Source organism: Amaranthus tricolor, chromosome 17 (assembly GCF_026212465.1).
Source record: "Amaranthus tricolor cultivar Red isolate AtriRed21 chromosome 17, ASM2621246v1, whole genome shotgun sequence".
Taxonomy (NCBI): Eukaryota; Viridiplantae; Streptophyta; class Magnoliopsida; order Caryophyllales; family Amaranthaceae; genus Amaranthus; species Amaranthus tricolor.
The window spans coordinates 17,966,852-18,111,030 of record NC_080063.1 but is presented as its reverse complement, the minus strand read 5'-3'; the positions used below and the strand labels follow the sequence as shown (position 1 = coordinate 18,111,030).

At 31.6% G+C, this 144,179-nt stretch overlaps 5 protein-coding genes, 2 long non-coding RNA genes and 18 other non-coding genes across 36 annotated transcripts; 6 read left to right on the top strand and 19 right to left on the bottom strand.

The window, feature by feature from the left end:
• Window positions 1-4,654: 4,654 nt before the first annotated feature.
• On the bottom strand, window positions 4,655-7,742 carry LOC130803552 (uncharacterized). The gene is made up of 3 exons (XR_009039928.1): window positions 5,468-7,742; window positions 5,303-5,370; window positions 4,655-4,849 (listed from the first exon to the last, which is right to left on the bottom strand). It is a non-coding gene; the product is annotated as an uncharacterized LOC130803552 (long non-coding RNA).
• A 17,120-nt stretch (window positions 7,743-24,862) lies between these two features.
• Window positions 24,863-40,343, top strand: LOC130803550 (actin-related protein 5). Of its 8 annotated transcripts, XM_057667711.1 has the most exons (14): window positions 24,874-25,170; window positions 25,258-25,328; window positions 26,239-26,363; window positions 26,838-26,909; window positions 27,181-27,225; window positions 29,276-29,486; window positions 33,611-33,718; window positions 33,994-34,103; window positions 35,596-35,705; window positions 35,812-35,902; window positions 35,987-36,418; window positions 36,750-36,877; window positions 38,589-38,928; window positions 39,374-40,343. In XM_057667711.1, exons 1-14 carry the CDS (start codon window positions 25,070-25,072, stop codon window positions 39,875-39,877), a joined length of 2,448 nt encoding a protein of 815 aa, XP_057523694.1. In that variant the 5' UTR covers window positions 24,874-25,069; the 3' UTR covers window positions 39,878-40,343. The 8 variants fall into 8 exon arrangements, with proteins under 8 accessions (XP_057523696.1, XP_057523697.1, XP_057523694.1 ...); XM_057667713.1 differs by lacking the exon at window positions 29,276-29,486 and having other exon boundaries at window positions 24,863-25,170; window positions 33,616-33,718; XM_057667712.1 differs by lacking the exon at window positions 26,838-26,909.
• Window positions 40,344-41,367: 1,024 nt separating this feature from the next.
• Window positions 41,368-46,240, top strand: LOC130803549 (protein FIZZY-RELATED 3). The gene is made up of 10 exons (XM_057667710.1): window positions 41,368-42,199; window positions 43,093-43,215; window positions 43,394-43,498; window positions 43,590-43,769; window positions 44,749-44,811; window positions 44,919-45,113; window positions 45,214-45,315; window positions 45,559-45,621; window positions 45,713-45,781; window positions 45,868-46,240. Exons 1-10 carry the CDS (start codon window positions 41,612-41,614, stop codon window positions 45,919-45,921), a joined length of 1,542 nt encoding a protein of 513 aa, XP_057523693.1. The 5' UTR covers window positions 41,368-41,611; the 3' UTR covers window positions 45,922-46,240.
• A 1,837-nt stretch (window positions 46,241-48,077) lies between these two features.
• Window positions 48,078-48,274, top strand: LOC130804933 (U2 spliceosomal RNA). The gene has a single exon (XR_009040111.1). It is a non-coding gene; the product is annotated as a U2 spliceosomal RNA (small nuclear RNA).
• A 6,171-nt stretch (window positions 48,275-54,445) lies between these two features.
• On the bottom strand, window positions 54,446-54,561 carry LOC130804896 (U5 spliceosomal RNA). Its single transcript, XR_009040077.1, has one exon. It is a non-coding gene; the product is annotated as a U5 spliceosomal RNA (small nuclear RNA).
• A 12,805-nt stretch (window positions 54,562-67,366) lies between these two features.
• On the top strand, window positions 67,367-70,479 carry LOC130803547 (expansin-A4-like). Its single transcript, XM_057667709.1, has 3 exons — window positions 67,367-67,580; window positions 68,037-68,355; window positions 70,073-70,479. Exons 1-3 carry the CDS (start codon window positions 67,433-67,435, stop codon window positions 70,380-70,382), a joined length of 777 nt encoding a protein of 258 aa, XP_057523692.1. The 5' UTR covers window positions 67,367-67,432; the 3' UTR covers window positions 70,383-70,479.
• LOC130803548 (uncharacterized) lies at window positions 70,475-100,365 on the bottom strand. 4 transcript variants are annotated; one of them, XR_009039924.1, is made up of 11 exons: window positions 100,144-100,365; window positions 99,693-100,033; window positions 97,662-97,753; window positions 97,314-97,503; window positions 96,329-96,546; window positions 91,973-96,257; window positions 91,722-91,879; window positions 76,174-76,391; window positions 76,032-76,102; window positions 71,829-71,910; window positions 70,475-71,735 (listed from the first exon to the last, which is right to left on the bottom strand). It is a non-coding gene; the product is annotated as an uncharacterized LOC130803548 (long non-coding RNA). The 4 variants fall into 4 exon arrangements; XR_009039926.1 differs by having other exon boundaries at window positions 91,973-94,538; window positions 96,187-96,270; window positions 97,662-100,290; XR_009039925.1 differs by having other exon boundaries at window positions 91,973-96,270; window positions 97,662-100,285.
• Window positions 70,711-70,921, bottom strand: LOC130804934 (small nucleolar RNA U3). Its single transcript, XR_009040112.1, has one exon. It is a non-coding gene; the product is annotated as a small nucleolar RNA U3 (small nucleolar RNA).
• LOC130804914 (U6 spliceosomal RNA) lies at window positions 72,175-72,277 on the bottom strand. The gene has a single exon (XR_009040093.1). It is a non-coding gene; the product is annotated as a U6 spliceosomal RNA (small nuclear RNA).
• Window positions 74,559-74,755, bottom strand: LOC130804894 (U2 spliceosomal RNA). Its single transcript, XR_009040075.1, has one exon. It is a non-coding gene; the product is annotated as a U2 spliceosomal RNA (small nuclear RNA).
• LOC130804917 (U6 spliceosomal RNA) lies at window positions 76,597-76,695 on the bottom strand. The gene has a single exon (XR_009040096.1). It is a non-coding gene; the product is annotated as a U6 spliceosomal RNA (small nuclear RNA).
• On the bottom strand, window positions 77,787-77,999 carry LOC130804932 (small nucleolar RNA U3). Its single transcript, XR_009040110.1, has one exon. It is a non-coding gene; the product is annotated as a small nucleolar RNA U3 (small nucleolar RNA).
• Window positions 79,830-80,026, bottom strand: LOC130804892 (U2 spliceosomal RNA). The gene has a single exon (XR_009040073.1). It is a non-coding gene; the product is annotated as a U2 spliceosomal RNA (small nuclear RNA).
• LOC130804895 (U2 spliceosomal RNA) lies at window positions 85,675-85,871 on the bottom strand. The gene has a single exon (XR_009040076.1). It is a non-coding gene; the product is annotated as a U2 spliceosomal RNA (small nuclear RNA).
• On the bottom strand, window positions 92,329-92,431 carry LOC130804913 (U6 spliceosomal RNA). The gene has a single exon (XR_009040092.1). It is a non-coding gene; the product is annotated as a U6 spliceosomal RNA (small nuclear RNA).
• LOC130804893 (U2 spliceosomal RNA) lies at window positions 94,713-94,909 on the bottom strand. Its single transcript, XR_009040074.1, has one exon. It is a non-coding gene; the product is annotated as a U2 spliceosomal RNA (small nuclear RNA).
• On the bottom strand, window positions 96,752-96,850 carry LOC130804916 (U6 spliceosomal RNA). The gene has a single exon (XR_009040095.1). It is a non-coding gene; the product is annotated as a U6 spliceosomal RNA (small nuclear RNA).
• Window positions 97,942-98,154, bottom strand: LOC130804931 (small nucleolar RNA U3). Its single transcript, XR_009040109.1, has one exon. It is a non-coding gene; the product is annotated as a small nucleolar RNA U3 (small nucleolar RNA).
• A 5,647-nt stretch (window positions 100,366-106,012) lies between the features above and the next one.
• LOC130804935 (small nucleolar RNA U3) lies at window positions 106,013-106,224 on the bottom strand. Its single transcript, XR_009040113.1, has one exon. It is a non-coding gene; the product is annotated as a small nucleolar RNA U3 (small nucleolar RNA).
• A 1,046-nt stretch (window positions 106,225-107,270) lies between these two features.
• Window positions 107,271-107,373, bottom strand: LOC130804910 (U6 spliceosomal RNA). Its single transcript, XR_009040090.1, has one exon. It is a non-coding gene; the product is annotated as a U6 spliceosomal RNA (small nuclear RNA).
• Window positions 107,374-109,371: 1,998 nt separating this feature from the next.
• On the bottom strand, window positions 109,372-109,568 carry LOC130804921 (U2 spliceosomal RNA). The gene has a single exon (XR_009040100.1). It is a non-coding gene; the product is annotated as a U2 spliceosomal RNA (small nuclear RNA).
• Window positions 109,569-111,344: 1,776 nt separating this feature from the next.
• Window positions 111,345-111,449, bottom strand: LOC130804915 (U6 spliceosomal RNA). The gene has a single exon (XR_009040094.1). It is a non-coding gene; the product is annotated as a U6 spliceosomal RNA (small nuclear RNA).
• Window positions 111,450-113,247: 1,798 nt separating this feature from the next.
• Window positions 113,248-113,350, bottom strand: LOC130804911 (U6 spliceosomal RNA). The gene has a single exon (XR_009040091.1). It is a non-coding gene; the product is annotated as a U6 spliceosomal RNA (small nuclear RNA).
• Window positions 113,351-121,791: 8,441 nt separating this feature from the next.
• Window positions 121,792-124,972, top strand: LOC130803821 (uncharacterized). Its single transcript, XM_057668023.1, has 3 exons — window positions 121,792-121,859; window positions 123,876-123,906; window positions 124,346-124,972. The coding sequence occupies exons 1-3, from the start codon at window positions 121,792-121,794 to the stop codon at window positions 124,970-124,972; spliced, it is 726 nt and encodes a 241-aa protein (XP_057524006.1).
• Window positions 124,973-136,048: 11,076 nt separating this feature from the next.
• LOC130803546 (uncharacterized) lies at window positions 136,049-138,622 on the top strand. Of its 2 annotated transcripts, none has more exons than XM_057667708.1 (5): window positions 136,049-136,583; window positions 136,678-137,001; window positions 137,096-137,393; window positions 137,548-137,679; window positions 137,773-138,622. In XM_057667708.1, the coding sequence occupies exons 1-5, from the start codon at window positions 136,299-136,301 to the stop codon at window positions 137,895-137,897; spliced, it is 1,164 nt and encodes a 387-aa protein (XP_057523691.1). In that variant the 5' UTR covers window positions 136,049-136,298; the 3' UTR covers window positions 137,898-138,622. The 2 variants fall into 2 exon arrangements, with proteins under 2 accessions (XP_057523691.1, XP_057523690.1); XM_057667707.1 differs by having other exon boundaries at window positions 136,124-136,583; window positions 136,675-137,001; window positions 137,773-138,547.
• Window positions 138,623-144,179: the final 5,557 nt, after the last annotated feature.

The window sequence follows — 144,179 nt, the reverse complement described above, 5'->3', positions numbered from 1 at the left end:
CGAGTAGGGATTTTAAGCTTTTAATAGACATTTTAACAGTTAGAGTAGTTTATTAAAAATCTTAAGCCTTCGAGAAAAAAAGTTAAGACTTGAAGTAGAAGTTTTAAGCTTTAGAATGAGCATTTTAAGTCTTGGACTCGATTTTTTATGGCTCGGAGGCGGTAGGTAAAGACAAAATATGTGCTGAAGGTTGCACAGGTGTGGTAGTCTCATGGAGAATATGAGATCTTTATATTACCAGTTGATTGCAATTTGTTGTATGTAATTGTCTCAAAGTGAAACATACTCCATATATAGTTTAAATAGTATATTGAGTTAGATAAAAAAAATTAAAAAATTATAAATTTTTTATTTTGATATTATCTCACTGACAGATCATCTCATACAAAAATAACTAAAAGTTGTTTATCTTATCGTAAAAAGTTTGTTATCATACTTCCTTTACTTTTTAGTTGCAATATTTGAATATTAATAAAAAGTTGCCAATAAATTAATTTAGATTGCACTATTTCTAGGCGCTTTTCTAATTTTGGCTTACGATTTTATACTTGTATGTAAAAAGTGTTTATTCGGCGAACATTTTTTGAAAGCCCGAGCTAAGGAGAATTAGCCATCGGCAAGAGAGGGATGGAAATTAATTTCTTTGTTAGCCACAGTTTTCATAACCAGTATAAAAAAATCCATTGAGAAATTAAATGCATAAAACTAAATGAGTCTAATAATTAAAAAGTACTCCATGTTCTATTATATAAATATATTTTATATCATCATGTTTTGAAATGTAATTTTCATCTCTTTTATTTTAATACTACTTAATTTTTGAAATAAAAACATAAGGTCGTTCATAATATGGACATAATTTAAGTCATAACTCTATAGCAAAAATTATATAAAAAGGTAATTATATTGAATTATTTTAGAATGTTCATGATCAACCTCTTGGATTACAATCTTATCCATCTTTTGAACTACATTTGATCAATAAGATAATATTTAGTTTTACTTGACATTGATTATATGGAGAAACTAAGAAATAAAAGGAAATTAGAGACCAAGTGATTAGTAAGAAAAAAAATTATGTGTTAGCCTAATACTTAAGGATTTTTTTAACCTTGCGATATATTGCGATTCCCATCACCTAGCAGGTAAAATGATAAATTATCTCTTTTCTAGTTTGTGAGGTTCTCTAACCTACCCTAGATTAAAAAAGTCATATAATTATTGGGTTTGTTTTGCAAAATAGCTTATTGAGTAATTTTAGGTTATTTTTGAAACAATTAGAGAGTTGGATGGTCAAATCACCAATGCTAATGTTTGGTAAATTAGTTGATTGAAACAGCTTATAAACAACTTATTGTTATGGTATGCTATTTTTGAACAAATTGCTCATAACAACAGGTTTAAAATCAGCTGGTCAAACCAATTAATAAAATCAGCTACTGTAATCAGTTATCAACCGTTTGTCTAACACCCTCATTAAGTACTTCACTTGAAAATTTTCAAGCATGCAGGAATTCTTCAATCCTCATAAGAAGGTATAACTCATTTTTTCCCATGTTAATTAATAACACTAGTAACTTACATACTTGTTCACAAATCAAACATTAATACATAAATTGACGCATAATTTAATGATAAACTCTCAACTTAATGCAATCTCGAACAATGTCATTAAAGCTTAAACATTGGACAAATCGAGGCTGCGTAAATCATAACCCTTATTGTACAATCATACATACCTCTAATAGATACGGTCTGAAATTGATTTTTACATCATAAAAGTTGAGCAGTATTCTTATACTAAACAATAATTACATTGAATATTGCTTAGATAAGCCTAAGAAAAAAGAACATGTATAAATAAATGTGGTAAATTGCAAATTAAACTACAAATTTAACATTAGGGCATCGGGAGATTGATAATCCTATGGATTAGCTGAATACATTTGGCATGCAAAATTATTTCTAATAAATTCTACTTAAAAACTTTCTTATTAAAAAGTCAAATCTAGCACTTTTATTGGAGCATGCAACAACCTATTTGGTATAACTATAGACGTTTTTTGATTTTTGTGATTTTTTTAAGTCATATCATATATGTATTATAATGAAATTATTAAAATATAAAGATTTTTAAATCTGACAACTAAAAAGTGAAATTTTTTTTCTGATTTCTTATATTTGATTTTTTTTCTTCAAAAAGTTAAATTTTGGAAAGAAGTGATAAGAAACAACCCCAGTTAAATATCAAGAGTTATTTTTGATAAATTAAGGTGATTAATAAAACCGCCATAAATAAATAAATGCAGGATAGAAGCTATTAAAATAAAATAAATTAGTGCATTATTCTTTTCATTTGTATTAATAAACATTGAGTTGTTTTTGAATGTAGATATAAGAGGACAAGTCATAAACAAAATAGAAATCATTTATAACTTTGAAAATATTGAATTCTTTGCAATAATATTATTGAGAAATGAACTTCATGTGCCAACATATAAAGCCAATAAATTAAAGGGGCCTCATAATTCTTTCTCAAAAATGTAATCACATGGAAACTATACCAGAAATTTTTTGCTGTATTAGTACAAAACTAAACAAGAGTTCCATGTATAACATTATTCACTGCTTCATGTAATCAATTTACAATTAATTAAATTATGCAAAATTTGAGATTAATAATCTCAAACATCGCACATCCATCCAAAATAATTCTTTTTTTTTTTTTTTTACTAATCGCAATTATGGAATGCATTTGCTCTTATATATTGTTAGACACTTATAGCCCATTTGGTTAATGGTACTAATTGGTGATAATGAGAATGATTTGTATTGTAAATTTTCATGATATGTATCATGTCATTCCCATGATAATGAAAGTTTGATCATACAAAAGTTTTTGTTCACAATTTCCATTACTACCTAATACCATATGTTTAAATGGTAATGCATTGAAATGAATTTTGCGAAAAAGTGCAATTAATTGTTGAAAAAGAATAAACATAACCATTAAATTTATCAAAAGATATTCCTACTTAAATTGGACTAATTTTCAATATATACCAGCAAGGAGAATTGGAAATCAAATCAAAAATAACATTTGTCTTTACTTTTTTTACTCCATTATAATTAAAGTATTGATTGTCATAGGAGTATAATAAATTAGCAAGTCTCATGAGACGAGCCCATACAAACAACTTAAATTAAATTTATACAGTAGTTAACTATATAAAAACTGTTTTTCACAAATTATTATATGAGACGTACTCACCGTTAAGAAATGTCCAATAATAGAAACTTTTAGCTTATACGCTTCTTGTTTTGAGGGTCGTCACACCGTAAGACGGTCTCATACAACAGCTTTCTTTTTTCATTAAATTTTAAGAAATTAAAAATTAGATAGTTCATATTAAACCGTCTTATATTGAGTAGTCTTAGTAAAAAATTTGTCATAACAAAATTTTACAATGCTCATGAAATGAAGGGGATGAAAAATAGAAGGATTGTGTTTTTCTGATTTGGAGGGAGATAGCAGAAGAGAATTGGAAAAAAGGGCCTCTTCATATCTTAAACAAAACAAATTGTTCCTCCACGTACTTTCCTACCCTTGGCTACCTTCCCTTCAAAAATGGCAACCCAACCATGAAAAGAGATAATAGGAGTAAATAATACGACTTTTTTTCAGTGAGGGTTAACATAGGCTGATTAATTCTCATAAATTAATCTCTTTTTCACGATCTATCCTATAATTAAACTAAACATGGTGTAAGATGATAAATTTGAGCTTGTACACAAGACCAACATAGAGGAGAGTTGATTGCACACAAATCCGATGAGTTTTCATCCTAAAACTAATTGATAATAGAAGGAGTAGCCTATAAAACATATATGTTAGTCAACCTCCCCCTGACTGTTCGATGTGGGATCAAATGTGATTTATTTTTTCCAACACTCCCCTTCACATGTGAGCCCATTTTTTTTTATAGAAGACCACTATTTTTTGTTTTCAGTTGATCGAAAATCGCTAGCTCTGATGACATGGTAATTTTTTTATGAAAGACCAATATTTTTTGTTTCTCGTTTATCGACAACCTTTTGCTCTGATTTCATGATAAATTTGTTTCGCTCTTGTTCACAAGACTCGCATAAGAAAAGAAGCACATACTTGATGATCAAAGTTCCATCCTAAGACCAATTTGTAATAGTAGTAGTCCATCAAACTTATATGTTAGTCAATTATTATCTAATTGTTCAATGTGGATTACATGTGGATTATTTTTTCCAACAAAAAATTCCACATATGAATATTTATGTTAGGGAAACTCACTACGCTATATATATATATATATATAGGATCAAATAAAAAAGATTTTAAAATGAGAACGTTTTTTGTTTGATTTTGTTTTGTTACTATATATACAAAAAGGATACTATGTTATAAAGTACGAACATTCTAAAAATTATTTCATAGTTACTTTTCTGTGTAATACAGTTGCTTTTACAATTATGTGTAGAGTCCTTTTTACCCTTCTCATTTTCAACCCTTCTCATTAGATCTCTCCCATATATATATATATATATATATATATATATATATATATATATATATATATATATATATATATATATATATATATGAAAATGAGAAGGGGAGGGATCCAATGAGAAAGGGTATGAAAATGAGAAGGGTGAGAAGGATTTTGAGCCGTCGATTTCTCAAAGATCTAATGGCCTGGATAATGAACCAGAAAAATAGGGCAAGAAAAAAAAAAAGGCTGATTCGGTTTTTTTGAAGAACAATAGCGCCTTTCTCTTCCAAGCTATACTCTTCGAAAAACCTTCAATTGTTCTGCGAAAACATTCCAACTAAGAGAATTTATCCAGATCATATAGCATAAAAACGCAATAATTAATAATTTCATCATTTGTATTTCGCATGACATTGCCTATAATTGTGATAATCGCAAAATAAAACCAAATGATAAACCCTAAAAATCAAATACCAGAATAATACTCAAATAAACACCTAAAAATCGAAGAATAATCCCTAAAAACAAACGAATAATCACCAGTAAACAAACGAATAATCACAAACCAATAAACAAACGAAGCTTCGAAGAACAAAAAATAGGATAACCTTGAAATTGTAAACTAAAAACTCAATTACCAACCAGTAAACACTAAAAAATTGCAGAATAAACCCTAAAAACACAAAATAAACGAAGAACGAAGCTTAAAAAGCCTAAAAACTCAAAAAGAAAAAAAACGCAATAATCACACACCAGATCAATAATGGACGAACCTAAAAAGCTTCGAAGAACAGAGTAGCCTTGAAGATAATCACACACCAGCAAACAAACGATCTTTAATCTGGATGGAAATAGAAGAGGAAAATGTAAAATTCAAGATCAAGAAAACGGTGAGAATGAAAATCGCATGAGAGAGAGATAGAAAAGGAAAATCGCACGAGAAGGAAGAAAAACAAAAGTGAACCGCGTGCAAGGTTAAACCGGTTTGCTGAAAAAAAAAAAAAAAAAACGGTTATAAAAGGCCATGAACCGCGTGCAAGGATCAAACTCATCCTGACCACCAATCTTTAATCTGAATGGATGAAATTCCTTCCCACCTTTCTCATTTTGAGACCCTTTCTCATTTGATCCTAAATCTATATATATATATATATATATATATATATATATATATATGATCAGTTTGATATATACTAATATATAGTGGGTCAAAATTCATTTCTATATGGATTCAACCAATTCAACTGCTATTTATGTATATTATAGACACAATTTAATATTATTAGAATTTTTATTCAAATTACATAAGTCAAAGTTTAAAATATACCGGTACCTAAATTCTCCCTACTTATAAAATGCAAGAACCTTGATGAACAACATTTAAGTACAAAATTCAAAATCATTATACACTCCAAATAAAGCCAATACTCGAAATGTTAAAGCCATTAGACACAGTAGATCTTTTTTAAACATAGGTGTGTTAAAACAAAACATGGAGTGACAAAATGATAGAGTATATGACCTCAAAGATTGTACCTTTAGCTTCAGAAAACACATCAAAAATTGTACCTGTAACTTCAGAAAATACATCAAATCAGTTTAAATCAGCAAACTGTAATATTCACCTGCCAAATAAAAACATTTACAGAAACACATCCAAATTAAAGGACCAAATAAAGCAGAAAAAAAGAGGGGAAAGACTATGGTATGGATCAGGTAAAAACCTGAAAAGACAAACTTATACTACTTTGTCACGTTGAAATTGCTACATCCGAGTAAGTATTTCATTTATGGAATGGCACGGAGGGAGTATTTCAGTCATCAACAAGATCTGATATCATGTAAACTAATAGTAATTTTTTCCTGCAAAAGTACAGATCATCTAATTATGTAATTCGTTCTACAACTTGTAATGGCTAATTAGTACAAAATTTCAGCTTTCACTATATAAATTAAGTCAGTAATCTCCAGATCCACTCACTAAACAACAGTATTATATCACTCAACAACTACCATTTTATATAAATTATGTTTATATCATGCTCCAACATCATTATTATACTTGGTACATTCGTCGTAAAAACTATAATCAGGGTTTGAGCTGATTAATGACCACATACCATATATACCCTAATCGAAAGAAATAAAGAGGTTGCAATCAATGAAACCCTCAATCTGATCGTCAGGGCTTGAACAGAGTGATGACGATATTTCACACATACCCGGCCCTAATCAAAAGAGGAGGTTGCGGTCAATTAAAACTCTCAACCCGATTAGGGTTTAAACAGAGTGATGACGACATACCATACACATCCTACTCGAAAGAAATAAAAACGTTACAGTCAACAAAACCCTCAACTCGAGAATAGTCTGCAAATGAAAATAAATGATCTAGTACAAAAAAAACACCCCTTAAATTGAATATATAGAAACATATATGAAGTATAAGATTTATAAAAAAGAATGAGCTATATATACCTTTATCAAAAGAGATAATATAGCGATTCAAATTTGCATCAACGTATTGAGTATAAAACATTACATTAAATACATAAAAACATAGAAAAAAATAAATGATCATAATAAAATAAAAGACTTTGAAAAAATAATCAAGATTAGATAAAATTATTAAGAATAAATAAATAAATAAATAAGATGCTTATGGGGGAGGGCTTACCTACAGATTAGGAATATATAACTGATAAAATTATCAACTTGATTGTCTAATTACTTAGACAAATTTATAAATAATAAGCCATTTATTGCCGCTGCAGCATCATCAAGATTCTCATATCCTTACAAGTTGCAACCTTTTACCTCATTCAATCTTTTTTTTTTTATTTTTTTGGGTTAATTATTACATATATAACAATTTAATTATATATAACAATTAGACCCAAAAAAGGAAAATATGAGATTAAAGATGGAAGTGAAGAGGGTTGTGAATCTTGATGGTGCTGCATCGGCAAACAACGACTGATATAAATTTCAAAACGCCGTCGTTAGTCCAATAGAAACCCATATAAACCCTAACCCTAATTTTTTATAATATGAATGAATAATTATTTGTAGAAAAGGAAATATAAGAACAACCCCATTTAATTTTTAATATATTAATTTGTGGGTAGGTTTAATTTTTACAGATAATAGAACCCTTTTCTTAAAAAAAGAAAAAAAAAAAAAAAAAAAAAAGAAAAGCTGAGAAAAGTGAGGTTTCAGGGGTTTGTGAGGAAGTGAAGTTTATGATATGAAGAGGGGATATAAATAAGGGAGGAGTGAGATTATGAGGGATTATTATTGGTTGGTTCTCAGGAATTTGTCTGTTTTTTTTAATAAAATAAAAAATTGAAAAATAAAAATAAATGGAGTGTGTATTGAGGGAGAGAAAGGGATTTAAGACCCACAACAGTTATACATCGCGATCCAAGATACCAGATTTTTACTCGCAGTAGAGAGTTATGAGGGGGGGACCTTATAATTGCTCGCTGACCAAGTCTCTTTACTATATATATCTATGTTCATGGTAATATCGTGAAATATAATTATTTTTTTAATATTTTTTTTAAGTATTTTAGAGAATTTTTACATACAAGCATAGGAAATTAGAAATTAACTTTTTAAAGGTGATATCATGGTAACATGTGAGAATTAAACTCATGTTATAAAGGTAAAAGAAAAAATCTTATTCACTAGACTAACTTAAAATTTTAATGAAATATGAATAATAATATAGTCAGGAGTGGATCGACCGAGAATGGGAGAATAATGACAAAGTGAGCAAATTCCTTAGTGCTTCCAATTTTAAGAGGTTCAATTGTTGGTTGTTGAATCGACTAATTCAATTATTAATTTGTTTGACTAGTTGTATAAATTAGTCCTTAATGAAAATATTGCATAATTAGTCGTTTTGTTGTTTGTTGGTTGTTTAATACAGATAAAGTTTTATATATTAAGTTATAAGCCATTAAAGACGATATCTAAGAGACTAAAATAAATTTTTATTTTGACCCGAAAAGGAGATCTTAGCCAAATTAAATCATTTACCAAATAAGTTTTCTGGTTATTCAACTAACAAACAACCAAAAATCTAAAAATCAACCAAAAAACTTATTTAAAAATCAGTTACCAAATGCGATTATATACTTTTAATATATTTTTATATTGAATAAATGCGTTTTCTTAAATAGAAGTATAGAAATTATATTGCATAAATTTTTTAAAAGTTTCTTATTTTTAAACCTAAAATGAGATCATAGCTAGATTTGATTTATCTTCAAGGCTTTTACATAAAACTCCATAATAATTATTTTGTTTTAAAGGGAGATTACATTTGGAAAATTTGGTTGCCTAGAGCTATAAGGTGATGAGGTAAGGTGGGAGGTCCTCTAGGATGATGTACAAAGATAGCTAAAGAGGTAAAATTTACTTGTCTCTATCATAAAATAGCCTGTGACCCAATTTGATGTTTTAGGTTTCTTGCTATTTAATGTTTTGCGTCTTCCACAAGCATTCAATAATATTGACTTTAGTCTTAACCCTGCTCCCCTCTTATTATTGTTCTACACTTATGCAAATGTTAGAAAGTAGGAAAAGTTATCATTAATAATATATATACTGATTTAAGAGAGTATTTTTCTAAAATATCACTAACATGTTAAAAATCAAATTATATGAGATTATATGAAAAAAATTGGTAAATTAATTAATAAACTAAAGTCGATATTATTCTAGGTTAATACCCTTAAGTTGTTGTTATTCATGGTTAATCAAAAGTTGATATTATTGTAGAAAAATTAACGAAATATTATATTTTTTACAATAATTTTCCTAAAATAAAGAAAGCTACCTTAATTCTTTCTTCTTGTTCGATATATTTATGAGTCTCAAACTAATTTAGTTCTTTTTACAAACATTATAGGAGCTGTTATTAGTTATTATGATGCATGTGCAAGTTTCATCCATTTTTCATTTTAAAATAGTCATGTATGAGAGGATGAAGAGAAGTCATTTCATTCACTTCTAAGTCTTCATCAATGCTATTGAAATTGACTTCTTTTCACATATATCATTATTAATAGCAATTTTAAAGGGACATAGAAGTAACATTTTATATCTCAAATTTACTACTAACAAAAATATGAGATATTTTTAAGCCGAGAAATTCGACCTCATGAGCTTGTCTAGAAAAAATGGTACTTAATTAGCCCAACTAAAGATTTGATTCTCATCATTGAGTGTTTTACTTAATGTTTCATATTGAAATTAATATTTAAGATTAACTTTGATATGAGGTTTGGTAATTAATGATATAATTATTCGAGTAAATGATAAATAAGGAACTTTTAACATTCTTGCAATCCACCATTAAATTAATGGGTCAATGAAATCGCGTAATTCACTTTCTCATCCAATTATAACTTTCCAAATATAAATAAAAAAAAATATGTAACTAAGTCATGATTTTCAGCCTAATTTTCTCTTTAAAAATCCCACAAAATTCTAACTTTCCAATTTAAACTAATAAGCTAATTACTCATGATAAAGATTCTAATTAACTTTTAGTTCTTAAAAACAAAATATTTCTTACCACAAAACATGAGAATTAAAGTCAAATCTTTATGTTATAATAAAGTAATAAACTACATTTAAATGTAACGTTCTTCTTTTACGACATTGGCTAACTTGGATCGGAATCACCATAAATTACTTTTTGTGTGTTTCACATACTCTTTTTTAATCTGTTTCATCATATTTTTTTTATTTTATAGTTAAATAATAATTTATTAATTTTTCTTAATATTTTCACTAATTGCCATTAACGCAGATTTGTTAACAGACAAATGTGAAAGGACAACATTAATTTAAATTTTAAATATATTAAAAAAACTAAACTTAAAAAACAATCAATATTCCTTGGAAAGTTTAAAAGAACCATTTTTTTAATTGTAATTCACATGGGCTTAACTATCTTTTTCCTATGTTTTAAGGAGCAGAATCTATCAGTCCACGTAATGTGTATCTTCTTAAATCTGTACAACACGCAATTCACCCAATAAATCTGTGCTGTCCTGCGAACCTCACTTTTAGTGTACTTTTTCTCAAATGATTCTTACAAAAACATGGGTTGGTTATAAAATACTCTAACCGATTATAAATTCATAATTGATTGTAATATTTGCGTATCAGTAAGAAATGGAGATAGTAAGTTTAAAAAATTAATATATACTTTAAATTGTTACATAATATCTGTACTATTTGGTTAACATAAGTATTAAGAAAATAATTGCTTAATGTTAAAATATTACTAGTCCTTAAATAATGACAAAATTACAAGAGTAAATAAACTATGAAGTAAGAATAAAGTAGAAAGAAATAGAATAATTTATAAGTTATCTTACGAAATAGTTAAAAAAAGAAAGTGTAACAAATATGATGAAACGAAGAAAATATTATTGTTAGTAAGGCAAACCCAAAAATTAAGTAGAAGTGAGTTGAAAAATTGTTTATCTCTATAAGAATATAATAGTGAACTGGTTGTAATTTTATGTATTATATGTTACACCATTTAATATAAATAGATTTTTGATCAAATAACTCGGATCACCATGATAAAAGTTACTTGAAGCTTAGATTCTCCATAGAATATATCTAGGTATGTTGTTTTCGATCACAATGAATAACCTAAATATTTGAGAGTACTAGTATCTATATTTTAAGTTAAAGTAGTAAGCTAAATGCAAAAATTTTAAATGTAAGCTTGAAATATGAGTGTGTAAAAAATTTAAATTTTAAAATTTTTACAATGTAAATTAATACTTATATTTCGGTTAGAGTAGAGTAGGCTCACAAAATAATAATAATAATAATAATAATAATAATAATAATAATAATAATAATAATAGAAATGTCTTGTACTTTAAATTAGCAATTTTAAATTAAAGTATTATTGTCATTTTTATTTTAATGAGAAGATTAGGTCGCATTGAGCGCGGTCGGTGTAGTGGCAGGGTCCACGACTCCACGTCTCGGCTATCCTCGTACGGAGGTTTTTCAAGGTCCCCCGTTTCAATGTGCAAATTGCATCAAAGTTTATAAAAGTTTACTAATTTCAATCGAGACTTTTTGTTTGTTAGTAGGAAGTATTTATTTCAGTATATTATAATTCATTTATATATCTTATTTCGCACTAGTCGTAAAATAAATGAAATTTAGTGTAAAAGAGAGTTTGGGTTAGAAAATGAGATAAAAAACAACTGAATAATAAAAATTAATGGTAAAGATAATGATAAAGTATAAGATTGTAAATGAGATTAAAAGAAGAAGAGTGAAATCATTACCTAAAAAAATATGTAAAATTAGTAAAATAAATAAAAATAAAAGTAATGCAAAATAAAAGATACATAACAAGTAATACCTAGGGTGTATTTTTTTAATTGCATATATTAAGAATTTTCCTCGTACATAATATTCTTCTTACCCATTCATGCAGGTTTTCCTGTGGAATCTTGCAAGTTGCAATAATAATTGCGTTGTTAGCATTTGTCAATTTGTATTAGGTAGCATGTCCACTTTTATTAGGATAACCTAGTACCATTGTTTATTTGTATCCAACTATGATGCTTTATCATCCATTGATTGTGTTAGCTAGGAAGGGTACGTTGATACATAACGTCTCAATATTTAGAAGGTCTTGTTATTCTAAGTATATATGAAAATTAGGTCTTATAAATGAATATTGAATGTATATACTCAGCGGTGAATATATTAGGCGTGTAATTCCTTATATTCATCATTTAAACCTATTATATTCATATTAGATATATTCTTTAACAACGAGCAAAACGAACAAACAATAGAAAATCCGTTAAATTTAACATCCATCATCCGTATATGACATGTATGTTAGTTTTTGAATTTAGCATCACACATGGTTATCAAATGTCGTTGCCTATATAGACCCTTTGTAAAATACACATGTGCTACGTTTATGTTGCCCTTTGTTTTCATGTATTTGCGCCTTGTGTAGTTGTATAATAAAACCACATCGAGATTTTTTATCATACAAAAAGTATATAGCACTTAATACTCCATATGTCTAATAGGTCAATTAAGCCATCTATCGCTATTCATTTTTTCGATCACTACCCCACTAAAGGAATGTGCAAGTTGGGTTGGACGGTTGATTCTTTCTATTTAAACTAATCTCTATCAATATATTTTGATTTATCAAGTCCGAAAGAATTGATTGAAAGTAACAACTAATAATGAGGGGCGGACCTTTGTTGGGCTTAAAATAAACATGTAGGATTATGTTAAAAAAATTCTGAAAATATGGATAAGTTATCAGGTTATTGTATAAAAAAATATTATATAATTATTGATAAGTAAAATATTATATAATGGATTATCTTAAATAAAATTAAAATATTATATAATTATTGTAATAAAAACATATGGATAAGTTATTGGGTTAGAGGTTCTAATCTTACTCGTTTTTGTTTAATAAATTACTTTGCCTTTTTTATTTATGGGTTAATATTCGTGAAAACTAACAAGAGTATGTCATTGTTTTGTTATGATCTAGGTGCCAAAAGGTGATAATATATTGAATAGTGATAGAAAATTAGCTTAATTAACTACTTAGTAAGATAATAATCCTTTAGTTTTAAGTTTTTTATTCTATTTTAACTATTTTTTGAACTAAAAGAGAAAATATTAAGTGAAAACGAAGTGTGTGTACTAAATTATCTTGAAATTTGCAAGGTTAATATAAAACTTGTATGGTAATTAAGATTTTCCTAAATTAAAGAGTTTATATTCTCATAATTGTAGTTATTTGATTTATGTACGGGACACGGCTTATGGTGAAACTTTCTTATAAAACGGGGAGGGAAACATCAACAATGCAACACATTGGTAATCAAGAATCATGGCGATCGATTTACATGTGTAAAGCGGTCTACAGCATAGGGCCTAATTATCAGAAGGGCCCCAAAGTAAAAATACATTGTTACACTTATTTTATTTATTGTTTTAATTACCACGAACATATATATGCTATTTTATACAAGAGTAAAAAAGTACTAATAAAGAGCCAAATATTAAAAATTTAATAAATTGAGAGGTTTTATCATATATTAATATTTTGATATTTTCGTTTCTTAAATCGTAAGAGTTTATATCATAAAATTGGCACAAGAGTCCAACATTTACGAGACGGCCATGTCAAGAATGTCCATCATGCTCATTTTATGTGAGGACATTAAATTTTCTCTAATTCATATATAGTGAGAAGAGTGGCTTAGGGTTCAACAAGGGGTAGCTATGTGGGCTCGGAAGTGATTTTTGATTTTTGGGTTTTTTATATTCAATATACAAAAAAATGAAAAAAATAAAGATTTATTTGTCTTTTCATTTATTTTTTAACAATTTTTAAACCGTTTTTTCTTACGAATATGAAATCTTATTGTTACAAATCTCCCCATTACATATGAATAGTTTATTGATTTTTGACTTTTTACTCAGTTTTATTTTTTTTGATAAACAGTCGACAACTCTAAAACATTTTCATAATGAAATAGTTGATTTGATTGACAAGTTTAACAATAAACAAATTCATCAATACTTTCAACTCGTTTAACCAGCCTACATCTCAAATTAATTGTCATTTATCAAACAGACTGGGACAAGAATGCAAAAGAAGATAGCACCTGAAAAATTGTACGATCAACTTTAATAGGATAGGTTAGAGGGTACTCTAGTAGGGCACAAATGTCTGAATCAATATGTCAAGATCATATACTGGTACTACTAGTACTTTGCTAGCTACACCCATACACAAAATTTTACACCCGGAATTTCCGCTGATCATTTAACCAAGATGAAAGATGAGAAAGTCGTATACGCTGCTAAAACAAAACATCAGCAAATACACGGCCTGCAGATCAATGCAGGAGCAGCAGATTATACTAAGTCCAGGATTGAATTGTCTTAATAAGTTTTACTCCATTTGGGATGTTTTATGTGGTCAGCCTACCCATTTTATATTTTTTCCCTCTAAAAAATACTCGTCCATTCTGACATGTTATATGGGAAAATATTATTATAAGTAGTTATTAGAGAATATAACATATTCTTGGGTTTCAACTATTAGCTTAAGCTTTTAGTTGAGGCCCAAAAATGTGTTATTAACTCTAATACACCCCCTCTCATGAGAGCTCTTTGGGCTAAAAGTGTAGATGCAACATAACTCGTTCTCCTCATATCCGGTGCTGAATATTCCACTTTAAATGAGCGGTAATTGAAATTCGAACCCATAACCTTGTATCACGTTCGCTCTGATATCATATTAAGTAGTCAACTCAACTAAAAGCTTAAACTAATAATTAATGCTCAAGAATAATGAAACGGATGAAGTAACTTTTTTCGTAACTTAAAGGTTGCAAACTCTATAAGATAAAAATATTACTTTCTAACTGTTTTTGTTGCTTCTCATTAAAAAGTTAATTCAAGTAGCTAGGAAGCTTATTCTACCCTGCAATGAAGGATTTTGATTAATTTTTGCTAAATAATCAAATTAATATGAGATTAAAATATTATTAACAAAAATAGGACGACGAATATACAAATTTAAATCTTTTGAAAAATATTTAACATCAGGGAATTCATAGTATGTACGTAAAGTAAGCTAACTCAAAAGTTCCTATAAATATATTTTGGACATAATTAAAGGAAAGTGAAGGATATAAAGAAATATCTATAAATTTTCTATAAAGAAATACTTTAAGTAAAAGACACTCATATCATTCTCTTTTCAAGATGTCTATGTGTCATTTTGTTATAAAATGATTATAATTATAATTATTATATTTTTAAAAAAAAAAATATTATTTTCATAATTTTCACAAGTACATAAAAAAATTATTATCATGATATATCATACGAATACTATTTTATTCTAAAAATAAAGAGAAAAATTAAGTAATTGTCTATATATATATACATATGTAATTCATTGTATTCCTTAGAATACACTTGTATTATTCTTAGCCATTATAATATTACATAGTCGTACACGTTTATATCCGAACTTTTTTGTTTTCCGAATTTGTGATACAAGTATGTATCTTTGACCAATTTTATCAAATGTAAGTTCGATCCATTATATACCAAGATCAAGAAATACTCCTACACATTATCTAACCAATCAACCGTTGACCTACATGAACATGTACGATTCCACCCATGTAATATACTAGATTGCATAGTTCTCATTTAAAACGATTTTATTATGAGATAATTTGTAATTATATTAAATAATTTAATTAAATTAATTAAAATATTATAATTATAATTATCATTTTAATACTTCACTTAAATGCAGTGTTCGAGTGGGAAATATAAAAAAATTAACAATTTATACTTGTACCCCTTTAAAAAGATGGCAAAGAGAAATGTGTTTAATTATACCCCTCGTAGAAAGATAAGTGATACCCAATTTTCATGGAAAAGACTACATGCAAAACATAACGCAGGCCATAAGAATTCATACAATAAAACTTACTCCCTCCGTTTTTTTTATTTCCACATTATTATAACGGGTAGTTTCAAAAGTTCTTTCACTTTAGAATACTTTTTATTTTTAGAAATTTTTTATCCCACTTTTACCCCTTAAAACCCCCCATTTTCTTTTAATGTACCCCTTTTCTTTTATTTATAATTATTTTCTTCCTCATACTTTCAATACAATCATTACTTCACACTACTATTTAATTAAAATAATACCCACTACAACCTCATACTTCCAATACAATCATTACTTCACAGTTCACACTACTATTTAATTAAAATAATACCCACTACAACCCAAAGATTCTATCTTCCTTAATATGTGTGAAAAACCTAAAGTGGAGGATAAAAAAAGAACAGAGGAAGTAATGATTAACGCATAAAAACAAACAAAAGACTTGGACGGACAATGAATAAGTGAGAAGAAAAAAAATAAAAAATATGAAAATAAAAATAAGAGGGGGACAAGAGATAATTAAAACATTCATTTTGGATATTGAATTGATAGAGATATTTATGTCTTTTCTCATTGATGTTTGTCAAATATATACAAAATTTAATGTGCTTGATCAAAGGTCCACTTAATTTGTTTTAAATTTAATGATTGTTTTACAATATTATCTATTCTTATATTATTTTCAATAAACCCTAAATTATTTTATAATAAATTTATAAGAAAGTAGTCACAAATTAAGCACGCTTACATTATCTCGATGTTATTATAGTTAGCTCCGCCTAAGTATGAAGCAAAGTCACATGTAACGACCTATGCAACTAGCAATTTTACCCTTGTACAATTGAGCTCGTTATTAAGCTTATACCAAAGTACCAATTTTATTTTGAAACACTTTAACACTATGTTTGGATGGAAAGAAAATAAAATATACGCCGAAAAGAGAAATAAAGTGTTGATATTTATCTTGTTTGGATATCGAAAGGAGGGGAAGGAGAATTAAAAGAAGGAATTTGGATGGAAGAAGCCTATTGCATTTGTACTTAATAAATCCTTCAATATTGAAAAGATTTGTAAGAAAAACTTAATAATTTTCAATAAATTGTTGTGAGAGACGGTCTCTCCGAGAACTGCATTATATATAATTGTTTTAAAGTTGTCTCTTTGAGAGACGGTCTTTCACACAAGTAGCTGATAATCTTCCCTTTCTCTGCCCTTTCCTTCCCTTTCTTTCTTTTCTCTACCCTTCTTTTCCGTTTCTTCTCTATATATGAATTAAATAGCCCACCTATACATACAATGAGAATATAAACTTTTATTTAAAGTCGTTTCATTGAGAAATAATCTCTCATGAAAATATCACGTAAAGAATTGCTTCACTTATACTACTCCGCTCCATGATTTTGATTTTAAGCACGATGTGATTCGTTCCAAGAGTCAGTGCACTGAAAGCCAGTTTAGTAAGTTTAAATGGGGCCCATGGATCCATTGGACCCATGAATATCGAACAGTGAAAGAGAATCCGATGCACAGTTATATAATCAATGAGAAGCCCAATAGTGGTTAGGTGGCCCAATTAATACAAAATTGTTGCGTACTATATGAGACACACGCCCAGCTTTCACTCACTGATAAAGACTGTGTGCTTGCCTTTGGTAAAAGTTCCATCAAAAACCTACCTGGTACCATTTGGCATGAATGATGACATGTAAACGGTTCAATACGACATAATTTTCATAGTCAAGAATCAGATGGTTAAAATTTTACTTTATGGTTAAGAATCAAACGACATAATTCATGTAATTACTAGCAATGAGTTTAACTTAAATTCAATTAAATATTATGCCGAAGCCAACTTTTCAAGTGAGAGATGGTCAACCAAAAGTATACCATAGTTGTATAAACTTGTATAGGTTTCAGATTACGTGAAAATTCAAAGTGATGAAAATTAAAAAGTAATTTCAGGCTATACATATTCACTAACATAACGTACATACTTTGTTAACAGGTTGTGTTTTTTTGAGCTACAATAATTTTCGTATAAATTTAATAAAAATTTTAAAATAAATAGTTGAGAAAAGTGTCACCCTTTTTATCGGAATACCAGTACACCGTTAACGGCTTATTTGATAATCGGTACTAAATGGTGGGAATGATAATAGAATATAGGTGTAATTTTGATAAAATACCTCTTGACAAATTTCATTCTCATTCTCCTTCAATTTTCTTTAAAAAATTAATTACAATACATTATCTTTTGATGATAGGGTATTAGGTGGTAATGCTAAATTGTGAACAAACAAATTTTTTGATTAAATTTTCATTTATCATATGAATGACGTGAACGTGATACATATTATGAAAATTTACACTACATATTATTCCCAAAACTACCAATTATTACCGTTAACCAAATGGGCCGTTAACTTAATATATAACTTTGGAATCGATTTTCAATTTTCACCATCTTAGTTGTTTTCACTTAATTCTACCCCTACTTATATATATACATACATGTATCGTAACAGACTCAAAATTCTTAATCTTAATCTTCCGATTAATTTATCAGAATTTTCAGTTCAAATTTATAGTCTGTTGGTTATCCATTTCAAACATTCTTTAATTGCTAAGACCTTTTTCCAAATTTGTAATTTTTTTTCAAATATTAAACTTTAAAATATTTTTCTTTAAAAGTTCTTTTACAAGCATTAAAATATTAAATTATTATTTTATATTACGAAAAGTAAATTTTTATTATCATATTTACGATTTTGTTAAAAAGTTCGTTTTAATTTCATTTCCTTAAAGTAACTTTAGTATTTATTATTTTAACCTTATAACTTTGATTTAATTATGTTATACCTAAAAATTAGCCATATTTTATTATTAACTTCAATTATAACTTTAAGCAAAATTTTCTAAGAAAACTATCATATTTTCATAATCAAACCTTAATCAAACTTGCCCATTATTCTAAAGCATATTCATTTGTACAAACTAGAACAAAAAAATTTTGATGAACTAAAATCCATTTTATTTAAACCCATGATGTTTATCACTTATACAAGCTACTACCATTTTCTTACACAAGTTAACCTTCTTCTACACTTCAATCTCTTATACTCCCACTTACACACTCCAACTCTTACAAGTGTACTTCCACATTCCAACTCTTACATATTCACTTACATACTCTGTACGGCCCGACTTACCGTTGACTTGAGTAAACAGGGTCATCACTGGGTTCGTTTCCCAAGAAACTGAAATCACACTTCTAAAACTCGAGTAAATGGGACACCAGCTCTTTAACGTAACTAACTTAGCTATATTTCAAAATAAACATCTAACTAAAGCAAAGGATGATCATACAATTCTCTACAAGTCCGAAATAACCAACACAGCCAAATCAAATTTACATTTATCCACAACTTCTGATACAAATCTATAAATTTCTACGTGCTCAGCTCAATATACAACCTTGGAACGCTATCAAACAACCGTTAACCCATCGTTCCCGACCGGTTCCGATTTGTAATCAAACTAAAAGATGAAAACAACAGAAGGTCAGATTAAACTGAATGAGAAGTATCAATCCAAAACAACAAAACACAGTAATTCAAATCATAGGTTTAAAAGCAACATCAGTTTCCTAGATCTATGTGCGCACATGGAGTCTAGTTGAGAGGAACATCCATAGCTCTAAGGCTATGTCACTCTCGGGTGAAGCTAGTCAATATCTGAATGACAATTCGCTTCAAAAACATGGAGTAGGGAACAATGTTCCTCAACTCCGTCAATGACCAGCTCGCAAGCCTGATCCATTGACCATATCATAATATCAATATAAGCAATCACAACAACATTTGTCTCAATAAATTTTCAATTTCAAAGAACTTTGATAAAACGATTTTACACGATAAGTAGTCTGGCCAGACCCTTTAAGGGACTGCTACTACTCACCAACAAGACGCAGAGCCGTGATCGATTCGCAGCTATCAACTAGAAAGGTTCCACCGAGAAATCGTCTCCTGAAGCATAACAATACTCATAATCACCAAAGGGCGTTCGATACTTAATACTAACATATAACTTTATTACGTCTCCTCCTAAACTCAAGCTTAACCAAAACTCTTGTTCCACAATCAATGGTTTCCAAAGAATCTCCAAATATAAACAAGAATTTCGAATCATCGATAACCTACCAATAACCAACATTTCCACCAATTTCTTAATCTTCATAACTTTCATGCTAGTCATCAAGATCCAAACTTATTCCCATATTTACCAATCCATCATTAAATTAATATTTGACCATTATACATTTAATTATCGCAAGGTATATATTCTAGCCTACAATCCATAAGAATTTAATAATTGATCCAAAAATGTTAAATCATTCAACATTTAATCCTTACTATTATTCCTTTAATCCAATTCCAATCACCATAAGATGCATTTAACCTTATCAAAACAAACGTATATAATAGCCTTGAATTAACTAGTTAATTCATAATGGTAAAGACACATGATGAATAAAGGTAACAAATCACAAAGTAACATGAGTAAAGATTGTTTGAAATACAATTATGTATATATAAGGATGGAAAGAAAAGAGTATATAAAAGAATCGCCACTACCTTTTAATTGATGACACGATGCCAAAAGAAGACAATTCTTGTTTAAGGTTCCACTGAAAAGAACTAAGAAGGAAAGAGTATTCTGTGATGGTGTTGATACTTGCTGAAATTTCCGAAAGAAGGCAATAAAGACAACAGCGGTACCTCTAAATATAAACTCAAACAAGTGGAATTTGAGGCAGTTTGTTTTTATCAAGTTTTCGAATAAAACCAAACCAGCAACTTCGAAATTTGGTTCGAGATTCAGAGGAACATAAGGTATTTTGCTTGGCTGTACAGGATCAAAAAGAGAATGGGTTGTCATTGTTGTTTCTTCAAAAAAAATCAAAGGAAAAAGGAAAGAATGTACAAGTTATTTTGTTTGTTACCTTCGAAAATCAAATGAAGGACTATGTTTCTTGAAGAACCAGGAGCGAAATCACATGAATAACGACATTGTTGTTTCGAAATTAGATGAAAGAAATGGTGTTAGGGCTATGGCTTCCTTCGAAGGTCGAAAACAAAGAAGACGACGGCCATTGTTGTTCTTCTTGTGAAAAAATCAGAATTAAGGACTCAAAGGAAGAAAATAAGTCAGAGAGAGAAGGAATTCAAGGAAGAAGAAATCTGAGAAAGAGGATGAAGGTTTTGCTTCATCGAAAATCAAGGCGAGAATTGAGGATGAATCTTGCTTGTGGCATTCAAAGTCTCAAAGGAATGAACAAGGAGGAAGGTTGGCTGGTTTCAGGGTTTAACGAAGTGAGAGAGGGAGAAAGGGTTTAGGTATTTTAATAAAAAAAATAAAACAAAAGAAAAAGAGGGAAGAAATTAAATTGAGAATGTTTCATGTCATGTGGATTTAAGATCATTCTCGCACTGATAATTCTCTTAAACTTACTCGTCTTAAAATATTAATTTTCCAAATGTTACATACTCCAAATTACTTACACAAGTTAACCTTTTTTCATACTCCTAACACTTTTTTTTCATACAACTTATGAACTCAAAGTTGTCCAAGACCCATTATAAATATCCCTTAGCCATGCGACCACTTATAGGGGTGAAAGTTCGGTCTACGGTTTGGACTTTCATCAAAACCAAATCGAACCATATTTTATTCGGTCTCCATATTTTCAGACCAACACCAAACCAAATTAGTTTCTAGATCGAACCGAACCGAACCGCATTTTATATGTTTAGACCGAATCCAAACCGCCAGACCGAATTAGGCCGAATTTTTTTTTTGGGCCGAATAACTATTTAAAATACAATTACAATAATTAAGACAATAGCAAATCATACAAGATTAATAATAATAGAAATAATGTCTTACAAAGTCATTCAAAATAACAAATCTTGCAAAATAATAAACAAAGTCTTGTAAAATACAAAAAAAGCCTTCCAAATCACTAAACAAACTAACAAAGCCATCATATCATATGCATTAATCATCAATTTCAACTGTCTCTGGAATCATCCCATCCTTTTCATCAACAATTGACATCTTCATCAACTATACAAGTTATGAAAAACAAACAATTACAATTTATATGTGATATATTGAAACTAAATTAATAAATAAATAAATTTTACCTTCTTCAACGCAAAGTAAGATTAAACCCAGAAAAACAGTAAACCCAGAAAAACAGTAAACAAGAAAAAATGGAAGAACACGAGCCCTAAATCGAACAAAGATTAAACACAAAAACAAAGATTAAACACAAAAAAGCCTAAATCGAACCCTAAACGAACACATTAAAACCAGAAAATTAAACACAAAATTAAATCGAACAAAAAAAAATGGAAGAAGACTTACTTGGACGGTTGGACCGGCTGGAGAGGAGTGGCGTACTGGCGTGAGGAGTCGACGTCGGCTGCCGGCGGGCTTAGGCTTAGGGTTTTCAGGAATTTAGAATTTAGAGAGAGAATGAAAAAAGGGGACGGCGGGAGGGAGACTGGGACTCTGGGAGAGAATGGAAAAAAGGTGAGTGTTGGTAAGGGTTTTTGTTTTAGGTTTTAAAATTACGGTCTTACCCTTAATATTTCGGTGTTCGGCCTAGTAATGCGGTTTTCGATTTTTAAAAATTCCAAACCTAATCCAAACCTAATTATTTAGGTTTTTAAATTTACAAACCTAATCCAAACCAAATTTAAAAAATCACCAAATCATATTTGTTATTCGGTTTGGTCTGATTTGGTTTGCGGTTTTAATCCGAATAAGTTTCACCCCTAACCACTTATACCACCATCATCAAATTTTTCTAACATTCTTTCTTTATTTTCACTTCATTAAAATCTTACTACTTTAATACCTTTATTATTAGTTGAAGAAATTCAAGAAGATGGAACTTAAAACAATTTTTATTTAGCTTAAATTGTCATTATTTTGGAGAATTGTTTGGTGATTACTTTGGGTACTTAGAAGATCATTATTTTTTAGAGTTGGGTATTTATTTTGAAAGCTTGGAAGTACTAGCATTTGGAGCTTGAAGTATTTTTTTGGAGCACTACTTGGAGGATCTTATTTTCCTATTTTCTTAATTAGTTTAGTACTAATTCTTGGTGTTAATATGGTATAACTTCTTACCCTACTCTTTATATAAAATTTTACTTTACATTTACTTAATAATATGCAAAGTATGAAATATGTCGAGTACGTTTAAGTAAGAGGTTGGTTTGATGAAATTATGATAAGATTGTATTAATTATGTTTATGCTAAAAGTATTTTTAGTATGTTAATTTTGTAATCTATGAACAAGTTTAGGAAGTTGGATGAACAAAATTATATTCTAGTGATATTAAGTATGATTTATGTTATGAACTAGTGCCAGTATGTTTATGAGTTATGTGTTACATTAAAAATGTTATTATATTTAAGAATTTTTTTTTATGTTTATGTTAGCCTTCAAACTAGTTTATAAGGTAGTAAGTTATTTTATGAACATATTTTTATTTTTATAAAGATTGGTTATACTAAGAATGTTGTTATTATACTTTATTTTGATATCAAAGTTTATCCTTAAATTTATAATAAATTTCTAAAGTTATTGTGTAAAGTTTTTATTTTTGGGAACTTATTTCAAGAGAATAAAGTTTTATTTGTTTTGGAGTTTGAAAATGTTGATTTTGGAAACTTATTTCAAGAGAAATAGATTTTAGTAACTACTTGTGGAAAATACTAATTTGAAGACTATTAATAAAATATTAAATTATTAGTGTGAATTTAGTGAGCTATTAAAATAAAGTTATAAATAAAATTTAATGTGTAAAAAATAAGTAATGAACATAATAAGACATAAAGGTAAATTAAACATTATGATTAACAATTATATTAAATAAATAAAGTTACCACCTAGGTTGGTCAAATTCAAAGTCAACTTGTAGTAATAAAAATGTGATGTGCTTGTGTGAATGAGTATTGATTGAATGACCCTGATAGTAAGGTAATGTTGAACCATGGACCGACATGTAAAATCCCGGCGTCCGTGTTAGCCGGCATGTAAAATGCGGTGTAAGACAGGGGGTTCGCTACCTATCATGTAGAGCTCGAGCATAAATATTGTATTGGAGGGGTGACGACTCCCACCACAGTTAGGGTTTAGGATTACGATCATCATCTAACCAAACCCTTACATATATCAGGTGTCATATTGTTGTGCTTGTTGATCATTTATAAAACTAATTAGTGTTGGTGCCATGGTGCATGGTACGGTTATGAGTATTAACCAAATGAACTTACTTAAGTATTAAAATTACCGAATTGTATAAGTGGCAGTAACGTACTTCTGCCAAGTTTTAGAATGGTATCTTAATGACTTAAAAGTATGAAACAATAAAAGAATATAATAAAAGTATACAGTAGTATCAATTAATTATAAGTTTGTACTTAATTATTATTTTGTAAACGTAGCATATAATTTTCGTATTTTGAGCTAGATATGAAGTTATGCTTGGTGTTAAGCGCTGACCGATTCAATCGGCTGTCATCCGTATCATGGATGGCAGCATTTTGCAGGATTCAGTTTCAGGTTCCGATCTAGGCCATAACCACGATTTATTTATGTTATCGAAGATTCAACTGCATTTTTGTATTCACTTGATGTTTGATTACTTTGATATATTTAATTTTTAATTCTAATGTATTTTTGGAACAAATCATGTGTATTTCATTTTTTTTTTCAGCTTAAGAACTTTGTCTCATCGTAGGACGTTGTCATAAGACGGGTTGAAAAAAAAATTGAAAAGGGTTGTATAGGTGAAATTCTTTAGGGAAGAAGACTACGGTTGAAAGTGTGAAGCAGGGAAGTCTTTCTCCTCTTAAGTTGTTTCGCCGTAGTCGAAACCTTCATTGGAGAAAGAACACACAAATCAACGTAACAGTGAGAGTAATCGAAGAGTAAGAATGCCATTTATAAGCCAAGTTGAACGGCAAACAGACTACCGATTGTTCCCTTCAACTTGCCCTATTGTTATTGACAATGGCAGCTCTTATTTCCGCATTGGGTATTTTTACAGTTTTCGTCCAAACCCTAATTTCTTCCCAATTTAGTTTTGATTTGGTTCAACTTATTTTGTTTGGTGTTGATTCAGATGGGCTGGTGAGTCTGACCCTAGGGTGATTTTTCGCAACATTGTTCAGAGACCTCGTCACAAACATACAGGTTTATATGCATTTTTATTTTTTTGGGTAATTTTGGTTTTCTAGTTTTTATTAAAAATGGAAATTATTATTTACCAAAAAAAATGGAATTATGTAAATTTGCTGAAATTAATTTTGTAATTACAGTGTTGCTGATGTAAATGCGTTGTTTGAGTTTGAAATTTAGCTACTTCAAGGTTTTTCTGGAATTTATGTTTGTTTATTTCAGTAGAATTTGGGACGAAATGGCTGGAAAATGAAGATTCTATGTTCATTTCAAGAGTTTGGGTAAAATGCAATCCTAGGTGTTATGGTTTACTCTATTTTAGTCAACAATCAACATACAACAATGACGGGTTCAGTATAATACTAGTTGTAGTGAACTAATCACTCATCTTAGTATGTGTGCTAACCAACTTGGCTCTTTTTCTTTAATGTTATATGTTACACTATTCAATATGAACAGGAATTTTAAACTTGTTTTTGGTGAACAAGCTGAAACTGAAATAGACTTTTTAGTTTTTTTTTTTGGTATTGAACGGAAGTGGGAATCTTAGAGAACAATAACTTATATTCAATCGAACCAAACTTAATATTGATAGCTGAAAAGAACATACCTTTAATTCTTGATTTAATAGGTGCAAATCGAAATGTATGCTATTATAACAATTTTCAAAGCACGTTGTGTGCCTGCAGGTTTTGGATATTTATTATTTAAAGGTGATTTTCGTAAAGCAAACGTTTCATGTGCCAGTGTCACTCATTCTCTCTGGTTATGATATTAGTATTTATGTGTATAAGTGTATGTGTGTTTCTGTGTTTTCAGACTAATATTTTTAGATGAGTGTGCAACTTTGGTCATCATAATTTAATTTCATGTCAAGTGCTGTATGATTTAGCTAGCTGAATTGTTTCGTGTGATTCTGATGCAGGTGAAACGGTTTCTGTTGTGGGCGATCATAATACTGAATTGCTGAAATATTTTGATTGTACTCGTTCAGGGCCACGGTCAGCTTTTGATAACAATGTTGTCTATCAATTCGAAATCATGGAATATGTAAGCTATAAATGACTGCTTGATTTGTTACATCAAATTTTTGTTATTGATGGTAGGCTCTGCATTAGGGATGTTTAAACCTTTTGGAAGCGTGAACTGTAACGTTGATTTAGATGTTTTACACAAGTATGCTTTTTAATCACTCTGCAGTTAATGATATGATCTTGTGCCGTGCTTTTCCTGTATTTTGCTATCCAAAGTTTACAAGATTACTTGATACTGGCAAAAACAGGCATTTACTTGTTATCTTTTGTTGCTATTCCTCCTAGTAGAAAGGAACAAGAAGCTCAATTTTTTATTGTGAATTCTGTAAAGTACTGAATAATGCTTTCATGGGTCTTAGTATAAGAAGTTGGCTTGCCCTGCTAGATATCTGTTGAGATTGAAGCTTACTATTTTGATACCTATTGCTGTTTATATCATTGATTCATCTCACCATATAGCATCCTGATTTCTGTGTCTAAGCTGTTGTAGAGAAGAATGAACAGTCCTATACAAACTGCCGTTCTTGGTTATGCTTGTGATATCTTCGTGGCTTTTACATTAGTAAGTAAAGAAACTATCTTGCTATAAAGTCATGACCATTGCACTTATCTTACTTCAATCAAAATTATTGCAACAAGAAAGCACAGCATTGGTGTCATTTAATGGTTTCGGTTGATTTCTTTTTTATGCTTTATCTAGCCTTAATGTTATCACACATATAACTACTGTTGTTGCCTCTGGAGTTTCTGGCCTTTGAATACTTTAATCATCAAATATACTCTTAATTTGGTTAATCATTACGTATGCATTAAAATTTTCTGTTCTTTCCTAGGTTCTTGACTTTGGATTTGATCGGATGGGCGTCGATGAACATGGGGTATGATGATTTATCTCTAGTAACTTAAATGTCCATTTGGGCTGTGTCATTTTTGTTAGTCGTATAGTTTGTCCATGATAAATGGACATCTTGAGTAGTGAATGTATGCATACTTTTGCGCCTTTGCAGCTGCAATTGCGGTCTTTGGAGGAGCTAGGAAAGGTCATATCTATAGAAACCAATCATTTTTTGCCTATCTATAGTTGTTTGTAGGGCATTACTGCTATGCATTCTAAAGTGGTGTTACTAAATAAAACTGTTAGAAATCAGGAAACAAATCAATTTAGGAATATTTGTTTATATTCAGGGAAATAACTAATATTGCAATATTGTTAATTTAGGAAACAATGGGATTCCTTCTTGTATATATACAAATTGATTGTAATGAATGAAAAAAAGAAAGAATGAATCACAGTAATTGAAACCCAAAAGTTTGTTCTGTTCTTCAAATCATGGTATTAGAGCTAGAACGTTTTTGAGGAGAAACAGTTCAAAGCGGCTTCATCATTTACCAGAAAATAACCTTACCTGACCCAAAATGGAGACTGATTCCAAATCCATTATTACGCCAGACCAACCAGTGACAATGGGACAGTTGTTGCAACTGTTCTCACAGTTAAACACCAACAAACCACCTACTGAAACCATAGCCAATACCCCCTCTTTTTCGATATCTGAGAAGTTGAACCATCAAAACTACACCAAATGGTCCAGGCTGATGCACTTGGCCATTAGTGGTCGTGGTCGGCCTCAATCACATCATCGCCGAACCACCATCACCAAAGGACCCATAGTACAGCCAATGGGCTCGACAAGATTTAATTGTCATCTCCTAGATAATCGAAAGCATAGATCCGGATTTGGTAAACCAATTTCTCGATTTTTTAACAGCAAGAACCCTATGAATGGGATAGAAACTTTATACAGCAGCGGCAATGACGAGTTGCAAATTTTCGACCTCACTGTCAAAACAAACAAAATCGAACAAGGCACAGACAATATCGGAAAATACTACAGCAAACTCATAACACTTTGGAAGGAGATAGACAGGAGGCAGCCTAATCCCATGAAGGACCTTGAGGATATTATCACTTACAGTTGATTAATTCAACAAAATCGATTGTATCAATTTTTGGCTGGGATTAATGAAACATTTGATAAAGACAGACGAGACTTACGCCTCCAAGATCCACTACCCACAGTGGAGGAAGCATATGCAAGCATCCGGCGGGAGATAATTAGAAGAGGAGTTATGAGAAAAGAGCCCTCATCGGAATTTGAATCATCGGGCACAGGGTGCGTCTTTAACGTCAAAGGAAGATCGGAAAAACCTTACCGGCATAATGATAAAAGCCATCTACGGTGCACCCACTGTGGAGGTACAAGGCACACCAAAAATGAGTGCTTTAAGTTAGTGGGATACCCAGATTGGTGGCCCGATACAAAGAAGAGAAGAGCAAAGATGAAGGGCCGGTTTTCTGACGAACCCAGAACCGGACGAGCAGAAGTGGGAATGAGTGTGGAAGAAAGAGCCGATGAAAACAAAGAAGGAGCAGCCATGAACAGCACCGCAAGTAACAGAGGGACACAAACCCAATCTCTCTCATACAAAGATCTAGGGTTTGGAAGAGAAGGAGGAAATGGGTTGTTTGACTCCTCAAAGGAAGGGAGGCATGATACACCCTTAAAAAGGGGGGAGGGCTACGTGGAGCCCCAAGATACACACAACCATACTTTTAATTCTCCTAATAATTGTGCATTGTTTGTTTTTAATAATGGATGGATTTTCGATTGTGGAGCCACATACACCATGTCCTATGATTCGGAAGATTTTTTGACTCATGTTATACCGAAAAAAAATCTCATTAAAACTGCTAATGGGGAAGGGAGTAAAGTCAAGGGAGCTTGAACAATTTCTTTTTTGAAAAATCTCAAATTAAATAATTGCTTATTTGTTCCCGATCTTTCACATAAACTCTTGTCAGTTAGCCAACTTACAAGAGATCTTGATTGTACTGTGCTCATGAAACCTGGTTGTTGCCTCGTGCAGGATGCTCAGACGGGGAAAATTATTGGGCGTGGTATTGAGAAAGGAGGACTGTACTACTTGGAGGAGACGGTTCAAAAAGGCAAAGCAGTTCTTGCTCACTGGTCAAAGGAAAGACAATTGTGGACTTGGCATCGAAGACTTGGACATTCATCTATAGGGTATCTAGAGAAACTTTTTCCTACTTTAGCTGGGTTGAACTTAGACTTTAAATGTGAGACATGTATTCTTGCAAAAAGTCATAAACATTCGTATTCTAATAGTATGAGTAAAACTAGTTTACCGTTTATGCTTATTCATTCTGATGTGTGGGGCCCAGTTCCTGAAACAGGAATACATGATTTTTCATGTTATATTATTTTTATTGATGACTATGCTCGGATGAGCTGGATTTACTTCCTTAAACATAAATCTGAGGTGTTTGGAGTTTTTGTTGATTTTTGTAATATGGTCTGTACCCAGTTTCGGATAACGGTAGAGAATATGTGAACTCCAATTTTCATCAATTCATCACTAGTAAAGGCCTAATCCATCAAACCTCTGTCCGGACACCCCCCAACAAAATGGTGTAGCTGAGAGGAAAAATAGAACCTTGCTAGAGATGACTCGTGCTATTATGCTTGAATCACATGTTCCCACCTACCTCTGGCCCGAAGCCATAGCCGCAGCTAATTTTCTCACCAATAGACTCCCCACAAAAGCCTTAAACTACAAAAATCCCTTGGAGGCCCTCCAACTATATCAGCCCATACCTTCCTTACATTCCCTACCTCCCAGAATCTTTGGATGTATAGCCTATGTTCATTGTCCTAAACGGGTACGCAATAAACTGGAACCGAGAGCAGTCAAATGTGTGTTTGTAGGGTATGGGAGAAATCAAAAGGGGTATAGGTGTTATGACCCCTCAGAGTGAAGGATGTATACCATCATGGATTGTGAGTTTTTTGAGTCGGAATTCTACTGCAACCGTCTTCGATGTCAGAGGGAGAAGCAAGATGACGATCTCAGATGGTTAACTGGTTCATGGATGTCAAACCTAGACCAAAATGAGCAAGTAGGCGGCGCTACAGAACGGACTTATCTAGTTGTACAGTCCATACCACAAACAATACTGTCTGAGGATCAGGTGAGTAACTTAGCTAATGAACATGAGTCTCTTGTTACTAACATTGTTGATGTTCCGAATGATGAGATTGTGGAAGCAGAAAAAGAAGAGACAGGTGAAAATCATTGTCAAAATTATGTTCTTCCACCCCGTACCACACGAGGTGTCCCTCCTAAGAGATATGATCTGGATTTTGAATCAAGGAGATCGAGATATCCGATTGAACAACCTAGTGAAGGGAACATGTCACAAAGTGCCATGTCATTCAATGCAGCCCTACATAGAACCAATCTTCCCAACAGTGTTGAAGAGCCCTAGAATATGATCACTGGAGGAAAGCCATGGAGGAAGAAATCAATGCATTACGGAAAAATGGCACGTGGGAAAAATGCATCCTACCAGAGAAAAGGAAAGTTGTTGGGTGTAAATGGGTGTTTACAATAAAATATAAAGCAGATGACACTATAGAAAGATGTAAGGCTCGATTGGTAGCTAAGGGCTATACTCAGACTTGTGGTGTTGACTACTCATAAACCTTTTCCCCAGTGGCTAAACTTGATATAATAAGAGTCTTATTTTCGTTGGTAGCAAATTTAGACTAGCCTCTTCACCAGCTTGATGTTAAAAATGCCTTTCTCCATGGAGAACTCAAAGAAGAGGTATACATGCAGGCTTCACCGTGTTTCTCTACAGAATTCTCAGATAATGAAGGGTGCAGATTAAAGAAAGCATTGTATGGGTTAAAACAATCACCTAGAGCATGGTTTGGAAGATTTACATCAGCAATGAGGAGATTTGGGTACAGTCAACTCTGATCACACCTTGTTTGTAAAAAGAAGTGGAGGAAAGATAACCTGTCTTATAATTTATGTTGATGACATGATTATTATTGGAGATGACAGGGAATAAATCAAGGCCCTCAAGAGCAAGTTGTTTCTAGAGTTCGAAATGAAAGATCTAGGGAGACTCAAATATTTCTTAGGGATTGAAGTCCTAAGATCCAATCGGGAATCTTCATATCTCAAAAGAATTATGTTCTAGATCTATTAGCCGAAGCCGGTATATGCTAGATTGTAAACCCATTGAGACACCGATGATGGCAAGCCATGGATTGCAGATGCGTGAAGGAGGAGAACCTACCAATTGTATGCAGTATCAACGATTGGTAGGAAAATTAATATACTTAGCTCATATGAGACCAGACATTGCTTATGCTGTTGGAGTGGTTAGTCGATTCATGCACAGACCACATGTTCAACATTGGAAAAAGTAATTAGAATTTTGAGGTACTTGAAAGGATCTCCAGGAAGAGGAATCTTATACCAAAAGAATGGTCATCTAGATCTTATTGCTTACACAGACGCAGATTGGGCAGGTGACAGAGATGATAGAAAATCAACATTAGGTTACTTCACTCTGGTAGGAGGAAACCTCGTGACTTGGAGAAGTGAGAAACAGAAGGTTGTTGCCTTGTCTAGTGCTGAAGCAGAATGCTGAGGAGTTGCAAAGGGGATAGCTGATATATTATGGCTCAGGAAGCTACTAACAGAACTTGAGTATACTCCCACTAAGAGTTGTGAGCTGTATTGTGATAATAAAGCGGCAATTAACATATCCGAAAATCCCGTGCAACATGATCGCACAAAACATGTGGAAGTTGCTAGACATTTCATAAAGGAGAAATTGGAAGCAGAGGTTATCAAACTTCCTCATGTACGTTCAGAAGATCAATTAGCAGATATCCTTACAAAAGCAGTGGGAGCTCAGTCCTTCGAAGAAGTATTGTGCAAGTTGGATGTCGGTGACCCTACGACCCAACTTGAGGGGGAGTGTTAGAAATCAGGAAACAAATCAATTCAGGAATATTTGTTTATATTTAGGGAAATAACTAATATTGCAATATTGTTAATTTAGGCAACAATGGGATTCCTTCTTGTATATATACAAATTGATTGTAATGAATGAAAAAAAGAATGAATGAATCACAGTAATTGAAACCCAAAAGTTTGTTCTGTTCTTCGAATCAAAAACAATGATGGCCTTGGTCCTATATGAAGCCAACTTAGTTGTACCATAAAAGCAACGGTGGAATTTAGTTGTTTCAAGGTTTGCTCTACTATTCATTTCTATTTTGTAACATTCCTCACTTTCATGTCTCTTTTTGAATGATGCCTTGATTCTCTCTCTCCCTCCCTCTCTCTCTCTCTTTTTGTATGTACTTGTGTCTTTCTTGCTCTCTTTGATCCATTTCTAATATGTGTGAAATTCTCCAAAACTATCCTTTAGTATTAGTGAATCATCTCCAAGAGATCTGAAAAGTTTTCAGAAGAGAAAATTTATTCTCAAGGCTGTAAGCAGTAAGGGATGAGGTTATAGGAATTTTATTCGAGGAATGAGGATTGTTTTGATGTCTGTGCAATTAGGGGTTGATTTTTACATTTGAGTTGTCATTCTACAAATATTTGGAATAGGATTTTAAATTTACTAGGGCACATTGATGTTTTCCTCATGCACAACAACACAATTATGCAACTTGTAATATATTTGCATATTCAGCTTTGAGAAATACCTGCTTGGGATGCATCACACTTGTGTTGTACCTGTTAGCAATTTAGCACTTTTCATTTTACACTCAAACATGGGTAGGATATTCTGACCCTTGATTTTAGACCAAACATGCGAAATTTTTTCATAAGTGATCTGGTTTTTTCACTTGGATACGCACCCCTGTCGCATATGAGTTCACAAATAACGTCTGGTAGACATCCTATTAGATAGCAAATTGAAGGTCACTCTACCTCTTGTATAATTGTTTTATTTACTGTCGTTAGGGATGGTTATGTTCCAACACCCTATTGGATGGTTGGATATCCGACCTTAATTTAGGGTCTAAGTCCAATTTTTAAAGATCCAAATGGTTTGGATTTGGGTAAATAAAGGGTATGGGTAAAAAATGAGTATGGGTTCGGTCCAATGTTTTTAAACCCAAACTCAACCCTGATCCACTCCAAAACCCAGACATGACCCATAATCAGTTTTAGACTGATTTTAAGTCCATTTGGAGTCTGTTTAAATCTATAGACCTTACAAATATAAATTAGTGAAGTAGCTGCAATCAGATTAAGACCCTAGACCCATCACATCCGTTATGTCAAACTTGACCTATGACCATTCTCAATTAATGTTTGAGTTGAAGTTAGTACTGTATTCTGACTGTTATTTTTTGTGGACAGTGCAGATTAATCATCCTGTATTGATCACTGAATGCCCCTGCAATCCAGTTCCCTCACGCTGTAGAATGGCAGAGCTTCTTTTTGAGTCTTATGGAGTTCCTTCAGTGGGTATGAGAGCCATCTATATTACCTTTTTGTAGAATTGTTGATAATGGGTCTCCTTTCATAGAAGTAGGAGCAGGAATATGTGAATTTATTAAATAGAAATAATTTTTGGATTTTGCATCTACCTTACCATCAATCTATCAATGTTCTTTTCTTGTTAAACTTAAGTAAGCAGTCACTTTTTTTCTGTATAACCTTTTGACTGCTTTCTAGTGAGAGAATGTTGAAGACTGATACTTGTGTGCTGGTTTTACTGGATATCTATTCCTTTTTTTCAGCATTTGGTGTTGATGCTGCGTTTAGTTACACTTATAATCAGCGTCTTGGTATATGTGATAAGGAGGGGCTTGCTGTTAGCTCTGGATTCAACACCAGCCATGTAATACCAGTAAGTCTTACCTTTTTCGTCTTTCCAGATTTACAAGCTCTCATTAATTCAATTGTTCTTTTACTGACATTGCTAACTTTTGATCTGTGTGTGACTTTATATATTGTGATTGGTTCTAGTGGGTATATTGTACGTTGTTATATAAGTATTCATGCTTTGTTGCTATGAACCTTCCTGTACAATCTTCTTTAGAGTTAAAAAGAATGTTTGGGTAGCGTGACTTACAATGCTGTAAAAGCGTTTTTATGTTAAATAATGATTGATCGTGTATTTATAGGGCGATTTTTGTAATTTCCTTTATCCCAAAACGAGCACAGTAATTCTTTTAGCACTCCGTATTGTAGTATCAGCCACAGCTTATCGATTTGAACAATCAGTTTACTATTATTTTGACATTTCTGATTACCAATGCAAAAAACATTATTTCCTAAATATGTGCATACTCTTAAAGAGTGTTCTTCTTTGGGGATTAATAGAACAAAAGTAGTAAAGAAAATTGTTCCTTTCTAGTGACCATGTCGCCTAATCGACCATCCTTGTAGGTTTTTGGATGTTTAGAGTTCCATTCATAATTCCTTTACTATACATATACATGCTGAGTACATATGCGGTGGGCTGACCATTACATGAACCAAAATAAGTCCACGTGATAACTTGTAGGTAACAAAGGTTATACTTTATTTGGCACTATCAACACTAATCTACATCCAACAAATCATTTCTAATGATCATCTACATATATTCTCATGCTCCATTCAGTCCCTGTTATATGCTTTTGTAAATTGCAATTCTTTATGTCGTTCTTCACTCATCCTGGTCATCTTTGGTCTACTTCCTCTTCTTCTAAGTTTCTCAAAGTTTTAAAGTTTCTTGTTCTTTGCACTTTTGGTGCCTTTTTTGTTCTTTGCACTTTTTCTGACGGATAATAATGGATATAAGTTGTTGCCTCCAAGATCCATTGTCTTTGTTTCAAGTTCTATTCTTTAAGGTTTGTTGCTAATCTGTCTTATAATATCCATTTTAGCTACTCTCATTTTCCCACAATGATCTTTTCTCCCACTATAATCTTTTTGATAGCCATATTCTGACCCATGTAGTAGTATTTGTAGAAATTTTTTCTTTGACCTTAGCAAAGTACTTCAATCGCAAATTATTTAAGCCACTTAAATGCTCATGCTATTTGGTGAGAAAAAGAAGCAAAAATAATGTTACAAATGCTCTTTCTCATGCAAAAAACTTAACAATGTCAATGTATATACCTTCTGGAAAGGAATCGCATTTTTCTTATTCTCTTTCACCCAATAATTTGATGCTGGACATTGGTGTACATGTCCTTAACTGGTTGAAAATTGGTTATACTTTGTATCCACTTTTATTGAAGTTAAGATTACTTGTAAAACATTTTAGCTGCAATGAGCATCGATTCCTCAACTTATATCCTTTTTGATGCTTATATGTTTTTTGCTTATGCTTTCTGCATTTGTGCCTTCAGTTTGTTGAAGGAGAGCCTGTTTTTGAAGCGTGTTGCCGGACTAATGTTGGTGGGTACCATGTTACTGATTACATGAAGCAGCTTCTTTCATTGAAATATCCGCAACATATGTAAGTATATCATATATCTGAGTTGGCCGTTGATGTCAGTTGGCAATCCAATTACTTAATGGTTTTCTCTTGATCTTTTCTTTTTGTCATATCATTTGTGCGACAGGGCTAAGCTTACCTGGGAGAAAGTGGAAGACCTGAAGATGGAACACTGTTACATTGCTCAGGATTATGCTTCTGAGGTCAAATTGTTCAAGGTATTTTGTTTCCTTTTTATAAAGGTTCCCTACACTATTTCATTTGTGTTTCTGGAAATAATATATTCTTTTTTGTTGGAGAAGAATGGAACAAAAGAAGCTGAAGAAAAGACCAAGTGTTGGCAACTTCCATTCACTCCTCTTCCAGTTGATGAACAACCTTCCGTAGAGGAGCTTGCAAGGAAAGCTGCTATCAAAGAGAAACAAGGTCAACGATTGCGAGAAATGGCTGAGGCAAAGAGGGCTTCACGGATTCAAGAATTAGAAAATGAGTTGCGTGGTTTGGACTTTCTTTTGAGGCAGTTGGAGAAAGTGGATGAGAGTGATGTTCCTGCTTTCCTTTCAGACACTGGCTATATCTCTAAACAGGAAATTGAAGCTTCTATTGCTAAAATAAACCAGTCTTTGCGAAAAGCTAAGCGTGAACAAGTGGAACTGGAGGAGAAGGCAGATGCTGCAACAGCCGAAAAGTTTCCACTTGTTGATGTCCCAGATAACATGCTGACTCCAGAGCAGGTCTGATTTACTGTTATTAACATTTAACAGTTATGCAGTGCTATATTAGTTGCTAGTCTTGTTTGCTTTTCTTTTTGCTGAAATTTGAATTTGAAGTAAATGTTAATCTGTAATCTTTGGCACCTTCGACATTTCATATTATGCTATTTGAATTATATGATATAATTTTATTAGTAAATTAATTGGGAAAAGTAATCGTACTCTGGTATATTGAGGATCTTGCTATCCTGATTGCTGGTTTTGCAGAATGGCTGGTCATCCTGCTGTTGATTGACAGTTCTGTATACGTCTAATTTTTGTGTGTTTAATTTTACTTACTGTTTTGTTGCAGCTAAAAGAGAAAAAGAAGCAGATCTTTCTTAAGACTACTGCTGAAGGCCGTCAGCGAGCTAGACAGAAACGTGCCGAAGAGGAATTACAAAGAGAGAAGCAAAACCAACTAGAGGAAGAAAAACGTTTGTAAGTAGCTACATTTCACTTTTGATATCTCATACGATTTCCCGTGGTTCATTTCCTTTTTATTTGGGAAAGGACGGAGGGTAATGAGTGGAAAGGAGGGTTTATAATGGCTTTTAAACTTGCTACCTTTAGCCAGATCTGATGACTGGATTCAGTGTCCAATTTGCAGTAGCGTCAAATCTAGACCATTAATTGCGCACATTACGAGTTATAATTTTAGTGCAAAAATTAAATCACAAGTAAACCAACAAATTCAGCTAAAAGGTAGTTTTTAGAGTATCTGGGTTTAACGTTAGTTTTTTGTAAAAAATAAAATCATAAGGCTGTGAGTGCAAAACAAAACACCCAATTTTTTAAGGTAGTGTCTAGACAGATTTTCCTTTTTTTCAAGGAAAAAAAAAACTTTTAAAATTGTTAGGAAATGTAAAATAAATTGCCACATTACTTTGTTTGGATTGAAAAGAAATGAAGGGGAAAAAAGGGATGGGATTGGAAATGGAGGGAAGGGAAGGAACGGCAATGAAGGGATGGTCTTTCTCTATTTGGAGAGCAAATGAGCAGGAAAGGGAAATGTAAGGGAGGGATTCGCAGGGATGAAATCCTTCTTTATGAGAAACAAATTTCATCGATGATGGAGAGATTTCAAAGGAAAATTCATATATTTTCCCTCTTTCATTTCTAATTGTCTAACTCTATCCAAACACCGTAATAGCTAAGTATTAGGAATAAGGATAATATGAGGGGTCTCTACTAGCTGATTAATAGTGTGCATTGCCTTGCAATATGTAAGACATGCGAGGTGTGGAAAGCTTCACTTGCTTTATCTCATTGAATAAGGTTTCATACAACCCTTTTGTACTCCGATGCTATACAAGTTAGTGTAAAGCCTCAATTTTGGTAACCAAGATGGGGCAAAGCAAAAGCCTAGACAGTTGCTGAATAATTTAAGTAGATGATTTAGAGACCAAACGATTATTCAGCCCTACCACATTTATAAACCTCATCAAGTGTGTTATTCATAGCATTTCAATTCATGAAGGGTGATATATCTCTTTCTATTCCAGATTACTTGAGGGGGAGGTATATTAACTCCCTAGTTTGCTATGTTTTCACGATGCTCATGATTTTGCATGATAAAATTTGTACCTTGGAGAATTACCAATATCATGTATTGCTGAAGCTTTTTACAACATTGTTGCAATATGTAATCACCATATGAGAGTCCACCATTTTTGTGATTATTCATTGAGAAAAAGCCTTCCTTGTCTGATACTTCATCCGTTTCACTATACTTGCTACATATGACTTTTTACGCAATCCAATTTGTTTTTTTGATCATTTATATATTGAACTATACACATTCAAAAATTATAAAAAGTTCATATTTTGAAAGTATGTGATAAGACGATTCAAACAAGATCTCAATTAACTGTATTTTTTCTTACGCATTAGCCGCAATATGTAAAATAAGTTTGAACAATGAATATAGTGCTAATAACTGCAATATTATTCAGAACGGAGGAAGTATTATACTTCCATCACAGATAAAAATGTTCCATCGTGATCAAGTCGTGATTAATGTTTGCTACTGTCGTTTATTTGGGTTGCTTGAGTGTGAGTGTTGTTTATATGGGATGTTACTCAAACTTTTATTCTCTTTAATTGATGTTTTTGTATCGGTATCAATTTTTCATTCCCATCTTTGATGCAGACAAAACCCAGAACTTTATCTAGAGCAGCTGCGAACAAAATACAAAGAACTTTTAGAAAAAGTTGAGCAAAAGAAACGATTGAAGACAAATGGGAACACCTCAAATGGAAATAATACATCTGGCGGTGTCGGTCGTGGTGAGAGAATGAATCCTGCTAAGAAAGAGAGGATGCGCCTTTTAACAACAGCTGCCTTTGACAGAGGGAAAGGTGAAGATACCTTTGGCGCTAGAGACGAAGATTGGGAACTTTACAAACTAATGAGCAAAGATAATGACGATGAGGAAGAAGGTCCTGATGAAGATGAGACCGAGTTAACACGTATTTCTTCTAAACTTCAGGCAAGTCTACTATCATGTTACTCATGTACAGTCTAAATGATCACCCTCCTTACCATGGAAATCAAAGAAGCAAAATAAAAAGTTAATAGCTGCTCCAATTTTCAGCTAATTAATCTTTTTCCGACGCAATTTTAGCTGATTGTCGTAGTTAGTTATATTTTTAATTATGCAAGTGCTCAACTGCTCATCTTTAATCTTTTCTTGATCCTTATCAAATACTTCTATCTAGTTAGACCAGTGTAACATAATTCGCTAGTTACTTCACTTTTTGAATTTACGATTTGCTCAAATTTGCCCAAGAATAACCCAGAGTCGACTATAATTCGCTTTTTTCAATTCACGATTCGTGAGGAGATTAGCGAATCATGTGACACTGAGTTGGTCTGGTTTATTTAGTGTTATGTGGTTTTTGTTGCACTTGGGTAGTTGACTTATCTCATCACAGGAACTTGACCCAGCCTTCAATCCAAAATCAGAGTCTGCATCGTATCAAACTGCTGATGCTCCTCGTCCCCGTTCTCTCACCAAGGAGGATTTCCAAATCCAAATAGGGGTTGAAAGGTTTCGATGCCCAGAGATCTTGTTCAACCCTAATATAGTTGGGATTGATCAGTCGGGATTAGATGAAATGATCGGGGTATCCCTTAGGAGGTTTTCGCCTAAGGGCCAAGGTTTGGAGGAGAAGTTGACGAGCTCCATACTTTTGACTGGTGGGAGTTGTCAATATCCTGGGATGAGCGAACGCTTGGAAGCTGGAGTTCGCATGATTCGGCCATGTGGGACTCCAATAAGGGTGGTTAAGGCAGCAAATCCTGTTTACGATGCTTGGCGAGGGGCTTCTTTATATGCATCATCATTGGATTTCCCACAGCAAATAGTCAGTAAACTAGAGTACGAAGAAATGGGGGAAGATCGGTTTAGGAGATACAAGTTCAGGTATACTCTATGACCACTTGTGCTCTGGATGAAGTGGTTTTCTATCGGAGTAATATATACGGTTCTTAGTTGTATAAGGTTGTGTTTGGAAACAAGTAATTCATTTCAAATTGTAGATTTCAATTATGAAATCTTGAATGAAGAATTTCAGAATGATAAAGTTTGAAAAGTCATTTTTAAATTCTTAACTTTACTTTTAAAACAACGATGGTATTGACTCAAATTCAAAATTACTCATTGATAATTCAAATATTAAATTTGAGTCAATTTTAGATTTTCAAATGAAATCATCATTTCGAATTTCATATATTTCTTTTATAGATGAACCCATTGGTACGATCTTTTAGCTAGAACTTAAGTTATAGTTTAGCACATTGTCTGCCTAGATCTAGTTTTGTTAATAGGAAGCGGCGAGGTTACAATTGCCCTAATGTTGTACATATTCTTGAATAATTATTGATTTACTATTCGTTTCACCACCGAAACATGGATGAGATTCTAAGTTGCCTAAGTTTTAGTAGATGCAATAACTGGTGGAAGTCTTGTATAGTTTGTATTGATTTATAATTCACGCTAAAATATTGTGCACATTTTTATTTAAATAGCAAAATTAAGTGATTAAGTATAAAATAAAAGACAATTAAAAAAATAAAAAATATTTTTATATGGATTAAATTCATACAAGACTTACTTTAATAATCAAAATCTAATTTCTATCAACTCTTGTATAAGCTGAAGCTTCTCGTACAAATTATATCACATTTCGTGCCTTATAGAAATATTCTCGTTAATAGAAATTCATTTTCTAAAAAGACCAAACAGTCAAAGTATTGCCTGAAAATATTATTTTCTTGATAACTACAGTATTTGAAAATAATGACATAGCTAAGATTATTGCCTAACATTGCCAATAGTTGTATCAATCAATAGAAGAGTTACTAATAATACTTGTGCTTTTTTTTCTTTTGCAAGACAGTTTTTATATTGTATTAGTGGTGTTAAATATCATATTTTCCGGATAAGATCTATTATAATTAATCTCCTCCACCAACCTACTATGTTACAAAAATAATTAAAAGAATCTCTTGAAATTATACACAAACTAGTATAAATTACGTGCAACGCACAAAATGTTTAGCAATATTACAAAATGTTTAGCAATATTATAAATAAAAATATAATTTAAGTATAGAAAATAGCGAATCTAATGTAAAAGTTTTGCCTTTGAACCTTCTCAAACTGTTTCATTTTAAAAACCAAAAAGAATTTAGTTAATTGTAGAATGAAAAAATCTATTTAATACATTGTCAATATAATTTACCAATATGAACATTTCATGTGGCAAACTAGTGTTAGGATGTCACACGTAATTTTTCGGTCTTTTAATCAATTATGCATGGCATTTTACAATGAGAATATGAGACCCAAGAGGCAACAGCGGCAAAAACCAGCTCCAAGTAACGGCTACTTACTTTAAAAGAAAAAGAATACCCGTCAACAGAAAACAAAGCTCCGAAAATCCTCGAATCATGAAATTCGACCGTTAGAACCAAAAACCCCAATCCTATCAAAACCCCACACTTTTAAAACCTAAAAGCCAATCCCTAATTTCACTTTCCATTCTCTGTTCTTCTTCACCTTCTTAAACCTCAACAGTCTCTCTTTATTTAATTGATTGATCAATTACAGAGAGATTGTCATTTCAAATCATTCTATTGAGAAATCGAGGAAAAACCCAGGGAAAAAAATGGAGTTAGAACAAAGGAGAAATAGTGGGATTAATCTCCCATCTGGGATGTCTCAATCATCACTTAGACTCCAAACTTTTCGATCAACCTCAAAATCAACAAATGAAACTACTCCATTTAGATCTAATATTAATTTACAATCTCCAAGATCAGTATCATCCCCCAGATCCATCACTAGTCTATCATCTGCAACTTGTTCGCCGACATCAAAGAAATCCATTTGCAGTGACAGATTTATACCTTGCAGATCATCTTCTAGGCTTCATGCATTTGGGTTAATTGAGAAGCCTTCCCCTACTAAAAATAGGAAAGAAGGGGGAAATACTAATACTAATACTAATACTAATCATGAAGCTTATACTAGGTTGTTAAAGCAAGAATTATTTGGGGCTGATTTTGCTTCTCCTTGTTCTGCTGCAGGTTCACCTATGAGTAGTCCTAACAAGAACATATTGAGATTCAAGATGGAGTATTCTTCCCCTAGTTCAGCCTTTTCTCCCTCGGGGCTCGGCCAGGATTCCGGGCTTTCTAGTGAGGTGTCTACTCCTCCCAAGCTGCCTAGGAAGGTTCCCAAGACACCCCATAAGGTAATTTAATGGATGTTGCCTTTTTCTCAATGTCATTTGGTAGTTTGTGATTTTATCAATTTGTGCGATTTTTTTTCTGAGAATTGATCTTTGGATCTTTTTTGAGCGGAAGTACTCTTTGGCCAGCACTCTTTTTTATGGGTATGGGTTGCCCCTTTCTTTCCTCCGCAGACCCTAATTATAATTTCTACGAGCGAAATACACCAAATATGATAATGATGGTATAGTGTATAAAGTTGTATGATTTTGATTGAAGGTTTATTGATAGTAAAAAAATATAATTGGTGGCTAGCTTTTGCTTTCGGACTTGTGGGGAGTTAAATTTGGTAGAAAATACTAATCAATCATGGTGATTTACACATAATAATAAAATAAGTAAAACACAAAAAGATAAATTACAATTTTTTAAATGTCACCCTACTAACATGAGTGTGATTTGCCAAGTTGGCAAATAATAGATATTAACCTAGAGTTGCTCGTTAATCGAGGGTAAGATGTGTCATAATGATGGAAAGTTCTGCTTATCTTGCTTATTTTCAGTGATATCGATTGATTGTCCTGATGCCTAAGCTATATACTCTCGAGCTCAATTTGTAAGAAAGGTTGTGAGTTTCTATCAGAAAGTGATGAATATAATCTAGAGTCACTTGTGGTTAGAGCCTTTGAGGGGTGCATTAAGGCGTTTGGTGGGTCGGGTCATTTTAGGCTGTCATGAGTAGGTGAATATCTTGTCAATCTGTTTTAAATTTTATGTGCGGGTTATTTTTGGGTCAAGTCGAGTTATATTCGGCCTCGATAATTGGCCAATTTGGACATCTCTACTTGTGGTTTGGATTGGAAAATTGGGTAATGATTGGATGAATAAGATGCTGGAGAAATCATTTGTATTGTAGGTTTTGGATGCACCATCATTACAGGATGATTTCTACTTGAACCTGGTTGATTGGTCTTCTCAAAATTTGCTTGCGGTTGGTCTTGGTACCTGTGTTTACCTGTGGAATGCATCAAATAGCAAAGTAAGCATTCTGTTGGTGAATGTTACATGTTGCACTTTTTTTAACTTCTGGCATATTGGGGCGGATCTATGCCCAGGCAATGCTGTTAATAGATAACATTCGATTATTCAATTTATGTATACAACCATTAACTGTATATTCATTATATATAATGAAATTTCCAACAATGTTATTTCAGGTAACAAAATTGTGTGATCTAGGACCAAATGATGGTGTTTGTGCAGTTCAATGGACAAGAGAGGGTTCCTATGTTTCTGTTGGAACAAGTAATGGTCAAGTCCAGGTAAATGTTGCATTTGCATTAATCAATAAGAATATCCAAGGAAGTGTTTAGCCAGCCAAAAACCTCCAACAGTAGTGAAATATTTTTTTAGGTGTGGGATGGTACTCAATGCAAAAGGGTAAGAACTTTGAGCGGTCATCAAACAAGAGCAGGTGTTTTGGCATGGAGTTCGCGTATTTTAGCCTCTGGAAGCAGAGACAGGAACATACTTCAGCATGATCTTCGCGTCTCGAATGACTATGTCAGCAAGCTGGTTGGGCATAAATCCGAGGTAATATAACTACTCATCTTTTATCGTGGCTGTTAATTTGCTTCACACAATGGTCTTTGTTTAGGCAATAGGCTAAATATTTATAGTGTGGTTTCTGAATACAATGGACATGTACACTTCTTATCTATGTGATGGTGTTTGTTATCCAATCGGAAACAACCCATTTGTTATCATAACAAGGGGAAGGTTACGTACCAGACCCTCCAAAAAACCTATCCGGTGGGAGTCCCTTAATGGAATGTTGTTGCAGTTCATTTTTTGAAATAAATAAAGCAAAAATTATAAGAAACTACCTAATTTATAGGTTTATTTGCAAAAAAACTACCTTATGTGTTTTTTTTTTTAATAAAAAACTACCTAATGTGATATAATTCTCTGCAAATGACTATCACTTAACGGAAAACGTTAATTGACCGTTAAGTTTGAGAGTTTGACCAATTTGACGGTCAACTAAAATTTTCCGTTAAGTGGTAGTCATTTGCAGAGAAATATATCACATTAGATACTTTTTTGCAAATAAAAAACACATAAGGTAGTTTTTTGCAAATAGACCTGTAGATTAGTTAGTTCTTATAACTTTTCCTAAAATAAACAACTTAATGATTTTTTCATTTGTGATAATGTTTTTATCAATGGTCAATCGAAAACAATCTCTTTTGTTATCACTAACAAGGGTAGGTTAAGTACCTTAGACCCCCAAAACCCACTTGGATGGGAGTCCCTTAATGCAATGTTGTTGCAGTTCATTTTTTGAAATAAATAAACAACTTGATGGTTTTTTCATTTGTGATGATGTCGGTTATTAATGGTCAATCGAAAACAAATCTCTTTGCTATCACTAACAAGGCGAATGTTACGTAACTTAGACCCCCCAAAACCCAACCTTGGTGGGATCCCTTAATGGAATGTTGTTGCAGTTCATTTTTTGAACTAAAATTAACAATAGCTTAATGATTTTTCCATTTGTGTAATGCAACAGGTGTGTGGGTTAAAATGGTCTCATGATGATAGGGAACTTGCATCAGGAGGCAATGACAATCAGGTATTTCTGTAACTTTTTAAAACTTAAAAATAGTACTCCTATTTTACTTTTGATATGAATGATGTTTAATTAAAAGCTGACTAATTGACCAATTCATTCAAACTCAGCTCCTGGTGTGGAACCAGCATTCTCAGCAGCCAGTCCTGAAGCTAACTGAGCACACAGCTGCCGTGAAGGCCATAACTTGGTCGCCCCACCAAAGTGGTCTACTTGCTTCTGGGGGTGGCACGGCTGATCGCTGTATTCGGTTTTGGAACACTACAAATGGGAATCAAATAAACAGCATTGATACAGGAAGTCAGGTATGTGTTTAACTATAGTTATTTTTGACAATAAATGTCATTGCATACTAGTAACTAAAGAAGCAAATAGGCTAAAATTCTGCTTTCATTTGTAATTAAGGTGTGCAATCTAGCATGGAGTAAGAATGTGAACGAACTAGTTAGCACCCATGGATATTCTCAGAATCAAATAATGGTGTGGAAGTATCCGTCGCTTTCAAAGGTAACATGCTTGTGTTATTATATATCGTCCCGACTTTATGCATATGGAGGGGTGCATTCGGATATATTTTTTGGTTTGGGTCGAATAAATCAATACAAACCTAAATTTGAAATCAAGTCAAAGTGGGGTCGGGTCAATAACATTGAGTTAAAATCGGGTCAAATTTACCCTGTACACCTCTATTAGTATAAGTAATTGCAATTGTTTTTGAACATTTTCTCTGATCCCACACAACGTGTACAGGTTGCTACCTTGACAGGACATAGTTTACGAGTTCTATATCTCTCTGTTTCCCCTGATGGTCAGGTAAGATCTTTATACAGAAAATTGTTTTATACTTAACATGGCTGCTCTTTGATCTGCATTGTAGCATCTAACGATATTCTGTGTTTCGTAGACCATAGTAACTGGAGCTGGAGATGAGACCTTACGGTTCTGGAATGTCTTCCCTTCTGTTAAAACATCGGTATGCATATTTAAAGGTTGCGATAAAAAATGATAGCGTGTGCATGAAATCATACTTGCTAATTTGTATCTTTGTTATGTTTTCAGGCACCAGTCAAAGAAACGGGGTTGTGGTCATTGGGAAGAACCTATATTCGTTGAGATCTGCTGTCAGCAATGGTAAAGGTCCATAATTAATAAGTAAATAATATGTATAGTGGAAGCTTTGTATAGTTTAAACACCAAAAACATGTGTGACAGTGACACGAAAGTTTAGTGTGATTATAATATTTATACTGGAAGATCGAATGCCTTCATGCACAGTGTATTTTTGCACAAATTTATTCATCCAAATTATAGAGTTCTTTAATTATTTCATCAAAAACCATTATATTTTTACAATTATTTCATTTAAAATTGTAAATACTAAGCTCTTGCTGTAAAATCAATTTTTCTATCTAAAAGGGTGTTTGATATGCAATTTTGTGGTTTTGGAAATAGATTAGAAGAACATATTTCTCCTGGTCTAAAATTTTAGCAGCCCTAATCTCCATAACCCACCAACCTTATTCAACAAACCAACAACACTACCGCCTCACTGTGTCATGCACACTGTCGACCGCTTAACATCTTATTATTTCACTATGATAACTGATTTCCTTACTTATCTCTAAGCAAACACGTTACAAAAGTAACCGTTATTATTTTCATTTCCCCATTTTGTGATTCCATTTCATTTCTATCCCACTCTTTATATATACCTTTATGAAGATATCATAAGCTGTTCATGAAGATTTTGGTTGATGATATTCTTATTTATGTTTTGTTCCTTTTAACCTTAGTTTATTTTACTAATAGTTTTTTCAACTCTTGGTTAGTTAGTTATAAGTCTTATAACCGTTTAAGGCTATATATATGCTTTATTCCTTGTTTTTCTAATCTACTGTATTAATGAATAAAAGTGATGTTTGTTCTAAATCCATTTTCTTGTATCCATGTTCACCTTAGTATACAATTTGTAACATACCTAACACCCCTTAATTTCTCCTTTAACCGCATGCATTTTCATAGATGCAATCCTTGCCTTATAAAATATGTTTCTCGTGAAGTTGATCATGTAGCTTTGGGTACGAACCACCATGCATTTCTTTAGGAGTGTCCACTTCTTCTTTCGTCTCTGTGTTTCAATTAGTTGTATGTAAAAAAAGCAATAGCAAAAGAGCTTGATTGCTTTATTGCAATATGAACCGAAAAAAACTCAGATGATATAAGTTCAAATGTTGGATAATGGCCTTAGTCTAACCAACCTAAAGGGACTACCTAGTCTCGAGTTTGTCTTACATGGATTTAGTGCACGCTAAACTAATGTGGACCAACATTACATTAAGGAATGCAAGTTAGAGAATGTAATTAAATATAGTATAAGCTGAAGAATGTAAATTTACAAAAAAGTAAGAAAGGATGCACACTAAAATATTATAGATTAAGTATTTCAAACTTACACCTTAGTCTCATAATTGCACTGCATTCATCTAATGCTACTTGTATATCCATGTACATCTATTAAGGCCCAAGGGTATTCTTGAGACAAAAACTCCAATTTGAGTGATTCTATTAATAACTTTTAAGGAGAACATTCAAAACTAAATGATTTTTTTCATACTAGCTTCTACATAGTTTTTACGGTGATTAGTGAAGTGAAAACTTTGTACATTGTCTTAGATTTAGTATTTTAAAGAATGTTTTTTACAATTGCATGAAATGTGATGTTACATTCTAATTTGTTAAACTTTTAATATGATGCAAAATCTATTCAAATTTTTTTTTATTAAGTGATACTACAAGGTGCAAATTTAAATATTCCCTTTAAGCCTTACCCAAACTCAAAAAACTCTAGAATTACTAAAATTTAATCCCTTGAATCCTTCATCTTTTACTTCTTAGATAATATAAGCATTGAAAAAACAAATATAGTGTTGTTTCATTGGTCGTTTCAATTCCTACATAGAGAGCAAATATAAAGACATCAATTTTTTTTTTCTTTTATGAAGTAGGACATAAAGTATTATTTGCCTTGACTAATATAGCTGTAAAATTTGAGCAAGAAATTACATGGGATGATGGGATTAAAACTATGTTGTGTGCTCCAAAGTTTAGTGCACTGATTTCTTTGGTTGGATGATGAATTTGCTGGGCGAAGATTCAAGAGAGCAGTCAGATTGTTAAAAGTTTGAGATTGCATCGTCCCACATCGGAGATGAAAAACGAAGCATAAAACAAGAAAGCTAATAAAAGCTGGAAATAACAATTTGCAATTCATACCTTTCTCGGCCTTTTGGCTAAGATCAAGTGTAGTATCTGTTCTTATCAGTTTAATATCTGATACGTGGGCCAATGGCCCACAACGATATTAAATTAATTTTTTAAGGGGGAAAGCCTAATGTAGTTGCTTGCAACTGGGGTTTTCGCGCGTCGCCCATGCGTTGCACTATTGCACGGGCCAGGCGCACCCCTCCTATTCAGTTGTCAAATTTTCATTTTTATTAACAATTTATAAAAATATGCTTATGTCAAATGTAGGCAATTTTTACTGTCTGCCCTAGATGCAGCTACCTCCAAACTGAGTTTAATCTTTGCCTCATTTCCTTCGACATTTAAAGAATACTTTCTAGTGAATGCTTTGTATAATTGTCTGAAATGCAAAATTTGTTGAATACTTGAATCCTTATTTGATGCACAATTATCATTAATATACAATTTCAATAAAATTTAATGAGTATGATTTTAGTTTGAGTATTATAAATTTGGTGAAATTATTAAATTAAACCAGTACTAGAGTTTCTAAATTTGATATAAGGATATATTATTTTTATAAAATCAGCTCTAAGTTGATTGATATTAGTTCTTCAACTGTAGCGAAGTACACAATATTATGATGTTAGGTTATAGCGTTAAATAATACTTTAATAATTTTTATATTACTATTACATATTTTATTAATTTTTTATTGTATTGGATTTGTTGGCTTAAAAAAAGCTAATAAAAAAATTTTAATAGTCTTTGTTTCTATTCCGCAACACCATGTTTAAATATCTAGGTCCGCCACTGATCCATCAAAGATGGAAGGAACTATAAGAGCACTCTCATAGCATTCCCAATGGTGGGAACATACTCTATATGTGGAGTTTTTTCTTCAAAATTTGCTTCTAATGGTGAAGAAAACCAAAAAATCTCACAAATTATTTTTTTACACTCATGGAAATTTTTGAGAAAAAAACTTTGTTCATCCAACAAATAAGATCACACTTATCCAAATAATTTTTTAATTTTTAAAATAAGATTTATTTATTTATACATATATTAAATACAGATAAATATACTAATGGTCATAAAATTTTATGCTCTATAATTAGACATCTATTTTGTTATAATTTAATATGCTTTAAATATTTTTTTTATATTTCTACATAAATTAGTGTTTAAGAACTAGTGAGAAAATTTTTGCATTAGTGTACATAATTTAAATAATTTTTCCATTTTGTTATAATTTAAATATTTTTTATATTTTATAAATAACACACGTGGGTGTTAGGACTCTAAGCTTTTTAATAAAAATGTTTGCTACCTTAGAGCTATTTTTTTTATATAGAACATCAGTTGAGGTTTGGTTTCATATGGTGTCACCGACTTATGAATGATTGAATTAGTGTTCATAGATGATAATTTTTGAATTATTGATTGTCAAAATTATGGAGTTTATTCATTTGCTGTTTTGAATAGTGTGGCTTTACCTAATATAATGTGACTTTGATAAATCTATTAAAAGATCACATTACTTAGGCATTACTTAATGCAATAAGGATCATTGTTATACTTTGTGTATTTATTTACTAAATTATTGGTTATATGATTAGTATATATCTTTTTATATTTGTCAATTCATTTAAATAATATAAGTATATATGTATTTTTTGAATAACAAAATTTTTTAAATATTAAATGAATTTTTAATTTTCTTTTACAATAAAAATGACTAAAGTATATGTATTTTTTATAACGTCCAACTTTGATCTGTCTCTGAATCGAACTTGGACTATATATCGGATTTAGAATCGGATATTATTTTTCACGGACTCGAATCAGATTAAATTCTTTAAATCGAATCAAATTAGGGGCGAATTCAGACTAAATTACCATCACTACGACAAGATAGGGATTGAGTGAACTACTGTGATATGTCTACAACAAAAGGCCTCTTACCTATAAATCAACGTAGGTTCTAGGCTTAGCCTTCTCAAAGGAGCACAGTTTAACATCACGCCAAGATACGAAAAAAAAAAAACATACATCAGAAAATAACCTAATTTTTACTCGATGCACAATGAAGAAAGAAAAAGATCACAATAGCACCAAAAACCCACAAATGGAGGGCGCATAATAGTCATGTACCTTCCTGTTCCGGGTTTCTCTACTGCTTGAACAAGTGCTTCTGCCTCAGAAACAGAGAAAGGCCGCCTGGTGCGACGATGTCCAATATCATCACGTTTGGATCTATGGTTCACGAGCACCACAGCTAGAGGTTCCATGCTAGCCTCTGAGACAGGCACCATAGTCTTAGAGTTGTAAACTTTTTTGTTGGTCAGTTCAGCAGTAAGAGGTGGAACCAAGTCCATAACACTTCCCGATGCTCTGTTTGAGTCAGTTATAGAAGATTCATTCGGTGTGTCGGCCACAAATCTATCATCGTTATTGTTAGCCTGAGATTTGAAAGAAACACCTAAACCGCTATTAATCAAATGCACGACACCATGTAGTAAACAAAGTAAGAAATTATAGAAGTACAGAAATTACGCAGACAAACACTCATCAAATTTAGGCGAGTCAAAACGAAATGGAGCAGGGATTTCCCGAGGACATATAGGTGTAGACGGTTCGGTTGAACTGTTTGGCACTAACACAAACTCAACTGTGTCTATATTGTGACTTTGAGATATACCAGACTGGAGCAGTGTTTTGTTGTCATCTCGAATCTTCTTTCCTTGGAAAAGTATGCCAACACATAATCCACCACCAAGTAGAGTCTTCACAGCCTCTAATACAATCCTCTAATGTCATGTTTGGAAACGATGATTTCATTTGGAAATTTGAAATTGGCTCAAATTTATTTTTTGGCAAATCAAAAATTTTCAAATTTGAATTTGTATCAAATTCTACCATTGTTTTTAAAGTAGTTAAAGTTAAGAATTTGAGAATGACTACTCAAACCTTGTCATTCTCAAATTATTCATTTATGATTTCATAATTGAAATCTATAATTTAAAACACTACTCGAGGGAATTTCATGATCAATTGATTATCATGAATGATATAGATGGACATGAACAAATACATATAACTACAACTTGGAATATCATGAGTAAATTAAGAAAAACTTGATCACTAATGCAGAAGAAAAACAAACTGGAAATATCTAAATTATTAGTACAATTTTCACATACAGATAGAATTGTTGTTGCATACCTTTGAGTGTCTCAATAGTTGTACTCTCCGAAACCTCAATGATAACTTCTGGAACTTTAAACGACTTGATACTAAGCTGCACTGCATGGATAGCACATTTAAATGTAAGATTAAAATATACATCCAATTAATGACATAACTCATACAATAATCAATCTTCACGCAGTTTCCCAGCTGAACCATTCTTCTCATCATCTACGCCTTTTTAATGTGATTTGGTAACACTCTCACAACTGATACCTTCATCAAACGTCACTAAATTCGATCAATTAATCTCCATTTCTTGAATGGTATGGTCGATTTTATAACAAGGACTCTTGATAGGATTAGATCGCTTTACTCCATCGTCTGAAGCTACTAAAAAAATACTCTTAATTAGTTCCAATTCTCTTCTAAAAAGTTCACGTCTAAGGCGTCACTTGGATTGAGAGCAAATATTTACGGGGTGAATAAAAGTCAAACTAGAAAAACAAAGTTAGTTAGATAGATGATTAAAGAAATTTAATTGTTAGAGAGGTAGAAGAATTAATTAGAAGGTAATGAAAAATAAAGAAAATAACAATTAGTTCCTTTATTTTGAGGTATAAATTTATCGTGGGGGAGAGTTGGGGAATCATTTACTTTTAAATGAGGGAAATCAATATTTTTTTATTCTATCTTTTTTAATTTACTATTTCAACATTTTTCCTCCATCAACTTTATTCACTTGCATCTTTAATTACCATTGTTATATTAGTTTGACTTTTTTCTCCTACACTCGTGTCAAAATTTTCATATTCCTTCGGCAAATCACGGGCTTTCACAATTTTTGGCTTCTTAAATGTGTTTGCTGTGTTTTTAAGTTTAAAGAAACAATTAGGATTTAAACAGGATAACTCAATATATTCCTGAAATGTAGTAGGTGTAGGTACTGGCTTGTTAGCCGTAATAATATCTCCAGAATTACTCCCCTTAAATTTTGAAGGCCAAAAAATAAAGGAAAATTTCACATGCTAGCATTAAATTTCTATGAAATGTCGGTGATAGTATTTTTGTAAAAATTTTCCACATGATAGCATTCAGTTTATGCCTTATCTAACTGTCGTAGCATTTTCCGTTAAATTTTTGTCGGTTTCCGTTTAATTCACCATTTTAAAGTTTCTATCTTTATTAAGTGTTGGTTGTTGTCTTAATAATTTGCCCTATATATTTGACAGCGTCGATGAATTAAACATCAAATTGGTGAATTAAATATTTGAGAATATAAGAATGGTTTAGAGAAAATTATAAAGACAACATTCAACGATTAATAATGGTAGAAACATTAAAATGGTAAATTAAACGGAAATTGACAAGAATTTAACGGAGAATGCTAAGACAGTTAAATAAGGCATAAACTAGATGCTGCTATGTGGAAAAATCTTACAAAAATACTACCACCGGCACTTTATGAAAGTTCGATCCTATCATGTAAAATTTTCCCAAAGATAAAACAGTACCCTCATGAGTTACCATGTTCATCATGAGGTCTTACCTTATCTTTATCAATTCCACATTTCTTGAACTTCACAGTTGCAGTACTTGATGCATAAGAATATTCTCTCTCTTCTGAAAACTTTCCAGCAACTGTAGACAGCATCTCAAATGCACGTACTTGGCCATCGATATGGGTTTTCGGTGGAATCCCCCTCTTCTAGAGCCAATGCATTATGATGTCAAAATTATGCAATGAAAATAGGAGGTATTAGAGTGTGGCAATTCTTCACATACTCTTACCGTATAGCCCACTCGTGCAGACATGGGACACTCATGGGCTCGGGCCTACAAATTCATGGGTCAAGAGCGTTGACTTGCACGTACACTTGGTGAGGTTCATTGTTTCTCAAAACCATATGGTTATAGGAAAATTAGCTCGCCCAATATATATGCAAGTCTCTAAGCATGTTCGACTGTATAGAGCCTAGAAAAATTAGAGGCCTCAATATTAAATTAGTTAGTATATGTGAGGTGTTTTAAGATACAAATTGTTAGAAAAATATCATAATTTTTAAAATTACACTCGGCTTCTATAGCATTCGTCAATTTTTGCTCCGCCCTAACAATAAAATGGGCGAAAATTCAATCAAACGAACTTACTCTTTTGGATCTAGGTGCCTTTGGTACATTAACTCCAAAATCTGATTCTCTATTCGATAGCACCATAATTCAGAGACATTTCAAAAACAATCAGAGAAAATGTATAAATTTGACAAATATCCTCCATACTATAAGTAAACAACAGTCAACATTACAAATAATCTAATTCAGGAATAACAAAATAATCATTTATTCTACTTCATATTGAGCCATTTTTGCATAAATAACATCAAGTTTCAATACATAAAAACTTGATCATCAACATCAACACAATTTAACGAAATTTCTTTAGTCACTGAATCAACTTTTAATATTATGTTTGGCTTGAAAGAATTGGAAGGAAAAGAAGAAAAGGAATTTAAAAGGATGGAAATCTCTTGTTTAAAGCGGGAGGGGTTTAGAGGAAAAATGTGAGCATGTATAGTTAATATTTTCTCTGTTTTACTATACAAGAGTTAAGAGCTGTTCAAATCTAACCCGACCCGAAAATCTTATTCGGAATCGAAAATTATCTGACCTGAAAAAATATTAATTTTTTAGGTTTTCCGAACCGGCATTATCCGAACCGATATTGCACTCGAACAGTTTGATAACTGAAAAGGGAAAAATCGAACTCGAACTGCAACCGTATTTTATAACCGACATATAAACGTTAACCGATGTTATTCGAACTCAACAATGATCGACCCGAGTCAAATCCGACCTGAATTATGCACGTAACCGAATGCAACCTGGCTAAAACCGATTAAGATCGAACTGTTTTTAACCCGAACTGATACAAACCCGAACCGATTATTAATCGAACTAATACAAACCCGAACGGATTATTAATCGAACCGTTATAAATCCGAATCAATTTTTCACCTAGTTTCAATTTTCAGATTCGGGTCATATATAAATGAGTCAATAGACCCTTTTAACCTGAACCTGACCCATTTAATTAAATGGGTAAAATAACTACTAGGCACTTCAAAAAGTTAAGTTTCCAGTAACAGAAACCAATATTTATATCAACATCATTAAGTTAAACAAATTAGACTAGATTTATTGGAAACCTTAATTAAAGGCTTCCTCCAAAAATAAACATATGCCACATAATGCAACGAGCACACGGTATTCTTTAGTAAAAGGCGAAAGAATAGTTCGCTTTGTGCTCACTGCGTGGCTGCGTGAAAATAAAGAGAAGCAGGTTTTGTTATTTATATGCATAGCATTGCCTTGCACTTTTTTCTTGACCGATGTGGGATATTGTGCTTTCACTAGTCACTACAACAATGTTTTTTTTTTTGAAAGTAATCCAAAAATGTAGTATTTTGAGAATTAGAAATAAGAAATACCTTGTTAACTGATCTTTACATTAGAGTAAGTTAGGATGAGTAGTAATAAAACTGAATTTACAAAATTCTTTCGTCTTACACCAAATAAAAAGACTAGAACTTTCAGTGCGTTTAATGGTTTATGATTATTTTAGATTTTTAGGGTTTATGATTTATCACTTATCTAGTCATTTTTATGACTTTATTTAAAATTTTCAATGGGTTAATAAATGAGTTAAAATATGGGTCGATCTGACCTGATTGACCCATTTAATAAATGGGTTAAACAGGGTTTTTTCAGGTTTACATATTCAACCTGAACCTAACCCATTTAATAAACAGATCATGTCGGGTTGACCCATTTAATTAGTTGAGTCAAAAATCTAAACCCAAACCCGCTAATTTCGGGTCGGATTCATATCAGCTTAGTAGGTCGGGTCAGCTTTTGCCAGCCCTAATTTCAGCAAATTAGGTCCAATTTCAGTTTTCTAATTATGATTTTTTGAATATTGGAAAACTAATTTCCAATATTGAAACATTGTAAACAAGATTATATATAAATAAATAAGATTCCCCATAAATAAATAAGATTCCCCATGATATTGATATCAATTATAAACCAATAACATCTTCACGCAATCACGCCTATTCCCTTTTTTTTTCAAATGAGAGTGTCGTGTCTATTCTTGACCGTTGATCTGATATTAGCATTATAAATCTAACGCCTAAAACACCTTATCCGTGTGCTATCTTAATAACCAATAACATTTTGTGCAAGTACAACTCATGGATTGCTAAGATGGTAATATCTCACACGTCTATATACAAAGATCAACGACTTAGAATAAGTCATGTATCAATTGAGTAATATATTCATCAAATTGGACAATTAGTTATCTAAAATAATTTATTTGAGTAATATAAATATTGTATATCAAATATTAAATATTTTTATTATTGAATTTGGTCAAATTGCATAATTTAGGCTATTTAATTCAAAGTAACAAAAAAGGTGGAGCATTAGTTTCATTTACTATAATAGATCGAATTACGATAAGTGAACTTTGAATTATGATCGATTATTAATAGCCTATAAATTACTTTAGAGTATTCAAGATCAGTAATAAGTAATAACGTTGAGTTAACTGTCAATGGTAGTCTATAACTATAACTAATAAGATAGTTTGTATTAATTTCATTCACTCCAATAGGTCTAGTTCCGAACATTATTAAGCTTTAAATTAAATACGATCAATTATTAGTGTAATAGATTTATTGGTTTAAAGTATTCAAGGTTACTAATAAGTATAAATACATAATATCATATAAAATGGTTATGATTACTTGATTAATCTAATTCACTTTATTATAATAAGTTTCAATTATCAAACTTAGAAATACGATCGATTATTAGTGTAATAAAGTAATATATATTCTAATAGCTTATACTCCCTCTAATTAAAAACAAATATCTCATTTGAAATTTGCATAAATTCTCCCTCTAGTAATATATTCTAAATTTCTAATAAGTTAATAACAAGCCTAAAAAGAAATCGAGAGAATTACTTTGGATTGGAGGGACTATTAGTTTAGAGTACTCAATAACACTAATAAGTCTAACTATGTAATAGCCTATAAGATAGTTTAGATTATTCTTATTCATTCAAACAAATCTAGTTTCGATTATCGAGTTTTAATATTCAATCAATTATCAAAAGTAGCAACATGATGCATTGTTAAATAATAGTCTCATATATATATATATATATATATATATATATATATATATATATATATATATATAATTGAAATAAATTGATCTGCTATATCCGATAAAACAATTGGTAATTATTTTTTGTAAGTAAATGAGCATACATCAATTAAAAACCCGACTATTAACTTATTTCGATATTGACCCGATCAATAGTTGTCCGTAACCGATAACTACTCAAAAAATAAAGCGCGAACCCGATTTGTGCCCGAAAAAACCAAACTAATGTTAGACCGATGACAACCCGAGCTCGATTGACACGCGACTTGAATTTCAACCGATGACAAACCAGTTTGAACCCGATAATGCAAACAACCGTTGTTAAACCGACCCGTAACTAACCGATCTGACCCGAGTATGACCCGTTATTGCATACAACCGAAAATTTACCAATTCGAAATCCGACCGAGCCGAATTACACCCGTCCGAAACCGATCCGATGACCCGAATGAACACCTATATATGATTAATTTTTTATGTAATCTAATGTATGATTTTGATCATTTATATATTGAACTATACATGTCTAAAAAAACTTAATATTATGAATTGTGTGCGACTAGACAATTCAAACAGAATCGCACTTGACTATATTTTTCTTGCACATTAGCCGCAATATATAAATAAGTATGAACAGTAAATAGTCAAAAATCGTTATGTAGCTAGTATTTCAGAATAAAGAAAGTATACCCCCTCCATTCTGAAATGCTCGCTATATTAGACATAATGGCACTATTCATCTTTCAAGATTATTTTATATATTGCGGCTAATGCATAAGTAATGTTGAAAGTAATCTATAAAAATCTAATATTTAAAAAAATATTAAACATAGAAAAAACTAAAGAATTAAAAAATAAAAATATCTAAGATTTTATTATAGAAGTTGCTAGAAAAAGTAAGCTTGTAACCAATATTGATGACTATAAATACCTATTGAAATTTTGGGTAATGAAAAAAATAGTCATTTTACATATTTGCTCATCTTCCTCTCCGAATAAATTAATTAACTATTTTTCTATCTAAATCGTTCTACAAGAAATAATATAGTTAAGTGGGATCTTATTCGAACCATCTAATTGTATACTTTTATTATATCAAATTTTTGTTATTTTTAGTTAAATAACATTTAAGATATAAATATTCTAAATTATGTATTAAATTTCATAAAAAATAATATTTATCAAAAATAATGATTTCATAATCTAAGAATAAATACAGAATATCAGCATTTTAAACCTCAAAGCCTCGAACGTATCAAAAAGTAGCAAATTCGTAAATTTTCATCACGTGAAATCAAACTACTCAAGCATATCTGCATATTCACCAAAAAAAACTCTAATTCAGAAATTATGTGATCTATCCTCTTCCTTATTTAAAATGTAATGGATAGTCTATTATTTAATTTAATAATTAGAATTGCTTGATAATAGAAAATAAGTGGGATTTTAAGATTTTATTTTTATTCTAAAATAGTTGTGAAAATAATTTTAGCATGTATAATATAAAAAAGTAATGGAGAAGATTCTAATCAAGTAAAATTGATCTTTAATCAATCAACTTCTATCAAATCATGTACAACTCACAACCTTGAACAAAAATAATTATTTTAGTTGTTTCTTTACGCAATCCTTAAACATCGTCATCCTTTTCATTTAGTCGCCCTCCCTATTTTAATAAATTGATTATATTGCCCCTGCACTATAATAATAATAATAATAATAATAATAATAACAATAATAAAAATAAAAATAATATTTAAAAAAAAAATAATGATAATAATAATTAAAAAAAATTTAAAAATAAAAAAATCAAAGGGTTTTTTTTTCAAATTTTTTAAAAATATTATTATTATTATTATTATTATTATTATTATTATTATTATTATTATTAATATTATTATTGCTATTATCCTTTTAAATATTATTATTATTATTATTATTATTATTATTATTATTATTATTATTGTTGTTGTTGTTGTTATTATTATTATAATTATTATTATCATTATTATTATTATTATTATTATTATTATTATTATATATTTTTTTAAAATATTATTTTTATTATTTTTTTTATTATTTTTATTATTATTTTTATTATTATTGTTGTTGTTATTATTATTATTATTATTATTATTATTATTATTATTATAAAAATAATAAAAATAATAATAATGATAATAAAAATAAAAATAATTTTAAAAAAAAAAAATAAAAAAAAAATAATAATAAAAATAACAATAATAATAAAAATAATTTTTAAAAAAATTTAAAAAATATTATTATTATTATTATTATTATATTATTATTATTATTATTATTATTATTATTATTATTATTATTATTATTTATGTTTTTTTAAATATTATTTTTATTTTTATTATCATTATTTTTATTTTTATTATTTTTATTATTTTTATAATAATAATAATAATAATAATAATAATAATAATAATAATTATTATTATTATTATTATTATTATTATTATTATTGTTATTTTTATTATTATTATTATTATTATTATTATTATTATTATATTTTTTTTTTATAAAATATTATTTTTATTATTATTATTACTATTATTATTATTATTATTATTGTTGTTGTTGTTATTTTAAGTCCATGGGCATTTTCATCATTTCATTAATAAAAGAGTGGCGATAAAATAAAAAAGGTAGCGATGTTTGGTTTTATCCTAAATTGATCATTGAGTTAATGTAAACCTCTATTATAGAAGTATTTTATTAAAAGAACTTTTTTTTATTATATGATATAATATAATTTTAATCTATATTTTTATTTTAGAGGATGGTTTTCATAATTTTTTTAATTATTCTATGGACTAAGTTTCAAAAATTTTAAATTAGTACATATATTAGATATTAAGGCTCAAGGTTTCAACAACGATTGTGAGTGAATTGTTGTGAATCGTATTTTTAATCATTAATTGTTGTAATAGTTAGTCTTATTAAGAAACATATCATATTTATGGTCTAAATACCCTAATTAATACAACTTAAAAAGAAAATAAGAATATGAGTTTTATGTTTTGAGGTTATCATTTTTAGAGATATGATCTCTCACAAGAGTAGTTAATTTTTAGTTTATAAATTATTTTAGTTTACCTATAAATCTATACTCTAATATAATAATTGGACATCAATATCCAAAATTATTTATATTGCATAAAAAGTTCTGCTTGTACTGAATGGACGCACTCAATGCGTTCGTTAGTCAAGATAAAATAAATTGGTATAGTAAACTAGAATATATTTCCAAATCATACATCAATATACATTCCTGTTGTAAAACAAATTAACCCTTCTTGAAGCCTAAGTGGGTAACATACTAATATTGTTGTAGACCAAGTACAGAAACTTTTTATAAATTAAAGGGTGTTGTTTGGCAAATAGTTGAGTATTGGTACCCAGTAACTGTATAATTAATTTTAAATATGCTATTATAAGCAACTTATTTAAAAATATCTTATTTTATAATAATAAGTTGTTTTAAAACGCTAATTTATCGGTTACTAACATTAAATAATTTATCTTTTTTACAATTTCATATTTTCATACTTCATCTTTTCATATTTCAAATTTCCATCTTCAGTAGGTCCAGATTTGAAATAAAATTACATTAATAACTTAAATAAAATAGGCAAATGCTGATGAATGCCTCAAGGGCGTTTGTTAACAAGATAAAATATTTAGAATATATTATAAAACTATTTGATATAATATATTTATGTTTGATTTGGTGATAAATGTTATATAAGATAAAATAATTAATACTTATATAATTAAATATTAAGTATATATTCTTTTTTTGCAAGGCTCTTATTGTTTGGAGGTAAAACCGACTGCTTTCCTTTAATCCTCCTTATGAAAGAGTACGGGTATGGATTGTCTGTCACCTTTCCTCGCCCAGACCCTGCTTTCGGGCGGAATATTGGGTATGATGATGATAATTAAGTACATATTTAAATACTATTTAAAATTTATTTTATCTTTGTTTATTAATGCCCTCGGAGCGTCCATTAGTAAGAACCATAAAGCGACGCATAATGAGAGAGTGACAGACAAGTTGAAGAATGAACAAAGATTGACCTAAAAGGATAATGACCCAAAACAAAATAATACGAAAAGAAAAAGAGATACTCTTGTTTTGTGAGAAACTATCTTCCGATGAGACAATTTCAAACGATAAATTTATATTTTTCATAATATATAATAAATGGGCTATTTAATCCATATAACACATGTCTTAAAAAATGAGATAAATACAAGTTCAAATCAAAATATTATAAACATAAATGTGGACATTTTAAATAATTTATTTCATGGCGAGCGTGACCGTCTAAATGAGAATTTGAGTTTTTTTTATTGTTGAGTAAAGTTAACAAATGTTCTTGCAAGCAGTATGAGTGAGCAACCAACTTAATGTCCTGAATCCTTAATCCTGAATCCTGATATATTGAATTGCCCCAAGTAGAATTTGTTTATGAAAAATTCTTTGCAATGTGCATCATAATATCAGCAGCAATTTTCCAACATTCGATTTCCAAATTTTCGTTTAAAAGCTACTAACAATTGTTGGGTAACGAAATATTATTGTTATTGCATTTTTTTGATATATTTAAATTGGAATTTAATGGCCCACAAATTTAAGAAATTGAGTAAATTTTTAGGAACTAAGAAACCCAGAAAAACTTTCTTGACTAATGACAATTAAGGTAAATAAATTCTTCGTAAATAATTTTCTTATTGAGTGTTCAACAGACAGAATTAATGCGATTAATATGATTTTAGAGTGTTTATATGTTAGTTTTTATATTGGGTTTTTGGTTGGCTTATTTTGTTGGTTAATGGTTTTTATGCAAAAATAAAAAGCTATTTGGTTAGCTTTTTTTTTTGTTGGTTTTTGGCTTGTTAACCCACTTTTTTCTAATAAGCAACTAACAGCCAATACTTTTTTCTGATTTGCGAGCTTAAAAGCCAACAAAATCAGCCAACATTTGCAATTGGTCAAACAAGCTGACTAAAAAAACTAACAACGAACAACTAATTGCCAAATACCAATTTTTATACAAAGCTTTGAACATTGATATGCATGACTAGTTATTTTGAGTCCGCATCCAAAACCTTAACATGGGTTTCTTTGAAATGGGCCTTGTTATTTAGTGGAGCATGCAAATCAGCCCACAGATAACCCCTACTACATCTGCTCCTTTAATTTCCATCAATTGTAGATGGGACGCATTTTAATAGCATCAGCCATCAATTCTTGTAAAGAATCAATTAATTTGTAGCATCAGCCCACACATAACCCCTATCAAATAATGATACACAAACACAAAGATTGTTATTTTTGTTGAAAGAACTTTTTCACTCTTATATATTAGTCTTGAGTAAGGTTCTTATTCTCCTCTTTCCCCACCTCTTCATTTCATTTAATTTAATACATTTTGTTTCTGTTAAGAAAGTTGCATGGAATTTGCTTGGAAGGGGAAGGTTTGGATTGAGAGTATTCTGCTTCTATGATACGAATCCGACTTATTGGGTTCGGTTGGAGGCCTGTAAGACGAATCAACCGGATTACTTGTCTGGGGCTGCTTTTCGGAAAGTCTCTCTGACGCTCAAGTCAGTGATCGAAATATGAAACGAGTAATGAATATAAGAGTTGAGAAAATTATAAAAAAGCTTCTTATTTGCATATAAATTAGGGTATTTATAGTGGAACAACGACTGCATTTGAGTTATCTAGAGGTATTTTAGTAATTTTGTTTTGGAAATAGGCCTAAATAGATTTAGTAATTTGAAAAGTCTCTCTATATAACATTCATCCAAAATAGTTTATGAATTACCGTAAATTTAAAGTATTAAGTACTTACTTTTCAAATTTGTTGATGCAACAAAATTGTTGGTTCATTAGTCTATTAAATACATTTTTGTTTTAGTTTTTTGATAAAAAGAATATATTAATCTCTAAAGCCTAAACTATAAAAGTCAATGAGGACATTATTTTATCAATTCGGAAGGAAATATTTAAATGATAATATGATACATAATGCTCTAAAGATGAATGATCATGTAAACAATATTTTATTTTTATTATAAATTAATAGTTACAAAAAGATAGATCGATATCAGACAATAAGGACATAAAAGATGAGGGTGACACTATCATTTAGTTTTCCTAGTCCTCACTTAGGAGTACTTGTATGTATTGGCATTTTTTAATTAGTAGCATATGAAAATGATCAAGAATTTTAATCAATGCAATTTAAAGTACCTAATTTTGCTTCTATATTTTAATGTTTTTTATTACTCTAATGAAAATTATTTTAGAGCCGATAAATTTTTGGAATTGATTATTATAAAAATATAAATAATAAAAAACAGTTGAATCATAGTATCATTTAAAAAGAAAAAAACAACAAAAAAAATCATATTACTAAATATCAACACGAGTAGGAAGCTAGCAAGCAAAGAAATGCTAAAGCATGCATTACCAATAAATAAACACAATTTCAAAACCTAGAACAAAGCGACTACTTTTTAGTCAATAGTTTCTTGTTTCCAATTCAAAAACAAAAAGTTTAAATCGTCAATTTATTTAATTTTACAAAAAAAAAAAATAAAAAAGAAAAAGAAAATTAAGTAAATAATTTTTTTACTTTTAATCTAATTTGAAAATATTTTCAAAACAAATTAGGTTTAATTATATAAGTTATATAACAAATTAGGTTTTTTTTTTTCGGTTGAAGGGCGAGTAATACTTTTTAGAAAAGGTAACAGGTTTAATTATCAATTAGTCTTTTATTTCTTCAATCTGTCTTGTAATTAAAAATAAATTTAAATATATTATTCCATTTACAATTTTTTTCATTTAACAGTAACCTACCAACACTCAATATATCTCTTTTATATTTTTATTATATTTATTTCAACAAAATTACTTAGTTTTCTCTTTATCCAAAGAATTTATACTCTATTTATTTATATTTTTTAAATTTAATAATCACACCAACATCCAAAAACTTCTTTAATTTTTTTAGCTAATATTTTTTAAAGTGCACAATCAATAAAAGAAGGGAATATACTAAAATCACAAATTGTTTTCAGAGACGGTCTCTCCAAGAAACGCATTAGATTTATGGGCTAAATAATCCAAATAATACAATTTAAAGAGAAAATAAAAATATAGATTTTTTTTTGAGATCGTTTATTTGAGAGGTGGTCTCTCACAAGAGTTATATATTAAAATTAACATGATTTAACCCAATTATTTAACAAAAATTTAGTAGAAGTTTCACCTAAATTTTTTTGAATGTAGACCGTGTAGCTATTGTACGGTTTATGCACGGCGCAATACGTGGCCCGTTATATGCGGGTAATTAAGTGGGCCCTACTTTCATGTTGGGCTATCTAAAGCCCCGCTAACTTTATATGGAATTACTTCTACTAGAGAGTGAATCATTTACCATCCTTTTTTTATTCTTTCTTTCAATTTGGCGGGTAAAATTGAATTTCAGTTGTCAACTAACTTTATTTTAACGCACTCAAAGAGCATAACTTAGATATTTCTTCAAAGGAAAAAAAAAAGAACGGAACCTTAGCTTATCCTTAGGACCTTTTCTAACTTTATGTAAATTACCACGAGATTTTATCAAATTGAAAGATATCAAAAATAAAGTTGACCATATATTCTCTACATATATGCCATAGATAAGATTTTTTTTTATATTATGATATATTTAGTTAAATTTTGGACTATAACATGTTGAATTTGTTCCAATAAAAGGATGAATTGAAAGAGTTTATTCTCTATTTGTTACATAATGTTTTATTTATAAAAAGAATACATAACATTATAATAAAGCAATAAGTTAAAAGAACTATCATTTTAGCATAAAATACACACGAAATAATACTGAAGTTTTAATCTAAATTATAAGGAATTAGCTATAGAAACCAAAATAAATTTACTTCAGAAATTATCTCTTAAAAAATTATACTTTATTCAACAGTAACTACTACTAACAACTATCAAATAAAAAAAATTCAATTTCATATATTCCTTCAAATTAACTCTAATTCTTCATGATTTTCTTTTATTCTTGTCATCTAAATCATTAAAATCACCTTCGATTCTTTTAAAAAACTTCTTAAAACTTATGCAAACTTTAGTTTGTATATATGGACAAAAAGACACAAAGTGCTGAAAATATTCACTCTTTAGAATGTTGTGAAAAAGGACTAGATATTTCATATTTGTCTTATAATGACAATCATTTAGGATTTATAATCATATAATTGAAGTTTCATCTCACAAAATTTTTATGTCATAATTGGCTCATTGCCTAAAGTACTCTCCATCCTATTTATTTATTTTTTTATATGTCATATCTCTTGTGCTTTATAATTTATTATTTTAAATGAAAGTTCTTTTGCATATATATAGAGTAAAAAGATGACAGGAAAACAAGTAAAGGATAGAAGTTATTATAAACACGATCAATCTTAAATCGCGTTTTATCTTAATTAGTCAATTTATAAATTGTTTTAACATAGTGATTAAGTGTTTTTTTTTTAAACTTATGATTATTTGTAGAGATTCGTTAGTCTATTTCGAACCAAAAAAATAATTTACGAAGGGATAGCTTTCATATATTTGCTAAATGTTCTATAATACCAATAATTGATGGTGTTTGACTGCTTGTGCAAAAACTTAGTATGAGGATGATAATTACATTTAGCAAAAACTTAATACAAAGATGATAATGACCTTGATTATATGTTCAACATTAATAGCAATATGAAATAGCATGTAAATACTATAACATTAAGGTCATGCCTAATTTTACTTTGATTCAAATTCATAATATTAACTAGTGTTTTCTATATGCTTACCAAAAAAAGTTGATTGCCCTAAAACCATATATATTTGGGTGTACTTAAGTTAATGATAATATATTCCTAATCAAGCTTGTGCAATAAGTCGTATATAGCTCATGTTGAGCTCAAATGAATGTGATGAATTAAGGCTAGATAGATAACCATATATTAAGATTTAACAACATAATCACCCTTAAATATATTTGATTATGGTCAATTTAAAATTCTTAACAATCCATTTTCAGTCTGCTCCATCTAAAAAAAGACGAAGAATCCTTATAAGTTTGACTCATTACAACTATAATCAATTCAACCCACTTACGTAATCAAGAACCAACAAAGTTCGAACCCGTTGCACAAGTCTACTCCTAACTCTTACTTTAAAATAAGATAATACACTTAATATCAACTGTTAGATAGGGCATTAAAACTAAACAAAGATTAATATAAACCTTTCATTAACAACCTTAAGTAGTAAACAATATTTTATATCCACTTTGAATTTTTAACGCAACTAAAAAAAGATAATCAAAAGAGATGAAAACCAGATTTACAATTGCTATGAAACTTGAGATGCAACTTTTAAAAGAGAATCAAATCTTATCTCTGTTAAACATATATTATTTTTCCTTAGTAAGGTACCATAATAAATTCCTGTTACTTCTCTCTTAGTCCTCTCATTCTTTCGGCCTAACCTATACTCAAAAAAAAAAATCACTTTTACTCAAAAGAAGATTCCAATATGAGGTATAGCTAAGAAAGTGAAAAGGTCAAATAGCAATTGCCATTCATAACACAACTTATAAGTAAAGCAAAGTTTATATCACATTAGACCTTTTTGGTAACACTCTTTCAATTTTGGTACAAAATTTCTATTCCTATAATCTCCATACATCTCTTTCAATTTCATAACTACCCTTTGTTTTTGATAGAAAGCCAAATAGAATCCTAAAATAAAAATGACTCCAAACTTAAGGTAGAACGTCGAAGAGTTGCATAGTACTTGAATTGATTCTTTGCTTGCGTATGAATCCCACTATCACGCCAATATAGGGTGATAATGATATGGAGGTAGTTAACTTGTGTATAGTTGATAACACTTGCATAATTAAGTTAGGGATTGTCACTTCACTCATAATTCATAAGCCTATTTGTTTCGAGTGTGTTATTTAATTTAATTTGCATGTTTATTAATACGAGAAAATTAATTGTTACCTTATAAATTTAAGGAATTTTTTTTATTTTGTCAAAGACTATATTTAGTCAACAACACAAAAATGATAAAGAAAGTAAAGTATTACAAGAAATATTTCAATTGGTTGTACATAATAATTAAAAGACTTTTATGTAGGGGTGTTTTATAAAATCAGACCCGACTAACTCAATCCTTTAACACACTATCCCAAAACTTGTTCACAAGTAAAAGAGGCTTAAAAATGAAAAAAAAATATTATTTTTTAAGCATGTTTTGCAAGCTTAACTATCCCCCTAATTTCTCCTATGCAAATGTCATCAGCAAGGAGTACTACATTAGTTCACACTAGAGAATCTCTCTTATACTATAAATCTATGATAAGTTAATAACAAAAGAATTTAAAGTTGAGAAAAGAATTTCCACTAATTGGAGCTAATTTGAAATTAATTGATTAAAACTTTATTATTAAACCAAAATAATTAGTCAATTTACAAGTAGTAATAATGTCGGAATATAGTGAACAAAACTTGATAAAATTCAGCTAACAATTTTGGATAGAACAAATATTCACCATTTGCAGCTGTGTGCCGTAAATATGTTCTCAAATTAAAAAAAAATAAAAAATAAATTAAAAAAATACGATAAAGTAAAACTAAAAAAAATAAACTAAAAAGAAAAACTAAAAGTCTTAAGTACACGTAACACAATACTACTCAACAATAGAGTGAGCAACTAGCATTAATTAACGGAAGAAAATCAACTCTTTTTGCCCCTCTATAAATACTCCATTACTACACCTATGTTTCTACCCCTTCATACTCACAAATACAAACTACCACCTTCCTTCCTATACCAATGGCTGCCATAATACTTCCTTTATATATCACTCTTTCCTCTCTTTTCTTCCACATTCATGCTAGTGTCCCCGGAATATACTCTAATGGCGGTTGGCAAACTGCCCATGCCACCTTTTATGGTGGTTCGGACGCCTCCGGAACCATGGGTATAAACTTTTTTCCTTTCTCATTCATAACATCATTTTACTAATACATAGGTCAAATATCAAAATTTTCAAATATTTCGCCTATATTTAGCTCTGATATATTAAAAAACCATTTTAAACTAAAATCTTAAATTAATATTTAAAAGTCTAAAATATAATGTACTTCGACAGTCTCTTACAAACCTTAGCAGACAAAATAGTAGAATGTTTTATCCCAAGACAAATCACAATACTAATATGTAGACTGTGTTGAATCCTCAACTCTATATGCATACTAAACCTAGATTCTCAGTGATAGACTGATAGGTACTAGGCTTCTACTATTATAGACCACGAACTATTAACTCTAAAAACGTCATTGTTGTAATATTTTTTAATGGGCCCGGGCCCTCTTACCCCTTATAGAGTCGGCCCTAATCAATATGAGTAAATTATTTAACTTAATTTTGTTTGTAGGAGGAGCTTGTGGATATGGGAACTTATATAGCGAAGGATATGGAGTAAATACAGCAGCACTGAGCACAGCTCTATTCAACAATGGACAAAGTTGTGGATCATGCTATGAGCTGAAATGTGCTAATGATCCGAGATGGTGTCACCCGAGTAGTCCATCTATATTCATCACTGCTACCAATTTTTGCCCACCAAATTACGCATTGTCGAGTGATAATGGCGGTTGGTGTAATCCTCCTCGCCCACATTTTGATCTTGCTATGCCTATGTTTCTTAAGATTGCTGAGTACCGTGCTGGCATTGTTCCTGTTGCTTTCCGCAGGTAAAGAATTTCCCTGTTTTTTCCTCTGTTTTACTCTGTTTTTTTTTTTTTTTTAATGAATTCTGTTTTTGTGTTGTTCCTTTGTGTCTACTATGATTTTGACTAATGTAAACTAATGTCATGAATTTATTAAACTACTGATATTTGACGGTTGGGATAGTTCCATACGATATTAAAAAACACTTGTAAGTTGGTAGGAGCATTTATTTTTTTGGTTTTTGGTAAGAATGTTTTTAAAATAGATTCGATGACTTAATATTAACTTGACCTTATAATTAAATTCAATTTAATTGATTAATAATGAATTTACAATTATGTAAAAATTAGTGAGGATATAACTAACAAAATTCAATTTTTATTCGATTCGAAACACCTGACTCAAAAGTCAAAATCGACTCAATGACATGTTGCTTTATGTAAGACAAGAGTATCAAATTACATAAATTTTATAAATTAAGAGAGAGAGATAATATACAAAGTAAAATGTGCCAAAACGGCCGTGTTATGACTCTAAATAGTAACGACACAATTCATCAAATAAACTAAAATAGAATGTGAGAAATTAAGAGGAACGTGAGGAGTAAGTATTAATTGATAGAGTAAATAACATATTCTAAAAGCTAAAATCTTCTATTCTTTTTGTTGAATTAATTCATGGACATAGTATTAAAAGCCAATATAACAAAAGGAATTATAGGTTTAAATATCCTCCTTTTATTTTAAAGGGAATATATAACACCATATATAAGGAAATCATGCGTTGCATTGAGACTACATATACTAATAAAAAAATATAGATAAAATGAAAAAACAACGAGCTTATAAATGAAATAAATGAAAGAAAATATACTCAGTAATTGAGAAAAGAAAGAGTGAAAATACTAATAAAAAATCTATAGCATCCAATCGCGTGGATAAAAAGTCGTTATTTCTTGCATCTAACTTTATTGTACTATCCTTTACATGGATTATTTGAATTTTGTTAGAAAATATTCTTAGAGTACTTCTAAAATTGGATGAAAATATAACTGGAAATAGAATATTTCAAATGAACTTTATTCTTTACCCTGGAATAAAGAAATTTTCATTCAAAGACTTTGCTTCGTCAATTGATGAGGAATTAAGGATACTATGAAGATTCTAGTTGTCTAATGAATTAGCACTAAAAAATATTAATTATCATCTTCCTTTATTTTTGTTTCTCCACTTTATTTTTTAAAAAAATTGTCAAAGAAAACTTTAACCTCAATATTTCTAGATATGCATTATAAAAATATTTAATAAAACTATATATTAAGACAAACTTAACAAAATATTATACGAATATATTTTGTTTTCAATATAGAATATCTCTCAAAAACCTTATATAAAAATCTCTCTAAATGAAAATTATAAAATTGACAAAAAAATGAACGTATGGAATAATATAAGTAATTTGTATCATTAGTAATAAAATATGATTTTGTTCCACATACGTGTGTCATACTTACACTGTTACACATAACTATTGTACTTGATAAAAAAATGGAGTATAATAAGTGGCTCCCTAACTCAATAATTTGCTAAATTTCATTTATTTAATTTTTACTATTTAATGAGAATCGTAACAATTTTATTCGTACAAAGAAAGAAAAAAATTAGTCAAGTCAAATTTCAATAATCAATATAATATTTATTTATAAAAAAAATTAAAATGATATTATTTGAATTTTTACAGGGTGCCATGCAGAAAGAAGGGAGGAATTAGATTCACAATCAATGGTTTTCGTTACTTCAACTTGGTATTAATAACCAACGTGGCAGGTGCGGGTGATATTGTGAATGCAAGTGTGAAGGGTTCAAGAACAGGGTGGATGAGCATGACCCGCAATTGGGGCCAAAATTGGCAATCAAATGTTGTTTTGGTTGGTCAGTCACTCTCTTTTCGTGTCACAGCCAGTGATCGTAGAACTTCTACTTCTTTGAATATTGCTCCTTTTAATTGGCAATTCGGTCAGACTTTTCTCGGCAAAAACTTTAGGGTTTGATACATCATACATGTCTAATTATACTTAGCCTAAAATACCATTGTAGCCCCCTTATTTCTTCAACTTGGGTAGAAGAAAATGAAAGGAAAATTAGAGGTGTTTTGACTTATATATATATATATATATATTGGTTTTTTAAATCTATACATCAGATATATAAGTTAAATTTACGAAATATGTAAATTTGTTGGAATTAGATTGATATATATTCTCTAAAGTTTTATTACAATTGTCTATTTTAGAGAATATTATAAATTATATTTTAACAAATTTACCTATTTTGTAAATATTTTGTGAAGTTTCAATCTGCAGCAAAAATAAAAAAGACAGTCTGTCAGAACACCGTGCGATCACCCCCGGTACAGTGTACTAGGAAACGATCCTCTACTGCACCAAATGACCTAGATCAACGGTAGCTGTTAATCACGCTCTAATCGCACGGTTATAATTCATCCACCAGACTTGGTTTCCTGTCTCCTTAGAACCTAAGGTTACAGAGGTACGAGCCTATAGAACAGATCCTGTTCAAGTAAGGTCGTAACTTACACAATTTGGTACACTTTTATATATATGACAAATGTTTCATAAGTTTCCTATGTGGGATACTTCAAAACATCACACTATTACCAACGTCATAATAGAAATAATAGGTAAATAAATCTTTGCGTACGAACTTTATTCTAAAGATAATTCTTATGCTTTTTTAAGCTGAATTGAGTAACATAAAATCAATTACTTCAAGTACCCTATTCCTTTTATTTTGTTATCTCTTACAAACTGTAGTAACAAGCACACTTATTTAGCAACAAAACTTGCAGTAAACCTCCCATGGCAAAAAACCTTCCTCATGCCCCACACTACAAGCATCAATTAGAAGAAAAACAGGCTGGTGTGTTATCTAAAGTGAAGTAAAGAAAACTTGGTGCTTATTTGTCCGGCACAATATTTATTATGGTTTATAAATTAGAAAGCAATCTTTAAAAGGAACTTCTCCTAAACATGTTTTCAATTACATCTTAGCTACAATTTAGTAAGGTACAACGGGCGTGTCTACAGACCTTAGTGAACATGGGCTTCACTTACCTCTATGTAACCAAAAAGAAAACAATATTAAGACCGAAGGGCTAGAAAAAAGGAATGATTGGCTTTTACTCAAAAAAACAAAAAAAAAGAAAAAAAGAAATGATTGTCTAACCTTATATTGACCTCGTTGCTTTAGCAAAGCAGGTAATATTTAATTTGAACTTCACAAAGTAACATTCAGCTGGCAGCAGAAATCTCCGATCTAAATATTGTGTCTCTCTGGTTGTGTGAGTGTGTTTACACTTTACAAGAATAAAATCCAATTTAATCCTGCAAAGCAAGTATGCAAGGTTAGATACTCTCCCACAATAAGATAAAACAGAGATAATATGAAAATAATAAAAGCATGACACAATAACTTACACACTGGATGGGTCAATGCGTGATGAAGAAGACTCATGGGCTTAAAAAGGTGATTGTTGCGACACCTGCAGGAGCTGATTACCTACAAGAGGTGACCAAAGAAAGTCATTGAGGTAAATTGGAAGTTGGATGATCATGGAATTGTGCACTACTCGAATTCCGATGCCTATCATCTTATTTCCTTTTCTTGTGTTTCTCTTCTATTGCATTCTACTTATTTGCACTTCACCAAATATAAACAAACACAACATGGTAGAATCATGAAGAGACATCAAAAAGAAACGGTAAGCACATAACACAACTTGAATAAGAAGGTGTCTAACAAGTAAAAAGGAGTGATCGACAAAAAAATTTGGACCATTTCTCGATTTGTGCGTGTCATCCTTGCGCAGGGGCCATGCTAATCTTCTCTGTATCGTTCCAATTTTATCAGATGTCTCCGAAGAGACAATAGATACATGAAAACCGTGATATATGAATTGAAAGATTTGTACATAAATTATCAATGTGGGACAAATTAGCTTATTACTTGTTGGCATTTGGAAACTTATTCCTGCTCCTTATCCCACATTTCTTACAAATTAGTTACATCAATATTAGTCTTTATCTCCATTCTCCCGTATTCGTAGAATTACAGCCCCACACAATCCAACAAACCTCAGGGTACCTAGTACCTAACAAAGGCAGCTGCATTTTATGACGTCTGTGTTATCTGTTCTGTCATAAGAATTAGCTTGTATTTTCTTGAGACATCGTATAAAGCAGGGAAATTGGAAAATTTATCGTTCAAACATTCCCACCATTACCTCACAATCTTAGCTCAAGTATTCTACTATCAGATGCTTATTACTCTAATGTAAACCTAGTTAGAAATAATGATTAGAGCTTATTCGATGACAAAATTAAAAAAAAATGTTAAGGTCTGAATAAATGAGCCCCGTCATCTCCACCTCATAAAGATGGAGATTATCCCTACCTGCAGCCACTGTGCACATTTCTAATTCCAGACATTAGTAACACTGTCACATGAACTCATAAAATGAGTATTCATGTGAAATAGTTCATGATCCAACACTGTTATAGGCATTGGAACTTCCATTTTAAAGAAGAAGCTGCTTCCTCAAAATAAAACGTGGCACAACTGATAAGTAGATGACCAAAATCGCATACATGTGTATATCCATTTCTTGGTGTCACCTCCATGTTTATTATGAAGGGGGAAAGTAAGGTATTTGCAGGGGAGTCGGGATGTGTATATATAACTAAGCAGAATCTAAGCGACCAAAACGGTTGTGAAGTTGAGTGGTGAAGATAGAGATGAACTTGGGATCAATATCAGTGCCAGTTATATCATCAACATACAAAAAAGGATACGTAAGGGACTGAATAAACAAGAATGTATGAGATGGAAAAATACGAAAACGTGCAATCAATGAAAAGCTGATGCAGTTTGTTGAACACACGTCCTATGGGGCTTGTTTAAGTTCATAGAGGACGCGTTCAAATTTCAAAACATGGTCAGGACAGTTCTAATCAGAAATGCTAGGAAGTTGAGTAATGTTAAATATTTCAGAGATTCTCATATTCAAGGTGTTGTTCACACCATCCACCCGTAAACACAAGAGAAAGTACAAACCAGATTTTAGTGCCTTTGATTAAAAAGGCTGAAAGTTTCAAAATGATCTGCCCTTTCTTGAAGGAAACCCTTGGCAAGTAAACAATCTTTGTAGCATTTAAAAAACCTTTAGGCACGACGTTTTAAATAAATTACCCAGTTGCAGCCCACAACACTAGCCCTAGGTGGAAAGGGACCATAGACGAGTTTGAGGACGGGTTGGAGCTGGCGTGTATGCAGGGTCGGAGAACAGTGTTTAGTGAAACAACTGCAGCAGTTACGAGAATTGTGGCAAATTTATTCACAATGACAGGTAAAGATCTGCCATCACTTGATTGGTGTGGGCAATCGATGCTTGTGTTGGTACAGTGAGTGTGGATGCTTGGATGTAGCATGGTTGGATGATAGCCACGACTTTGAGATGTGCCGAAGCTTGAGGACGATTCGGAACTCGGCGGGTGTGCAGGGTAGGACAGTATAAGTGAACCATTTGTAGCAGTTATGAGAATCGTGGCCAATTTTATCACATTGACACAGGCAAAGAGCTGCCAGATTTTTGGTTGGACTGTGCGGCGATGCTTTTGTTGGTGCAGTGAGTGTGGGTCCGTGGATGTAGCGGGGTTGAATGATAGCCACGACTTTGAGATGTGCAGAAGGAAAATTATTACGCAACATAGGAACGCGTGCACAGAGTAGCATTGACGTAAAAGTCGCCAAGGGTAAAACGTTTGCCTTAGGCAACACCTTAGGCGTGGAGATATTTTTGGCGGTTTATATTTACTCACGAGTGCTAGACCAGAAGGAAGATCATACACAAGTTGTAACATGTATGGATCATTTGGCGTATAATTTATTTAGAGATTTGGTAGGGTGCGCCTGGCCCGTGCACATGGGCGACGAACAAAAGCCCCAGATGCTTGCATCTATGGTGTACCTTCCCCCTTCAAAAACATTGATCAAACAGTTAAAATTGCGAGCAGAATAATTTTGTTGGCAGTAACCATCAGTCACATTTAAAATATGGTTGATGCAATTACATTCAAAATTTGATTAGTTAAACGCATAATTACATCAATATCAGACATCAAACAGTACTAAATTTATTAATCTATTTAGTGGGGTGCGCCTGGCCCGTGCAATAGTGCAACGCATGGGCGACGAACGAAAACCCCAGTTGCAAGCAACTGCAGTGGGCTTCCCCCCTTAAAAAATTAATTTAATATCGTTGTGGGCCATTGGCCCACGTATCAGATATTAAACTGATAAGAACAGATACTACACTTGATCTTAGCCAAAAGGCCGAGAAAGGTATGATTTGCATGATATCTTTTGTATGGTTTTATCTGCTTGCTTGCTCTAGGCTCTTCAGTTCCCCTCTAATGTGGGACAGCATAATCTCAAACTTTTAGCTAACCAAAACGCTCTCTCCTCCCTCTAAATTGCTCATTCAACTAGAAAAATTAGAATACTAAACTTGGAGCATACAGCATGGCTTTAGTCTGATGTAAAACTAGCTCAAATCTTAAAACCATACAAGTCTTCAAAATCTTTAAAACCACATGTAATATTACAGGCAAACTCTACTAATCTTAGGTACCAAAAATCAGCCACATGAGACACCAAAGAACTAATCCTTGAGGTAATAGTGGGACAGTGGCTATTAAAGTTGATGAATTCTGATTTATACCCTAACTCCCAATTAATGTGAGAAACACATAGGAGGGTAGATTCTTCAGTGGCTAGGATGTAATACATCTATGCATAAGCCAGATTTTGGTCATCATTTGTACTAGTTGAGAATTTTACACAACCCTAAGTCCCTAACTGATCAAGGGATCTAAGCATGGAATAGTAATTACTACAAGCATGAAGTCTTCATTACCCAACTTGATTATTAAATTGCAATAAGATATCCCAGATGTTCCTACTCTAACATCAACTCACAAATCCTTAGACATTGAACCAGATACAGCTATCGTAACAAGCACCACTAGCAATAAAAGATGTTGTAAACTCCCATGGCAAAAAATATACATCATATCCATCCCAGACCACCAAGAATCAATGAGAACGGAAACAGACTGATACATTATCTAAGGCAGGGAAAACATGATTTACATTTGTCCGCCACAATATTCAACTCCAAAGTCCTTTGCGTAATATGGTTTATAAATAGAAAGCAATCTTATACAGGAACTTCTCCTAACTATACATTCAATTACATCCTATAGACTATGATTGGACTTCACTTAACTCTGTATCAAAAAGAACAAATATTAAGACTGAAGCGCTAGAAAGGAATGATTAGTTAACCTTATATTGACCTCTTTGCTTTTAGCAAGCTGGTAATATTTAATTTGAACCTCACATTTAGCTAGTTCAATTATAACAACTGAAATCCCAAATCTACATTTATGTGTCTCTCTCATTGTGCGTGTGTATGCGTGTGTGTTTATATGAACATGTATGTCTACAAGAACAAAATCCAATACAATCATGCAAATCAAGTATGCAAGGTTAGATACTTCCTCACAATAAAGATAAAGCAAAGATGAGAATCAAAGCCATAATAGAACGACAGAACTTACCATTGGACTGGGCAAATGTGCATGAAGGAGGCTCATGGACTTAAAAGGTGACTGTGGTGACACCTGATTACCTACAAGAGGCACCTAAAAAAATTTATTGAGGTACATTGGAATTTGGATGATCAAAGAAACAGTATATTACCATTTTGGGGAGTTCTGCAGTACTCAAAATCCGATGTCAATCATCGCATTTCCTTTTCTTGAATTTCGCTCTTATTTTGCAATCTCTCTTCAGTTATCCATCGGATATTCTTCTTATTTAATCTCTTATTACCTCTTATTTCTGAAACTTAATCCGTAAGGACCGTAACTGTGAGTCTGACCTCCATTGCACATTCCAAACTCCTCTGCAATAATGTTCTGGGAAACAAAAAAGAATTTCACAAAAGCCATTAATTTTTCGACATCAATCAGACAGAAAGCACTTCATTGAAAATAAACAAACACCACATGCTTGAATCATCAAAAGACAAAAAAGAAATCGGTAAGTACATAACACAGCTTGAGTGGAAGAGGTGTCTGAAACAAGTAAAAAGTAGGATGTGGTGCGCCGTAGAGAATGACAAAAAGGTTGGACCATTTCTCAATTTGTGCGTGTCAACCTTGCGCAGTGGCATGCTAATCTTCTCCGTATCATTCTGATTTTATCAGATGTTTCGGAGACATCTAAAGGAAAAGCGTGACATATGAAGTGAAAGAATTGCACTTAAATTATCAGTGTGGGACAAATTAGCTTATTGCTTGTTGGCATTTGGCAACTTACTGCTGCTCCATATCACATTTCTTACAAATTAGTTACATCCATATTATTCATCTCCGTTCTCTGGTATTCGTAGAATTACTCCACCACACGATCCAACTAACCTCAGTGTACCAAAGGCAGCCGCATCTCATGACATGTGTTCTCTGTTCTGTCATAAGAATTAGCTTGAATTTTCTTCAGACATCGTACAAAGTACGGATGTATGCTTTCCATTGAACTGAAATTTCAAGAAAATAAACATCTACTGTTCTTTTGGGTTCTTCAGTTACCTCACACTTTCACACAGATACCTAATGAGAAGGGGGAAAGTAAAGTATTTGCAAAGGCGTCGGGATGTGTATATATAACTAAGAAGAATCTATACCTTTAGCAGAGTCCAAATAACACTAGGATTCAGGATCCTTCTCACTTCTCAGTTCCTTATTTGCACACATATAAAGATGCTGACACGGAGTGCGGATGATGTAGAAGTTGCAGCAGCCATCAACATTGTTTTATTCTTCCTCTTTCTCTTCCCTTACTCAGTCGAACTATGATTACTTTTGAAAAATAACCTAAAATTATTATCATTAGAAAAATCCATAGTTGGGAATATTCAAAGAACATTATCCTTATTCTATACCAAAAAAATACAGCCCAAAATTTAACTTGTGCTTCTAGCCAAACCCTCCGAATCACAAATAGCAACAGAAAAAAAGGACAAGAAGCTCACAAGGCTAGGCTTGCAAATGTTATGAACAATGGAAGCTCCACCAAGAAGAGAACAAACAATCACCACACAAGACCATCCCAACGACGGTGTTCCTGTTGCAAATTTTCCATTCATCATTTTATTTTGCATCTCTGTTTCAAATCAAAAATAAATAACCCAAAACTTTATTTTGCAACAATAATTTGTATAATCAGTAAAAATATGAAAGCAAACCAATGTTTCAGTTCAATCTGCAGCAAAAATAAAAATTTCAATCTGCAGCAAAAATAAAAAAAAATTTGGTCTGTCAGAACACCGTGCGATCATCCCTGGGTACAGATGTACTAGGAAGCGATCCTCTACTGCACCGAATGACCTAGATCAACAGAAGCAATTAATCACACTCTGATCGCACGGTTATAATTCATCCACCAGACTTGGTTTCCTGTCTCCTTAGAACCTAAGGTTACAGAGGTACGAGCCTATAGAACAGATCCTGTTCAAGTAAGGTCGTAACATCTAATGTTTGGTAGATGCTTATAAATATGACATTTGCTTCTTATTTATCCGATGTGGTATAATTGAAAACATCACGATAATAGAATTAATGGGTAAATAAATGCTTGCATTACTAATATGAATATCTACTAGAACTTTAAAGATAATTCCTATGCTATTAAGCTAAATTGAACAAAAATAAAATCAATTACTATGACAATGATGATGATAAAAATAATTCCTATGCTATTAAGCAAAATTGAGTAACATAAATAGAAATAATGTTAATAATATAATCAATAATGAACAAATTATCTAAAAAAATACATTGCAAAGCATAAAAATAGAACTAAACTATCGAAAATTACAATACCAGCTGTGTTTCCCTCAACACCAATGCCAAAAGGAAGCATACAGGTGAACACATAATTGGCCTATCAGCTTTCCTTTATGAATGTGTATTACACTATTACTTCAATAAGATAGAAGATATAGATCATATCATCAAAAGAGATTTTCTAGTATCAACAAAAAGGGTGGTAAGCTCCATCATAATCAGAAACTGCAGAGCAAATTTGATATAAGCATTTGTCCTAATCATATTGACCTCATTTCCTTAAGCAGGCTGGTAACATTTAATTTCAACCTTCACATTTATCTAGTTCAATTATGCAAACTGCAACCCTAAATCTGAATATTAAGTATGTATTTCTGACTTTCTGTGTATCTATGTGTGTGGCTGTGTAATGTTGTGTGTACATATGTCATACGTGATCAGAACAAGAACAAAATTCAATCCAGTCATGCAAATCAACTATGCAAGGATTGGTGTATTCCAACAGTAAAGATGAAAAAGATGTAAGTATATATGAAAATGAACAGAGCATGACAAAGCAACTTACATTCTGGACTTCGTCAATAAACAGTACAAATGACATACAAATGTATGATAAAATCAACATGCAAGAAACTTCCAAACGTTGATTAATAAGATGCTTATTTCACAGTGCAATAAGAACAATAATAGGCACGCATCTGAAAGATTGTGATAACTACTTGATAGTAGCATTCTATTTCAATCACATGCAAGTGTTTCGACAACTACTGGATAGTAGCATTCTCTTAATAGTAGAAGCATGATATTGATCTTTGGTATGAAAAACAGCATATTGATCTATGGTCGAAAGTCGAAATGTCATCTCTTGGTTGGTCTGTGTAAGCGATGCTTGTGTTGGTACAGTGAGTGCGGATGCTAGTATTTAGCGTGGTTGGGTGATAGCCGCAACTTTGAGACATGCTGAAGCTTGACTGCTAGAGGACGTATCGGAACTCGGCGGGCATGCAGGGTAGGACAGTGTAAGTGAACCATTTGTAGCAGCTATGGGAATCGTGGCCAATTTTATCACCTTGACACAGGCAAAGATAAGCCAGTCTTTTGGTCGGTGAGTGCGGTTGATGCTTTTGTTGGTGACTGCAGGTGATGGCTGAATGATAGCCACGACTTTGAGATGTGCCGAAAGAAAATCATGTGGAGCAACATAGGAATGCATGCACTAGTATCACGAGTCACGAATTGAAGGCAGAAGCAAAGATTAACTACAAGCTGTCACTTGTCGTTTCAATTCCACATATTCCAAGATTGGCATGGAATATGGATCCTCTTTTACGGGTTCTTTGACCTATGTTTTTTATGGCAAGTTTAATAACATAGGTCTGCCAGCTTCTCTAGTCTTGCGGGCAGATGCATTTTTTGCACTATGAACACCAAATTAAACTTACCAAAATTGCTCTATGCAGCAATAACAACAAAAATAGACATTTGTCAAAAGTTTATTCATTTGATTTAGTGGGGTGCGCCTGGCCCGTGCAGTAGTGCAACACATGGGCGACGCGCGAAAACCCCAGTTGCAAGCAACTGCAGTGGGCTTTCCCCCTTAAAAAATTAATTTAATATCGTTGTGGGCCATTGGCCCACGTATCAGATATTAAACTGATAAGAACAGATACTACACTTGATCTTAGCCAAAAGGCCGAGAAAGGTATGAGTGGCCCAATGTCTTTTGTATGCTTTTATTTGCTTGCTTGCTCTACGCTCTTCAGTTCTCCTCTAATGTGGGACAACACAATTTCAAACTTTTAGCTAATCCAATCCTTCCTCTTCTCCCTCCAAAACCTTTATTCAACCCAAAAAAATTATAATTCCAAAACTTGGAGCATACAACATGGTTTTTAGTCTGATGAAAAAGTAGCTCAAATCTACTAATCTTAAGGTATCGAAAAATCAGCCGCAGAACAAACCAAAGAACTAACCATGAGATAACAGTAGCTATTAAAGATAATGAACACTGGTTCATACCCTAAACCCCAATGGTTTGTTTGCTTATGTGAGAGACCCATAGGAGGGTAGGTTTTTTCCAGTGACTAGGATGTAATACACTGATGCATAAGCCAGATTTCTGTCATCATTTGTACTAGGAGTTGAAAATTTTACCCAACCTTCGTTACCCAATACAATGATTAAATTTCCATAAGAAATCCATTCCATATCCTATTCTTACAAGCTACAACTCAAAAATCCTTGGACCTTAGAGGCTTAGACCTCCCACAGCAAAAAAAACAGCATCAATCCCAGCCCTCCAAGCATCAATGAGAAGGGAAACAGGCTGGTGTGTTATCTAAAGTGAAGCAAAGAAAACTTAGTTCACATTTGTCCGGCACAATATTTATCTTCATAGTCCTTTGTGTATAGTGGTTTATAAATAGAAAACAATCGTATACAGGAACTTCTCCTAAAACATGTATATTCAATTACACTAGATTTTACATTTAAATCATAATTAGAGTTTAATGTCGAATCTAAATCTCTAAATTAATTTACTTTTAACACTTAGATCCAATTTTAGACCCAAATAGGAACACGCAAACTTATATTATACTTTTATCTTTATCTTATCCATGAACTTGTTATTTTGTTTTATCTCCCCATTAAAGATTAATAGAACAGCTACACGCCTATACCCTTTTTTCAAATTTGATAAGGATATGGATTGTTTCATTAATACCTTACCATTGTTAGTCCTTTCTTTACTATGGTTTAGTCCTTTTTTTTTTTTTTTGTTCCTAAGGCTATTATATAAGTAGCCTCCGGTACATTTCCAGTTCTTAATGAATAAAATGATATTCTGTTTCTTTCATCAAATTGTTATCTCCTTCCTAATCTGTATCAAAATTCAAAGGATCAAATAATCAAGAGTAGACTGTAGACTAATGGCTAATTTCACTTTCAGGGGCTTAATTCCCATTATGTATAGCAAGGATTAGTTCTCACACTTCCTTGTCTGTAATGGTTTCCAGCCTTCAACCAAATTAAAAAAGAATAATAATCAAAGGATCAAAGAAAAACCCTTAAATTGGTGTGTAATAATGAATCAACACGAAGCTTCATCCAAAAACAACAATGAATACAACATTAATTATTTTATCCTTACCTTCGGCACACGAAATGAAACGCAAAACCCTTCAATTGAAAATTTCTCACCAACTTGATGATCAAAACCCACACGAAACCTAGCAATGAAGCACATGAATTCCAACCAAATTCGTCAAAGATTGATGAAAAAAAACAGTAAAACCTTTCATAAACGGAATGAAAAGGAGTAAAAATGCGGTGGCTTACCCAGATTATGAGAATCAAAAATCGTAAAAATGAGCCAGAAAATTGATGGGCAAAAATCGAAATATGACGACGAGTAATGTGTGATGAACGATTAAAATATGTTGAATGATTTTGTGATTTCAAGCGGGTTTTACTTTTGGGTTTTGATCATGCTTTGGGAAGACAACAATTATCAAATTGCTAGCGGTTGTATATGAAGTCTAGTCTTGTCAAGCAGTATTTTGGAGGGAACAAGATACGAGGCATGCTAAAGGGTTTACTCCGAGATAGAAGTACTATTTATTTATCCGGTTTCTAAAATCCGATAGCTTACCCGGTTTTAAAATTGGATTCGGATTTTTTAGAGTTGGTATTTAAATTTTATATAAAAAATTTTCAAAAAAAAGTAGAGACAAAAAACGCATTGTTGAACGAAAAAAATAAATAAAAAACAACATTCTAATAAAATCGATATCCGGGTCCGAGTCGAATTAAACTGGGTATCCGAAATCCGGGTACCCGGTTTCATCCGGGTCGAAATCAAATTGTATTTTTAGGTATCCGAAAAACTGAATACCCATATTTCTGGATCCGGGTCGACCGGGTACCCGGTTTTGAACACCCCTATTTTTTGGTGTGTGGTACAAAAATTCTAAGGGGGTGTTTGGCGTAGGGGAATGAGAATTGTGAGACTTATATGTAAGACTTGGAATGAGATTTTAAGAAAAAAATGTGTTATATCGTTGTTTGGTAAAATTTTAGAATTAAATGGAATTAATTAAAAATAGTTATAAAGTTACCAATTTACCCTTATTATATCTTGTCCTTTTAACTTCATTAATGGCCAAATTGTCATTTTCAAACAAATTCAAGTCTCGTTTTAAATGTCTTCCTACACCTAGAACATTAAAAGGTGAGAAAGTCTCATACCCATTCCCCATAGACAAACATGATACTTTGTTTAAGTCAAGTCTCAACCCCAATATCTCATGGCAAACACCCCCTAAGTGATTTGTAAATCATAATAAATAAATAATATTTCTTTCTATTTATTTTACTTGTTTTATTTATTGTTTATATTTTTCAGGTAATATTTCTACTTTTAATATCTCTAATTATACTTAATTAAAAATTATGAAAAGTCGATACTAATAATCATTGCATTGAGACCAATAAAAGAAAATCTTATTTGACAATAATTTCAATAAAAGAAAATCTTATTTGACAATAATTTAACTTATAGATTAAAAATAAAATGCAAATTAAAAAAGATTAGTGAATAGTGACAAAAGCAAATGGGATAAGTAACATGAATAGGAGGAAGTAGTAAAATAAACAGAATCAAAAAAGATAAATTAAAATCATAAAATTCTCACTCTATTAAATCGTATCATATAAAAATAAAAGTAATTTGTTAAATTTACAAATTACCATTATTTACTAATACATCCTCTGTTTGGTAAATATGAATGGGAATTGTGAGAAAAAATATTTTATGTCTTTGTTCTGTAAATTTTAAAATGAAAAAGAAAATCATCAAAAAATAGCGACAAAGTTACCAATTTATCTTTACGCATATCTTCGTTCCTTTCATTTTATTAATGATAAAAGTATCATTTTCTAATAAATCCAAATTTCACCACAAACGTCCACCTACTCCCAAAGACATCAAAAGGTAAGATATGGAGAATTGAGATTTAAAAGTCTCCTGCTCATTCTCTATAAACAAACACAGTACTTTGTTTAATTCAAATCACAACCTTAAATTCTCAACCCAATTCCCATTAAACAAACACCCCCTTTATGTCTTTAATTGATGAGATACTTAATCAAATATACCCTTAATTATTGTTTATTGACTCAAAATATTAAAAAAATAGTTGGATGAAAATTATGTGTATAGTGCTTAAGGTTAAGTTTACCAATATTTAAAGGTATACAAAGCTAAATAATACTCCGTTTAGAATATTTGAGTCAATGAGCAATAATTGAAATTAACATATACAAATTTTCCTTTACTTTAACAATGAAATTGGTTAAAAAGAAAAATATTAATGAAATGAAAATATATATATAAATCTATATATGAAAATTTTAAGAATATAAATTACAAAAAAAAAATATAGCAAAATTATTATGATAGTTTAAAAAGAAAAAAAAATAGCAAAATTTAAATTAGGAGATAATAGTGATGTTTTTGTTAACTAAAATATAAGTATTTTACACTTTTAACACTTTTTTTAATAAATAATTAATTTTAAATACTTCATCATTCGTTCTCTTGTTTTTAAAGGTGCTTTAGATTTTGTAACCTTAAATCACCAGTTGTCCTTTTTTGAATAAAAGTAAATTAGATTAAATTAATTCACTAATTTAACCCTTTTTAATCACTTTCATCAATATGTTCTTTCTGTTTGATCTCTCCCCCCTTAGTTATGGCCTCTGCGCAGTACTTATATAGCTCTTCCTCAAATTTTCGAGGTTCCAAGGCTAAAACTTTGAAATGTTATCACCAATTAAATATCAAACTACATATGGTTAGAAGAAGTCTCAACATTAGAGAGAAGTTTTATTCATACTCGAATTGGCCTGTACGCTATTGTAATTTCAATTATCATCATTTATTTTTAGTTATATCTAATATAATTTGTGTTTAGTTTGAACTTTGAAGGATGGTAATTATTTTTTTTACAAATGGGAAACAGATTATATTTGTCCAAGAAAAAATAATAACATTTGAAATTGGGTTAGGCAGAGAAGAGGATGCCGTACTTGCTTTAAGAAAATTGTGTTGTCTTCATAATATTATTTTACCGCAGTCAAAAGGCTTATTATATATGTGTATGATTATTGTAATCTTTGTTATGAATGATTTAGAGTCCACAAGCAATGAAAATATTGAATAGATGTTTAAGGAATGTGTTGTAATTAATAAAGTACAATACAAATGTAAGTAATTAAAATGCACCAATTAAGCTAATATACACCACCAAAATTAGGAGATTTATCAAATATGGTTATGTCATTGTTTAGGGTCGGTTATTATTTGCAATTAGAAGAGTTTGAGGACGGCTTGGAGCTGGCGTGTATGCAGGGTCGGAGAACAGTGTTTAGTGAAACAACTGCAGCAGTTACGAGAATTGTGGCAAATTTCTTCACATTGATAGGTAAAGATCTGCCATCACTTGGTTGGTGTGTGCAATCGATGCTTGTGTTGGTAACTTGGTATAGTGAGTGTGGATGCTTGGATGTAGCATGGTTGGATGATAGCCAAGACTTTGAGATGTGCTGAAGCTTGAGGATGATTCGGAACTCGGCGGGTGAGCAGGGTAGGACAATATAAGTGAACCATTTGTAGCAGTTATGAGAATTGTGGCCAATTTTATCACATTGACACAGGCAAAGAGCTGCCAGATTTTTGGTTGGAGTGTGCGGCGATGCTTTTGTTGGTGCAGTGAGTGTGGGTCCGTGGATGTAGCGGGGTTGAATGATAGCCACGACTTTGAGATGTGCCGAAGGAAAATTGTTACGCAACATAGGAACGTGTGCACCGAGTAGCATTCATGTAAAAGTCGCCAAGGGTAAAACGTTTGCCTTAGGCAACACCTTAGGCGTGGAGATATTTTTGACGGTTTATATTTACTCACGAGTTCTAGACCAGAAGCAAGATCATACACAAGTTGTAACATGTATGGATCATTTGGCGTATAATTTGTTTACAGATTTGGTAGGGTGCGCCTGGCCCATGCAATAGTGCAACACATGGGCGACGAACAAAAGCCCCAGATGCTTGCATCAGTGGTGTACCTTCCCCTTTTAAAAACACAGATCAAACAGTTACTAAACTTGCGAGCAGAATTTTGGTGATGCAATTATGGCAATCCCTGATTACCAAACTTGTACTAGTATTTCATTATAGCCTAATTCTCGCAAGTAATTTATCAAAAATTGATCAGTTAAATGTATAATTAATCTAGAAAGCAGCAACTACATCAATATCGGACATCAAACAATATTAAATTTGTTAATCGAGTTAGTGGGGTGCGCCTGACCCGTGCAATAGTGCAACGCATGGGCGTCGCGCAAAAACCCCAGTTGCAAGCAACTGCAGTGAGCTTTCCCCGTTAAAAAATTAATTTAATATGGTTGTGGGCCATTGGCCCACGTATCAGATATTAAACTAATAAGAACTGATACTACACTTGATCTTAGCCAAAAGGCCGAGAAAGATATGATTTGCTTAATATCTTTTGTATGCTTTTATTTGCTTGCTTGCTCGGTCTAGGCTCTTCAGTTCCCGTATAAAGTGGGACAACATAATCTCTAACTTTTAGCTGACCAAAACACTCTCTCCTCCCTCTAAATTTCTCATTCAACCAGAAAAATTAGAATACTAAACTTGGAGCATACAGCAAGGCTTTAGTCTGATGTAAAACTAGCTCAAATCTTAAAATCATACAAGTCTCCAAGATCTTTAAAACCACATGTAGTATTACAAGCAAATTCTACAATATATTAAGACGAATTTAACAAAATATATTCGTATAATATTGATAACAAAATATATTCGTATGATATTTTGTCCACTATTTTTTAAAAAAATTGTCAAAGAAAATTTAACCTTAATATTTCTAGATATGCATTAAACATATTTAATTAAAACTATATATTAAGACGAATTTAACAAAATATCATATGAATATATTTTGTTTTCAATATGGAATATCTCTCAAAAACTTGATTAAAAAATCTCTCTGAATGAAAATTATAAATTCACAAAAAAATAAATGTATAGAATAATATAAGTAATTTGTATCATTAGTAATAAAATAAGGTTTTATTCCACACACGTGTGTCATACTTACACTGTTACACATAACTATTGTACTAGATAAAAAAAATGGAGTATAATAAGTGGCTCCCTAACTCAATAATTTGCTAAATTTCATTTTTTTTTTATTTTTATTATTTAATGAGGATAGTAGCAATTTTATTCGTACAAGAAAGAAATAAATTACTCAAGTCATATTTCAATATACAATATAATATTTATAAAACAATATTATTTGAATTTGTAGGGTGCCATGCACAAAGAAGGGAGGAATTAGATTCACAATCAACGGTTTTCGTTACTTCAACTTGGTATTAATAACCAACGTGGCATGTCCGGGTGATATAGTGAGTGCAAGTGTGAAGGGTTCAAGAACAAGGTGGATGAGCATGACCCGCAATTGGGGCCAAAATTGGCAAGCAAATGTTGTTTTGATTGGTCAATCACTCTCCTTTCGTGTCACAGCTAGTGATCGTAGAACTTCTACTTCTTTGAATATCGCTCCTTCTAATTGGCAACTCGGTCAGACTTTTATCAGCAAAAACTTTAGGGTTTGATACATCATACATGTCTAATTATACTTAGCCTAAAATACCATTGTAGCCCCCTTATTTCTTTAACTTGGGTAGAAGAAAATGAAAGGAAAATTAGAGGTGTTTTAACTTTTTTAAATCTATACATCAGATGTATAAGTTAAGTTTACAAAATATGTAAATTTGTTGGAATTAGATTGACAAATATTCTGTAATTACAATTGTCTATTTTAGAGAATATTACAAATTATATTTCAACAAATTTACCTATTTTGTAAACTTAATTTATACATCTGATGCGTAAATTTAAAAAAACAATATACGTAAAGTCTTCAAAAAAAGAAAGAAATTAAGAAAAATCAAATTGGTTAAGGGAAAAACACTCTTGTAACCTGTAATGCACTAGTACTAGGTTGTTACATGTTATATTGACACACATATACGTATATACAAGTTTCTAATCTCTTAATAGGAGTTAATGGGTTGTTATTATCTTGAATCCTTAATCGTATAATTGATTTTTGTTGCAAGGTTTAGAAAATCAAAATAATCGCACTCCATAAGAAAATTTTTTGGGTTTTATGTTCTCAAATTCCAAAGTTCTTTTTGGGTTTCTTCAAATTTAAGGATTTCCATATTTCAGTTGGAATATGTTGAAAAAAAAATGCAATGACGCCCTTTCGTTACCCCAGGCCCAATGTCATTAGTGGCTCTCCCCTAGATGAAATTCGGGGTTAGATGTCGAAAAATTGCCCCTAGATGAAATTCGGGGTTAGATGTCGAAAAATTGCTGATAAAGCTTAACCCACAGGGATGGAGCTATAAGTGGGGTGAAGGATCCCACCCCAAAAATAAATAAAAATATATAATAAGATATTTAGTCTATAAATTATTTTAATTCTACATTTGAATCACAATACTTGTTGGTATCACTAACATAATCAAATTGTTCAACACCTAACAATTTTGACTACCCTCACCTATAATCCTTTCATGTTAATATGAAAATTTTCAGTGCACTTCACTCACCTCTGTTAAGGTAATTGCTCAATTCACACACAATTCGACCCGACTTTATTAGTTTTCTAGCTTTAGGCTCTTAAGTTCTCTTTTGATAAGAACGGGTAATATTGTTGATCTTAGCCAAAAGGCAGAGAAAGGTATGACTTGCCCATCAAAATTCAATAAGACTTTATCACTTTTTTGGCTTTAGGCTCTTAAGTTCGCTTTTGATATGGGCCAAAACAATCTCAAACATTTGACTAACTCACTAACCAAATGCTCTCTCTTCTTCCTTCAAATTCCTCATCCAACAAAAAATCTATAATAGTTGACTTTAGAGCATACAACATGGTTTAAATTTGATGTGATTTTTTGCTCAATCTTGCAACTATAATAGTCTTCTTTAACTAGAGGTATTCATGGGCGGCTTTGGGCGAGTAGCGGACCGGGCTTGCCCTTACAATAGCCCGTCAAAGCATGAGTAATATGTACAACAACGCTCCACGAATCTCAAGGTACCAAAAGGCAACCAGATGACAGTATGACACCAAAGAACAAATAGTAAGATACATAAGCATAACCCTGATTGGGGTCATTACTTGTACTAACATTTGAAAGTTATCTTTTTTCACTTTTCACAGCCCTATCTACCAGACATGTAACCTTAATCGCACAATATGATGAATAAAGTACCATAAATTATCATAGAACAACCTATTCTTACACACATTCAGCACAATCCTGAGACATCATAATACAGCCAAGAACATAAATGCTAAATTACATCAAAAACTATTTATTCAAGCACTACATAAATTTAAATTACCCATAATCTGAACAAAAACTCACTTTTTTTTCTTTAAGACATAATATCAAACACATGGTATGCAACAAAAAAAGGGACAAGAAGCTTACAAGGTTAGGTTTGTAAATGTTATGAACAACGGAAGCTCCACCAAGAACAAAACAAACAACCACCAGATAGGACAATCTCAATAACGTTGTTCCTGTTACTAATTTCCCACCTCCAAATTTTACATTCATTTAAATTTGCATCTCTAGATCCAATCGAAAACAACAATAATCTGTATATTTAGTAAAAAAAAAAGAAAGCAAACCAATGTTTCAGTTCAATCTGCAGCAAAAATAAAAAAAGATTTCGTCTGTCAAAACATTGTGCAATCACCCCCGGTACAGATGTACTAGGAAACAATCCTCTACAGCACCAAATGACCTAGATCAACGGTAGCTGTAGAGGTACGAGCCTATAAAACAGATCCTGTTCAAGTAAGGTCGTACCTTTCACAGATTTGGTACACTTTTATATATATGACAAATATTTCAAAAGTTTCTCATGTGGGATACTTCAAAACATCACACTATTAGCTAGCTTGTACTGCTGTTCTTCAGAGGTTTCTTTGAATTCAAAGTACCTCTCCAGTCCAGCCTCCCATTCCAAGTAATCCTCAGGGTTGCGTGTTGTTCCCCCAAATTCAGAAACATCTAATCTAAGGGTTTTGTCCTCTGTGGTTCTTTCATGGTTGGGTGCAGGCACTACCCTTTCTTGTTGGTTCATCTCAATTCTAGCTACTGAGTGTACAAGCTGTTGAATAGTCAAGGCCATCTTAGCAAGTTTCTCATCGGTGTTCATCTTATTTTTATCACAACAATACCAGCAACAAGAAGGCAACAAATTTTCAGAAACGAAAACGAAAGCACAGGCGCTAAACCCTAATTTTTCAGAACAGATTTCACAAATCAGATTGTTCTTATCAATTTTCCCTCAAAGCAAATGTAAAATTCAATGATTTACCACAATTCTTATTCAATTTCAATCAGATATCACATTCACAACAATAAAAAAAAATCGAATTACAAGAATCAAAATCGCATATTACCAATTTTCTCAGCGAAGACTATTGTTCGAATGTTTAAATCGCAATTGTTATCAAATTTCAACAAATATTCATTCAGGACATTCAAGAATTGAATTCAAATGATTTAGTCGACAGAATCTGATATGTATAATGACTCAAAACAAATTTTCAGAAATCAAATTGATGCACATTCAATCATGCGATAATCAGATTTTCAGAAATTGTATTCCACAATCAAATTCATACAATGATCAGATATATTCTATAATCCTTGAATACAAATGACTGATTAACAAAGAAAAATTGAATTTAAGAGATTATGAGATTGAATTCGTACCTGGATTTGTGAAAATTGAAAAAAATTGCACAATACCTGATTTTCCAGATCACCCTTATAAGAACGTGAATATTGCCCTCTATTACCTGATTTTCTCGACTCCTCTTGATCGTATCCCTCCTCGAAACGCGGCTCTAATACCAAGTTGATGCGAGTATGGGATGGAATGATCCAAGAAGCCACTTAATCCTTCCAAGAATGCTGCCAAGAACACTCTTGATCATACACAGAACAAACTAAAACCTCCTGTTTTGTATGAAAACAGTAGGATGACAAGAACAATTCTGATGAATGGTTCTATGTCGTGGATGGAGATAATGAACCTTCACTCGGTCCCTGGCCTCCTCCTCACACTCAAGTCAAGATTCACTCTCTTAACTCTCGTGGAAATGACTGAATCCTCTCTTTGCTTCAATCACAAAGACAACACTCAGGTTTGTAATTGCACCAATTACTTGAATGAAAATTTCATTAACCAAAAAACTGAATGAATGATACAATGAGGATGTCCTTTTATAGAGAGCGATCAACGGCTAGTTGGAGTGTCTAACAATCATGACTAGCCCCGTGCCTTATTATATATCACGCGCAAAATAAGAAACTTAAAACAGAAACATGAAATAACTAAGTATTCTGAAATCAGCCACTATCAAACAGCTGGCGAACACGCGACCTTGGAGCTGATCTTGTGGGCTCTGTGAGGACTCTCTGTGCTAACTCTGAGTGTTGGCTTCTTCTTTCATGTCTAAAGATGCCATCCCTTGGGTTCTCATGCTCCAACGTGCACCAGGCTAGTCTCGCCATCGCTTGCAAGGTGAGCTGGCAGACAGTTTGATGTATTTGCTGTTCTGCTGTTTGTGCGCATTTGTATGGGTTTCTGTTCTGCTTGTAAGTTGCTGGGGGGTCTTCTCTTGCCTTCTCATAATCTTGCCATGCTTCCATGTTGAGGTTTAGTCTAATTTGAAGATGATCTCCTTTATTCAAGCCATAATCAGCATGTTTAGTAGGCTTAGTACAAGGAGGTTCAATGGGCTTGACTAATGCTTTGATATAATTATGTCCTAGTTTAATATTGGATTGTGAGCTATTCATAATTGCATCACTTATTTAGCAACAAAATCTGCAGTAAACCTCCCATGGAAAAAAACCTTCCTCAGTCCCCACACTACAAGCATCAATTAGAACAAAAACAGGCTGGTGTGTTATCTAAAGTGAAGCAAAGAAAACTTAGTGCTTATTTGTCCGGCACAATATTTATTATGGTTTATAAATTAGAAAGCAATCTTTAAAAGGAACTTCTCCTAAACATGTTTTCAATTACATCTTAGCTACAATTTAGTAAGGTACAACGGACGTGTCTACAGACCTTAGTGAACATGGGCTTCACTTACCTCTATGTAACCGAAAAGAAAACAATATTAAGACCGAAGGGCTAGAAAAAAGGAATGATTGGCTTTTACTCAAAAAAACAAAAAAAAAGAAAAAAAGAAATGATTGTCTAACCTTATATTGACCTCGTTGCTTTAGCAAAGCAGGTAATATTTAATTTGAACTTCACAAAGTAACATTCAGCTGGCAGCAGAAATCTCCAATCTAAATATTGTGTCTCTCTGGTTGTGTGAGTGTGTTTACACTTTACAAGAATAAAATCCAATTTAATCCTGCAAAGCAAGTATGCAAGGTTAGATACTTTCCCACAATAAGATAAAACAGAGATAATATGAAAATAATAAAAGCATGACACAATAACTTACACACTGGATGGGTCAATGCGTGATGAAGAAGACTCATGGGCTTAAAAAGGTGATTGTTGCGACACCTGCAGGAGCTGATTACCTACAAGAGGTGACCAAAGAAAGTCATTGAGGTAAATTGGAAGTTGGATGATCATGGAATTGTGCACTACTCGAATTCCGATGCCTATCATCTTATTTCCTTTTCTTGTGTTTCTCTTCTTTTGCATTCTACTGCATTCTACTTATTTGCACTTCACCAAATATAAACAAACACAACATGGTAGAATCATGAAGAGACATCAAAAAGAAACGGTAAGCACATAACACAACTTGAATAAGAAGGTGTCTAACAAGTAAAAAGGAGTGATCGACAAAAAAATTTGGACCATTTCTCGATTTGTGCGTGTCATCCTTGCGCAGGGGCCATGCTAATCTTCTCTGTATCGTTCCAATTTTATCAGATGTCTCCGAAGAGACAGTAGATACATGAAAACCGTGATATATGAATTGAAAGATTTGTACATAAATTATCAATGTGGGACAAATTAGCTTATTACTTGTTGGCATTTGGAAACTTATTCCTGCTCCTTATCCCACATTTCTTACAAATTAGTTACATCAATATTAGTCTTTATCTCCATTCTCCCGTATTCGTAGAATTACAGCCCCACACAATCCAACAAACCTCAGGGTACCTAGTACCTAACAAAGGCAGCTGCATTTTATGACGTCTGTGTTATCTGTTCTGTCATAAGAATTAGCTTGTATTTTCTTGAGACATCGTATAAAGCAGGGAAATTGGAAAATTTATCGTTCAAACATTCCCACCATTACCTCACAATCTTAGCTCAAGTATTCTACTATCAGATGCTTATTACTCTAATGTAAACCTAGTTAGAAATAATGATTAGAGCTTATTCGATGACAAAATTAAAAAAAAATGTTAAGGTCTGAATAAATGAGCCCCGTCATCTCCACCTCATAAAGATGGAGATTATCCCTACCTGCAGCCACTGTGCACATTTCTAATTCCAGACATTAGTAACACTGTCACATGAACTCATAAAATGAGTATTCATGTGAAATAGTTCATGATCCAACACTGTTATAGGCATTGGAACTTCCATTTTAAAGAAGAAGCTGCTTCCTCAAAATAAAACGTGGCACAACTGATAAGTAGATGACCAAAATCGCATACATGTGTATATCCATTTCTTGGTGTCACCTCCATGTTTATTATGAAGGGGGAAAGTAAGGTATTTGCAGGGGAGTCGGGATGTGTATATATAACTAAGCAGAATCTAAGCGACCAAAACGGTTGTGAAGTTGAGTGGTGAAGATAGAGATGAACTTGGGATCAATATCAGTGCCAGTTATATCATCAACATACAAAAAAGGATACGTAAGGGACTGAATAAACAAGAATGTATGAGATGGAAAAATACGAAAACGTGCAATCAATGAAAAGCTGATGCAGTTTGTTGAACACACGTCCTATGGGGCTTGTTTAAGTTCATAGAGGACGCGTTCAAATTTCAAAACATGGTCAGGACAGTTCTAATCAGAAATGCTAGGAAGTTGAGTAATGTTAAATATTTCAGAGATTCTCATATTCAAGGTGTTGTTCACACCATCCACCCGTAAACACAAGAGAAAGTACAAACCAGATTTTAGTGCCTTTGATTAAAAAGGCTGAAAGTTTCAAAATGATCTGCCCTTTCTTGAAGGAAACCCTTGGCAAGTAAACAATCTTTGTAGCATTTAAAAAACCTTTAGGCACGACGTTTTAAATAAATTACCCAGTTGCAGCCCACAACACTAGCCCTAGGTGGAAAGGGACCATAGACGAGTTTGAGGACGGGTTGGAGCTGGCGTGTATGCAGGGTCGGAGAACAGTGTTTAGTGAAACAACTGCAGCAGTTACGAGAATTGTGGCAAATTTATTCACAATGACAGGTAAAGATCTGCCATCACTTGATTGGTGTGGGCAATCGATGCTTGTGTTGGTACAGTGAGTGTGGATGCTTGGATGTAGCATGGTTGGATGATAGCCACGACTTTGAGATGTGCCGAAGCTTGAGGACGATTCGGAACTCGGCGGGTGTGCAGGGTAGGACAGTATAAGTGAACCATTTGTAGCAGTTATGAGAATCGTGGCCAATTTTATCACATTGACACAGGCAAAGAGCTGCCAGATTTTTGGTTGGACTGTGCGGCGATGCTTTTGTTGGTGCAGTGAGTGTGGGTCCGTGGATGTAGCGGGGTTGAATGATAGCCACGACTTTGAGATGTGCAGAAGGAAAATTATTACGCAACATAGGAACGCGTGCACAGAGTAGCATTGACGTAAAAGTCGCCAAGGGTAAAACGTTTGCCGTAGGCAACACCTTAGGCGTGGAGATATTTTTGGCGGTTTATATTTACTCACGAGTGCTAGACCAGAAGGAAGATCATACACAAGTTGTAACATGTATGGATCATTTGGCGTATAATTTATTTAGAGATTTGGTAGGGTGCGCCTGGACCGTGCACATGGGCGACGAACAAAAGCCCCAGATGCTTGCATCTATGGTGTACCTTCCTCCTTCAAAAACATTGATCAAACAGTTAAAATTGCGAGCAGAATAATTTTGTTGGCAGTAACCATCAGTCACATTTAAAATATGGTTGATGCAATTACATTCAAAATTTGATTAGTTAAACGCATAATTACATCAATATCAGACATCAAACAGTACTAAATTTATTAATCTAATTAGTGGGGTGCGCCTGGCCCGTGCAATAGTGCAACGCATGGGCGACGAGCGAAAACCCCAGTTGCAAGCAACTGCAGTGGGTTTTCCCCCTTAAAAAATTAATTTAATATCGTTGTGGGCCATTGGCCCACGTATCAGATATTAAACTGATAAGAACAGATACTACACTTGATCTTAGCCAAAAGGCCGAGAAAGGTATGATTTGCATGATATCTTTTGCATGGTTTTATCTGCTTGCTTGCTCTAGGCTCTTCAGTTCCCCTCTAATGTGGGTCAGCATAATCTCAAACTTTTAGCTAACCAAAACGCTCTCTCCTCCCTCTAAATTGCTCATTCAACCAGAAAAATTAGAATACTAAACTTGGAGCATACAACATGGCTTTAGTCTGATGTAAAACTAGCTCAAATCTTAAAACCATACAAGTCTTCAAAATCTTTAAAACCACATGTAATATTACAGGCAAACTCTACTAATCTCTAGGTACCAAAAATCAGCCACAGGAGACACCAAAGAACTAATCCTTGAGGTAATAGTGGGACAGTGGCTATTAAAGTTGATGAATTCTGATTTATACCCTAACTCCCAATTAATGTGAGAAACACATAGGAGGGTAGATTCTTCAGTGGCTAGGATGTAATACATCTATGCATAAGCCAGATTTTGGTCATCATTTGTACTAGTTGGGAATTTTACACAACCCTAAGTCCCTAACTGATCAAGGGATCTAAGCATGGAATAGTAATTACTACAAGCATGAAGTCTTCATTACCCAACTTGATTATTAAATTGCAATAAGATATCCCAGATGTTCCTACTCTAACATCAACTCACAAATCCTTAGACATTGAACCAGATACAGCTATCGTAACAAGCAACACTAGCAATAAAAGATGTTGTAAACTCCCATGGCAAAAAATATACATCATATCCATCCCAGACCACCAAGAATCAATGAGAACGAAAACAGACTGATACATTATCTAAGGCAGGGAAAACATGATTTACATTTGACCGCCACAATATTCAACTCCAAAGTCCTTTGCGTAATATGGTTTATAAATAGAAAGCAATCTTATACAGGAACTTCTCCTAACTATACATTCAATTACATCCTATAGACTATGATTGGACTTCACTTAACTCTGTATCAAAAAGAACAAATATTAAGACTGAAGGGCTAGAAAGGAATGATTGGTGAACCTTATATTGACCTCTTTGCTTTTAGCAAGCTGGTAATATTTAATTTGAACCTCACATTTAGCTAGTTCAATTATAACAACTGAAATCCCAAATCTACATTTATGTGTCTCTCTCATTGTGCGTGTGTATGCGTGTGTGTTTATATGAACATGTATGTCTACAAGAACAAAATCCAATACAATCATGCAAATCAAGTATGCAAGGTTAGATACTTCCTCACAATAAAGATAAAGCAAAGATGAGAATCAAAGCCATAATAGAACGACAGAACTTACCATTGGACTGGGCAAATGTGCATGAAGGAGGCTCATGGACTTAAAAGGTGACTATGGTGACACCTGATTACCTACAAGAGGCACCTAAAAAAATTTATTGAGGTACATTGGAATTTGGATGATCAAAGAAACAGTATATTACCATTTTGGGGAGTTCTGCAGTACTCAAAATCCGATGTCAATCATCGCATTTCCTTTTCTTGAATTTCGCTCTTATTTTGCAATCTCTCTTCAGTTATCCATCGGATATTCTTCTTATTTAATCTCTTATTACCTCTTATTTCTGAAACTTAATCCGTAAGGACCGTAACTGTGAGTCTGACCTCCATTGCACATTCCAAACTCCTCTGCAATAATGTTCTGGGAAACAAAAAAGAATTTCACAAAAGCCATTAATTTTTCGACATCAATCAGACAGAAAGCACTTCATTGAAAATAAACAAACACCACATGCTTGAATCATCAAAAGACAAAAAAGAAATCGGTAAGTACATAACACAGCTTGAGTGGAAGAGGTGTCTGAAACAAGTAAAAAGTAGGATGTGGTGCGCCGTAGAGAATGACAAAAAGGTTGGACCATTTCTCAATTTGTGCGTGTCAACCTTGCGCAGTGGCATGCTAATCTTCTCCGTATCATTCTGATTTTATCAGATGTTTCGGAGACATCTAAAGGAAAAGCGTGACATATGAAGTGAAAGAATTGCACTTAAATTATCAGTGTGGGACAAATTAGCTTATTGCTTGTTGGCATTTGGCAACTTACTGCTGCTCCATATCACATTTCTTACAAATTAGTTACATCCATATTATTCATCTCCGTTCTCTGGTATTCGTAGAATTACTCCACCACACGATCCAACTAACCTCAGTGTACCAAAGGCAGCCGCATCTCATGACATGTGTTCTCTGTTCTGTCATAAGAATTAGCTTGAATTTTCTTCAGACATCGTACAAAGTACGGATGTATGCTTTCCATTGAACTGAAATTTCAAGAAAATAAACATCTACTGTTCTTTTGGGTTCTTCAGTTACCTCACACTTTCACACAGATACCTAATGAGAAGGGGGAAAGTAAAGTATTTGCAAAGGCGTCGGGATGTGTATATATAACTAAGAAGAATCTATACCTTTAGCAGAGTCCAAATAACACTAGGATTCAGGATCCTTCTCACTTCTCAGTTCCTTATTTGCACACATATAAAGATGCTGACACGGAGTGCGGATGATGTAGAAGTTGCAGCAGCCATCAACATTGTTTTATTCTTCCTCTTTCTCTTCCCTTACTCAGTCGAACTATGATTACTTTTGAAAAATAACCTAAAATTATTATCATTAGAAAAATCCATAGTTGGGAATATTCAAAGAACATTATCCTTATTCTATACCAAAAAAATACAGCCCAAAATTTAACTTGTGCTTCTAGCCAAACCCTCCGAATCACAAATAGCAACAGAAAAAAAGGACAAGAAGCTCACAAGGCTAGGCTTGCAAATGTTATGAACAATGGAAGCTCCACCAAGAAGAGAACAAACAATCACCACACAAGACCATCCCAACGACGGTGTTCCTGTTGCAAATTTTCCATTCATCATTTTATTTTGCATCTCTGTTTCAAATCAAAAATAAATAACCCAAAACTTTATTTTGCAACAATAATTTGTATAATCAGTAAAAATATGAAAGCAAACCAATGTTTCAGTTCAATCTGCAGCAAAAATAAAAATTTCAATCTGCAGCAAAAATAAAAAAAAATTTGGTCTGTCAGAACACCGTGCGATCATCCCTGGGTACAGATGTACTAGGAAGCGATCCTCTACTGCACCGAATGACCTAGATCAACAGAAGCAATTAATCACACTCTGATCGCACGGTTATAATTCATCCACCAGACTTGGTTTCCTGTCTCCTTAGAACCTAAGGTTACAGAGGTACGAGCCTATAGAACAGATCCTGTTCAAGTAAGGTCGTAACATCTAATGTTTGGTAGATGCTTATAAATATGACATTTGCTTCTTATTTATCCGATGTGGTATAATTGAAAACATCACGATAATAGAATTAATGGGTAAATAAATGCTTGCATTACTAATATGAATATCTACTAGAACTTTAAAGATAATTCCTATGCTATTAAGCTAAATTGAACAAAAATAAAATCAATTACTATGACAATGATGATGATAAAAATAATTCCTATGCTATTAAGCAAAATTGAGTAACATAAATAGAAATAATGTTAATAATATAATCAATAATGAACAAATTATCTAAAAAAATACATTGCAAAGCATAAAAATAGAACTAAACTATCGAAAATTACAATACCAGCTGTGTTTCCCTCAACACCAATGCCAAAAGGAAGCATACAGGTGAACACATAATTGGCCTATCAGCTTTCCTTTATGAATGTGTATTACACTATTACTTCAATAAGATAGAAGATATAGATCATATCATCAAAAGAGATTTTCTAGTATCAACAAAAAGGGTGGTAAGCTCCATCATAATCAGAAACTGCAGAGCAAATTTGATATAAGCATTTGTCCTAATCATATTGACCTCATTTCCTTAAGCAGGCTGGTAACATTTAATTTCAACCTTCACATTTATCTAGTTCAATTATGCAAACTGCAACCCTAAAGTTGATGAACCGCATCAAGGCGCTTAAGGTGCACGCCTCTATAGTGGGCTTTGCCTCGCCTAGCTGAGGCGTTTTCAGCTGAGCGTGAGCTCAAGGCGCACAGGGCGCAACGCACGGCGCGCTTTTTGAAACTAAGGATGAACACTGGTTCATACCCAAAATCCCAATGGTTTGTTTGCTAATTTCAATCTAAAGTGAGAAACACATAGGAGGGTGGGTTTGCCGGTGGCTAGAATGTAATATACTGATGCATAAGTCAGATTTTGGGTCATCATTTGTGCTAGCAGTTGAAAAATTTTAAACAACTTTCATCACCCAATATGATGATTAAATTTCCATAAGATATCTTATATGTTCCTATTCTAACACCAACCAAGAAATCCTTAGACCTTAGACCAGATACAGCCATATAACAAGCACCCACTAGCAACAAACATGCAATATACTTCCCACGGCAAAAAAATCTGCAACATGCCCAACCCTCCAGGCATCAATTACATTAGGTTTTACATGTAAATCATAATTAGAGTCTAATGTCGAATCTAAATCTCAAAATTTATACTTAGATCTATCCATATTTTTACCACTTAGAACCAATTTTTGACCCAAATAGGAGCATGCAAACTTACATTATGTCTTTATCTTATCCATGAACATGTTATTTTGTTTTATCCACCCATTAAAGCTTTAATAAAACAGTTATACGCCTATACCTTTGTTTCAAATTCAAAGGATCAAATAATCACGAATAGACTAATGGTTGATTTCACTTTCAGGGGCTTAATTCCCGTTATCCAAACACAACAATTAATACAACATTAATTTAAAATTTAAATACAAAGAACCATAATTATTTTATCCTTACCTTCGCTACATGAAACGCAAAACCCTTCAATTGAAAATTTCTCACTAACTTGATAATCAAACCCACGCGAAACCTGATGAAGTTATACTCCCAGACATTACTTAAATAGATTTATGCTCTTGTATTGTTCCTTAGTTTGTTATTCAGTTAGTTAATTTCCTTTTATTGATTTCTTGTTTCTTGCATTAGTTAGTCTCCCTATATAAGGAGTCCTCCAGTGTTTCTCAATTCATCAAATTCAGAATAATAAACCAAGTTCTTTCTCTTCATCCTTGGAGTCTTCTAAACACTTGTTCTAATTCATTGGTAATCCTAAACCAATCTCTGAATTGTATCAAAACCTAGCAATGAAATACATGAATTCCAACCAAAATCTTCAAAGATTGATGAAAAAAAACAGTAAAACCCTGCAGAAACGAAATGAAACAGGAGTAGAAATGCGGTGGCTTACCCAGACTATGAGAATTAAAAAATCAGTAAAAATGAGCCAGAAAATTGATGGGCAAAATCGAATATGAAAGATTAAAATATGTTGAATGATTTTGTGATTTCAAGCGGTTTTTACTTTTGGGTTTTGATCATGCTTTGGGAAGACAACAATTATCATATTGCTAGCAGTTGTATATGAAGTCTAGTCTTGTCAAACAGTATTTTGGAGGGAACAAGATACGAGGCGACGCTAAAGGACGGCCAATTTTACTCCCAAAATAGTAGTACTCAAGCCCAAACTTTCTTTTCTAAAGACGTTATAAATTTAGGTCGGCTCAATTTTAAATTTTAAAAAAAATACTAATTAAATTTTCTAAACACGTGCATATAATTGGGTTTACAATGATCTATGTTTAGGGTTATAATATTATATAGTTGGGTGTATAATAATTTATATTTAAGGTTGTAATATTTGTGTTTGGGGTTATAGTATTATATATTTGGTATATAATAATCCATGTTTATTGTTAGAACATTATATAGTTGGGTAGATAATGATTTGTGTTTGGAATTATAACATTATATATTTGGGTATATAATGGTCTGTGTTTGGGGTTATAGTATTATGTATTTGGGGGTTTTAAATTTATATAGTTGGGTATATAATGGTCTGTGTTTGAGAGTATAATATTCTTATAACACCAAATATATTATGTTTATAACCCCATATATATTATATTATAACCTCGTATATATATTGTTACCACTCTAAATATATTATATTACCCTAAATATATTATGTTATAACGACAAATATATAATATTATAATCTCATATATATTATGTTATAACCTTAAATATAACATATATTATTATGTTGGTATAATACTAAAGATATATTATGTTAAAACCCAAAAAATATTGTTATAACCCCAAATATATTATATGACTTTGCACATTACACTTCACACTCGTGCCGGCGTGCATTCGTTTTTTATTACAGCAACAATTTTAGACTGGGTTTTTAAGAGCCATCTTTACAAAAGACGATCTCTCAAAAAAGCAATTGTTAACCCTTTGGGTGTGTTTGGTACAAAAATTTAGGTGATTTGTAGATCATAATGAAAAGTAAAAAAACAATAATAAAATAACTAAAAAAAATGTTAAAATTGTAAAATTCATATCTTATTAAATTCTATCATATAAAGGTGAATTGTTACTTCATAAATCATCATTATTTACTAAGACCTCCTCTATTTGGTAGATGAGAATAGGAGTGTGAGACTCGAGATGAGAGTTGGAATGAGACTTTAAGAAAAAATATTTTATGTCTTTTTTGGTAAAATTTAGAATGAAAAAGAAAATAATTAAATAATCATAAATTATCAATTTATCCTTGTAACATTTGGGAAATTAATATTTTAAGACGAGTAAGTTTAAGAGAATTATCAGTGCAAGGATGATCTTAAATACACATGACATGAAACATTCTCAATTTAATTTCTCTCCTCTTTTTCTTTTTCTTTTATTTTGATTAAAATACCCAAAATTTTCCTTCCCTCTCACGACATCAAGCCCAAACAGCAGCCAAACCCCAATCCTCATTCTTTGAAGCTTCCCTTCAAAAACCCAACAATGACAGACTGAAAGTCCTTCGATCCTTAACAATGGCGGTTGTTGTCGGTGCTCTTTCCCTCCTCTTTTCGACATCCTTTGAAATTAGGGTTGAAATTCCTTCTTTTCTTGATAAATCTTTCAATTCATGAACAAATCCTCTTTTCAAGTTTCTTTTGTTTAATTTTGTTATTTGATCTTGTTAGCTGCATCTTTCGGATACATGCAATTGGATTACCATTTCTTGATTATATTCAATTGTCATACTCTTATCAAATTATTCTTTTCAATCAAAACTTCATGAAATTAAGCATTTGAGATTCATTGTATAAGTTGCTCAATTAAAAGAAATGGACAATTGATAATTAGTAGTAAACTGTGGAATGTGGATTAAGATTGATGGATCTTGAGGATTAGTATGATATTTGTGAACATCAAATTTAAGAAATTGATGGAAAATGATTGTTGATGGTAATGTTATGGATGATTTAATGTTCTTGAATAGGTTATTATATTCTTTTGAGGACTTTTGGACTTTGAGTTTGTATGTTCACAATTGTGTTTGATTGAAATATAAGGAGAGTCCTAAAAGCGAGTAATATTGAGAAGAATGTTAAAGAAATCTAGATCGTGTCTATAAATCTTGATGACATATTACAGCTTGGGTTAGAACACGCATAATTCTTTAAAGATTAGATATGCTAGAAAAGAATCCATAAGTAAGTTACGGTCTTAGGAGGAGATGCAATGAGCTATATGAACCTAGTTTGTAGTATCGAACGCTTTGTTGTGATGTTATGTTTGTTATGCTTCAGGAGGCGACGTCATCGAGGAACCTTTCTAGCTGACAGCTGCGAATCGATCATGGCTCTTTGAAGCGTCTTGTTGGTGAGTAGTAGCAGTCCCTAAAGGGGTCTGATCAGACTATTTTCTTGAAAATAAACTTTTTACTAAAGCTCTTTTAAATTGAAAATTGTTGAGACAAATGTTGTTGTGAATGTTATGCTGATATTATGATATGGTCAATGGATCGGGCTTGCGAGCTGGTCATTGACGGAGTTGAGGAACATTGTTCCCTGCTCTCTGTTTTTGAAGCGAATTGTCATTGAGATATTGACTAGCTTCACCCGAGAGCAACATAGCCGTAAAGCTATGGGGCACCTCTCAAACTAGACTCCCTGTGCGCACATAGATTTAGGGAACTAATGTTACTTTTAAACCTATGATTTGAATTATTGTGTTTTGTTGTTTTGGATTGTTACTTCTCATTCAGTTTAATCTGATTCCCTGTTGTTTCCATCTTTTAGCTTGTTTACAGATCGGAACCAGTCGGGAACGATGAGTTAGCGGTGATTGAATAGCGTTCCAAGGATGTATATTGAGCTGAGCACTTAGGAATTTGTAGTTTTGTATTAGGTTTTTGGATAAATGTAAATTTGTTTTGGCTGTGCTACTTATATCGGACTTGTAGAGAATTGTATGATTGTCTTGTGTATTAGTTAGATGTTGGTTTTGGAATTTAGCTGAGTTAGTCACGTTGAAGAGCTTGTGACCTCTTTGCTTGAGTTTTGGAAGTGTGATTTCAGTTTTTTGGAAAACGAACCCAGTGATGATCCTGTTTACCCAGTCAACGGTAAGTCGGGTTGTTACAATCCTTACTTATATCTTTGTTTTTATCATTTCATTCATGGGAAAAGTATCATTTTCTAACAAATTTAGTCTCACCACAAATATCCTTCTACTCCCAAGCACATTAAAAAGTGAGACATGAAGAATTGAAACTTAAAAGTCTCCTGCCCATTCTCTATAAACAAATACGATACTTTGTTTAATCTAAGTCTCAACCTTAGAGTCTCAACCCATTTTCCACTAAACAAACACCCCTTTATGTCTTTAATTATTGAGATACTTAGAATATACCCTCAACTATTGTTCTTTTATTCAAAATACCCAAAAAAATAGTTAGTTGAAAATTATATGTATAGTGTTAGTGTGTAAGGTTAGATTTGCCAATAATTAAAGGTACATAGAGTTAAATAATACTCCGTTTAGAATATTTGAGTCAATGAGCTATTGAGATTAAGATATACAGAGTTTCCTTTACATTAACAATAAAATTGGTTGACAAGAAAAATATTAGTGAGATGAAAATATAAAAAAAAAATCTGTATATGAAGTTCTAAAAATATTATTACGACAAAAAATAAAAATATAGCAAAATTTATATAATAGTTAAAAAAATAGCAAATAGGAGATAGTAATTTTTTTTTTGACTAAAATTTTATTTTATGCTCAACACTTTTTTAAAAATAATTGATTGATTGTATAGACTTTACCTTCGGCTCTCTCGTTTTTAATGGGTTCACCTTTGCAAACTTGTCAATGTCTAATTATTCCCTCATCCTCATTTTTATAAGTGCTTTAGATTTTATAACCTTAACTCACCAGTTGTCCATTTTTAAATTAAAAGTAATTAGATTAAATTAGTTTAATCCTTCTTAATCTCTTTCATCTACACTTTCTTCATTTTTCTTCGATCTCTTCTCCTTAGTTATGGCCATTGCGCAACACCTATATGGGTTCTTCCTCCAATTTTCAAAGTTCCAATGCTAAAACTTTTATAGTCTTCTCACCAATTGAATGTCAAACTACATTGATTTGTTGTCGTCATATTATCGATTCCATGCATTATAATTATGGATGGTCATGGGTCTAATATTCTAATGAAGATCCAACTCTACTTTTAGGATATGGGTCAAACTTTTTGAGACCCAATAAGTACAAGAAATTGAGTTCGAGTCTAAAAAAATTCCTCAGATTCAACCCAACATATTTTTTCTATAGACATGTTTTAAACCAAAACTCGTCAGGGCAGTTCTAGTCATTTTAAATATATTTTGTATTTATTTAGTCTCATTTTAGATTTAAAAAAACCCTAAACTAACTTCTTGATGAAAAAAAAAATCTAAGAATAGTAATTAAATATTACCCATTAAAGATTCATTATACTCATTTAGGACTCTATATCTATTAAATACGACGAGTTTAGGTCCGTCTTTAACATTTCAGTCCCTTGAGTTTGAGTTGGATTAGACCCAACCTATACTCGACTTTAATTGGGATTGAGATTTTGATGAATATTATAATTTTCTATAGGCGAAATGTACTGAATATGATGATAATAGTGAGGTTTGGTGATCAATGTTGTTGTAGATGTAGGGTTGAATCCAATTGGAGTTTGTGCTCACATGAAGGCACTAGAATTTTGAAAAAAAAAATTTAGTCTTTGTAGGATTCAAACCCTGAGTTGTTGCACTAAAGCCTTTATGCACACACTTATAAACAACTGAGCTACACGCTTTTATAAAACTCTCTCTTGATATTCTTATTAGTTAATAATTCTATTTTATAAAGCATATGTATATAAACGTTCCAATTTGCAAATTGGAAACTTATCATACAAAATCAGAGACATTCCAATATGCACACACTTGTTTGATAGTTATAATAATAGGAGTACCAAATAGAAGCAACAAATAGGAGTGACAGAAGATCAGAGACAGACGCTAGCCAATACGAAAGCCATGGAAATTAATCATATGAAACTATGAAAGATCAAGAAAGAAGAAAGCTCTTATTAACAAACAAATACAAGTGTAAAAGAAATAAAAGACAGCAAATAATTCACACTTCCCTGCAGAATAGGTATAATAACCAACATCAATAGTATAGCAAGATTTGAGTATTTGACCCTCAACAAAGGCTTGGTAACGTCTGCAAACAAGTAATTCATACAACAAACCTGAAACATTCAATCAAAACATAAGTATTGCGACAAGCAATTAAATGTTCACCATTTAATCTCAGAGACTCAGATTAGTGACTAATAAGTATTCACCATATAACTCTGAAACTTAGGATTAGAGACTATTAATCTAAATTACTTATAATCTGAACAACAAACAATACATTTTAAGAAACACATAAAACCTCACTTTTTTTCTTTAAGAATATCAAACACATGGTATGCAACACAAAAAAAGACAAGAAGCTCACAAGGTTAGGTTTGTAAATGTTATGAACAATGGAAGCTCCAACAAGAAGAGAACAAACAATCACCACACAAGACCATCTCAACGACGGTGTTCCTGTTGCAAATTTCCCACCTCCAAATTTTCCATTCATTTTATTTTGCAACAATAATCTGTATAATCAGTAAAAATATGAAGGCAAACCAATGTTTCAGTTCAATCTGCAGCAAAAATAAAAAAAGATTCGGTCTGTCAGAACACCATGCAATCATCCCTGGTACGAACGTACTAGGAAACGATCCTCTACTGCCTCGAATGACCTAGATCAACGAAAGCTGCTAATCACGCTCTGATCGCACAGTCATGGTTCATCCACCAGACTTGGTTTCCTGTCTCCTTAGAACCTAAGGTTACAGAGGTACGAGCCTATAGAACAGATCCTGTTCAAGTAAGGTCGTGCCAATCTTTGTTTGGTACAATAATAAATATATGACAAATTCTCCATAAATATCCAATGTGGGACGCCGTATCATCTTCATAATAGAAATAATGGGTAAATAAATGGTTACATACTAATATCTTCTAAACTAACTTTACTATATAAAAATAATTGAGTAAGATAAAATCAGTTACTTCACGTATCACATTCATTTTATTTCATTATCTCTAAAACATGTTTTCAATTGCATCCTAACCACAATTTAGTAAGATACAACGGAAGAGTCTAGAAAGGAATGATTGGCTAACCTGAAATTGTGTCTAGCTGGTAATATTAAATTTCAACTTCACATACTTAAATTCAACTGATGGCAAAAATCCCCCATCTAAATATTGTGTCTCTCTCGTTGTGTGTGTCTATGCATGCGTGTTTACACTTTACATGAATAAAATCCAATTTAATCCTGCAAAGCATGTATGCGAGGTTAGATACTTTCCCCAATAAAGAAAAAACAGATATGAGTATGAAAATAATAAAAGCATGAGACAACAACTCACTGGACTGGGTCAATGCACGAAAGAAGACTCATGGACTTAAGAGGTGATTGTCGTGACACCTGCACGAGCTGATTACCAACAAGAGGCCCCCAAAGAAAGTCATTGAGGTACATTGGAAATTTGATTATCAATGAAATTGTGCAGTACTCGAAATCCGATGCCCATCATCTTATTTCCTTCTCTTGTGTCTTTCTTCTTTTGCATTCTCTCTTCTGTTATCCTTCCCATGATATTATTCTTATTTTGATCTCTTCTTCCCTCTTATTTCTGAAACTTAATCCATAACGGTGAGTCGGTGACCTCCATTGCAATTTGAAAACTTAATAATAATGTTCTGAAAAACAAAACTTACACAAAACCCCAAAACTTTTCGGCATCAATTGGTCACAAAAATAAACAAACACAACATGCCAGAATCACCAAGAGACATAAAACGGAATCGCTAAGCACATAACACAACTTGGGCAAGGTGTCTGAAACTAATAAAAGAAGAATTAATCAACAAAAAAAAAATTTGGACCATTTCTCGATTTGTGCGTGTCATCCTTGCGCAGGGGCCATGCTAATCTTCTCTGTATCGTTCCAATTTTATCAGATGTCTCCGAAGAGACAATACATTAGTGAAAACCGTGATATATGAAGTGAAAGGATTGAGCTTAAATTATCAATGTGGGACAAATCAGCTTATCATTTGTTGGCATTTGGCAACTTACTCCTGCTCCATATCCCTACAAATGAAAGGATTGGCTAACCTTATATTGACCTTGTTGCTTTAGCAAAGCAGGTAATATTTAATTTGAACTTCACAAAGTAACATTCAGCTGGCAGCAGAAATCCCCAATCTAAATATTGTGTCTCTCTGGTTGTGTGTGTTTAAAAGCCTATTCTGATTCATTCCCTTTCCTTGAAAAGAGGAGGTTATCTTCTAGTATAAGGGGAAAGGTGCTATCATATAGAATAGAAGTCCGCCCCTGTCACTAAACTGATGTATGCACTTTATACTATATTTTTATGCTCCTTTCCCTTGCATTTTATGGCATTTTGATGTGTGATTTCGCATTTTCTATGTGGTTTTACGCTTGGTTGGAGTTTTTATGTGTCTTTGATTATTTCAGGCCATTTTACTCCACTCTTGTATTGGAAGCGGATTACTTCTGAGCATTAGGATGCGTGCTTCGAGATTTGGCAGAGTTCGAGACCGCACTACGACACTTTTGTGAGCTCACGGGTCCATTCGGATATGCTTTTAGTCCCATTGGGTCTCGTTTGTACTTTTGCCGTGTTCTAATGAAGAAAAATAAGCACATGATGATAGGCCTGGGCGGGTATTTTCATACCCGAGCGATTTCAATTGAGAAATAGGAATGTAAGCCTCCAAGCCCAGGACCCGGTTGGGTCTGTCAATAATCACTTGCATGAATGCTCAGCTTACGGACTCGGTCCGGTCTTTGCTTAAACCCGGTCAGGTCCTACGATTTCTGCTCTCTGAAAACTCCCAGCATACGGACCCGGTCCGGTCTCCCAGAAACCCGGTCCGGTCCTGCTTTAATAACCGTTTTTCGCACGGTTTATATTTTATCATTAGGGAATGTAATAGACAAGGAGAGACGTTCCTTTTTCTTTTTCTCTGTTTTGAGGGTTTGGTATTGAAAAAAGATTTATTATATTACTTGCCTTGAGGGATTGTTAATCAACGCTTCGACATTGTAATTTTAATTATATTGAAGGTATTAATTTCAATTCTAATTTCTTGTTCTTGGTTATTATTGTTATCTTTGAATGCTTGTTTCTCTATTAAATTTAAATTTGATTTTCTCCACGAATTTCATTGTTGAATCTCTTGTTAGTTTTAATATGCTTAGTGAGTAGTCTTATTTCTAGGGTTTGGTGAAACTATGCAAAAGGTCATGATTCTTGTTCGATTTTAGGATTTAAATTTGGTTTGTTTAGGCGATTCAATTGATGGGTTTTAGATTGATTGTATGTTTGGCCAATTTGCAAGTTTTATTCGCTCAACTCTATAAGCGAGAGTTGCGAGTTTGAGTGAACGATTTCCTTCTTTGAACAATTAAGCCTTAATCGCGATAGCTTGTTTTATTGTTTGATTGTCGAATTTGTTTGCGAGAGCAACATCTTCCTTCGCCTATATTCATTCCTATCCCAATTGTTGTTCATGAATCATGATCGATGCATAGTGAATCCTTTTAGCCCTAGGTTTTTAATTATTGAATTTTATTCATCTCTTGTTTTTGCGTTCTACTTAGATAAACAAAAATCCAACATTTGATTGTTAGCAATAGTGAAATTGGTTCAAATTGTGACTTTATTTGTCCTTCCTCAGTGGTTCGACCCTACTTTTCCAACGGTGAATTAGAAATTATTTTTGGTAGTAAAACGACCTTATCATAAACCTAGCTCACCTAGCCTTAGGAGTGCCCGTGGATCTTGGCATCTAGGGCTTTAGCGAACACAACCCATTTGAGGTGACTGCTGCTGCTTTTCAATGCCGAAGACACAACAGTAGGTACTGCTAGGGGCAATAGTGCTCAACAAATATGATAAGCAATTACTACTAAAACGCACACCACAAAAAGTTGTTAAATGATTTGGTGGGGTGCGCCTAGCCCGTGCAATAGTGCAACGCATGGGCGACGCGCGAAAACCCCAGTTGCAAGCAACTGCAGTGGGCTTTCCCCCTTAAAAAATTAATTTAATATCGTTGTGGGCCATTGGCCCACGTATCAGATATTAAACTGATAAGAACAGATACTACACTTGATCTTAGCCAAAAGGCCGAGAAAGGTATGATTTAATAGATATCTTTTGTATGCTTTTATTTGCATGCTTGCTCTAGGCTCTTCAGTTCCCCTCTGATGTGGGACAGCATAATCTCAACTTCTAAGTTCTAACTAACCAAATCCTATCTCTTCTCCCTCCAAATTCCTTATTCAGCCCAAAAAGTTATAACTCTAAACTTGAGAGCATACAATATGGCTTTTTAGTCTGATGAAAAACTAGCTCAAATCTTAAAACCATACAGGTCTTCAAAATCAGTAAAAAGTTAGTAATATTACAACCAAAGAACTAACCTTGAGATAATAGTGGCTATTAAAATTGATGAACTCTGGTTCATACCCTAAATCCCAATGGTTCGTCTGCTAATTTTAATCTAACGTGAGAAACACATAGGAGGGTAGGTTAATCAGTGGCTAGGATGTAATACAGTATGCATAAGCCAGATTTCGGTCATCAATTGTACTAGTAGTTGAAAATTTTACACAACCATCATTACCCAATACGATGATTAAATTGCCATAAGATATCCCATTCCATATGTTCCTATTCTCACAACTCAAATTTCCTTCGACCTTAGACCGGATACAGCCATAGTATTAAGCACCCATTAGCAACAAAACATGCAGTAAACCTCCCATGGCAAAAATCCCACATCATGCCCAGCCCTCCAAGCATCAATGAGAACGGAAACATGCTGATGTGTTATCTAAAGTGAAGCAAAGAACACTTGGTTCACATTTGTCTGGCACAATATTTATCTCCAACGTCCTTTGTGTATTATGGTTTATACGAAGAAAGCAATCTTGTACAGGAACTCATCCTAAAACATAATTCAGTTACATCCTAACTACGATTAGTAAGATACAGGAGGCCATCTAGACCAAACCTGTAGCAAACATGGGGCTTCTCTTAACTCTACGTAACAGAAAATAACCAAATATTAAGACCAAGGGGCTAGAAAGGAACGATCGGCTAACCTAATAATAACCTCGTTGCTTTAGCAAGGTCGTAATATCTAATTTCAACCTGACATAGTCGCATTCAGCAAGTTCAATTATAACAATTGAACTCCAAAATCTAAATGAAGCGTATGTGTCGCTCTCGTTGTGTGTGTGTACGCATGTGTGTTTATATGAACATGTATGTCTAAAAGAACTAAACCCAATCTAATCCAGCAAATCAAGTATTCAAGGTTAGAGATGAGTATGAAAACCATTAAAACATGACACAGCAACTCACTTACTAGACTGGGTCAATACGCGATTGGGCTTAAAAGGTGATTGTCGTGACACGAGCAGAGCTGGTTACCAACAAGAGGCGGCCAAAGAGAGTCATTGAGGTACATTGGAATTCAAAGGATCAATGAAATAGCACATTACCCTTTTAAGGAGTTCTGCAGTACTCGAAATCCGATGCCTATCATCTGATTTCCTTTTCTTGCATTAGTTACATTGCATTCGATCTTCGGTTATCCTTCTTCTGACATTATTCTTATTTTCATCTCTTCTTCCCTCTCATTTCTGGATCTTAATCCATAACTGTGACCTCCATTGCATTCTAAGAACTTCTCAGTAATAATGTACTGGGAAAAAAAAAAAAAAAACATTCACTAAAGCCCAAAAATTTTTGGTGTCAATTAGTCACAAAAGCACTCATTAAAAATAAACAAACACAACATACTAGAATCATCAAGAGACATCAAAAAAGAATCTGTAAGCTTATAACACAACTTGAGTAGCAACTAGCAAGGTGCCTGAAACACGTAAAAAGAAGAATTGATCGACAAAAAAAATTGGACCATTTTTCGATTTGTGCGTGTCACATCCTTGAGCAGAGGCCACGCTAATCTTCTCTGTATCGTTCCAATTTTATCAGATGTCTCCGAAGAGACAACTTTGTGAAAACCGTGATATATGAAGTGAAAGAACAGCACATAAATTATCAATGTGCGACAAATTAGCTTATTACTTCTTGGCATTTGGCAACTTATTCCTGCACCGTATCCCCATATTTCTTACAAATTAGTTACATCCATATTAGACTTTATCTCCATTCTTCGGTACTCGTAGAATTACTCCCCCACACGATCCAACTAACCTTAGGGTACCAATGGTCGCCGCATCTCATGACGCCTGTGTTCTCTGTTCTGTCATAAAAATTAGCTTGTATTTTCTTCAGATATTGTATAAAGTAATGATGTATGCTTCCCATTGAAGTTTGAACTGACATTTTAAGAAAATAAACATCTACTGTTCTTTTGGGTTCTTCAGTTACCTCAATTTCACACAGATACCTATTGATAAGGGGGAAAGAAGAGTATTTGCAGGGGCATCGGGATGTTCATATATAAATAAGCCGAATTTATACCTTTAGCAGAGTCCAAATAAAATTAGGATTCAGGATGGCTTCTCAGTTCCTTATTTGCACACATATCAAGATGCTGCAGGGAGTCAACCTACATACACAGTAAGGTGGGGAGTGCGGATGATGTAGAAGTTGCAGCAACTATCAACATTGTTTTATTCTTCTTCTCTCTTCCCATACTCAGTCGAACTACAATTACTTTTGAAAATAACCTAAAATTATATCATTAGAAAAATCCATAGTTGGGAGTGTTCAAAGAACATTATCCTTCTTCTGTACCAAAAAAGACAATAAAAAACACAACCAAAAAATGGTCATCAATCAAATGTGAATGGGGTTGAATAGAATCCACAAGAGCCCAAAGTAACTTGGGCTTAGAACCAGCAAAACCCTTCGAATCTCAAATTGCAACAAAAGAAAGGACAAGAAGCTCACAAGGTTAGGTTTGTAAATGTTATGAACAATGGAAGCTCCACCAAGAAGAGAACAAACAACCACGACACAAGACCATTCCAACAATGGTGTTATTGTTGCGAATTTCCCACCTCCAAATTTTCCGTTCATGTTATTTTGCATGTCTAAATCCTATCCAAAAGAATTAACCCAAAAGTTTAACTTATTTTGCGCAATAATCTCCATATTCAGTAAAAAAAAAATGAAAGCAAACCATCGTTTCAGTTAAATCTGCAGCAAAAGAAAATAAAATAAAAAGATTTGGTCTGTCAGAACACCGTGCAATCATATCCCTGGGTACAGATGTACTAGGAAATGATCTTTGGTATATTATAATATATATGACAAGTGCTTCTTATATATCCGATGTGGTATACTTGAAAACATCACGCTGGTATGACCATCATAATAGAAATAACGAGTAAATTAAATGGTTACATACTAATATCTACTCGATGAACTTTGCTATTAAGCTAAACTGAGTAACATAAAATCAGTTACATCAGGTACCCTATTCATTTTATTTATCATCTCTAAATCCATCCCAAAAATGTCAGTGCAAAGTTTAGTGTAGCCTTCATTACTCAATATGATGATTAAATTGCCATAAGTTATCCCAATTGTTCCTATTCTAACTAGCTACAGGAGCTGATTACCTACAAGAGGCGCCGAAAGAAAGTCATTGACGTATATTGGAAGTTGGATGATCATGAAATTGTGCACTACCCGAAATCCAATGCTTATCATCTTATTTCCTTTTAATCACAAAAAGTAAACAAAAACAACATGCAAGAATCATCACGCTAAGCACATAACACAACTTAAGTAGCAAGGTGTCTTAAACAAAGTCAAAAGAAGAATTGAACGACAAAAAAAATTTGGACCATTTCTCGATTTGTGCGTGTCATCCTTGCGCAGGGGCCATGCTAATCTTCTCTGTATCGTTCCAATTTTATCAGATGTCTCCGAAGAGACAGTACATACATGGAAACCGTGACGTATGAAGTGAAAGAATTGCACATAAATTACTAATGCGGGACAAATTAGCTTATTACTTGTTGGCATTTGGAAGCTTATTCCTGCTCCTTATCCCACATTTCTTACAAATTAGTTACATCCATATTACTATATTAGTCTTTATCTCCATTCTCCAATATTCATAGAATTACTCCTCCATACGATCCAACTAACCTCAAGGTAAGAAAGGCAGCTGCATCTCATGACGTATGTGTTCTCTGTTCTGTCATAAGGATTAGCATGGATTTTCTTCAGACATCATACAAAGTAATAATGTATGCTTCCCATTGAATTGACATCATACAACTACTGCGTTTTTGGGTTCTTCAGTTAACTCTCATTTTCTCACAGATACCTAGAGATAAGGGATGAAAAGCAGGGAAATTACAAAAATTCTGGCTCAAACAATCCCACCATTCACTCACAATCTTAGCTCAAGTATTCTACTATCAGATGCTTATTACTCTGATGTAAACCTAATTAGAAATAATGATTTGAGCTTTTTCGCCCACAAAATAAAAAAAAATGCCAAGGTCTGAATAAAATGTTTTACACAGCACCAGTCAAAAAAAAAAAATATGAGCCCCATCATCTACAAATCTCTTAACAAAGCCTTATGATCAAGCACCCACCTCATAAAGATGGAGATTTTCCCTACCTGCAGCCACTGTGCACATTTCTAATTCCAGACATTAGTTATACTATGTCACATGAACTCATTTAACTGAGTATCCAGGTGAAATAGTTCATGATCCAACACGGTTATAGACATTGGAACTTCCATTTTGGAAAAGAAGCTGTGAGCCCTCAATGGCTCAATCCAAAACGTGTCCAGAAAATAACCGGTCGGTAGATGACCAAAATCACATGCATGTGTATATCCAAGGTTCTTTTCCTAGTGTCACCTCCATATTTATAATGAAGGGGGAAAGTAAGGTATTTGCAGGGGGGTCAGGATGTGTATATATAACTAAACAGAATTTATTCCAAAGAAAAAGTATTTGCAGAGTCCATATAACATTAACTGCCCGTTTGATGGTAATAAACGGTGATAATGGAAATGAAAACTAGCGTAATTTTGGTTGAAAAATCTCTTGGCTACCTTGATGGTCATACTTGTCCAACTTCAATCATCTCATTTTGTTCATAAAATTCATTCCAATCCATTAGGAGGGGTGATATTAAATCTTAATAGAAATTTGTAAACATAAAAACTTTTTGTGATCAAAGCTTCATCCCCATGGGAATAACATGAAACCTTTAATGAAATTTTACACTATAAATCATTCACATTAACACCTTTTAGTACCACTAACCAAACGGGCCATAAGATTCAGATGCCTTCTCAGTTCCTCATTTGCACACATATAAAGATGCTGACACATAGTCAACCTAGGTTCACAGTGAGGTGGGGAGTGGGGATGATGTAGAAGCTGCAGCAGCAATCAACATTGTTTTATTCTTCCTCTTTCTCTTCCCATTCTCAGTCAAACTATGATCGTATTTGAAAAATAACCTTAAATTATTACCACTACAACAATACATAGTTGAGAATGTTGTAAGAACATTATCCTTACTCCTTACAAAAATAAGTACAACCCAATAACAAGACAAAAAATAACACAACCACAAATGGTGTTCAATCAAATGTGAATGGGGTTGAATAGAATTCACAATCAGGCCCAAACTTCACTTGGGCTTAGAACCAGCCAAACCCTTCGAATCTCAAATACTTAAATTAAACCCAATAGGTCAATGGGGCTTAGGCACTAAAAAAATAATCTGAACTTTTTATTAATGTATTTCTATCAAATATTTTTTCACCAACTTTGTAAATTGTGCACTTGTTAAGTTATTTGAAAAGAAGTCAATAATGATAAGATGAAATGATAAATAAAAAAATTGCACAAACATTCTATAATAATAAGATGAACACAAATTGTCATATGAGACGGTCTCACGGTGAGACCATTTTAATTGGATTAGCCCAATGTACATTTATTTTTAAAGTGATGACTTTTTATAGTCTCAAAGTTATCACTTATAATTTCAAAGTGATCACTTAGAGAAATGGGCTTACTTATATGGAATCATCTCATGGTAAGACGGTCTCATATAAGATGGGCTGTAAGATGAAATGTAACCGCAATGTGCCCCTTAGTCTGAAGGGCAAGTTCTATCAAACGACCATCAAACTACCGCTACTGTATGCATTACAATTTTGGGCTTATAGAAATGATCATAGTATGAAAATAGGTATAACACAAATGCAAATGCTTTGATAAATGAGAGCGCATACCTTAAGTGATGGAGTATAATTTATTGAGATTGTAGAAAATCATGATGAATGGAGTTGAATTCAACAGAAATTCCTAATCAATCACCATCATTTAAAAAAAAATAGTAAAAAAAACAAAACCAAAAAGGTAAATTAAACTTACCAAACTCCCACCCTATCAAATCCTACAATCCTACAACAAAATGGTGATTTGTTAACTTAACAAATCATCATTATTTACTAAAAACTCCTTGAAAAATCAATATACATATGTAAGTTAAATGTTACAAAAAGTTATGATAGAAGTTTATACAATTTTAGATCTAACATGTAAAATATAATTAGAGTCTAATGTCGAATCTAAATCTCCATTTATACTTAGATCTAATTTTAGACCCAAACTTGAGCATGCAAACTTATATTATACACCATCTTATCCATGCACTTGTTATTTTGTTTATTCACCAATTAAAGCCTAACGGTTGATTTCACTTTCAGGGGTTTATATGTATAAAAAGGACTAATTCTCACCACTAAATTTAGTAAAATTAAAAAAAATCAAAGGATAAAAAAAAACCTAAAATTGGTGGGTCTAACAATGAGTCATTACGAAGCTTCATCCAAACACAAAAATGAATACAACATCAATCAAAATTTAAATACAAAGACATCATAGAAATTAACCATAATTATTGTGTCCTTACCTTCGGTATTGAAACGCAAAACCCTTCAATTGAAAATATCTCAATATCTTGATGATCAAACCCACACGACCCTAGCAATGAAACACATGAATTCCAACCAAAATCGTCAAACATTGATAAAACAACAGCAAAACCTTTCAGAAACGGAATGAAAAAGGAGTTAAAATGCGGAGGCTTACCCAGATTCTGAGAATCAAAAATCAGTAAAAATGAGCCTGAAAAACAAAATCGAAATATGATGATGAGTAGTTGTTGATAATAGATTAAAATGTGGTGAATGATTTGTGATTTCAAGCGGTTTTTACTTTTGGGTTTTGATCGTGATCATGCTTTGGGAATGACAACACTATGATATCGCTAGGAGTAGATGAACTGTAGTCTTGTCAAGCAGTATTTTGGAGGGAACAAGGGTGCGACCGTGCGAGGCATGCAAAAGGGCGGACAAGTATTTTAGAATTGAAAAAGTATAAGAGTATCATTTTAATTGACCAATATTAACATGTTAAATGACCAAATAATGTTAAATAAACAAAAATACAAAATTCACCATTAATATAACTATTTTATTATTTTTTCAGGGATTAGGTCATAATTTTGAGTTAGGAGGGACAAATTCTAGATATACTAACAAATTATATATTACTTTATATAAAAAATTTAAAATCATATAGATTAAAATAAATTTAAATCATAGCAAAATTTATATTTAACGAATAGAGTTGAAGTTTCCTATAATTACCCCTTTCAAAAAAAAACTAATTGTTTTTTACTCTATGCATTTGCCTACTAAGTCTCTAAAAAAATGCTTTTAAAATTAGATAATAAAAATATATATAAACATACACACCAAAAAAGATAAATGTGAAATTATAATGACATTATAATATAAATTTAAATTATTAGTTTATTAAAAAATAATAGTTCAAATTAGCGTTTGATTCCTTAAACCTTAGATCACAAATTATGTTACTCAACGATTGAGTTATAGTAATTTTTGTTATATTTATACACTCTTTAAATCATATATCATATTAGTAAGGCACGAATTTCGATGTGGTTTCGCCTATGATTATTTAATCAATTTTTATCTCTAATTTAAATAATAATGATATCATTATCAAATAACATAAAGCCCTAATATTTTTTGAGAAAATCCTAAAAAAAATTAAAAAATAAATCTCCGCAATGGAAAAAAACTATGACAAACCTTGTTTGAACAATTAAATTAAGTGAAAAATGCAATAGACTCATAAATTTAAGATAAATTTTGAATTTCTGACCAAGAATTTATAAAACAATTATTCTACCAACTTAGTTAACTTATTCTTTAGTACTCCCTCCGATCTTATGAATTAGTCCCATTTGCTTGGGCACGGATATTAAGGATTGTGTGGGGTCCATTAAAAAGGGTAAATAGTAAAGGGTAAGTAGTGAAGGATAAGTAGTGAAGGGTAGTTGGGTAAGTAAGGTATATGGGGGTATATTCGTAATTACTTGTGTGAACTAAGGGTATTTAAGAAAAAAAAGATTGCCAAAAATAGAAATGGGACTAATTCAAAGGTTTTGCCAAATAAGAAAATGGGACTAATTCATAAGATCGGAGGGAGTATTAATTTATGTTTTGGAAATTTTATCTGATGTGAATTGACACCATTGAGCCCTCCATTTCTTTCGCCCCGTGGTTAGATAAGGGGCATGGCTGAAGGTATCACTATATTATTTAGGGTATTGCTAAACTTCGTCACCTTTTTATTTTATCACCCCTTATATAATGAATTTTCAAGATTGCCTCTGCTTAATTTTCGAACTCAAAAACTCTAACATTTCTCTAAAAATACTCTCTAAACTAAAACAAGCTAAAACTTGAAATTGAATCACAATGGCGAACCAAAATGAGCATGGATACGATTCGATCAGCAAATTATTCGATTCGAATTTAAAAAAAAAATGAAGAACAGTAATCGCATGCGATCGGGCTGCAAATGAGTTGCATGAAACGCGCGATTGAACCGCGGCTAAATCGCATGAAAAATTCTCAATTATTAGACCAATACATAATTTTGTTGCGGGCAAATTTGATTATTTGAATAGATTCTTTAAAGTGATGTATTATAAGTATAGCTTATGAATGAGACAAGTTTAGGGCAAGGCAATTAGACATGATCACATGATATATGAAAAAAATATAAGGCTGGCAGGTAAGCTATGTAGTTGAAAAAAATGGAGATGGTTACAATGGTGGATGACATATTTTCCTTGAAATCATGGATTTCCTAGTCCTCATCTTATAAAATATTTCTTCAAGGCTTCAAGGACCTAATAACCTCAATTTTAGCCTTGTTCAAGGATGTGTGGTAAGTAGGTCCTTTTCCTTCTTAATTCTTATAATGCTAGTTTGGAGTATTAAGAATGCATCTAGGTTTTTATTTCAAAATAATAAATAAACTAATTAGATCATATTACTTTAATAAGTAGTAGTAGTTTTATCTAAGACATGGAAGATAATCTAATATCCTAACTTGGCATGTCTTCATAATTTATCATTTAATGAATCGATATTATTAATATGTTCTGTCAAAAAAAAAAATCGAATTTGTCTCTGTTAGAGTAAATAATATTTTTCACGTAAAATATCTTAAGGTTGATTCTTACCTAATAAGAAGTGTTTCATGTATGTGAACTAAAACCCCGCCTCTCATCTCTCTTCCCCCTAATCTAGTCTGTTTGTCTTCCCTTTTTCTTTATCCCTCATGATCTCGTTAATTATTCTTTTTTATGGAGTATTGGATTAGTAGTGCTAAACGGTAAAAATGAGAATGACTTCTAGTTTAAATTTTCATGATATGTATCATGTCATTTTCATGATAATTAAACTTGATCATAAAAAAAAATTTCACAATTTTTGCACTGTTACTTAATACCATTTTCAAATAATAATGCATTGAAAATTTGTGATATAATGAGATTGTTGAAGAAGAACACGATTGATCATTAAACTTGTCAAGAGATATTCTTACCAAAGTTACACTAGCTTTCCTTTAATATCACGTCGTTTAATATCGACTACCAAACGAGACGTAAAAGTAATAAAACACATAATAATAGCAAGCTTAGTAGAATATATGAGATACTCATCATCTGTCCTTTTTAATTGTATCAAAGAGAATGTGGATAAGTTTTAAAAAATGATAATAAATAAAGAGAGCATATGAATTGTAAAAAGATAAAGGACACTTACAGTATCCTGCACAAGGCAGGGTCTGAGTTAGGGGTTTTATTTTTCTTGAAATATGCGGACAAATCATAACTATTTCCCCAAAGAGGGAGTAAAGAGAGATGCACGCAGTCAATAAACCCTCTAATTGAAACATGCACGCAGTAGGGATCAAACACAAAACCTTCTGCTCCACATGCAGATGCTATATTCATTGAGCTACAAGCGGTTTTGGTTAAATGAATTGTGTAAATGAAATTAAAATAGAGTTAAAATGTATGGATGAGATTAAAAAAAAGTAAAGAGCCATTGTCCAAAAATAAAAATAATGCAAATTAAGAGGGACAAACAAAAATGAAAAATAATGCAAATTCAATGGAACAGAGGGAATAATTTGTAATATTATGAGTTGTGATAAGAGATACATTTTAGGAATGATAGTATAATATATATCAACAAAGTGTATTTTTTTAAATAAAACTCAAATAGTAAGGTCAGTCTACAACCTCATAAGTAGTGTCACCAACGTGAACAAAGTTACACAATTTAAAAGTTGCAAACTCAGCGTAATAAAGGAGTCCACTTAAAAAATAAATGGAGTAGTTTTATTTCATCCGATTATTTAGTTAATTAAGTTAAATAAATACCACATATGTCTGCCATAAACACCAATTACATTATAATGGAGTGCGAAATACAAAAAGAAGGCATGATATAATGATGTGAATGTATACAACATCATGTTGGCAAAAGGTGGAGACATGCTTGCATGGCATCACACTTCCTCTCATGACATTTTATCTTTAATTGAGATCGAATTAATTAATACTTATATAATGCATACTCTTAATTATATATGCATGTATTGGATGCCCATCTTAAATTTGATCGGATTGCCACAGAAAATCTTTATTTTGGTTATTATTTGTGTTGGTTTGTTCCATATTCAGTGTAAAACACCTCAATTTGCATCATCATGGTACGTTAAATATACTCTTAATAATAGTAATATTGGTTACTTGCTTTTTTTTTTTTTTTTTCTTCCCATTTACTTTTTTACAGTTTTTATGCAAATTTTAAACCTCAATATCTCTAAATACATATAATAAAAAATACATATTAAAAGAGTATACATTAAGACGAATTTAACGAGATCTCACATGGATATATTTTATCTTCTAAATATATGTCAAAAAACATTAATAAAATTTTTCTCTCCTTAAGGTGAAATATTCGAAATAGAAAAAACATTAAAGAACAGAAGAAGTATTTTTTTCTCGTTCAATTACATACATTTATAAAATGGTTGATTAGATCGATTTAATTAAAGAAAAGCAAAGGGAAGAGTAGTATGTTATTAGTTTAATTACTTTGAGGTAACATCTTTTACTTTGGAATTTTACAAATAGACGGTATCTTGTTGAGTTTTAACTTTTGGTTAATCGGATATAAAAAAATGTCTGTAAATATTTTTTTAGTTAACATATTTATAAGCAAAAAAAACGATTAAAATTACTATAAGGAACTTTTTCATTTACTTCTACTTTTTAACATTTTTTTTCTCTAAATCACTAAAATACAATTTTTATCAAACATCAATATAACAATTTACTTAAACACCTGACTTAAAGAGTTAGCAAATCAAATGAAACTGATGAAATTAACCAACACCTTTAAGTCAACTTATTTTTGTCGAACAAACGCGAGACTCTGTATTCTTGTTATGTGTACGGTGCACGCATTATATTGAGGAAATTTTTTCTCATCTTCTTTCATTTATTTAGTTATAATCGATCACTTTTAGTTATAATCGATCACTTTAATTTGTTCAGATTAATTTTATCGACCGTTTGTATTCTCATATTTTCTCTTTTCAATAGCTTGTGATAAATTTTTTCGGGTATACTTTTACAATGTTCAACTAAATTTGTCTAAATTTATTTTAGTTTATTCCAATGATTTTTCCCCACCAATTTTTTTATATAATCATACTATTTTTACTTTTTTATATTCTTTTTTATTTTTAAATATCTTACTACTTTAACTCGTTAATCATTATATCCAACTTTTTAATATTCGTTTCAAAAGTTGAGCAAATTGACTGAACAGGCTGGTATAGTTTATAATAAGTTAGAAAGAGCACATCACTATTAGTAAATACTCCTACTAGGCTACTACTACGGAGTTGTACTTTTATATTGCAATGCAACTAGCTAATAACATCATCTTGTCTAAAGGGATAGAATGGGAATATTTGGATCTAGCTGATCAGTATATTTGATTTGATTAATAAAGATGACTGCAAGTAGTGGCCGGTGGGCGGTGACCTAATTGTAATTGCCTATAAGCCAGTGAGCAAGTGTTTTTATTCTCCTTCAAATTGGAAGCAACGAACAAGCTAAAGCTAATTGCCTAATTCTCTTTTAACTACTAGCATTTACTTGACACTAACTAGCTAGTTTAACAAATTGTAGCAAGTTATTGGGACCTTTATGATCTCCATTTTGATGTAATTGATTACTTGATTTAAGAGTATTTACAATTTTATTGGGTTTTAGGGTGTAAATTAGCCGCTTAAGTATGTCATAAGGTGGGTTGAAAAACAATTGATAATCAGTAGTCCATCAAAGTGGTTGATTTGACCAGCTGATACATATTAAACATGTTGATGAATTGGTTGACTTGCAACGAAAAGTCATTTTAACAGGTGATTTACTAACCACTAGTATTAAATAGTTTGAACACTCAACCATCTAGTCTATCAAATTAAGTTAAAAATATCCAACAAAACTATTTTGTTAAACAACACTTTAAGCGGTATAAGCTAAGGCCCTTAGCAAATAGCTATAGCTAATTCCCCGCCTAACCCTTTGGGTAAAAAATGTGAAGTTTACTTTAAAGGAAATTAACAAAGAGAAGTTTGACTCACACTTAATAAAAATGTCAATATTAGCTATCAATCATACAAACAAACAGAATTGACTGACAGCTAACAATTAAGTTAATTGTCACACCCAGATTGAAATATGGGAGAAAAGATAGTTTTGAAGATTCATTCGACCTTAAACCTTGCATGGAATCACTTGTTATCCAAGATTGTCTCATGAAATCCCATAAAAGCAGTTAAATGAAGATTCATTCAAGTCTCAAAACAACCTCCAGTTGCATCAACAGCAGTAAACTTGTACAGTGTTCAACATACTCCATAATCCATACTAGTATATAAGTGCATGTGAGATGGGCCCACAGTCCACTTCCTGCTCTATTCAAAATTTGAAAGAAAAAAGACAAGTGAAGGAGGGAACCAAAATTCAAAAGACAAAATAATGAAATCTTCAATCTTCAGTTAAAAGAAAGGGTTGGTAGGTTGTATCTTCATTGGCTTCTTTAGAGCTTCATCAGCATAACTAAAACACTGTGTGGGGACTGTCCACTTGATTCTTTATCTTGCATTTTGGTTTTTCATCTCTTTACAATTAAATTTTGGGTCCACCAAATCAAATGGTAAACCTAGGAGAATAATATACTACTTCACCACATTACTACTTTATGTACAACTATATATTGCTATTAGTGTCATTATCACCATAGTAAATTCCATATACCATTTTGGTATCGCTTAATTTGCATAATTTTTTGTTTTAGGTTGTGTCATTTATTTTGCATTTATTTATTTTATTTGAAAATGATCTAAATGTTAGAGTATAATATAACATGTTATGGAGCCTCAAAGCTTTTAGTTGAATTTGTTCCTTAACATAGTATCAGAAACCAGCGTGGCAATAGATCAGATGTTCAAATCTCAGTCACTCGTCATGTAAGATGAATATTTAGCTCCAGTTCTGAGGAGGGCTTGTGCCGCATCCACACTTCTAACCCAAAGGCTCTCGTATGAAGGGGCATGTTAGAATATATTCCCTCCTATTCCTCTTAGGAGTTCCATTTAACTTTTCACGGATTTTAAGGAGAGTCAAAATGGGACCCTTAGGGTAGGAAACAGAGTGGTATTATGAATTTTTAATGTAAGAATTAAGAAAATAATGATTCCCACCAATTTCAAGCATTTTGTAGCCCAATTTAAAAGCTGATTTTTTGGCACCAAAAGTCTGAACTTTTATTTCAGTTTGAGACCAAAATTACATCGATCGTCTACTTAACTCCGAAAGTACATAAATAAGTCCTACAAATACAATAATTTTTGGAAATTACATAAATTTGTCTGACTACTTAAGAAAATTAAATACATTCATTACGGTATCTCAGATAGCCTTCTCAATTCTTCGACAGCTTCGGTATAGTTGCAGTCGTTACTGATCATGTGAGTGCGGATTTTTTTGCGATCATTGACTTTAGATTTTCCAAATTACCAATAATGACGCATTAATAATTTCTTAAATAGCCACCGAAATGTAAACAGCTAAATTTTCAAATTCAAAAAATTCATCACATTACCCAAATTTATTTGAAACCCCAAATTACAATGTCCAGAAAATGATAGAAAGCCAAAATGATGTTTGGCGCCATTTACAGCTCAAAAATATCAAAACACACAGCAAAAATGAAAATGGGAGTGCCTAAAACTTCCATAAATTACAATTAGACGCCAAAAATGAAATGTAAAACAACAAAAATTATCAATCATTACATGAAAAACAGAAACAATAAATAGACCAAACACAAGTCATTAATCACATCCATCTAAAAAAATGGCTTCTTAAAAAAACTTAAGTACTCAATAAAGAACACAAATAATACAGAAGCTGCTGTCTGCATTAAATAAGAAAGGTAAACCAGTGCTTGGCACAATCAATGCACTTGCGACTGAATTTCAAGTGTGTAGGAAAACAATCACACGTTTGTGGAATGAAGTGAAGAAACAGATCAAAAATAACAACACAGTGATTAACCTCAACAGCAAGAGAGTAGGCAGAGAAGCAGCAAACAAAATCAAATTCGATGAAGAAAAGTTTAAGGCCATTAAATATGAACTCAAGTGTACTCAGCATTCAGTAGCAAAACAGATGGAGGTGTCACAAACAACGGTGTGTAGGTGGAAGAAGAACAAAGTCATAAGAAAGCACACAAACGCGATCAAACCGACTTTGAATGAAAATAACAAGCTACACAGGTTAAGTTTTGCATTATCTAAATGTGAATATGATGAACAAAATGATGCATTCAAGTTTAAACCATATAATAACGTTGTTCATATAGATAAAAAACATTTCTATCTAACCCGAGAGACACAAACTTATTACCTAGCTCCGGGTGAAGTAGAACTACATAAAGAGTGTCAATCTAAGAGGTTCATTTCCAAAATCATGTTCATGTGTGCTGTCGCAAGGCCAATATTTACAACTAATGGTGATGTCTTTTTTGATTGAAAAATAGGAATATGGTCATTTATTACACATGAGCCAGCAAAAAGAAGCTCCAAGAACAGGAAGAGGGGGGAGTTGGAAACAAAGCCAATACAGTCAATTACGAAATAGCACATTAGAGCCATGCTTATAACTAATGTGTTACCAACCATAAGAGCAAAATGGCCTCAAGGTTTGTCAAAGCACATTTATATTCAACAAGATAATGCCAAGCCACATATAGCACATAATGACAGAGAATTTTTGGAGGAGGCAATGAAAGATGGATTTTATATACAATTAGTGCAACTACCTCCAAATTTCCCTGACATGAATGTACTAGATCTAGGTTTTTTTAGATCAATTCAAGCTTTGCAATATCAAAAAGCTGCTTACAATGTAATAAACTAGTTAGGGTTATGAATAATGCATTTCAGAATCTAAGTCCACAATGTTTACGGTTTGTATTCATCACTTTACAAGCTTGTATGATAGAGGTCATGAAAAGACAAGGGGGATTTGACTATCACATTCCTCACATGAACAAAACAAATGCAGCAAGGGAAGGCACTTTACCAGTTACCTAAGTATTGAAAAACAATTAGTTGTTGATTCACTTCAACATTTATTCACAAAGCTAAGTACAGATAAAATGAATCAGCTAGTGGAACTGATTGGCTATGCAGGGGGATTGAACAAGGGACTATGCAAGTCAATGGCAATGTTGACATGGGAATATACAATTAACATAAAACAGCAACAACCAATTTCAACCACAGCATCATTATTTTTGGGAGCAACAAAGCAAAACCAACATAACAGAAACCAACCTATGAACAACAAAACAGCAACCAACACATATTTTTGGGAAGAAGTTAAGCAACAACAGCACAGAATAACAGTCCATGAAGAATAGCAGCCAACACAACATTAACCAACACAGCAACATGTTTCAAATGTAAATCCTTATAATTTTGGACATATTTTGAGGATCTTTAACATAGGATATTTCAAATGCAAACAACTAAAAATTTATGTTGTTTTCAATGAAACATTTGTATTCAAATATTCATTAATGAAAAAATTGGTTGTTTCAGTACTCTCAGGTACACTTGTTTATTTTTTTGAAATCATTAAGTGGAAAATCAAACATCTTTGTGCTTTAAACGTTGGAAAACAATCCAAAACTTGTTTATTCGATTTATGGTGGCTAAAAATTGCTCTCACTTACAGATCACAGAGCAATGGAATTAAATGCATAAAAAAACGTTTAAATTAAAAATCATCAACAGTCAATTTCAACATGCACTAACACGAACAAAAACTCACTTGAGAAAGGACCAAGCTTATCAAGCTAGTCTTTTTCTTCACAATCAGTATTCGAAAAAACAGCATCAATGGAAGAATATTCACGATCAAGATACATATCAGGCTTAGGTACGTAAATGGGTTCACCTTCAGAGTCAAGTTCTCTTCCCCACTTAGGATCAGTCTCAACAGAAGTTGAGTCATCATAGTAATCAAAAGACTCTTCCTCAAACGACTTCATACCAGATCTAGGGTTTTCATCATTGAACCCCTTCAACTTAATCTTAGTAGTCGATTTGTAAGGGGACTTGGGGATTCTCAGATAAACACAAGTACACGAGTTATTCTTTTTCATGGGTGAGTTGAATGGCGAGTTAGGGTTCTTCATTGGTGAGTTGAATGGCGAGATAGGATTCTCATATCTAGGGTTCTTCGATGGAGATTTCAAAGGCGAACTGGAATTTGCCATGAGAAGACATAAAAGAACACAAAAGCATGATGAGAAATAAAAGAACAATCCTTATTAGAGGATTACAGAGAGGGAGGGAGAGGAAGATGATGAAGAAAGAACCCAGAATTAGGATTGAAGACAAAACACAAATACATGGAAAAGGGATAAGGATGGGTAGGGTTTAGGGTTAAAAAAGGGAGGGAGTGATTAATGGGTGGGTAGATTAATTAGGTTTGATTAATGTAAAGCGTGATCAATTAATATTGGTAATGGGGGCTATAATTGAAAATAACACATACCCACTATGGGCATTAAGGTTAAAAAACCGTACTAAAAATGGAAATTGGACAATTAACGTGATTTGACCATAAAAGGAAATGGGACATATAAGAGGATTAAGAGGGAGTATAAGATATAATGGGCTTCAACCATAAGCTTAAGCTTTTGGTTGGGTTGGTTCATTGGCACTAAACACATTTTTTAATCACATTCATTTATATATTGATATTTATCAATACCATACCAAGTATTCACATTAATTTTCTTTTCTATTATAATTTAAATGGACGGATTAGTATAAACCATATATTTCTTCTTATTATAATTAATTGTGTAGAACAAGGATGCGGACTAAGGAAGGGGCGACCACAATTAAACTCCATACCTTATCTAAGAAAGAAAATATATATGCGAATTGAAATAAGACTATAAGAGATGATTTTGTGATTACCAAATAATATTGATTGTTAATTGCTATGCTTTGCTTTTCAATCAACTACATAAAGTGATGGTTTATGAAAGTTTTTTATGAAACAGACCAATGCACTAAAATGGTTTTATGGAATTATCTATATTAGCTCTATACAACATAGAATTGCTTTTTCTTTGGGTCCATATATAATGGGATCATCCCAACAAAGATGAAGAATGTCTTTGAAGAAACAATAAAAAAAGAAAAAGAAAAGATGTGGGAAAAGAAATTTCTTTCTTAGGATCAGATCAAGATCAAGATCCTATGCTTTTTTATCTTTGTACGGAGTACATGCTTAAATTGACCTCCCTCTAGAATGAATGCAAACTGGAAATATATTCTCCAATACTCAATACTCTTATTGGATAATGATCAAACATTGATTAAATTACAAGAAAACAAAAGTAAAAGACAAACGGAATTTATCTCAGTTCGAGTAAGTAGTATTTTTTTTAGATAAGATTGAAAATTTGATTTTTATTTAGTACTCCTTCCCTATCAACAGCATACCATATAAAGCCGTAATAAAATAAGTAAAGTTTTATGAATTATAACGTTAGTGGGACTAAAAACACTAAAGTTTAAACATTGAATAAAAAAATTGACCATTGGTTTCTCTATATTTGTTTTAAATTTTTATTTATAAAGAACCATCTATTTGTATGATCGGTTTGTATACCATAGTATATTTAAACTTGGCTATATTTAAAAATAAAATCTTCCTCCTCAAATCAAAAATTTATTCATAATAAATCATAGTTGTATTTATTTATTTGTATTAAAAATCTATTTGTTTATTTTTTATTTGAAAAGAAATAAAAAAAATTAAATCAGTATTGAGTTGCATAAAATTTTAATACAGCCTAAGTCTACATAAAACTAATTTTTTCTTATCACTTATAACCAATCAAATATAATTGGAATGACATGAAAAAAAAATGCCACATATTCTTCTATATCTTTGAATTTTTTTTTACTATAATAATATATTATTATTAATAGCAATTTTAAATGTAGAGAAAACTTTTACTAGCGTGTTTGGAAATCACGTTTGATTTTTGAGGATGTTATTGCTTTCGGCGGGAAATTTAAAGAAAATAATGTTGTTTATTGCGGGAAACAGAAGCAAAGGCCAAAGGTGTTTTCATATTACACCACTCACCAGTCACCACATAATCCACTACTATCGCCCAGGCCCGCCCATCTAATCAGAGTGCTTCATTTTACTCATTTTGCTTTTTCTATACTACTACTATTTTTTTTGATATCTCTTACTTTTGGGGTGAATATTTATTAGTATACATAATAAAAATGCATTACTAAAAAAACTTCAGAATTAGGCTAAAAGAACATCTATGTGTCAAATTTGATAGGATACACACAATTCTAACGATTGGACCATGGTTATTAGACTCTCAATTCTGATCTACGATTCAACGATCTTATGATCCAAAAATAGAAGATCGAATCAGATCTAGGTACGATCTTAAAGCTGGTAGGATCATACGATCCTACTTATACAAAGAATTTAAAATGCATAATCATAACAAGATTTCACGATCCTACGATTCAACGATCCAATCCTACGGGTAATCTCAATCTTTTTTTTTTTTTTGAAGGATCTTAAAAATATTATCTTATAATCTAAATTTCACTTATATATAATACATGTAAAATTATTATAACAATATGACTATAAAATTTAAATTTTTCTTATTTTGTAGTTTAAACGATTATTAAAAGTATTATTTTTCACAACTTAATAGATGAAGTCAAATAAATTTTTATTTACATCTTAAAAACTTTTAAAAAATAACAAATATAATTGATAATCAGTTAACCATAGCATATTAATGAATATTTGTAGGATCATATCCTACAATTCAATTCTACCGATTTTAATCCTAACCTCCCGTCGATCCAAGGTAGAATTCCGATAATAACAACCTTGGATTGGACAATTAAAATAAGCAAAATACTACCTCCTCCATTTTTTTCTTGCACCCACATTAACTTTGACGGTGTTCATTATTCTATAGCTTTTGCATATTAGAGCTATTATACGAAAAAACATAGTAATGTAAAATCTTGTTTCATCCATCCCGTCATATATTTTTATTATATCAAATTTTAATAATTTTTAATTATATATAATTTTAGATATACACTATCCGATAAACACGTTGGACTGCGAAAAAGAATGAAATACAAATATTTAAAAAATGGCATGATTTATAGTTGAAGCAGATTAGGGAGTATTAATTTTGTATCCATAATCCTGATTTGAAAAATCATTAACATCTTCCAAGTCTTGTTATTACATTATCCAACCAATCATGTGTTTCTTTATATGCGACAAAGCATGAAGTCAAATCATATAAACAATTTAATGGCATATTAATATTAATATATTATATTGCAACATCAACATATAATGATGCAAACTACTTAAGCACTACGTTAATCAAAGATTAAATAGATTAATCGTCAAATCTAATAATAACTACTCCATATTTGAAAATTCTCTTCTAACTATTCAACTATTATTGGAGGATATATGATTCAAAATTTAAACAATTTCACAATTATTTTAAAACACACCTGTGTATCAAATTTTTTAAGTAGTCCATAAACCTCTTGTTTGCACCAAATCACCAACTATGAGATCGTTTTGTTATTTTGCGAGTATATCCTTAATATAATTACGTAAAATATAAGATGATTGTCTTAAAACGAAGATTATTTTTATTACGCTGACTTAATTTACATTTATATATAATTGATCACTTATTATTTTAAAGTGATTTGATCACTATTTATAATCTTAATTATATTTTATAATTTTAAGGTGATCAAGTATAGTTTAAAGTGACTATTTACAATTTTAGAGTATTCACTATGAAAAATTGAGAAATTATATAATTGTCTCACGGTGAAACAATCTCATACAAGACGAGCTAATATAAAAATTAAAGGATTAAACTAATAACGTCCATCAGGAAGTAATTAATAAACATAGGAATCATTTTCATAAAGTAAATTATTTTAAAAATTGTTTTATAAACATCATTGAATCACCTGAAAGTCAACATATTATTCTCAAAGGAAAGGATAAATATCAATTTTATCCACGGTTAATTGTATATTTTGTGTATTTATAAATGTATATCTAATGGGATCATTGAATTTATGAATACTTTTTTAAAAAAAACTATTTCAATCGAAATGGTTATTAATTTAATTTTTTAATAATCTAGTCCTCAAACTATAAAGATTATGATTTTCTTATAATAATTACAAATTATCAAATGCCATTTTTTTAATTGATTTGTTCTTATTTGTAAAGCAGACTTATCCTACAGAATGAATGAAGTTCTTCCCGCCAAATGGATTTATAATGTTTAGTCATTTTCGGTGCTCAAAAGTTGATGTTGGAGTTATTCCTATTTATATGTTTTTTTTAATCTCATTTTGTAAGGCAGGAAATATAGCACTTTAACTATTTTTTTTTTTATCTTATCCACACTTTATTCCAATTTTCATAAAATATATTTGTACATTTTAATCACTTTTACTTTTTTTAAAAAAAAATTTTCGAATTTGTTTGACAAATGATTGTTAGCTGATTTAACCAATTGAGTGTATTGACTCGCTGAAAAAATCTATTTAAATCAAAATTATGAAGATGTTTGGTAAAAACAATAACTTTTATATTGAATATTTATTTGAAAAAATAGTTAAAAGTCAAAAACTAATACAATTAGTTTCTCCTTGTAATTTCTTGATTATGTCTTAAAAGTCAAATTTTCAAATGCTCTAAAAATCATTTACCGAAACTTTTTATTTTTAAATCAAATAACTAAAAAATTAATAAGAAAATTATTTATCAAACACACGAGGAATGAGGAGTTTGGTAAATAACATTTTAATTAACTTTTTAGTTGTTTGTGATCAATGATCCCAAGTGGCAACCATCTTATTAAAGTATTATGATACAATAAAAGTATTTTGAACAAACTTCGTATTTACTTCAAGTTTTTATATACATATTAGGCTCAAGAAGGGAGGGTTAAAAAAAAGGTGAAGTAACCATCAAACTTAGATTTCTTAATCCATAGCAGATGTACATAATCTAATCTTTTTATGATTTGTTTATAGTAAGTTTGGGTCTGTTATAGTAGGAAATTCTCTAAAAAAATAAATTGAAAATTGATGTAAAATTAGAGAAAAAATTTGAAAATTTACATATAAAATTCTGAATAATTAAAAAAATTGAAATTTTTAAAAATATTTTTTAAAGTTTTTTTTCAATAATTTATTTTAATTATCTTTTTTTTAAAATAAAACTTGATACAATATATTGGGTTTACTTTAGGAAAACATTCTCCAAAGTTAAAATTATTCATGGTTAATTAATAAATGAGATCATTGCTGAAAAACCGTAAAAAAATTGATTATTCTAAGTAATTTTTTCTATTTGAAATAAACTACAATTTTCGAGTTTTTTAATTCCATTTCTTTAAGCATAACTATGAATAACCGAGTATGCTCTAATAGGAGTAAAATCGAAGTATAAAAATGAGATGGATATTTTGGGTCTTTAAAAATCGAAATTCGATGAGTCAATGTAATATAATTAATATATTAATATAATTAATATATTAATGATTTAGAGTGCCTTTGGAACATTCAATGTCTTAAAAAATATGAAAGAACATCACAAAAAAAGCATAAGAAGTCTACAAAACACATTTTCCAATAATTACTTATAATCAAGAAATTACCCATATCCCTACTTTTACTAGACAACAAACTTAAATAACCAAGGTAGAATTCTTCATTACTGCCTGTCGGTCTTCCATATCTCTTATATACTAGAGGTATATACAAGTAGTATATATAGAAATAGTATAGTACTTTTATCCGTTTCAAATTAGTTATAATATTGTTAAAAATGATATTATTTAATATTTATTTTTAATTTGTAATTAGTTTTTATTGTATAGGTTAAAATATAGTCAAGTGAAATTTTATTTGATTCGTCTTATTGTAAAGATTATTAATATCAAATTTTTATAATTTTTATTATACATAATTAGAGATATTAAAGATCAAAATTAGTGTATTAAACTGCTTGAAAAACAAACGTTGCAAATAAATTGAAACGGAGGAAATATTACCTATCACTCAAAAATCATGCCTACCAACCTATATATCTCAATCATATTAAGATTATCTCAATTACTTTTTTCGTTAAGATTTTAATACTTATTTAGAATAAATAATAAATTCACAAAATTCACCTTATTTTCCTCTATCAAGCCGTTAACAATTCTAACCAGTAAATTAGAGCAAGAGAGAATCCTTTTTTATTAGATAGTTTTAGTTAGTTTGATACAAATATATGGTTGATATGTAAAAAGTATAAATAATTATTTTACTACAGTATATGGCCACAATGGGGTTTTGATACATGCCTAAATTCAAACAAATTATTATAACAAAAATACAAATTACTAGAACTATGATGATTCGATGGTATATCTCATAAGAATTATAAAATACATAAACCTAACTAAAAAGTACATGATAATGAGAATAATAAAAAAAATTAGATATTTACCTAATAAGATGATCAATCTATCTGATGCTAGTTTTTGAAAAATACCAGATTAAAACTGAAAATGATATAAATAAATTGCTTTTGAATTTCATTTGAAAATTTTCAATTATTTTTAAATTATGTGACTAGTTTAACATGAAACAAACGAATATTTGATCTTCCCAAGAGAAACTGACTAACAACTTTTTAGTTGAATTCAAAATCAACTATCTATAGACCTCATAATCAATCAAACTAGTCCAAGTTTAAAATAAATGCAATTTTAAATCAAATGTTACTCATAGTTGATTTTAATTCCAACCATATTGGTATTAAAATAGATAAATATTTATATATTTATAAACATAAATTCTTTTGATTTAAATAAATGAACTGATAAGTTATTTTTTTGGCTAAAGAAATACTCTAAATTGATAGAAATTCCTATCCTTCCTTAAAAAAAACCAATGCACAGGTGGCAGGTGGGTCTCTACACAAAGGGACAAATGTCTCCAACTACTAGGCCCATTTTCTCCACTTGTTTCCATGTTTCGTGGCCCCTTCTCCTACTACTCTATTACGAAAATTTAAATTTTTTAACTATAATCTAACTTTTAAACATATTTTAAAAGTAAGCGATGAAATTTTCAAACGAGAGGTTTGGAGCTGTTCGCAGTTAGTAACTGCGAACAGGTCAAAAAAAACAAAATAGTTGTTCGCATTTACTAACTGCGAATAGGTCAAAACAGGTCAAATAGCTGTTCGCAGTTACTAACTGCGAACAGCTATTTTGTTTTTTTTGACCTGTTCGTAGTTAGTAACTGCGAACAACTCAGACTTTAGATTTGGGAATTTCACGCTTACTTTTTGAATAAGTTTGAAAGTTGGATTATTTAGTTCAATTTTTTGATTTTTTGACTTAAAGATTTCAAATTTTCCTCCATGTACAAAAATAAAATTTAAATATAAATTTTGCAAACTTTTCTTTTGACAAAGTTTTGGCTTTTGGCACAACTACTATACTTCTACTAAATACTTATGCTTTGAAATTTCTAATTAAAATTTGAGAATCGAACTTGTTAAGGTTGAAGAATAAATGCCATTTTTAAATCTTTAACAAATATTAGGGGTTTAAATTTCAGCTAATATGTAATTGAAAAAAAAATTTATATAAAACACTGAGTTGGTTATTAGACTATGTAATTAAAAAAAAATTAATTAAAAAATTTGCAATTTTAAGGTTTCTTGCTTTACCATATAGTGTTGTAGGCTTGTGGTTTATTTTAGACTATTATCATTGTTTGTATTTATGTTTCACATAAAGTTTAAAATAGTTTCGACGATTTGAAATTTATCCGATTTAATAAACGGCTCGACTTGACCTAATTTCAACATGATTTTAAAATTATATAAAATTCAATATGAACACAAGACTTCATTTTAAATCAATTTGAAATATCAAACTCAAAATCAACACCATTATCATAATAATAATCTCTATCCTCGTCCTCTGAGTTACAACTTGGTTGTATATCAAAGCCGTTTTAACGGTACATCCCGTTTACTAAGAAAAAAAAGGTAAAAATCAGCATATTAATATAGCTTTCAAAGGTCGACGAGCTTTAGATATTATAGATCTTCGAATAAGGTTTTAGAAGTAAACCCGATTCGTTACACGTAAACACGTCGATCACAAATCCTTCATGTAAAAACACATCTTCAAATCAATGATTCACAATTACTACTTTCTCACCGTGAAATTTAATTTTTACTTGGTTATAATTTTTGTAGTTTACTAATTTTATACTTAGTTTATTGCTCTATGATTGCCTATGAGACTTTGTTAATTTGTATTTTTAGACTATTCATTCATCTTATTAATTTATATTTGCTTTTTAATTAATAAATTAAATATAATCAAGACACCAAGTAAAATCATAATGAATTAGTCTCAATATAAAGATTATTAATATTTTTTTATGTTTTGGTAGTGAAACGAAGAAGTGCAAAATACATTTAAAATACCTTGATATAAAGTGTAATTGGGGATAATTATTAGTATGCTGAAATTGCTTCCTTCCAATGATGACACCTCAAATCCTGCAATATAACATTACACTTGCTTGGGGGGTGATTTCTCGAAAAACCCCTCAGACGCTTAAGTCAGATCGGAAAACAGAAACCAAGCTCACAAAAGAAACCTTACTATGTATCTATTTGTTAATCTTGTATTCATTTAATATCATACATTCATTGATCTCTATTATCCTTAGGGCAAGGCTAACGTTGTATTGTTAGATTTGAGGTCTCATCAGCTAAAGGATCATAAGCACTTTTTAGAATACTAACAGTTGTCCCCTATTACACCTTAAAAGTGTCTTTTATACTTCCTCATTTTATTGCCAAAAATATTTTATTTTACCAATTAAAAATATTTAAAGTCGAACTAATACATGAAATTACGTAAAAAGTCATATCTATAATAGTTTAAAATAGAAAACAATACACTTGATAATACTGTATAAATCAATTCGGATCAATTGAATATCCGTTGTCTCTATCTAAATCATTAATACCCGATTATTAAATATCCAAATAAAAATTTAAGACTCGAGATATTAATCGTCTTACCGTAAGATGACTTAATGCAAGTTGACTCAATTATGAATTATTAAAAAATAACAAATAACTATTTAGATTTAGTATTAAATTAAATTTTATTTAAATATAGATTATTTGGATTGCTCGTATAAATTCATTTTACCGTAAATAGTCTTACACAATACTTGGTGATTTTAGTTAGCTATTTATTCGGATACCCGAGTTGTAACGGGTACCGATGCACCATACCCAAATACCCATGATGAAAGCAGTTTTTTTTTTGAAATAACCGTAGTAAAAGCAGTTTTTTTTCTTTTTTTTTTTTAAAAATTTCGACCGTAATAAAAGCAGTTTGTCCTCAACATTCTCACATCCCCACAAATACCTCCTTCTTTCTCTTTCTGCTTTTTGCTTTTTTCTTCTCCAAACCTCAGGTAGGTCCCACCAGCCTGCAACTCTTGGGCTAGAAAAAGCTTCCCTCTCCCCCCTTATAATTAAATCTTCTTCACGCAGCAAACACACCCATTCATAACTCCTCCTTTCATTTTCTCTCTCTACTTTTTCACTCTAAAAATTAAAATCAATTGTTTCACTCAACACTCAACAAAAGTTCAATCCCTGCCTACTAGCTTCTGCAATGGGTGAACAGACTCTGGACTCTGAAAACGCTGCGTTTTGGCTCCCTACCCATTTTCTTACCGACGATGACTTTCTCTCCGACGAGATAGGGTTTAAGAAAGACGAACGTTTGTTTAGTAACTCGCTTAGGTTTGAGCCTAACTCGTCGATTGACTCACCGGTGAGTTCGACTGAAACTGAACGCGGTGATAATAATGGTAACGACAAAAATGATGACGATATGTTTATGGCTGAGTTAACTCGCTACCTTGCCCGTACCTCTCTCAACGACTCTTCTGATGAGGTAATGCACTCATACATGCAGACCATAATCTTTGTTTAAACTTTAGATCTGAAAAATCCAGTTATTAATTTTGTTTGTTTTGTTTTTGAAGCAGAAGCCGTGGATGATATCTACTTCTCCACAATCGACGTTAACAGGGTTTGGTCCTTGGACTTCAAGAAGTGGGTTTTCAAGTAACGGAAGTCCAAACGGTCCTTCTCAAGTTCCTTCACCGCCGTTGACACCTCCTGCTAAAAATGACGCCGCCTGGGAACTTCTCTATGAAGCTGCCGGTCAAGTTGCTTGTCTCAAAATGAATGCTCTGGCTGCTCAAATGAACCAAAACCACCATAACAGAGGCCTACTTAGGGCCCCACACAACATTCCGTACTCTAAATCACATCAAAGCCACCATAACTCTTATTATGATTTTCCGCAGGTAAGACCATACCTAAGTAATTAAGTTTTGTCAATGACCGTTCTATTTAAAAAACTTAGTGGTTTAATTTTGAGTTTTAAACGGTTATTTACAGTATGAACAAGTGAAGAGACAGGGGAATGGTGGGTTTAACTGTCAACATCACAGCCATAACCATATCCAGCAAAGGAGTGGGCCACTTGGGATTTCTCAGTCTGCATGGCCTTCACTAAGGCCAAATCACCACAACCACCATCACCGTCAACCAAGTAATGGGTTGAGGCCCGTTTATCCTAATGGGTCTGGGATACCCGGAATTAAGAGGCAGTCAACTGGAACCGGAGTTTTTCTTCCAAGGAGAGTGGGGACCACTACAACTCATCAACAACCTGAACCGCGCAAAAAACCAACTGGTATGTTGAATTTTGTTAATTCTTTCTGCATCGTTTTCTCGTGTCTGAGTCGTTAGTTGGTCTTTGTCGTTTTGTAAACAAATCACCATGTTTCCAGATCTGTAACAATTTATATATTTTTATTCAAACTAATTTGCAATCATCTAATATTCAGGTTGTACTACTGGGATTCATCCAGCGAGGGTTATAGAAGCATCTAACATGGATTGCGAACCAATGAAGATGAAAAACGGATTTGGGTTAAGTAGTAACTCACGATTTGTTCCCGGAATTCTGTCTGAAAACGGTAATTACTTGATTAAAAGGTCAATCAAACAATTAATCTAGTTTACTTGAGTTTTATGTTCAGATTGATGATTGGTTTTTGAAATTTCTACAGAGATTCTACTAGCAAGGAGAAATGCTATACTTGAACAACAAATGAAATATTTGATGAGGAAGGAAGTAGCCGCCACAACAATGGTGGGTCATGAAATCTATTTGCCAAGTGATTGGAAATACTGACGATCTTGTAGGTTATTTTCTGTCTCCTATGGTTTGAATTTGAAGGAGAAGATCAAAAATGGAGGTGATTTGTGTGTGTAGATCTTTTAGCTATAGTAAGTAACAGGAGTTAGAATTTAGGAATTTCATTTTATTTCCAGTGTAGAACAACTGAACTAGGGACAAAAAAGGAAAAAGAAAAAAAATAGAAAGTAATTATTAAAGGGGAAGGAGTGGGAATGGTAATGCAAAATGGGAATGACAGGAATAAGAAGGAAAGGAAAGGAGGTATTTTCTTTTCTTTTTTTTTAAAATTATTAAAATGCTTTTGGAAACAAGATATTTCTACAAGTTTTTAATTAGTTTTAGGCAGGAAATACAAGTTTTTAAAATTTCCATGCATAAGGGTGATTTGTAATAAAGTTGGGCGTATTTAGTTATTTTAGTATGCTAATTAAGCAAAATTATAGTAATTTAGTTAAGTGATGATGTTTTAGGGAGAAGTGGATTTTATTAATTTAAACCCCTTTTCATTATTGATAAGTTATGATTTGGGTTTTTTTTTTTGGGGGGGCATTTGTGTTTTTTTGTAAGGGAAAGATGAAAAGGCCCAATAGTTAAGTTTGATGTAATATCCCTTTTAGTATGGGGTTTATAGTTCAATAATTAATGATATAAGTTTCTTTATTAATGCTCTTACTATTTATATTCTCTTTTTATTTCCTCTTTTGCTTATATGTTTATGTTTGCTACACAATTCAAAATTGGAATTAAATTTGTGAATAATATAAAAAATATGATTATTAAAATAGTAATTTTTTTATTATGCTTGCAATTTATAGTCTATTAAGTATTTATTTTGAGGATGGATAAGCCAAACAAATAATGCGTTTAGGTTCCAAGTTTTTTTCCTTTAAGGGAAGGGAAGAAACATTATTTGGAAATCAATATTGAACTATGATTTGAATATTTTTGATGTTACTTATTACCCCAAATTGTCATATTATAAGTACAACAAGTTAAGCTAATAAACCTTGTTACCCCAAATTCTTTTTTTTTCGGAGAAAAAATAATACTTGCTTCATCTAACATGGGAAATTTGAAATGATGGATATTATGGTTAAATAATTACAAAATAATATAGTTTGGTAAAAGGTTTAAAGGAAATGAAGCAGATTAATTGATTGGTTAAGCCAGATGCAGCTAATCATGCAAGGAATTTTGCAATCTATAATAATTAGGAAAAATTACCGTGATAATACAACTTTTTGTGAATTTTCTGGATTAATATAAGTTTTGATTAATTATGAAAATATCTTATAAAATTCCTTACATGTTAAAAATCATATCATAGGTGAGTATAAGACAAAAAAAATTGGTAAATTAGTTAATAAATTAAAGTTGGTATTATTCTAAGAAAATATTCTTCTAAATTAGTATTATTCTTAGTTAAACAATAGTTAGTATTATTATAAGAAAATTAACAAAAAATTATATTATTTACAGTTATATCTTTCATAATAATAATAATAATAATAATAATAATAATAATAATATAGTAGTGAAATTGATTGCTATCAGTATCATATTTGGGCACTTCTCGTGAATGGGCTGTTCTTTTGCTGGTTGAAAAGTTGTTTAATATGCTACTCCTATTTCGCTTTCATGTTCTCAATTTGAAACTTAAAACCTCGCTCTATTTAAAACATATATGTTGACTTTTGTGCTTATATTTGGTACGTCTATTTGAAAATTTGTACGTTGGTTTTAAAATTTTTTAAACAATATTAAACTTTATTGAGCGAATAATTTCACCTTTGTAAAGTTCAACAATCATAATTCCAACTGACTCTTTTCATATCGGGCATAATAGTCTTAAATACATATTAAAATTAGATTATTAGAAAATAACTAATATGTGAGATTATCCATTGTAGATGAGTGAAATGCTGATTTATTTTTTACAATTTTTCTAAAATTTAATAATCACTTTGTTCTTGTATGTTTGTACACTTTAGAACATAGTAGTATTCCATCTTATAAGAGATAATTTTAAATAAGATTTTTAAGGAATGTATTAAGATAAATATATTTATATGAGATTATGTTCGATATAATTTTTTATCATTTAATTTTTAAAATTTGTTAAGGCTTTAATTCAAAATTTGCAAATAGAAAACTCCAAATTTGATATTACTATAATTTACTACTATTAGATATAAAGGTCTAAATTTTGCAACAATATATTAATGAAAAAAAAATAGACAAATAAAAAATAACAAAAAGAGTACTATATTTTAGGTATTTAATTATTAAACTAATTGCATATATTTCTAAAACCGGGCAAGTTTGTATATGTTATAGATCGAATAGAAAATTAATATATTCAAACAAGAAGACTTGGAGAAGTGATCAAAAGGTATAGATTTGGTTTTCTAATAGTAGGATAATTATGAAAACACATGGGGTAGATGAAGTTGGAAGTTGAAGCCAAACATTTCAATGCATGCACAAGACTCGAAAGAGGGACATACATGTAGTGTAGATGAAAGGAACCTACATGAGGAGGCCATGAGTTGGATATGCTGGCCCATAATCATTTATTGTAAATTTGCCTTATGGGTGAAGGGGGTTAATGGTGCAACTTAGTCATTATCGTTTGAAAATTTGTGTTTGGTTGGTTCAGTTAACTTATTTAATTACATAAATTAATTTGTAAAAATTAATTGTTAACTGTTTGTTGTTTATTAAAAAAATAAGAAGTTTTTTAATTGTTAAAAGTCATTTATCAATATATTTTAATAGTTTGATCTACTAATAAGTTAAAATAAAAAATCAACTAAAAATTTGCAAAACACACTCAGTTGATATTTTTTTAAAATATTTTTTTGGAAAATGAAAAATTTTCATTTATCCAAAAACAAAATAGTACAATATAGTACTACAGAATAAGAGAAGCATCTCCCTAATTTGCATCAACATGAGAGAAAAGTCATTTTTAGGAAGGGTTTTCCCACTCTAATTCTTCATGAAAAATAAAAATAATTTTTCTTAAAATTATTAAATTGAACTTTTTTACTTTTTTTATTATTTTGCTGTATTTTTAAATTTTAATAAATATTATTATTTCTCAAAATCTTATTTACAATTTTTTTTATTTCATACATTTATTTTTGAATAAGCAATTTTAGGAGGAGATAGAAAGTGAAGTAATAAGTAGAATATGAAAATTGATGATATTTGCTTGTGCAAGAAGGGTAATTTGCAAGTTACAAGTTATATAAAAGTGGGTCCAATCAAGTGTTGTAAAATGGGATACGAGGACAGGGCAGTATTTGATTTTTGTGGGATGAGTACGACTCTTTTTTACATATCTTTGGAATGAAGTGCCCCCATCCAGATGAGGAAACCTTAGTAAATGACGATTATTTTTAAAATTAATAAATTATTATTATGTAGTAGGATTTAATATTGTGAGAGTTATATGATTCTAAATTTTAATAAATTTTTTTTAATTTTATTATTCTTATTATTAATTTTATCTTTTTATAATAATTTACAAATTACGGTTACTGATTAAGAATTATTACATTCGGATTGTTTCTGCCTCTTCTTTTACTATCTTTCTTTCACAGTTTTGTTAACAATCATTCATATTTATACATTTTCAAAAATATCTTTCACATAATATATTTATATGTATGAAAATTTGACAATGATGTCTTAAATTAGTGGTTGAACTTAATGGTTAATCTTTACATGATGACTATAAAAGTTTCTTTTCACCGCATATAGAAAGAATTAATTTCTCCTTTTTTAAATAGAGTTCTCTAGCTTTAAATCGGTTCAAAAATAAAGAAAACTATATTTCAATTTATTTTGCTAGATTTATTTATATAAATACAATATATGGGTATAATGTCATAAGTTTAGCTATGTTGTAATAAATTCAAATGAAAACAAATAAGTCAATCGAATATATAGTATAAATTCAATTAGTTCAACTAAGTTAAGAATATTGTATAAAACTTAGAAATGAATTTTGTCTCAATTTGAGCCAGTACTATGTTAAGATAATTATAGGAATATTATGTTATATAAAACCTTAGTTATGAAAATTATTAGATACATCACGTTATAAATAGTTTTTATTTTTATTTTTTTGCTTAATTAATACTCTCCCATTTAAGTTAGTTCTATTTAGAATATTATATTGAAGGGATGAAAACTAAAATATTATATATATATGTATATATATATATATATATATATATATATATATATATATATATATATATATATATATATATATATATATATATATATATATATATATATATAAGTGAAAAATATACTTATAAATAATTTTGGTACGACTCAACCTCTCAATATATAAAATTTTTATATATATATTCCCTCTATTTTCATATGTTTTTCTCAAATAAAATTTATGAATTTTAATGGCAAATTTTGACTATTATTTCGCATCAATCTATATAAAAAATATATTCATGTGGGATCTTTATGGATTCGTCTCAATATATATTTTCTACATATTAACTTTTTAGAAATTTTAAAAATTCACAATTTAAATTATTTGATTTTTAAATTTGCATTTGGATGCACATAAGGAGATTTTAAAATTTTTCATCAAATATATATACGAGTATTAAAATTCAAATTATGCTTTTAAAACTCTGATAAAGCAAATATAACTGATATAAGTACATAACTAAATTAATGAAAAGGTTGGACTTTTATCATACTTAATTCATGTAAGAGTAACAATTTTTTTTTATAATACTTCTTCTATTTTACTATAATTATTACCTTTGACTTTTTACCCAATTTAATATGTTATTTTTATCATTTATATATTGAACTATACACATTTAAAAATAAAAAACTTAATCTTATGAAAATATACGATGACATAAGATCCTACTTAATTATATTTTTTTTCTTACACATTAATCTTAATCTTAGGCATAAATAGTGTTAAATGTTAATAAGAGTATTTTAGAGAGGAGGAAGCATAAATAAAGCTATTACATTTGTTTGAAACCTTGGATTTTTGGTGAGTGTATAGTATTTATAATGTAGGGGAGTATTTAGATAAAGACAAAAACACCTTGGTGGTTTTGATTTTGGTGCTATTTTAATGGGTTTAAACCTTTTGTTGACTTGGTTAAAAGTTTTTACAATAACTTCTGTATTTCATACTCCTAAAACTAATTAAATAATTTTAAATACATACGTTTCGGTATTTGTACATGCATTGGATGTTGCTCTTGTCATGCCGCAAGCACTAATGCTTTGGATTCTATTCATGCCTTGAAACTTAAAACGTACAACTCACATTAACACATCAACAAAATTAGTTACGTATTATTTTAGTACGTGTTTTTAATATCAACTCATCTTGTATGAGACCGTCTCATCATAAGACAGACTATATAATTACTCCATTTCTTTAATTGAATACTTTAAGATCGTAAGTGATCGTTTTAAGGTTGTAAGCAATCACCCTAAGACTATAAAAAATAATTATTTTAAAATTGTAAATGATCACTAAAACATTATAAGTGATTACTTTAAGACAAAAAGTGTATATTGAGTCTGCCCAATAAAATTCGTCTCACCGTGAGACCGTCTCATTTAAGAATTAGTGTTTTAATATTGCAATTTGGAAACATGTTTTTCAATTTGCATCAATGAAAAACTTATTTTTTATGGTACCGTTAACATAAAACGGATTGAAAGAATTTATTTTAATTTTTTTTTTCCAAAACACCATTGGAGATAGCGATTTAATTTATATGTCAAATCAAATCACTTTTCTAGATGTCGTTTTATTAATATTAAAAAAAATTAAGGAAAAACAAATCGCCATCTTTGATAAATATACATATTAATCTAGTATCATTACTAAACTGTCATCTCAAATGGTGGTTTGCTCTTTCAAAGATATTCATTGCACAAGAATTAAAAATTTACATTAACAAAAAAAATAAACAAAGTCACCAGACCAAACTGCTATCCCAAATGGCGGTTTGCTCGTTCATATATATAATATTCATTGTACAAAAAGTAAAGATCTGTATTAACAAAAACAAATAAAAAAAAGTTTACCAAATCAAACCATCATCCATCTCAGATGGTGGATTGGTTATCAACAAAATAAAAAAAGAAAATTAGCCAAACAAAACCGCTACATGAGATAGCGGTTTGGGTTAAATACCAAATTGATATCTCATGTGTAATGGTTCGGTATGGAAGACTTACAAAAATTCTTCTTGCTTG

Excerpts from the sequence above, each read along its gene's own strand:
- LOC130803547 (XM_057667709.1), top strand. The coding sequence starts at position 67,433 with ATGGCTGCCATAATACTTCCTTTATATATCACTCTTTCCTCTCTTTTC. Across the intron at positions 67,581-68,036 it reads GGACGCCTCCGGAACCATGG|GAGGAGCTTGTGGATATGGG; the intron begins GTATAAACTTTT and ends TTTTGTTTGTAG. Across the intron at positions 68,356-70,072 it reads GTTCCTGTTGCTTTCCGCAG|GGTGCCATGCAGAAAGAAGG; the intron begins GTAAAGAATTTC and ends GAATTTTTACAG.
- LOC130803549 (XM_057667710.1), top strand. The coding sequence starts at position 41,612 with ATGGAGTTAGAACAAAGGAGAAATAGTGGGATTAATCTCCCATCTGGG. Across the intron at positions 44,812-44,918 it reads CAGGAGGCAATGACAATCAG|CTCCTGGTGTGGAACCAGCA; the intron begins GTATTTCTGTAA and ends ATTCAAACTCAG. Across the intron at positions 45,114-45,213 it reads GCATTGATACAGGAAGTCAG|GTGTGCAATCTAGCATGGAG; the intron begins GTATGTGTTTAA and ends TTTGTAATTAAG.
- LOC130803821 (XM_057668023.1), top strand. The coding sequence starts at position 121,792 with ATGCAACTAGCTAATAACATCATCTTGTCTAAAGGGATAGAATGGGAA. Across the intron at positions 121,860-123,875 it reads TATTTGGATCTAGCTGATCA|CTTCGGTATAGTTGCAGTCG; the intron begins GTATATTTGATT and ends ATTCTTCGACAG. Across the intron at positions 123,907-124,345 it reads TTGCAGTCGTTACTGATCAT|AAGCTGCTGTCTGCATTAAA; the intron begins GTGAGTGCGGAT and ends CAAATAATACAG.
- LOC130803546 (XM_057667707.1), top strand. The coding sequence starts at position 136,299 with ATGGGTGAACAGACTCTGGACTCTGAAAACGCTGCGTTTTGGCTCCCT. Across the intron at positions 136,584-136,674 it reads TCAACGACTCTTCTGATGAG|CAGAAGCCGTGGATGATATC; the intron begins GTAATGCACTCA and ends TTGTTTTTGAAG. Across the intron at positions 137,002-137,095 it reads CTTATTATGATTTTCCGCAG|TATGAACAAGTGAAGAGACA; the intron begins GTAAGACCATAC and ends GGTTATTTACAG.
- LOC130803550 (XM_057667711.1), top strand. The coding sequence starts at position 25,070 with ATGCCATTTATAAGCCAAGTTGAACGGCAAACAGACTACCGATTGTTC. Across the intron at positions 27,226-29,275 it reads TGGGCGTCGATGAACATGGG|GATGCTCAGACGGGGAAAAT; the intron begins GTATGATGATTT and ends TGCCTCGTGCAG. Across the intron at positions 36,419-36,749 it reads ACATGCTGACTCCAGAGCAG|CTAAAAGAGAAAAAGAAGCA; the intron begins GTCTGATTTACT and ends GTTTTGTTGCAG.